Below are 109,078 nucleotides of genomic sequence, written 5' to 3' on the forward strand. Positions count from 1 at the left end.
AAACATTCAGTGAACAATTGAACCAGTCAGACTAATTTATTTGGCTGATTACTCGCCAAGAATAGGAAACTTGTATTTTATTTCATTAGCAGAGTCAGAGTAGAATGAAGAGTGTATATCTATTTCATGTAGAGGAACACCTGCTCTGACCCTGAGGAAGCATTGGAATTGTGAAACGGCTGTAGGTTCTATGTTCTGGCTTTGCTGATGGAATAAAATACAAGTTTCCTTCTATGCGTGGGAGTGTCGTTGCTCTTCTATTCTTTTATTAAAATGCATTATGGATCATTAGAGTGCCGCTTGGCACCATGTATGATTAGGCGGTGAGTCTATAAATGTGTGCGTCACCTAGGACCTGCAGTTCTACAGAGCAATACCAGCCTGATTTTTTTTTCTATTACTGTATATGTGGTCCTATGCCCCTACATCAGCAGGCATGTTCAGGAAAAGAGCACTATTGAATAAGTGAACTACACTGTAGGGAACAAGGAGACTGACCCTGCTGTGATAGTAAAGCTATCAGGCGATCAAAAACCTGTGTATGGCAGGTTTATAACTTCTGATTACATTCAGATCCCCATTCATTATTGCATTTGAGCCTGTTTTTTGCACAAAATGTATAAACTGTGTTGCCATTTTAAAGTTTGGCCCAAAAAAACTGCAACTAATACTACAAGGCAAAAAAAAAAAACTGAAAATTTTGCAAGTGGGCCTAACACTGCAGAATAAATATAGTGGTGTGTAGACTTCTTTTGAATAGTTTCCCAGATACCAAGCTGATATTTCAGGTGACTGATTTCACAGGCTGATATTTGGTATTGTTACAGCTAGTTAAGTACATGGCAGAATCTCGTTGGACTGGCTTGTCCGTGTATGACTAATGATGTCACGCGGGGTTTATGGAGTTGCAGCACACAGGAATAGATATACGTGTGATTGTCTCGTGTAGTTGTTTTCTCTACCCTCCAATGATCGGTTGGTACTGCTGAGGTTGCAGAAGCACACTGTGTGTATGGTGTGCAGTGTGAGCATGTTATTATACTCGCCTACCACCACTCCCTGGGACTCAGTACCGCTCTGCTCCTCTTCTCGGTGACCTCACCACTCTGCGTGACCTGGATGCGGCTGTTAGTGTAAGCTTATGCAGCGCCAGAGGCATTCTAGGCTTGCATTGTAAGAGACTTTCAGCTCACGCATAGTGACATCACTGAGACGAGGAACAGAATGGAGGATTCCAGAGAATGTGAAGGTAGGCGAGTATATTACTCACACATCAGCGGTCCCCAAGCTTCCTAACCTTTTTAGAGCTACATTCATTCTGAGAGATGATAGCAAGTCACATCCAGTGCCTCCCCACCCCACCGCAGTGACACACAAAGCCCCCTTCCAAACAGAAAGCACTTTGTGCTACCCTCCCTAGTGGATAGTATACTTACTTCCAGGTTTCCACTTTACCCCCTCTGTATCATCACATCAAGCATATTATCCAAACTACTGCATCCAGCTGAAACACCCCTTTAATTGGAAGTATCCTCCGGTCTCAGCTTACCATATTTTCCCCTCCCCTTCTTCTCAACCAGTATTTGGCCCGTCCAGATCTGCTATTCCTTGCAGTGCAACTGAGATCTGCTCTCTATAGCTGTTTGCTAGACCTGGTGGTACTGCACCCAGCTGGCGGACAGCCGCAAGCCACACATCATGGCCCTTTAAACCAGTTTTGGGGACCCCTGACATACACCATACACATAATCATAATTTTATTTATATAGTGTCAACATATTCCACAGCGCTTTACAATTACATTTTAATGAAGAAACTTTTCCTGGGAGTTTAATTGCCTCTGGACCCTACGCGGAAATATGGTAGATGTGAGATCTGTGCAGGTGCCCTATGTAGCTCGGAGCATTGCCTGGGCCAGGTATTACTGTATCCAGCACTTGGGTGAGAACAGGATTCACTCACAGCAAATGAAGGGTAAACTGCTTTGTTTCATAATCATGCAGCCAATAGCTGCTGTCTTTCACCCTAATGCATAAAAATCGGACGTTAAAACTGAGAAATAATAAAGAAAAAATGCATCCATGCAATGGGTACCGATTCTTCTTTAGCAGAATATGTCTTTATTTAAAATGTATGTGCACACCATTGAGTATTTCCAGCAAACGTTTCTGCACCAAAACCGTGTCACCTGGCAGGAAATACGTGTGTTTTTGATGCATTGGGTTTTTTTTTCTCCACTCATTCGGGTGAAAAATTTGAAACTGCTTCAAATTTGCAAGGAAATACGTGGCATGCACATGAGGTTTCACAGGTCTTATTCACTTTGCTGGTACAGTATGTGCTGGGGATTTTTCATGGAGTACAACTGCCATCCATACTCCCCAAAAACAACAACTTCTTCTCCATAAAATTCTGAGCGCTATTTCTTAGAACTCTGCTCCTAGAAATATGTTGTTAAATTCACTAGTGTTGTCCGTACCCAAGTGGCGTGTTCGTACTGACTGGCAGTAGTGATCGGCCATTATCACAGTGTATCGGGACACCTACAAGTGGTAACACAATAAATTCATACATTCTAGGAATAACAAGCTGCACTGTAGTGTTCTGAGAATAGTTTTCTATATCTGACCTATTAGAAGTATAGGAGAAATGTTGGAATTTCTTTTGACCATCCCAGAAAAACCCTGACACCAGTATTTTTTTTTTTTTTCCAGTTCTGTGAAGGGGACCTTATGGTGTAAACCTAAGGCCCCTTTCACACATCAGTTTTTTGCCATCAGTCACAATCCGTTGGCTCGATCGTCACAGATTGTGAAAAACTGATGCGACAGATCCATTTTTTTCACCGGATACAACTAGCTGATCTGGCTAATTGGATCCTAAAAAAAAAAATAGGACCATGCTTAGTTTTAAAAAAACGGAATCAGTCACCGGATTCCGTCATTTGACAGATCCGGCGCCATAGGCTTCCATTCTAGCAAACGACGGACGGCGACGGATCCGTTGCTGTCTTTTTTTTTTTTGTCGTAGACAAAAAATGTTTCTACGTCCGTTTTCTCCTGCTGTCGGATAAACAATTTTCGGCGGATCTGGCAAACGATGAATGAAACGTGAGGCCATCCTTCGCAAATACAAGTCTATGAGGAAAAAAAACGCATCCAACGGCATCAGTTGCCGTTTCTTTTTTTTTTTTCAAAATTCGATGGATTGCAACGGACGGCAAAAAACTGATGTGTGAAAGGGGCCTTATATTTATTCCGGGCCACTGAAGTCCTCATATACGGCATAATTGCCAGACTTAAGAGACATTTTCAGAGTGAACAATAAACTGTGCCAATGCATCTGGTAACTTCTGGTTGTTTTTTGTCGAGGGGCTTCCTAGTGTCGGAATGGGGTCCCTTGGGGTGGGAGACTTTTTCAGTCTTCCACCAGGTACAGGTCTCCCTTTACTGGAGATCACGTGTAATCTATTTTTCAAACATTACAGTAATAAATTATATGTTTTGTTTTTAATATACTTTTTGAAAAAAACATCTTTAGAGACTTGCGAATGAATTTTTATTTGGAAACACAAACTGGAGGGGAAAAATAAAAAACAAAAACACTCCAACCGCAAACCGGTCCGTAACAGAAATTGTATTGTCCAGGTGATTTTCTGTAGTCAGATTCCTTCATTCTTTTCATGGGTTTCTGCTACAAGAAACTAATCATCCAAAGTTTATCTTAGAAACCAAATCCAGTGTATCAAGATGAGGTTCATTTTCCAGCTATAGTCTTCATTTACATGTTTTGAGTCTCTTCCTATAATGTGCATAAATAGGTTTTGGCATAGATGGAAGATAACTTCTCCCAAAGAAGGCATGGACATTAGGTGTTACAATCACGGGGCAGATGTCAACTCCTCATACCCTTTCAAGAAAAAAATAATATACAGCACGGACTGTCAGAGAGATGATATTGTCGAGGCCACAGGCTCCTTCATTTCTAGTGATTGCAGCAGGCATAGGAAGCCAAGTCTCTCCTAGAGTTCAAGTCCACTCCCTTTGGCTCTGCAAATATAAACAAGAGGGTCAGCCACGTTGGCTAATAATGAAATAGTACATGCAGGGGCCATTTAGGGATGGAGTCACTAATTTAGGATTAATTTTGCTTTCCAGTAACCTTTCATAATCACATGCCGACTCCCCTAATATTAAAATTCTCGAGGATCAGAAAGATTCTGTTTAAGCAAACTCTACTCTTAAGGCCCCTTTTCCATGGGCCGATCAGCCGAAGAATGTTGGTTCCTGATCACTGGCCAGTGTAAATGTGAGGGATCGGCTCATGACGACAAAGCAAACTATTGTTCTTCGACTGATCGCAATGTTTATACATCCTAAAGATGGTAATCATCATGTGTAAACGAGCATGTGCTGCTGAAAGGATGCAACTTTATAAGGAAGGGATGCTCATAATAACGATTACTCAACCCCATACAGTTTGCATCAGCTTCTTATGGCACAAAATCTGCCTATATAAAGGCATATTCACATGTGACGTTTTTGCAGCATTCTTTTTCTAGGAGAATATGGACTGGCCTTTGCTCCTAGATGTTGAGGTTCATTCTTCACCTGGGTCTATCTGGTGAGGCCTCAACAAGGTTTGAGAAGCCCTGGTTTAAAGGGCACAAATCTATTCTTCTGGTCAGCGATAAATCCTCTGTAATGTGCAGCTAGTAGAACACTTTGACATTAAATAAACTATTGAATAGTAGATTATACCCACCTGATTGGACATGAAAATCACTGTAGTTCACGTAGTCTTCTGCCACCTTCTGAAATAGTTCATCTGCATACACACAAAAGCATAAATGTACTGTACAAGAATAAATGCGAGGAACACACTAATGAATTTAGAAAAACAGTCACGCTATATACAAAAACTATGCTGATAGTCTATGTATCTTGTCTCCTACACAGATTTTCTTGGCAAAATCTACATGTATTGCTTGCAGTGTGCAAAAAAAACACCTTCAGACTACTTTGGTGAGTATCACTGTGGATCGTCTGTCATCTGATTTAATGAATATTGAGAATGAGTTTTGAGGGCAAAAATAAGGATTCCTAAACACTTTAAAAAAAAATCCCTGTTTTCTCCCAGGTTCGGCCATTTTAGTTATTGGAAAAGTGTGCCCATATTATGTAGAGATGACCTCCCAAATGAAGGGAGAGGACGCCGCTATGCGTGACCAGCAGGACGCCGCTATGCGTGACCAGCATAGCACAGGTAGAGCAGCTGAACCTTTGCCTTCTACATCCACATATCGGCACACAAGGGGAGAGTTTTACTATCAGACAGCACATAACAAGCAAGACCCTGTCCCTTCTACCAATTCACCGCTCAACCAAAGCTGTAGCAGAACTTACCTACACTTTGTCCAGTTTTACTGGATGTTTCGCAGAGGTGAGCTTTAATCTCTACCGAAAAGGAGACACAATGAGATGGACAAATTTACAGTCAGTCAAAAAATATCAATAATGTATTGTATGAAGGTGAACTCAAACCCTTGCAATAGCTGGACTTATAGAATAAATGACCATGCCAAATACCGTACAGTGCCCTGGTATAGGATGCTGCTTTTAGGAAATTGGCACTGAGCAGCTTGCCCACCAGACTTACAATGCTTCACCATTGTGATCTTACTAGGCTGCAATCATTACCTACTCCTTCTCACTTCTGGGTGGTGTGTGACTTACAGCCTCACCAGAACATTAAAGGGATTGTCTTACTGAAGACACTCATAATATATCCATGAGGGGTCCCCTGGTCACCTGATATGGTCATTGTCTGACCACCAGTGAGTGGAGAGGTGGTGGGCGGCCCATGCACCGGTTCTTTCTAATTCAATGCTATGAAAGCTCCGAATACAGATGAGTATTTGCTCCATTGCAATCTACCAGGACTTCTTAGTGGCATGACCTTTTTTTATTTTTTGTTTTACCTGTTGTTGGTACATACAGTTGTGGCCAAAAGTATTGACACCCCTGCAATTCTGTCAGATAATACTCAGTTTCTTCCTGAAAATGATTGCAAACACAAATTCTTTGTTATTATTATCTTCATTTAATTTGTCTTAAATGAAAAAAACACTAAGAATGTCCTAAAGCCAAATTGGATATAATTCCACACCAAACATAAAAAGGGGGTGGACAAAAGTATTGGCTGTTCGAAAAATCATGTGATGCTTCTCTAATTTGTGTAATTAACAGCACCTGTAACTTACCTGTGACACCTAACAGGTGTTGGCAATAACTAAATCACACTGGCAGCCAGTTGACATGGATTAAAGTTGACTCAACCTCTGTCCTGTGTCCTTGTGTGTACCACATTGAGCATGGAGAAAAGAAAGAAGACCAAAGAACTGTCTGAGGACTTGAGAAACCAAATTGTGAGGAAGCATGAGCATTCTCAAGGCTACAAGTCCATCTCCAAAGACCTAAATGTTCCTGTGTCTACCGTGCGCAGTGTCATCAAGAAGTTTAAAGCCCATGGCACTGTGGCTAACCTCCCTAGATGTGGACAGAAAAGAAAAATTGACAAGATGTCAACGTAAGATTGTGCAGATGTTGGATAAAGAACCTCGACTAACATCCAAACAAGTTCAAGCAGCCCTGCAGTCCGAGGGTACAACAGTGTCAACCCGTACTATCCATCGGCGTCTGAATAAAAAGGGACTGTATGGTAGGAAACCCAGGAAGACCCCACTTCTTACCCCGAGACATAAAAAAGCCAGGCTGGAGTTTGCCAAAACTTACCTGAAAAAGCCTAAAACGTTTTTGAAGAATGTTCTCTGGTCAGATGAGACAAAAGTAGAGCTTTTGGGGCAAAGGCATCAACATAGAGTTTACAGGAGAAAAAAAGAGGCATTCAAAGAAAAGAACACGGTCCCTACAGTCAAACATGGCGGAGGTTCCCTGATGTTTTGGGGTTGCTTTGCTGCCTCTGACACTGGACTGCTTGACCGTGTGCATGGCATTATGAAGTCTGAAAACTACCAACAAATTTTGCAGCATAATGTAGGGCCCACTGTGAGAAAGCTGGGTCTCCCTCAGAGGTCATGGGTCTTCCAGCAGGACAATGACCCAAAACACACTTCAAAAAGCACTAGAAAATGGTTTGAGAGAAAGCACTGGAGACTTCTAAGATGGCCAGCAATGAGTCCAGACCTGAATCCCATAGAACACCTGTGGAGAGATCTAAAAATGGCAGTTTGGAGAAGGCACCCTTCAAATATCGGGGACCTGTAGCAGTTTGCCAAAGAAGAATGGTCTAAAATTCCAGCAGAGCATTGTAAGAAACTCATTGATGGTTACCGGAAGCGATTGGTCGCAGTTATTTTGACTAAAGGTTGTGCAACCAAGTATTAGGCTGAGGGTGCCAATACTTTTGTCTGGCCCATTTTTGGAGTTTTGTGTGAAATGATCTGTGTTTTGCTTTTTGCTTCATTCGCTTTTGTGTTTTTTCATTTAAGACAAATTAAATGAAGATAATAATACCAAAGAATTTGTGATTGCAATCATTTTCAGGAAGAAACTGAGTATTATATGACAGAATTGCAGGGGTGTCAATACTTTTGTCCACAACTGTAAGTAGGGTACAAGGGGGCACCCTTACCCCAATGTTGTTCTAGGAAGTAATACTTTCCGCATTTGTCTTCTAGCTGTAATGTAATGTCAACATGCCCAACTCTGCAGATCCTCCATAGATTTCCCCTTTGCATTGCAGGGGTATGTGGCTACAAAGCTATAGTGAGCATTGGTCAACCATATTGCCTTCAATATGTGGAGTGATTGTGTTTGGGAATATGACCATTGTGGCCAGATGGTGTAACTGACATTGCAGTTATTACAAGCATCAGGCTATTACCATATTGTACCTTTGCAAAGGTGGAGTAATGGTGTAATGCATAATACCCCCTGCAGGACCGTGTAAGCCACATTGCTATGTAGTTACTGCAGGCACCTGCCAGCTTCATTTTCCAGACGTCACTGTGCTTTGAAGATTACCTTATGTTGCTAGATGCCATAATCGACTGCTAAATAAATGCTAAACCTTAGAGGACAAACATTCACTACTTACTTTCATTAGACGAATGTCTGGCACATTAAGATCGTCTCACTCTAACATATGTGGGGCCGCCAGCTAACTACTTGTTGGGGGAGAAGTCAATGGGATCACTTTGCTCTTCTAGGGATGTCCTTCGCAATTTTCTCAAAGACAACACAGGAGCGAACACAGGAGCGCTGGGCCAAATTCTTGCTACAGTGCATGGGAAATATAGCTGGGGGGCAAACTATCGGCTGAAGCATTGGTCATCTGACAGCCATCTAATGTCTATGGGGGCTCTTAGTATTAAGACAGTTATTTGCTGACCAGACAATGTGTCCTATGTGATATTTTCTCCATAACCTGCAGCCACATCCTCTGCTTCGCCGGCTGTTGCAGGAGCTAGGAGAATTGGTTACAAGCTTTGTGTACACAACACTCGGAGTCCAGTCAAAACTAAATACCAATTTATTTATTTTTTTACAAAAAAAAAAAATTCAACTTACCCATTAAGAAAATCCTGCAAATGCCACTTTTCCCAGGACTATAATGTAACACTTTGCTATATAGCATTGTGGGAGTATTCCCTTGTCAATGCGGGGTGGGGCGGAATTCCTCTCCGGGAACATAATGTATTATCTGAAGTGGAGACCTGCTCCTGGAGTATCATTCTCTGGAGGATTCGGCACATTGGTGCATTGCATCTCACTGCTCCACACTTACTGACATTGTGTTCTGTCCTGCCGGAGACGTACCTGCTCACTACACTACTACACCTTTTGTCCTTATGTGCACTCCTGGAGCTGAGGTGGAAGAAGCATGGTTTATAGGAAGCCATTGATTGCAGTTATTTATTCCAAAAGGTGTGCAACCAAATATTACAGTGAGGGTGCCAAAAATTTTGGGGGTTCTGTGTGAAATTATGTCCAATTTGCCTTTTTTCTCTGTTTTTTCTTTTTGTGGTGTTCCAATACACACAAAGGAAATAAATTTGTGTATAACAAAACGTGTAATTGCAATACTTTTCTGGGAGAAATACTTCATTATCTGGAACAATTTCAAGAGTGCCAACACTTTCAGCCATAACTGTGTTTATTAGTGATGAGCGAGTATACTCGTTGCTCGGGTTTTCCTGAGCACTCTCAGGTGGTCTCCGAGTATTTGTAAGTGCTCGGAGATTTAGTTTTTGTTGACACAGCTGCATGATTTACGGCTGCTAGCCAGCCTGAGTACATGTGGGGGTTGCCTGGTTTCTATGGAATCCCCACATGTATTCAAGTTGTCTGTCAGCTGTAAATCATGCAGCTGCGGCGAGGAAAACTAAATCTCCCGAGTACTTACAAATACTCGGAGACCACCCGAGCGTGCTCAGGAAAACCCGAGCAACGAGTATACTCGCTCATCACTAGTGTTTATATATTGGGTGTGTATAGACACTACTCAAAAAAATGAAGGGAACAGTGAAACACAGTTTTACTCCAAGTCAATCACATTTCTGTGAAATCAACCTGTCCAGTTATGAAGCAACACTGATTGTGAATCAATTTCTCCTGCTGTTGTGCAAATGGAACAGACAACAGGTAAAAATTATAGGCACTTATCAAGACAACCCCTATAAAGGAGTAGTTCTACAGTGGGTATCCATAGACCATTTCTCTGTTCTCATCCTTTTTGGCTGTTGTTTTGGTCACTTTTGCATTTTGTTCACCACCTGGAGGTACAGTAGCATAAGGCTGTGTCTACAATCCACAGACGTTGCTCAGATAGTGCAGCTCATCAAGGATGGCATATCAGTGCGAGCTGTGGCAAGAAGGGTAGCTGTGTCTGTCAGCACAGTGTCCAGAGCATGGAGCAGATGCCAGGAAATGTGGAGGGGGTAATAAGAGAGCAACAACCCAGCAGCAGAACCGCTACATCATCCTTAGTGCAAGGAGGAACAGGACCAGTGCCAGAACCCTGCAACTGACCTTCAGCAGGCCACTAACATGTCTGCTCAAACTGTCTGAAACAGACTCCATGAGAGCCCGATGTCCACAAGTGGGTGTTGGGCCTAAAACCAACACCGTACAGGGCGACTGGTATTTGCCAGAGAACACCAAGGCCTGCCTGTTCCCCAGACTTGAATCCATTTGAGCACATTTGGGACATCATGTCTCGTTCCATCTACCAAAGCCACATTGCACAGACTGTCCAGGAGTTGACTGATGCTTTAATCCAAGTCTGGGAGGAGATCCCTCAGGAGAACATCCGCCGCCTCATCAGGACCATGTCCAAGCGTTGCAGGGAGGTCATACAGGCATGTGGAGGCCCCACACACACTACTGAACATCATTTCCTTGTCTTGAAGCATTTCCACTGAAACTGGATCAGCCTGCAATTTGATTCTTGATTTTGATTGTCATTCCAAATCCAAACGTCCATGGGATATTAATTTTGATTTACATTAATCATTTTTAAGAATGAAAGAAAAAAACTGTTGGAAGAACAGACCAAACGCGGCACCCTATGTGTGTAAACCCAATATATGTCTTTGATGGGTGCACAACTTCATGCACTTACCTATTGGAAGACTGATATGGCTTTAGATTGTGTATCCTCAAAAAATTCCTCTGGGATACTTTTCAATGGACAGGGCTTGTATCGGGTGGATCCAAGTGAAAGAGCCAAACACAGGCTCACACAGGACAAATAAATCAGAACGAAAACACATCCAGCCCATGAGTGGCAGGGCTTCCCAGGACTAGCAACCAAAGATGATATTTTGAATGTTTTCTTTATTAGGTAGGTATCTTTTATTAATAAAAAAATAAATAAAAATATCATCTTTGGATGTGAGTCCTAGGAAGCGCTGCCGTTCATGGGCTGGATGTGTTTGTTTTGATTGATCATTTTTATGTTTTTTATTATTCTCAACACATTCCACTATGTAATGAATAAAGATTTGCAAGTGAAATATTTCATTCGGTGATATCTAGGATGTGGGATTTTGGTGTTCCCTTGATTTTTTTTTAAGCAGTGTATCTTCTACACACACACACACACACACACACACACACACACACACACACACACACACACACACACACTATACTTTTTCTTTCAATTTCTGTAACTTGGAGCAGTTTTGCAAATATTCGTACATGGTAGGAAGTAACACGTGTCTACACATAACGCCATCTGTGACTGAAAAAAATAGCAGAAAGTCTGTGATTTAAAGGGAACCTCTTGCCCTGAGAAACACTATTTACCTGCAGATATAGCATTAATATGCAGATAAATGGTGTTTAACTGTATAGCCGCCTTACTGGAAGCGCAGCTGCAAAGAAAATGAAGTTTTATTCTCCCTGTAAACGCTCTTAGTCATCTGTGTGGAACAGGGAGCAGTCAGTCATCACTTGCTATACAGAGACCGCTTTATAATCACTTCTCTGCACTTTGACAGCCTGCTCTGCAGGTCGTGTGTATGTATATATAGCGTGCTGTCAAAGTACTGGGACGTGATTATTGCCGCACTCACCTGGTTGTGACTAATGGTTCCTTGCACCGCCAAATAACTGGAAGGCAATAAACTATTACATTAATATAGCAATATAGGATCCTGTCTACTAGAAGTAAACCCATTACACCCTACTACTAAAAGCTCGGGTAGTAATATAAAAGACCTTACCATCTGCGTAATCTTGCACATCATGAAAGTCCACTTGTCTCATGCCCTTGTCATATTCAACTAAGTCGCTCTTTGTGCCACAAACATATATCCGACAGTTCTGGGAATAGAAAAACATCATCATTGGGATCACGGGGTAAGGCTCATTTCCAGATGGTGACGAGAGTATACCAACCTCTTCAAAGTTCTGCAGTTCATTAACCCAGAATTTTACCCTTTCAAAACTGCTGCGGTCTGTGAGATCTAGAGGAGAGGAAAAATTGGGTAATAACTTCATGAACTAGGAAAAAACAACTTAACTGACTGTGGAATGAAAATGATCTGACCCCATTCTTGCTCCGGCTGTCACTCAGGATCAGTGCAGTGCATCTAAGTTTTTTTTTAATATAAATATATAATTACACAATTGCAATGAAATTTATTCCAAATCCATTGCAAATTAGAGTTGTTAACAAATGTACAAAGGTTCTGTTTTTTTTCATAGCTCAGCACAGCGAATATAAAGTTTTTTTTCTAAATTCCTCAGAAATGCCACTTCTGCTGAAGATTAAGGTTTCAGAAATATTCCACCCCTTAATGATAAACGTCTTAACTGCTTAGTAGAGCACCTTTTTGCCTGTTTGGCTCTTGGCCATTACAACCTCTTGCAAACCCAGACACATAGCCAGACCACAGCTTTTAGTATCGTTCCTGAAGAACCTTAGCTTATCCCTCCGTGATCTCCAGTTCACTAATATTCTTGAGTTTGCGTGCCGCATTTGGCTTCTTCAAATCCCACCAAGTCAGGTGACTGACGTCCTGGAAGATTCTGGGGTAGCTGTCTTCTGAAACCTTCATGGATTCTGAGGTATGACTGAGATCCTTGGCCTGTTATAAGGTCCAATGACACACACGGTTCAGCTTCTTTAAAGAAGGTATGACCTTTCCTCCTAGCATTTAATGATACTTGATTAAATCAATCTTGCCCTCCAAATGCTGCAGGTTACCAGTACCAGTGGAATCCAAGCAGCCAGGGAGCATCACCGGACCGCCGCCATGCTTCACTGTAGAAGGGGGGTTTCTTTTCAGTTTCTGCTTCATTCTTCTACCTCCAGATAAATCACTGATTTATGGGCCTGAAGAGTTTTGGTTTTGTTTAATCGCTCCACATAACAGAATCCTGAAACTTCTGTGGCTTCACTATATGGTTTTCAGCATATTCTTGTACGTTTGGCTCAGTAGAGGGCTACATCTTGGAATTCCGGTATGAACACCCTCAGCATTTAATTTGAAACTTAGGGCTCATTCAGACGTCCGAGCAAATCTGTCCAATCTGGGACCACAATGTACAAACTGACTGTGGCTCTAGTGATCTGAGCGTCACAACCTCATAGACGTATATGATGCTGTCATGTTCTAGTCCATGCATTGCGGTCTGAGATCTGACTGATTTACAAGGATGTCTGCATGAGCCCTACCTGTACCATCTTAAACCTCAGTGCCTGCTGCCACCAAACCTTGCTGCAGATCTTTTGCAGTCACTCAAGGGTTTTTGCCCACCTGCCTCAGAAATCTGGTGGCAGTGTTCCTTTAACTTTCAGCTTGTGAATTATGTTTCCAACCAGGAACATTCAACTCCGTAATATCTATTTATATGCTTTTCCTAACTTGTGGAAGGAAACTATCTCTCTTTTCGGAGGATTCATATCAACCCAAGGTTACTAGTGAACTGGATGCCATTTCCCATGAGGAATGGGCTAATGTTTCTTAGTGAAATTGCTATCAAGTTTTTAGCAGGCCATTTCGGCTTGTCATGAAGGGGTTGAATATTTCTAAGACTGCAATGAATAGAACTGATGGTCCTCATTAGGGGCTATTTTTTGCCTCCCTTCTTTTCAGCTGCCATAACTTTTTTACACTGATATGGATGTATGTTTTTTAATTATACGGAATGTATTGTAGTGCTTATTAACGTTGTAATTTACATACTTCGGCTGTATTCACACATCTGTCAGTCTATGGTGCTCAGATCAACACTGGGTCCCTAAACCCAAATTCGACATGCTCATTTGCATTTATGAAATTATCAAGTTAGGGTCAGGAGACCATGGATGGTCCGTACTCGGACTGGGACAAATGAATGTGTGAATTTTGCCTTGGCATATTCCGTAATTTATATCATTTTCTTTTTTAACCAAGCATCCAAAATGTAATTTTAGTTTTTGTTTATATTTTTTATTGCTCACATTTCATACCATATAATGTTTGAATGAATTGTCCAGGTTATTACAGTAGTGTGGATATCTAATACATGTTGTTTTTTTCATTATCTTTCTCTTGACTTATTTTGGCAGTGGGGACACTGAACACATTATACTACCCCCAAAGGCAATTCAAGTACACACACGCACAGTTTGATTACTCTAAATTACCCCTTAATCCCGCAGTGTATGATGGCCCTAACACAGCCCTCCATACAGTAAAATGGCCCCCACATAGTCCGGTAAAACTGTATAATGGCTCCCACATAGCCCTCCAAGTAGTATAATGGCCCCCATATACCCTCCAAGTAGTATAATGGCAGCCACATAGTCCTGCAAACTGTATAATGGCCCCTATATAGCCCTCCAAATAGTATAATGGCCCCCACATAGCCCTCCAAATAGTATAATGGCTCCCACACAGCCCTGAAAACTGTATAAAGGCCACCACATAGCCATTGACATAATATAATGGCCCCCACATATCCCTGCAAACTGAACAATGGCCGTCACATAGTATAATAGCCCCCGAATAACCCTCCACATAGTATAATGGCCCCCACATTGCCCTGCAAATTGTTTTAAGGCCCTCATACAGCTCTCCAAACAGTATAATGATCCCCATTGATTTAAAATACCTCTCTTCATTCCCCTACTGTTCTAGGCACCACATTGTGTGTTCTGAACGCTCTGCACATTTCTACAGAGCGGGTGCGACTTGGTGACATCATCATGGCCGCTGTCGTGAGATGCCAGAGCTCAGAGGCACAGGAAGAGTGATGGAGGAGGGAACTGATTGCTTCCTGTTCCATCATTGCTTTCAACTGTGTCTGGAATGACTGCAGTTGACAGTGAGATGCCAGGCGGGGGATGAGCTCTGCTCCAGCCTTGGTACCGGGGCAAAATCCCCCCCCCCCGACTCGCTGGCCCTATAGTGGCCGCGTGGTCTGCTGATATGAGCGGTACACCACTGAGTCTATGGAAAGTGTATTGCCTGTGACTTGCGTCCAGCTACAGAAAATACAACCTATTTAGAAACATTTGTGACTGTCGCTGTATGTTACAGGTTACAGAGCCACACCATCAGACATGACTAAATCCAATGCTGCCATGTGCCTCTACAATTTCAGTGTTGCACGATACATGTTGCCGTGTAGCCCCAGTCTTATTGCAGGTATATATCACCAGCGCCCTAAAGTCACAAATGTTCAGGTGCCAGCTATCTTATTCATATTGTCAATTTTAACACTCTTGTGACCAAGGATGCTTTGGGCGCCGATATCTAGAATAAAATGTCACCTCTTGGAATGCTCAATTCAAAAGATCACTTTTTTTTTTTTATCAGATTCACCCAAATATTGTTTTAGGTTTTTTTATGCGACACCTCTAGGTGGGGCGACCAGTTAGTATTTTACTACACACAGGGATCTTACATTACTGAGACCTATCCGGTGGTGAAATAAACAAAAAACTGGGGTGATACTTTAAAACTTGAACAGACATGCTGTTTGTAATATTAATAATACTAATAATAATAATCAAAACCTAGAGCTGCACAGAGCACTGACACTCAGATCACACTCGTAGCAGAGCTCTGTGCCCCGATCCTCTCGCATCAGAAAATTGCAGCACAGGTGTGGAGGAGACGGAGAAAGTAATTTCTCCATCTCCTCCATGGCCTGACTCTGCGTATATTGGACTGCACTGGGGTGGCATCCGAGTGCTGTCCAATGTTTCACACGCACCCATACACTTATAGGGGTGCATGTGATCCAAATCAGCATGAGAAAATAATCTGCACTGCCCTACAGTGTAATATTGGGCTGAGTGCTATCAGATACAACATCACACAGCACTTGGCCATGTTATAAGCTTGTTTGAGCCCCAAGAGAGGCACTGACTTCTTGCCAGTCACAACTGTGCTCTTAAGATGACTGACAGGGACTGAAGCAGCGCTGGAAATGTTAAGACGGCCACTGGTAAGTATTTTATTACCAACAGGGAACATATATTACTGATACCTACCCAGTGGTGAAATGAAAAAAAAACAAAACAGTATATTTAAGTTTTTAGGTCATACTTAATGAAATATGGTCAGAACATACAATAAATCAACTAAGTGCACTGAGAACAAAGAATGCATTTTAGATTTAAAAACTAACAAAACCATGATGTTTGGAATATATGGCAGCTCCTTAAAAATACCATGAACCAGTAGAGGTCTGGGCTCTGAGACCCCACTGATCACTTAATCCATAGAACAGAAGAGCTCAGTTAATGCAAGAGAGGACAGAGAAGTGACCCATAAACCTTCTATTGCGCCTGTACACTCCTCTGTGCACGCAATGGCTTATGATCCAGACCCCACCGATCAATAATGCTTCTCAGGGGCCTCAACGGTCTTAAAAGTTTACTTATACTGTAAATGTATATTTCTCCTTGAGCTTTCGACTCCTAGGTTACACAGAAAGTAATCATCCATGTAACGTGTTTTTTTTATAACAATGCAAAAGTAAAACTGGATTTAGGTTGGATTTGTACATGGAATGCTCTTCTGCTAAGCTCCACTGACTGGTTCCACAAAACCCACATTCTTCTCCACCACACATGAATGCACCTACAATGTAGACAACGCACGTTCCTTTCCTCAATAGCACTTTAACCTCTCCCTGATGGGACCGGCTGCCAATGTGATAACCAACATCCCATTGCAAGTATAAGGTTTGGAGCAATGGTTGCCAGAACGGACGCCCCAAGAGGACTGTGACACTTAAAGATGTCCTATCATCGGGTGAAAATTAACCAGGTTTTGCTCATATTTTATTACCTCTACTCCCCTGAATAATCATGTCATGTAAGACTACTCTGCGTTATTACCCTAAAAGCCACTCTCCCTTATAAAAATCATAAATATTAGTATTGCAGTAAAAAAAAAAACAATGGCTTACTCAGGGGAGTAAAACAAAAGCACTGGCCACACTTGATCTGGTGACAGGTCCACTTTAAATGCTACTGTCAAAAGTTGAAATCAGCATTTAAGTGATTAATCAGCAGCAACCAGAGTAGGCTCCGGTCACTACTATTAAGGACACTCCATACACAAACTCAATATCCAGCATACATGTAGTGGACGTAAAATGTCCATTGGATAAAATAGACTCTCAGATGTAAAGTGTGGGCGGTCATTGCACTTTGTCTGGACAGTACAGAACATGTCAGTGGTAATAAGGGTAATGGACCATCATGTATATTACCATAGCAGACAATGGCAGCTTTAGCTCCCCGATAGTAAATACGGCTCATGGCTTCATAACGTTCTGAACCTGCAGTATCCTGGAAAGAAGAAAAGTTTCAACACTGTCAACATGCAAAACTAATGTCAAGGCCTTAAGACAAACCTCACAATATGGCTTTAGTGGTATGCTGGCATTTTCTGCACCAGTGTTTCAAGCCAAAATCAGAAGTGGATTGGAAACCTATTAGAAAGATCTATGCTTCCCTTTTATGTGACCCTTCTATATGACCCTTTTATGTGACCCTTCTATATGACCCCTTTTATGTGACCCTTCTATATGACCCTTCTATATGACCCTTTTATGTGACCCTTCTATATGACCCCTTTTATGCGACCCTTCTATATGACCCTTTTTATACGACCCTTCTATATGACCCTTTTATGCGACCCTTCTATATGACGCTTTTCCACTCCTGTTTTTGACTTAAAAATATGGAAGCATAATCGTGACTATAATTCCTCAGAGTAAATCGGGTAACACTGAACAATTCTCACGCTTGGCCGCTGCCTTCATTGTGCTGTCAGCAGAATGTATGAATTCTATAAATGGAGAGAATAGAAAAAGAATCGTTTTTGAAATGTGAGGTTCATTCAAAATTTGCACTGTTGGCGCTCTATAGGCAATGTGCTGCGCCGTATACTGCTGGCTGACCAATGAGTCATCTCAGAATCAAGCAGGTAGTTTGTTCTGATTGGGAATATGTAACTTTTGTGTCTTCTCCTGAGCTCCTGCCTGCTGATTTATAACCACAGACCACAACAAAGTTGTGCTGAACTCTGATGTGGTCATAAATCCACAGACAGGAGTGCAGAAAAATGCCGATAATTCCAAACTCTCAGAATGAGTGACTGATTCTCGGCTCACTCATTCTACATCCAGGTACCCAATGAGCCTGTAAAGGCCAGACAGTGACATTTTTTTACAAACTAATTGCACAAAATATTTTTATCCCATAATACACGCATTTATAGAGAATCTATTGTTATAGAGCAGGAAAAGCTGAACAGATAGATTTTTATAGTTTTGTGTAACATTTAGTATAACCTGTATAGGAATTCAATAAAATCCCTACTTATCAGTCAAGGAGGCGGTACTAATTGATCTGTGTATAAGTGTACACACCCAGATGGCTGTTGATCACTGATTTGAACCGCCCTCTTGACTTCTAATCACACAAGGCAGGGATTTCAATAAATACAAATTGTATTAAATATTTTCTCACTATCTTCTATATCCAGTTCTCAGCTACCCCTCCCCCAAAGATTTGTATGCTATAAGGGTTTCTGAGCTCCATTTTACACTCTTTTATTATAATGAAATTCTCCCATAACCAGAACTACTTACCCAGATTCCCAGCATCACATTCCGGCCTCCAACATTTATAGCTTTGGCAACAAATGCTGCCCCAATAGTCTAAAAAAAAAAAAAAAAAAAAATCACATAAAGATATATGTATGTGAAATCGGGGTTCCCCAAGAATAGTCAGTGCTCATGCAGTGGGTAGGACAATGGAGCAGTTTGACCTTAAAGTGGTGTAACCGCAGTTTTATTTTCACATGTTCTATTGATATATGGAATAGAAATTAAAATGACCGTTATGCTTTATAGGGAATCTGTCAGCAGGTGTCTGCTGTGTAATCTGAGGACACCGTGATGTAGGAGCAGAGTTGCTGATTATCGGGATCTCTTTCTGTGCGGTTATGCTGTTTCAATACAATCAGTGTTTTATCAGCAGCAGGTGAACACTATCATAACTGCTGCACCCAGTGTACTGAGTGACAAATCCCTGGAATCTAGGTATTGTTCCCCTACCTTATGCTGCTGTCTGATTACATAACAAAGACCTGCTGACGAATTTCCATTTAAATGTATGTTTGCACAGAGTTTGCCAACACGGATCTTCAAAATTCGCATCAAAGAATATCCAAACACTATTTGAAGCCTTTTTTTATAAGAATTTTCAAATGTATGAGTTAAAATACACATAAAAACTTTAGCGTGATCATACTCCTCACACACTATAGCAAAAGGGAACTAAACTGCTTTTATTATTTTATTCCATGCACACAGTCTCAGTATAGTCTTTGTTTTGGAGCTGTGTAGCTAGTGATAAATGGATTTTCTAGAATTGGAAGGTGTCTGGTATTGTAGACCAGGCCCATTCACTTTGCACGGTGATGAGCTAAAATACAAGACAGGTGATGGACAGGCATTGCACGATTTCAGGGGGACAGGGGAATTAGGATGTGTTCCTAATTCTGGGCAAGATCTAGGAAGATAATCCTAGCCAATGAGAAATTAGGCAAGTTTGGAATTTATTTTCTATTAGCTGAAGAGCACGGCGTTGCCCGGGCATGGTAACTAACTGCAGTTAGTTATAACAAATTATAATGATTATATTGCACATAAAAACATTTCATATCATATATTCAACACTACAGATTTGCAACACAAATTAACTAAATGATTACCTAAGTATTGATAGTATTTTATTTTCAGTCTGCGCATTTAATATTGTGGCCTTCAAAAAAGAAAAATGTTGCTTCAACAAAATGGTACTGGTGCATGCGCAATAGCCTCTATCGGCAAGCAGTGCTCTCAATCTGCACATGCGCAGCCCACTGTGTTCCGAGGACCAGTGTGGGAACGCGCATGAGAAAAATACATCCTCTGTTGAACATAGAAACACTCCCGCACTGGTACACGGAACACAACCACTGCCATTTTGTTGAAGCAAAAGTATTTTTTGAACACAATATTAACCCCTTAACGATTGCCGATACGACTTTAAACTGCAGCAGATAGGCTACGTTCACATTAGCGTTCCGCTAATGTGCGTCGCTGTTGCGTCGGCGACGCGCCCCTATGTTTAACATGGGGGACGCGTGCGTTTTTTTTGTTGCGTTTTCCGACACGTGCGTCGTTTCCGACGCTAGCGTCGGACGCAAGAAAATGCAACAAGTTGCATTTTTCGTGCGTCCGATTTTCGTCAAAAAACGACGCACGCGTCGCAAAACGCAGCGTTTTTGCGTGCGTTTGCGCGCGTTTTTTTGTGCGTCGTGCGTTGCGTCGCCAACGCAGCGGCGCGCAACGCTAATGTGAACGTAGCCTTAAGGGGCCTTGTTTTTCCTGCACCTCACGCTCCTCCTTTATACACAGCCTCCTCCTGCACCTCACGCTCCTCCTTTATACACAGCCTCCTCCTGCACCTCACGCTCCTCCTTTATACACAGCCTCCTCCTGCACCTCACGCTCCTCCTTTATACACCGCCTCCTCCTGCACCTCACACTCCTCCTTTATACACAGAATTTTTCTGCAGCACAGTTTTTCTCCTTTATAGTCGCCTCCTCCGGCAGCACCTCACACTCTTCTTCCATATACAATTGGAAACACTTGATCCCGAGAGAAATTGCAATAAAGCGTATCGTGTACACAGCCTACTTCTTCTGCAGCACCACACTTTTCTCCTTTAGACCTCGTTCACACGTTATTTGGTCAGTATTTTTAACTCCGTATTTGTAAGCTAAAACTTCGAGTAAAACAATCAGGGAAAAGATTATTAGAAACACGTCACCACTTCTGTATTTCTCTCCCACTCGTGGTTTTGGCTTATAAATACTGAGGAAAAATACTGACCAAATACTGAACGAGTGAATGTGGCCTTATACACAGCCTCCACCAGCAGCACCTCATTCTTCTCTATACAGCGCCTCATACTGCAGCAGCACCTCACTTCTCTCATTTTCCCCTTCACACCTCTCATTTTCCCTTCACACCTCTCATTTTCTCCTTCACTCCTCTCACACCTCTCCTTTTGACCTCACACCTGTCATTTTCTTAGTGTTTTTCCCCTCACTCCTCTCATTTTCCACTCACACCTCCATTTTGACCTCTCACCTCCATTTTGACCTCCCAACTCAATTTCCCCTCACTCCTTTCATTTTCATCTCACTCCTGTCTTCCCCTCACACGTGCACAGCAACTTCCTGTTATGAGCACAGCGGTGATATCCATGAGACTTCTCCCATTCCTTTGATGTCATATCTCACAGGAGCAACTCCATTCTAGACACGACAGAGATAAACATGGCATGTGCCTGCCTCGCACTGAAATTTTGAAGGTGATGGCCCTGATTGTAGCTCGCAGCCGTTGGGACGTTGCAGCCGGTGAGTTTTGCAGGGTGGCTTTCGAGGTGAATGGGTCTCCGCCCGTGTGCGCTAATAACATGGAGTGAGTGTGGCTATGCGGAGAGGGCGGGGCTTGACACACACACACACACTTAGCTTTATATCTAGTAACATAGTAACACAGTTAAGGCTGGGTTCACACTGCGTTGTGTGAACCCGTTTAACGGACTACGTTACACCGCGGCATAACGCGGTGTACTGTAGTCCATTAATGCCGCCATTACTTGTAATGGCGAACGCATCGCTAGCGCACGCCCACAATGGGCGTGCGCTAGCGATGTGCCGTCATTGAGTGACGGACCCGAGACGCGGCCTGTAGCATTTCCGGGTCCGTCACTCCTAGCGCACTACTCCATCTGCGCTAGCGCAGTGCCAAAGTCGGCACTTGCGTTAGTGCAGTCCGTTTAACGGATTTGTTGAACGGACTGCACAACGCAAGTGTGAACGTAGCCTAAGGATGAAGGAAAACAGTCCATCTAGTTCAACCCATAGCCTAACTTAACATGCCCTACCATGTTGATCCAGAGGAAGGCAAAAAAAAACCCATGTGGCAAATAGTAAGCTCCACTTTGGGAAAAAAAATTATTTCCTGCCTCCACATACGGCAATCAGACTAGTTCCCTGGATCATTGCCCTATCAAGGAATCTAGTATATATACCCTGCAACATTATACTTTTCAAGAAAGGTATCCAATCCCCTCTTAAATTTAAGTAATTAATCACTCATTACAACATCATACGGCAGAGAGTTCCATAGTCTCACTGCTCTTACAGTAAAGAACCCGCGTCTGTTATTATGCTTAAACCTTCTTTCCTCCGGACGTAGAGGATGCCAGCTTGTCCCTGTCTCAGGTCTATGATTAGAAAGATCATCAGAAAGGTCTTTGTACTGTCCCCTCATATATTTATACATTAACCCCTTTACCCCCCAAGGGTGGTTTGCACGTTAACCCCTTCATGACCCAGCCTATTTTGACCTTAATGACCTGGCCGTTTTTTGCAATTCTGACCAGTGTCCCTTTATGAGGTAATAACTCAGGAACGCTTCAACGGATCCTAGCGGTTCTGAGATTGTTTTTTCGTGACATATTGGGCTTCATGTTAGTGGTAAATTTAGGTCAATAAATTCTGCGTTTATTTGTGATAAAAACGGAAATTTGGCGAAAATTTTGAAAATTTCGCAATTTTCACATTTTGAATTTTTATTCTGTTAAACCAGAGAGTTATGTGACACAAAATAGTTAATAAATAACATTTCCCACATGTCTACTTTACACCAGCACAATTTTGGAAACAAAATTTTTTTTTGCTAGGAAGTTATAAGAGTTAAAATTTGACCAGCGATTTCTCATTTTTACAACGAAATTTACAAAACCATTTTTTTTAGGGACCACCTCACATTTGAAGTCAGTTTGAGGGGTCTATATGGCTGAAAATACCCAAAAGTGACACCATTCTAAAAAATGCACCCCTCAAGGTGCTCAAAACCACATTCAAGAAGTTTTTTAACCCTTCAGGTGCTTCACAGCAGCAGAAGCAACATGGAAGGAAAAAATGAACATTTAACTTTTTAGTCACAAAAATTATCTTTTAGCAACATTTTTTTTATTTTCCCAATGGTACAAGGAGAAACTGAACCACGAAAGTTGTTGTCCAATTTGTCCTGAGTACGCTGATACCTCATATGTGGGGGTAAACCACTGTTTGGGCGCACGGCAGGGCTTGGAAGGGAAGGAGCGCCATTTGACTTTTTGAATGAAAAATTGGCTCCACTCTTTAGCGGACACCATGTCACGTTTGGAGAGCCCCCGTGTGCCTAAAAATTGGAGCTCCCCCACACGTGACCCCATTTTGGAAACTAGACGCCCCAAGGAACTTATCTAGATGCATAGTGAGAACTTTGAACCCCCGGGGGCTTCACAAATTGATCCGTAAAAATGAAAAAGTACTTTTTTTTCACAAAAAAATTCTTTTAGCCTCAATTTTTTTCATTTTCACATGGGTAACAGGATAAAATGGATCCTAAAATGTGTTTGGCAATTTCTCCTGAGTACACCGATACCTCACATGTGGGGGTAAACCACTGTTTGGGCACATGGTAAGGTTCGGAAGGGAAGGAGCGCCATTTGACTTTTTGAATGGAAAATTATCTCCATCGTTAGCGGACACCATGTCGTGTTTGGAGAGCCCCCGTGTGCCTAAACATTGGAGCTCCCCCACAAATGACCCCATTTTGGAAACTAGACCCCCCAAGGAACTTATCTAGATGCATATTGAGCACTTTAAACCCTCAGGTGCTTCACAAATTGATCTGTAAAAATGAAAAAGTACTTTTTTTTTCACAAAAAAATTCTTTTCGCCTCAGTTTTTCATTTTCACATGGGCAATAGGATAAAATGAATCCTAAAATTTGTTGGGCAATTTCTCCCGAGTACGCCGATACCTCATATGTGGGGGTAAACCACTGTTTGGGCACACGGCAGGGCTCGGAAGGGAAGGCGCGCCATTTGACTTTTTGAATGGAAAATTAGCTCCAATTGTTAGCGGACACCATGTCGCGTTTAGAGAGCTCCTGTGTGCCTATGCATTGGAGCTCCCCCACAAGTGACCCCATTTTGGAAACTAGACCCCCCAAGGAACTTATCTAGATGCATATTGAGCACTTTAAACCCCCAGGTGCTTCACAGAAGTTTATAATGCAGAGCCATGAAAATAAAAAATAATTTTTCTTTCCTCAAAAATGATTTTTAGCCTGGAATTTCCTATTTTGCCAAGGGTAATAGGAGAAATTGGACCGCAAATGTTGTTGTCCAGTTTGTCCTGAGTACGCTGATACCCCATATGTGGGGGTAAACCACTGTTTGGGCGCACGGCAGGGCTCGGAAGGGAAGGCACGCCAATTGGCTTTTTAAATGGAAAATTAGCTCCAATCATTAGCGGACACCATGTCACGTTTGGAGAGCCCCTGTGTGCCTAAACATTGGAGATCCCCCACATATGACCCCATTTTGGAAACTAGACCCCCAAAGGAACTAATCTAGATGTGTGGTGAGGACTTTGAACTTCCAAGTGCTTCACAGAAGTTTATAACGCAGAGCCATGAAAATAAAATAAAAATTTTATTTTCTCTAAAATGATTTTTTAGCCTGCAATTTATTATTTTCCCAAGGGTAAAAGGAGAAATTTGACCCCAAAAGTTGTTGTACAGTTTCTCCTGAGTACGCTGATACCCCATATGTGGGGGTAAACCACAGTTTGGGCACATGTCGGGGCTCGGAAGTCAAGTAGTGACATTTTGAAATGCAGACTTTGATGGAATGCTCTGCGGGCGTTACGTTGCGTTTGCAGAGCCCCTGATGTGGCTAAACAGTAGAAACCCCCCACAAGTGACCCCATTTTAGAAACTAGACCCCGAAAGGAACTTATCTAGATATGTGGTGAGCACTTTGAACCCCCAAGTGCTTCACAGACGTTTACAACGCAGAGCCGTGAAAATAAAAAATCATTTTTCTTTCCTCAAAAATGATGTTTTAGCAAGCAATTTTTTATTTTCTCAAGGGTAACAGGAGAAATTGGACCCCAGTAATTGTTGCCCAGTTTGTCCTGAGTACGCTGATACCCCATATGTGGGGGTAAACCACTGTTTGGGCACATGTCGGGGCTCGGAAGTCAAGTAGTGACGTTTTGAAATGCAGACTTTGATGGAATGGTCTGCGGGCGTCACGTTGCGTTTGCAGAGCCCCTGGTGTGCCTAAACAGTAGAAACCCCCCACAAGTGACCCCATTTTGGAAACTAGACCCCCCAAGGAACTTATCTAGATATGTGGTGAGCACTTTGAACCCCCAAGTGCTTCACAGACGTTTACAACGCAGAGCCGTGAAAATAAAAAATCATTTTTCTTTCCTCAAAAATGATGTTTTAGCAAGCAATTTTTTATTTTCTCAAGGGTAACAGGAGAAATTGGACCCCAGTAATTGTTGCCCAGTTTGTCCTGAGTACGCTGATACCCCATATGTGGGGGTAAACCACTGTTTGGGCACATGTCGGGGCTCGGAAGTCAAGTAGTGACGTTTTGAAATGCAGACTTTGATGGAATGGTCTGCGGGCGTCACGTTGCGTTTGCAGAGCCCCTGGTGTGCCTAAACAGTAGAAACCCCCCACAAGTGACCCCATTTTGGAAACTAGACCCCCCAAGGAACTTATCTAGATATGTGGTGAGCACTTTGAACCCCCAAGTGCTTCACAGACGTTTACAACGCAGAGCCGTGAAAATAAAAAATCATTTTTCTTTCCTCAAAAATGATGTTTTAGCAAGCAATTTTTTATTTTCTCAAGGGTAACAGGAGAAATTGGACCCCAGTAATTGTTGCCCAGTTTGTCCTGAGTACGCTGATACCCCATATGTGGGGGTAAACCACTGTTTGGGCACATGTCGGGGCTCGGAAGTCAAGTAGTGACGTTTTGAAATGCAGACTTTGATGGAATGGTCTGCGGGCGTCACGTTGCGTTTGCAGAGCCCCTGGTGTGCCTAAACAGTAGAAACCCCCCACAAGTGCCCCCATTTTGGAAACTAGACCCCCCAAGGAACTTATCTAGATATGTGGTGAGCACTTTGAACCCCCAAGTGCTTCACAGACGTTTACAACGCAGAGCCGTGAAAATAAAAAATCATTTTACTTTCCTCAAAAATGATGTTTTAGCAAGCAATTTTTTATTTTCTCAAGGGTAACAGGAGAAATTGGACCCCAGTAATTGTTGCCCAGTTTGTCCTGAGTACACTGATACCCCATATGTGGGGGTAAACCACTGTTTGGGCACACGTCGGGGCTCGGAAGGGAAGGAGCACCATTTGACTTTTTGAATAAAAGATTGGCTGGAATCAATGGTGGCGCCATGTTGCGTTTGGAGACCCCCTGATGTGCCTAAACAGTGGAAACCCCTCAATTCTAACGCCAACACACCCCTAACCCTTATCCCAACTGTAGCCGTAACCCTAACCACAACCCTAACCGCAACACACCCCTAACCACAACCCTAACCCCAACACACCCCTAACCCTAACCACAACCCTAATTCCAACCCAACCCTAACCCTAACCCTAAGGCTATGTACCCACGTTGCGGATTCGTGTGAGATTTTTCCGCACCATTTTTGAAAAATCCGCGGGTAAAAGGCACTGCGTTTTACCTGCGGATTTACTGCGGATTTCACCTGCGGATTCCTATTGAGGAATAGGTGTAAAACGCTGCGGAATCCGCACAAAGAATTGACATGCTGCGGAAAATACAACGCAGCGTTTCCGTGCGGTATTTTCCGCACCATGGGCACAGCGGATTTGGTTTTCCATAGGTTTACATGGTACTGTAAACCTGATGGAACACTGCTGCGAATCCGCAGCGGCCAATCCGCTGCAGATCCGCAGCCAAATCCGCACCGTGTGCACATAGCCTAATTCTAAAGGCATGTGCACACGCTTCGGAAAACGCTGCGGATCCGCAGCAGTTTCCCATGAGTTTACAGTTCAATGTAAACCTATGGGAAACAAAAATCGCTGTACACATGCTGCGGAAAAACTGCACGGAAACGCAGCGGTTTACATTCCGCAGCATGTCACTTCTTTCTGCGGATTCCACAGCGGTTTTACAACTGCTCCAATAGAAAATCGCAGTTGTAAAACCGCAGTGAAATGCGCAGAAAAACCGCGGTAAATCTGCCATAAATCCGCAGCGGTTTAGCACTGCGGATTTATCAAATCCGCTGCGGAAAAATCCGCAGAGGACCAGAATACGTGTGCACATACCGAAACCCTAACCCTACCCCTAACCCTAACCCTAACCCTACCCCTAACCCTACCCCTACCCCTACCCCTACCCCTAACCCTACCCCTACCCCTACCCCTACCCCTAACCCTACCCCTAACCCTACCCCTAACCCTAACCCTAACCCTAGTTCTAACTCCAACCTTAGTGAAAAAAAAAAAAATTCTTTATTTTATTATTGTCCCTATCTATGGGGGACAAATGGGGGGGGGTCATTTACTGTTTTTTTATTTTGACCACTGTGATAGATTATATCACAGTGATCAAAATTCACATTGGAACGAATCTGCCGGCCGGCAGATTCGGCGGGCGCACTGCGCATGCGCCCGCCATTTTGGAACATGGCGGCGCTCGGGGAAGAAGACGGACGGGACCCCGCCAGGATCGGTAAGTATAAGGGGGGGAGATCAGGGCACAGGGGGGGAGATCAGGGCACGGGGGGGCGTCGGAGCACGGGGGGGGAGGGATCGGAGCATGGGGGAGAGTGATCGGTGTGCGGGCGGGTGGATCGGTGTGCAGGGGGGGTGGATCGGTGTGCAGGGGGGGTGGTTCGGAGCACGGGGGGGGGATCGGAGTGCGGGGGGGTTTGATTGGAGCGCGGGGGGTGTGACTGGAGCACGGGGGGAGCGGACAGGAGGACGGGGGAGCGGAGCACAGGACGGAGGGGAGCGGGCCACAGATCGGAGGGCTGGGGGGGCGATCGGAGGGGTGGGGTGGGTGCACATTAGTATTTCCAGCCATGGCCGATGATATTGCAGCATCGGCCATGGCTGGATTGTAATATTTCACCATTTTTTTAGGTGAAATATTACAAATCGCTCTGATTGGCAGTTTCACTTTCAACAGCCAATCAGAGCGATCGTAGCCACGAGGGGGTGAAGCCACCCCCCCTGGGCTAAACTACCACTCCCCCTGTCCCTGCAGATCGGGTGAAATGGGAGTTAACCCTTTCACCCGATCTGCAGGGACGCGATCTTTCTGTGACACAGCATATGCGTCACAGGTCGGATTGGCACCGACTTTCATGACGCATACGCTGTGTCACAGGTCGGGAAGGGGTTAATGACCTGGCCAATTTTTACAATTCTGACCACTGTCCCTTTATGAGGTTATAACTCTGGAACGCTTCAACGGATCCCGGTGATTCTGACATTGTTTTCTCGTGACATATTGTACTTCATGAGTGGTTAAATTTCTTTGATATTACCTGCGTTTAAATGGAAATTTGGTGAAAATTTCGCAATTTTCCAACTTTGAATTTCTATGCAATTAAATCACAGAGATATGTCACACAAAATACTTAATAAGTAACATTTCCCACATGTCTACTTTACATCAGCACAATTTTGGAACCAATTTTTTTTTTTGTTAGGGAGTTATAAGGGTTAAAATTTGACCAGCAATTTCTAATTTTTACACCAATTTTTTAGGGACCACATCTCATTTGAAGTCATTTTGAGGGGTCTATATGATAGAAAATAACCAAGTGTGACACCATTCTAAACACTGCAGTGTTTAGAATGGTGCTCAAAACCATATTCAAGAAGTTTATTAACCCTTCAGGTGTTTCACAGGAATTTTTGGAATGTTTAAATAAAAATGAACATTTAACTTTTTTTCACAAAATTTACTTCAGCTCCAATTTGTTTTATTTTACCAAGGGTAACAGGAGAAAATGGACCCCAAAAGTTGTTGTACAATTTGTCCTGAGTACGCCGATACGCCATATGTGGGGGTAAACCACTGTTTGGGCGCATGGCAGATCTCGGAAGCGAAGGAGCGCCATTTGACTTTTCAATGCAAAATTGACAAGAATCGAGATGAGACGCCATGTTGCGTTTGGAGAGCCCCTGATGTGCCTAAACATTGAAACCCCCCACAAATGACACCATTTTGGAAAGTAGACCCCATAAGGACCTTATCTAGATGTGTGGTGAGCACTTTGACCCATTAAGTGATTCACAGAAGTTTATAATGCAGAGACGTAAAAATAAAAAAATTTTCACAAAAATGATTTTTCGCCCCCAATTTTTTATTTTCCCAAGGGTAAGAGGAGAAATTGGACCCCAAATGTTGTTGTACAATTTGTCCTGAGTACGCTGATACCCCATATGTGGGGGTAAACCACTGTTTGGGCGCATCACTGTATATTATCAGAGCGCTGATCTGACACTTTGCAGTGCACTATCAGATCAGTGATCTGACAGGCACTGCAGGGAGGCTTCCCGGCGCCTGCTCTGAGCAGGTGCTTGAAAGCCACCTCCCTGCAGGACCCGGAAGGCCCCCTGTGGCCATTTTGGATCCGGACCTGCAGGGAGGAGGAGGTAGGAGACCCTCGGAGCAACGCGATCACATCGCGTTGCTCCGAGGGTCTCAGGGAAGCACGCAGGGAGCCCCCTCCCTGCGCGATGCTTCCTTGTGCCGCCGGAACGCTGCGATCATGTTTGATCGCAGTGTTCAGGGGGTTAGTGTGCCTGGAGCGGTCCATGACCGCGATGTCAGCTGTAATAATCAGCTGACACCCGGCGGCGCGGCCGATCGCCTATGACATACTATCCCGTCACTGGGAATTAAGTCCCAGATCACCTCGACGGGATAGTACGTCATATGGGATTAAGGGGTTAATGCACCTGTGTAAATCCCCGTACCTTTTATCAGAGGACATAGATATAGCCAATCTCTCTTTTAAAACAGCCTTTCTGGTGGCCATCACTTCGGCTAAGAGAGTAGGGGAAATGCAGGCTTTATCCATACAGGACGCATACCTTCAGATTTTTGACGACACAATAGTCTTAAGACTTGACCCGGCCTTTCTCCCCAAAGCAGTTTTGTCTACAAACATGAACCAAGACGTAATCCTTCCCTCATTTTGCCAACATCCTAGAAACTCAAAAGAAGGGGTCTATCATAACCTAAGACATAAGAGAAACAGTTTTCAAATATCTAAAGGCGACTGAGGGTTGGAGACGAGACCCGAACCTGTTCACACAGTACAGGGGACCAAATAGGGGTCGTAAATCAGCAAAGGCAACCATTGCTAGGTGGATAAAAACTACTGTAGACCTAGCATATAGAGCCCAAGGGAAGGATCCCCCAGACATCCTTAGAGCCCATTCAACCCGAGCTATAGCTACGTCATGGGCAGAAAGGGGGGGGGCTTCAACAGAATAAATCTGTAGGGCTGAAGTAGCAATCCTAACAGTCAATGTCGACCCTTTAACGAGCCTTGTCACATGACTTAGGATAATAGCCAAACCAGAATCTCAATTTGCAGACACTGTGTTTCGGGGTACTGCCCCTCGTCAGTGCAAAGTGGAGATCTGGTTTGGCTGATTGAGAGGCGTCTGACCGGGATCCAAGAAGTATCGTTTCTCCTTGCGGAGAATGACATGATAAGCATGTCGAGGTGAGGAGATTTAAAGCCGCAATGCTCCTCTGGGAAATATGCAAACTGTCTCTTCAGAGAGGAAGAGAACTAGAACTCTAGTGCCACCTATTGGAAGTAGCAATCTTGGATCCCGGTCAGACACCTTTCCATCAGCCAAACCAGATCTCCACTTTGCACTGACGAGGGGCAGTACCCCGAAACAGTGTCTGCAAATTGAGATTCTGGTTTGGCTATTATCCTAAGTCATGTGACAATGCTCGTTAAAGGGTCAACATTGACTGTTCGGATTGCTACTTCCAATAGGTGGCACTAGAGTTCTAGTTCTCTTCCTCTCTGAAGAGACAATTTGCATATTTCCCAGAGGAGCATTGCGGCTTTAAGTCTCCTCACCTCGACATGCTTATAATGTCACTCTCCGCAAGGAGAAACGATACTTCTTGGAACCTTTTCACAAAAAATTTACTTTAGACCCAAACTTTTATTTTCGCAAGGGTATCAGGAGAAAAAGGACCACAAAATTTGTTGTGCAATTTCTCCTGCGTATGCAGATTCCCCTGTATGTGGGGGAAAGCCGCTGTTTGGGTACATGGGAGGGAGCACCATTTGACTTTAACTCAAAATTGGCTGGAAACGATGGCAAACACCATGTCGTGTTTGGAGACCCCCTCCCCTGATGTGCTTAAACAGTGGAAATCCCCCAGTTGTAACTCCAACCCTAACACACCCCCAACCGTAAACCCAACCCTAGCACCAAAGAATGGAAAAAGATACAATTTTTTTATTTTATTATTTTTATCTAACTAAGGGGGTGATAAAGGGGTAGGTTGATTTTACTATTTTTTCTTTTTCATTTTGATCACTGTGATAGATCCTATCACCCCATTTCTCTCTCCTCCGATATGCTAGATCATATCAGAGGAGAGAGAAATTCATGGAAAATCTAACTTTTTTGTGTGTGTGAGATAGCCCTTATTTGGTGAATAATGGTGATCACATGACTGGGGACGGTAAAAACCAACCTGAACCATGTTGTCTAGGGTCTCCGCGACCCCTGGTAGCTGAGACCCTAGAAATTTTCCAAGGTAGGGGGGAGCTGTACACTTATTTCTCAGCGCTGTTAAAAAAGTGGCGCTGAGAAATTAGTACCCTAAACTGCTGCCGTTAAAAGGCGTATCGGCGGTTGTTAAGGGGTTAAAGAGAATATATATCTATACTGTTATTCTTATGTGTAATTGAGCCCTGGTATATTCAAGGATGCTTCCTTGTACAGATTTTAATTGAATGAATAAAATGGTAAGTCCAGCATCTCTGTGTTGCATCTTTGGTTAGTTGGGGTATGTTTGTCAGAGGGGTCTCTGTTTAGGACTTATGACCACCATATGGATAGCAATATCATGGTCATCCTACTTTGGCTGTTTGTTAATTTATTAACAGGAATGGGACTTTAGCGCATTATTTTCTAGCCCATATCTTTATGACCCCAATTGTGGTTCAATATCAGCTGCTACCTTTGTGCTTCTTCTTTTCGATTTCTGGGAAATACAGATTTGCTATTGTAAAGTTGATTCATGAAGACCAGCCTGGTTCGGTAACCCCCATCCCATCAGTCAGAATGAAGAACTGCTCTCATAATTTGGTTTATCAATATGTCACATGGTCAGCCATTGATTGTAATGCTGCCTCTGCAGTGACCACGTCTGGCAGGAAGATGCCTCTCCAGGTTGATCACTGAAGAATAGAAAACTTGGCTTCCATTTTATAGGGGTCTTCTGTGACAATAATAGGAGTTGAGCTGCAATTTTTGCCAATGGCCACCATGTTATGCAGTCCTTCTCTGTACTCTGCTTACATCTGCCCTACGTTGGTGCTGGTAACAGGTGAGCGTGCTGGGTGTCTGGCATAGGTCTATCGGATATCGGTGACCTATCCTAAAGACAGAATCAGAGTAGTGAAGACACCCTTTAAAGGGACACTGTCACCTGAATTTGGAGGGAACAATCTTCAGCCATGGAGGCGGGGTTTTTGTGTGTTTGATTCACCCTTTCCTTACCCACTGGCTGCATGCTGGCTGCAATATTGGATTGAAGTTCATTCTCTGTCCTCCGTAGTACATGCCTGCGCAAGGCAAGATTACACCTTGTGCAGGCATGTACTACAGAGGACAGAGAATGAACTTCAATCCAATATTGCAGCCAGCGGGTAAGGAAAGGGTGAATCAAACACACAAAAACCCCGCCTCCATGGCTGAAGATTGTTCCCTCCAAATTCAGGTGACAGTGTCCCTTTAACTCTTTCTAATCTATCCTGACATTTTCGACATCTTTGTTTTTCTCCTGTAATATGTAACAGATATGCTCGCAAATCTAGATGAAAAATGTACAATAGCACTCATATCTTAGACCATGGACCTCGACTGTACTTTTTTATGCCTCCGAGACACACTGGTATATTTCCTACCAGGAGATATTGCTATTGTGTGGCAGGTGACGAAAAAATGGCTAAAAGTGTTAAGATATGGCATGATCTGGGAAAAGGAGGTGCAGTGAGAAAGTGTCGGGATGGAAAGACCTCCTATATGAGCAGAGTGAGGTACAGTGAGAGAGCGTCAAGATCCTAGTGGGAGTAGGGTGAAGTGAGAGACTGAAGGTACCGTCACATTAAGTGACGCTGCAGCGATATAGACAACGATGCCGATCGCTGCAGCGTCGCTGGAGAGCTGTCAGACAGACAGCTCTCCAGCGACCAACTATGCAAAGTCCCCGGGTAACCAGGGTAAACATCGGGTTACTAAGCGCAGGGCCGCGCTTAGTAACCCGATGTTTACCCTGGTTACCTAAAAAAAAAACACTACATACTTACTTACATTCCGGTGTCTGTCGCGCCCCTCGCAGTCAGCTTCCCGCACTGACTGTGAGCGCCGGCCGTAAAGCACAGCGGTGACGTCACCGCTGTGCTCTGTTTTACGGCCGGCCGGCGCTCACAGTCAGTGCGGGAAGTTGACTGCGAGGGACGCGACAGACACCGGAATGTAAGTATGTAGTGTGGTTTTTTTAGGTAACCAGGGTAAACATCGGGTTACTAAGCGCGGCCCTGCGCTTAGTAACCTGATTTTTACCCTGGTTACCAGTGAAGACATCGCTGGATTGGCGTCACACACGCCGATTCAGCGATGTCAGCGGGTGATCCAGCGACTAAATAAAGTTCTGGCCTTCTAGCTCCGACCAGTGATCTCACAGCAGGATCCTGATCGCTGCTGCGTGTCAAACACAACGGTATTGCTATCCAGGACGTTGCATCGTCACGGATCGCTATCGTTCTCGTTCTAAAGTTGCTCAGTGTGAAGGTACCGTAAGGGTATGTGCACATGCTGCGGATTTTTCCGAACTGATTTTGTTAATTTCACAGGAAATCCACACTGCAGATTTACTGCAGAATTACCGAGGTCTTTGTGCAGATTCCTATTATGGAGCAGGTGTAAACTGCTGTGGAATCCGCACAAAGAATTGACATGCTGCGGAATAAACAATGCAGCGTTTCCGTGCGTTTTTTTCCGCAGCATGTGCACTGCGGATTTTGTTTTCCATAGGATTACATGGTTCTGTAAACTCATGGAAAACAGCTGCAGATCCGCAGCAAAATCCGCAGTGTGTGCACATACCCTTAGGCTGGAAGATCATCCCATAGGTGAGGAGCAAGATGCAGTGAGGAAGGGTAAGGATGGAAAGAAAGACATATCCTATGGGGGTGCAATGAGACTGTCAGGATTGAAGGACATTATTTCAAGATGAGGGAAGAGCTGATGCACCAGGGAAGTGTCAAGTGCGTGAAGGATGAGTGTGCCATGAGGAAGTGTCAAGATAAAGGAACATCTTCTATAAGAGGAGGGGGACGGTGTGGGAAATAGCAGGACAGAACACCTCCTACATGAGTGGACAGTACCAGGTAGAAGAACATTCTAGAAGAGGGTAGAGGGGTGCAGCGGGAAGGTATCGGTAAAAGGACATCCTAAATTAGAGAAGGAACGCAGTGGTAAAGTATCAGCATAGAAGGACATCTATGCACAATTATTAGACAGGTGAGTATACTGACCATCTCATCATTTTCATCTACAAGCTGTGTATACGTGAATAATTATTGGATGAAGCAGATCAGTGGATGAGTTGTGTAATGAGGGAGGGTGAGGCCTAAAGATATCAACATCCTTTATCAAGGGGTGCAGAATTATTAGCCACCTTGTTTGATGCAGGCAAAATGGGCCACAAAAAAAAATTAGCTGACTCTGAAAAGTAAAAAAAAATTGTTCCAAGTCTTGCCGAGGGATGCAGTACTCCTGAGACTAAGATATTGGGGCATGATCACAGAACCATCCAAAGTCGCAAAAAAAACCCCAAGATATTTGAGAAGAATGAAGCGTGAAGCCACCAGAAAGCCATTATATTCCAGTGCTGCCATATTCCAGAGCTGCAGCTTCCCTGAAGTGTCCAGAGGTACAAGGTGTTCAGAGACACGGCCAAGGTGAGGGAGGCTGAGCCCGACCACCACTGAGCAAGACGCAGAAGTTGGAACGTAGTGATGAGCGAGCATGCTCGAGTGATAATAGTGTCTTGGGCGTGTTCTGATCCCCCAGCATGCTCGAGTGCTAATAGTAACACTTATCCGAGGATGCTCACACATCACTACATGTAACATCACATCCTCTCTGACCAAGAAATATCTGCTAACAGATTTATCATAGGTTTTATGGGCTCATGAGATGAGTGACTCATGAAGGACCATATGGATGGATCAGTAATGGGCACAGAGCTCCACTTCACCTCAGATACCAGCAAGGTGGAGGTGAGGTACTTTTCAGATTGAGGATCAACTCAAAATCAACTCCCAAACCTACTGACAGTTAGAAGACACTTTCTTCAAGCAGTGGTATAAGATAACATCTGCATCTTTCAAGAAAACCGATTTTTTTTTTTTTGCAGGACATGCTCCATCATGTGCATCGAAGTGTTCACTGCCTGGCTAGCCAATAAAGGCCTTAATGATGACGGAATAATGACATGGCCACTTCCTCACCTGCACTAAAGCCTATTGGAAAATGAGGGCCCTTCTGAAATAAGAGATTGCCAGTGAAGGAGAACAGTCACCTCTCCACACAGTGTTTGGTCAATGAGGTCGCCTCTCCGCACAGTGTTTGGTCGGTTGTGGTCGGTGCAGTTTTCTCTCTGCACAGTGTTTGGTCCGTTGTGGTCAGTGCAGTCGCCTCTCCGCACAGTGTTTGGTTGGTTGTGGTCGGTGCAGTCACCTCTCCGCACAGTGTTTGGTCGGTTGTAGTCGGTGCAGTCGCCTCTCCGCACAGTGTTTGGTTGGTTGTGGTCAGTGCAGTCGCCTCTCCGCACAGTGTTTGGTTGGTTGTGGTCGGTGCGGTCGCCTCTCTGCACAGTGCTTGGTCGGTTGTGGTCGGTGCAGTTTTCTCTCCGCACAGTGTTTGGTCGGTTGTGGTCGGTGCAGTGTTCTCTCCGCACAGTGTTTGGTCGGCTATGGTCGGTGCAGTTTTCTCTCTGCAAAGTGTTTGGTCCGTTGTGGTCAGTGCAGTCGCCTCTCCACACAGTGTTTGGTCGGTTGTGGTCGGTGCAGTCACCTCTCCGCACAGTGTTTGGTCGGTTGTGGTCGGTGCAGTCACCTCTCCGCACAGTGTTTGGTTGCTTGTGGTCGGTGAGGTCGTCTCTCCGCACAGTGTTTGGTCGATTGTGGTCGTTGCTCACCAAATAGTGGATTGTCAAGAAACTGACAGACTCCATAGATGTTAGGATAATGATGGTCATTGCAAAGAATAGATTGGTTCAAAAATGAAGTCCCAAAAACACAATTAAGATGCTACACTCCAAAAATAGTTAGAACCCACATTACCCAAAGTAACAGTATAATACCATCTAGGGCTATATCACAAATATATACCCAGGCATTCAGTTATAGTCTCATTAATAAAAATGGTTCATAAAAAAGTTCTGAAATTTTATATTGTCGCTGGAATCTCTTTATATCCCTAAATGGTATTATACTGTTACTTTAGGTAATGTGGGTTCTAAAGAATAGAATGGAAACGAAAACTTTTTGGGAAATGTCATAAATATATTTTGTACATTTCGAGTATTTTGGGTATTATTTTCCCTTTACCCAATGAAAATAAACAACTGAGATGGGAAAATGTCATTTAGTTCCACAATAATTCTGCGCACTATTCATTGCCCAATAATTCTGCACACAGAGATCTTCTCCTAAGAAACACAAAATCTCACTTTTACTTTCTGTTCAGGTTTCTTAACCGTTTGGACAGACAGCACTGTAGAAGTTTAATAGTAAAATTAACACTCAAAAATACACATTGCCTGATAATTCTGCAAGTGAAGGGTCAGGACATTGAGGGAAGGGTTCGTGCAGTGGGTAAGTGACAGCTCCGGGCAGGATCAGTCTCCTGTGGGGAAGTAGTGACCATTCCGGGCAGGATCAGTCTCCTGTGGGGCAGTGGGTAAGTGGTGACGGCTCCGGGCAGGATCAGTCTCCTGTGGGGCAGTGGGTAAGTGGTGACGGCTCCGGGCAGGATCAGTCTCCTGTGGGGCAGTGGGTAAGTGGTGACGGCTCCGGGCAGGATCAGTCTCCTGTGGGGCAGTGGGTAAGTGGTGACTGCTCCGGGCAGGATCAGTCTCCTGTGGGGCAGTGGGTAAGTGGTGACGGCTCCGGGCAGGATCAGTCTCCTGTGGGGCAGTGGGTAAGTAGTGACCATTCCGGGCAGGATCAGTCTCCTGTGGGGCAGTGGGTAAGCGGTGACAGCTCTGGGCAGGATCAGTCTCCTGTGGGGCAGTGGGTAAGCGGTGACGGCTCCGGGCAGGATCAGTCTCCTGTGGGGCAGTGGATAAGTAGTGACAGCTCCGGGCAGGATCAGTCTCCTGTGGGGCAGTGGGTGACAGCTCCGGGCAGGATCAGTCTCCTGTGGGGCAGTGGGTAAGTGGTGATGGCTCTGGGCAGGATCGGGCTCCTGTGGGGCAGTGGGTAAGTGGTGACGGCTCCGGGCAGGATCAGTCTCCTGTGGGGCAGTGGGTAAGTGACAGCTCCGGGCAGGATCAGTCTCCTGTGGGGCAGTGGGTGACAGCTCCGGGCAGGATCAGTCTCCTGTGGGGCAGTGGGTAAGTGGTGATGGCTCCGGGCAGGATCAGTCTCCTGTGGGGCAGTGGGTGACAGCTCCGGGCAGGATCAGTCTCCTGTGGGGCAGTGGGTAAGTGACAGTTCCGGGCAGGATCAGTCTCCTGTGGGGCAGTGGGTAAGTGACAGTTCCGGGCAGGATCAGTCTCCTGTGGGGCAGTGGGTGACAGCTCCGGGCAGGATCAGTCTCCTGTGGGGCAGTGGGTGACAGCTCCGGGCAGGATCAGTCTCCTGTGGGGCAGTGGGTAAGTGGTGATGGCTCCGGGCAGGATCGGGCTCCTGTGGGGCAGTGGGTAAGTGGTGACAGCTCCGGGCAGGATCAGTCTCCTGTGGGGCAGTGGGTAAGTAGTGACAGTTCCGGGCAGGATCAGTCTCCTGTGGGGCAGTGGGTAAGTAGTGACAGTTCCGGGCAGGATCAGTCTCCTGTGGGGCAGTGGGTAAGTAGTGACAGTTCCGGGCAGGATCAGTCTCCTGTGGGGCAGTGGGTAAGTGACAGTTCCGGGCAGGATCAGTCTCCTGTGGGGCAGTGGGTAAGTGACAGTTCCGGGCAGGATCAGTCTCCTGTGGGGCAGTGGGTAAGTGACGGCTCCGGGCAGGATCAGTCTCCTGTGGGGCAGTGAGTGACGGCTCCGGGCAGGATCAGTCTCCTGTGGGGCAGTGGGTAAGTGACAGCTCCGGGCAGGATCAGTCTCCTGTGGGGCAGTGGGTGACAGCTCCGGGCAGGATCAGTCTCCTGTGGGGCAGTGAGTGACGGCTCCGGGCAGGATCAGTCTCCTGTGGGGCAGTGGGTGACGGCTCCGGGCAGGATCAGTCTCCTGTGGGGCAGTGGGTGACGGCTCCGGGCAGGATCAGTCTCCTGTGGGGCAGTGGGTAAGCGGTGACGGCACCGGGCAGGATCAGTCTCCTGTGGGGCAGTGGGTAAGCGGTGACGGCACCGGGCAGGATCAGTCTCCTGTGGGGCAGTGGGTAAGCGGTGACGGCACCGGGCAGGATCAGTCTCCTGTGGGGCAGTGAGTGACGGCTCCGGGCAGGATCAGTCTCCTGTGGGGCAGTGGGTGACGGCTCCGGGCAGGATCAGTCTCCTGTGGGGCAGTGGGTGACGGCTCCGGGCAGGATCAGTCTCCTGTGGGGCAGTGGGTAAGCGGTGACGGCACCGGGCAGGATCAGTCTCCTGTGGGGCAGTGGGTAAGCGGTGACGGCACCGGGCAGGATCAGTCTCCTGTGGGGCAGTGCCAGGCGCTGAGCCCAGGTCCTGACCCTGTGATGGCACTTACGTTCTGGTAGGGTCCGTGCAGGAAGCGGTGATGGACGTATCTCTCCACCAGGCTGGTCTTCCCCACCGACTCCTTCCCCAGCATCACCACCTTGGCATCAATCCTCTGGCCGCTCATGTTGTGATACGGGAGCCCGCGGCGCTCATCTGCCACACAGCAGTCACTAGCGAGGGCCGGGCATCCAGGAGCGCTCCGGTATGGGGACGACAGGCAGAGACGTAGTCAGAGCGCTGCAGCGTCCCCCAGGGTGCAGGCCGGGCACTACAGCCGCTCTCTGCGCAGCACCGGATCCTAGGACATGTTGTCTGTTGTTGTCCAAGGGCCCTGCTTGTCACTGAGCCACAATGCCCCGCCTCCTGCCCACAGCCACGCCCACCGCCTCACTGCTCTACGCCCTGTAGCCAACCGCAGCACCGCCCACTCCCGGCTAGGCTCCGCCCAGTATCCTTGTTTCCGGAATTTGCAGCGTCCGGCACGTGACGTGTGAACTTTCCCTTACTTTACTGCCGGAAGTTCGCGGCGTCCTGCTGCTCCCTCATGGCGACCGATAGGAGCTGAGACCTCGCATGGGGCGGGTAAGGAGAGGGCGCGGGGTGGTCGGGAGACGGGCTGGTGAGGGGTCCGGAACGGGCGCGGCTCTGTGCAGTCAGTGCCCTCTACGGCGTGACCGGGTGTCTGAGCCCCGAGCCTCTGAGTAGCCATGTAATGGCTGATAACAGGGAGTAACAGCACCTGTACACGGAGGGCGTATACAAGGGAGTTTTAGGTTACGTGCCCACTATCCAGCATGGCCCACTATGTGTGCCCGGACGCCTGCGGCTTCCCTGCGGAGCCGGACATGTGGCGCGTCTTTCCAGACCGCAGTATGTCTATTTATTTAAAACCTACAAGAGAAAAAAGTAAACGAAAACCCTGATGTAACCAAGCAAAAAAGCAAAAGTGCATCCAAATAACACAGTCTTTAGTAATACTGTTATTCCAATCAGTCACCTTGACGAGGTGGGATGGCTTTTGTGCTATTTTTTTTTATCACAAACCAGTATTACTAAAGACTGTGTGTTACTTGGATGCACTTTTGCTTTTTTGTTTGATTACATCAGGGTTTTCGTTTACTTTTTTCTCTGGTAGGTTTTAATGTTTTGTGGCCAATGTGAACATGCGTTTAACCTCTGCATGTATACCTACTCAAGTTTTTGTCTATTTATCTGACACGCAATCCTCCACGAGATAAATGTCCCCGTACAATGTATAGGATGAACACATGCGGAATCACCACGCGTACAATATCCGGCAGCGCTTTGCACGGAGGGGACATGTCTTGTGCCAAAGTCCTGCTAGTTCTGGATAATGGGCACCCGGCCTTAAAGAGGATCCCCTGTAACCTATACAGCTAGCCATGAAATCAGAGCTGCGGCATAGGCCTGTGTTCACACGGAGGATTTTCAGGAGGTTTGTGGAGAGGGCCCTTTCCAAAATCCACCTCCAAAGCTCCTGAAAACTGTTTCCAATATATTTGTTTACTGATGCAATTTCTGCTTGAAATTTGTGATTTGTGGGGTCCTCTGCAGGCGATCTCCTGTGACATCTGCCCCATCCCTGCTGCCCTCTCTCAGTACGACCCATGGATGACACAGCGTTACCACTGCTGGAGCCTAAGGCTATGTGCACACGTTGCAGATTTTGCTGCGGATTCGCAGCTGTTTGCCATGAGTTTACAGAACCACGTAAACCTATGGGAAACAAAATCCGCAGTGCACATGCTGTGGAAAAAAAACGCACGAAACGCTGCATTGTTTATTCCACAGCATGTTTGTCCTTTGTGTGGATTCCACAGCGGTTTACACCTGCTCCATAATAGGAATCCGCAGGTGGAATCCACGCCACGGTAAATCCGCAGGTGGAATCCAACAGTGCTTTTTACCTGCAGATTTCTCAAAACAGGTGTGGAAAAGTCTGCAGAGGTTCCATCTACGTGTGCACATACCCTAAGGGTATGTGTCCACGTTCAGGATTGCATCAGGATTTGGTCAGGATTTTATGCCGGTAAAATCCTGACCAAATCTGCACCTGAGGTCACTGGCAGGTCACCTGCGTTGTCCTTGCGTTTTTTCAGCAATGTAAGGACACGCTGTGTTCTTAAAGGACGCACCACATGTCCGTTTCCACGGGTCTGCCGCATGCATCTTTTAAAGCATAGTGGAGACAGGATTTCATTAAATCCCCTCCACTATGCTGTAACATCTGGACGCTGCGTGTTTGACGCTGCGGCTCAACGCAGCGTTTCCTGAACGTGGAAACATACCCTAATACGTCTCCTGTCTTTTTGTGCGCAGTCCCATTATTAGGACGCACGCCAGTGTCACACTGGACTCGGACGGTTTCTCCAGGTGACCTCCTCTTCACTGCCACTCTCTGATGGTTTCCTGAGCCCGTCGTGCTTGGTGCAGTGATTCTCCTGGGAACAATGGTGAAGTATTTTCTAGGCTTGAATGAGCTGCGTAGCTCATGGGACCAAGTGTTCACCGCTTTTTGGCAGCGTTATCCAAACCCCTACAGGTAAGACTGGACTAATGGGTTAACGGAATGTTTGTGTATCAACACCTGCAAAACAAGTCACCGCCGCTGACTAACGGACGCCGTGGGGAGACTCCTGGGTGTCTGTGCTTTGTCGTCGCTATGACGTGATAGCTGTGAGCCATATTTAATCCAAATTCTTAGTCAATTGGTATAAAAAAAAACCCCACGTTATATAAAAGTTGTGTGTGCTAAAAACTAATTCCAGGGTCAATTGCCGCTACTGACTTCCTATGTGATTGAAATACATAAAATATCTGAATGTCGATTTTCTTCTGGAAACCCAGCAAACATGTCCTGACCGAAGACATTCTGTACCGTGAGGTAACCACTGACCACAAGCTACTGACCAGAAGACTGTTAACCAAGACCAACCGCCTGCCAAGGTGGGCAGAGCGCTTCTTCCCTGCCAACGTGGCACATGCTGTGTACGTCTTAGAAGACTCCATAATTGATGTCCACAAGAAGACCCTGACCACGTACACGTGGAACATAAACCACAGCACTGTCATGGTAGGAGACCCAATGTGGAAGAATAGTTTGTAAAGTTTATTATGTATATTGTTAGTTCTTTACCTCTCTTTCCTTGCAGTCTGTGGAGGAACGCTGTGTATACTGTGAAAATTCAGGAAACAAAAATTGGACCGAGATTAGAAGAGAGGCTTGGGTGTCCTCCAGGGTGTTTGGGTTTAGCAGACCAATACAGGTGAGATGAGCATGACTACCATGACTAGAACTGGTCAGTTTCTGGAGGCGCATAGGCCTGTTGTGCTTACCATATTTTTCAGACTATAAGACTCACCGGACCATAAGACGCACCCCAAATTTTCAGAAGGAAAATAAAGAGAAAAAATTGTATCAAATGGGAGTCTATCTTACAGTCAGAATTCAGCTTACTGGGGGGGATCAGCAGTGCTGGTGGAGCGTAGTCACGGGGGGGGAGGGGGGGGGGGAGGGTGTTTGGTGGTCCAGCGATATGACTCCAATCCCAGGCAGGTGCGGCTGGTGTGGGTTTGTGCTGCAGGTTTGGCAGTGATGCTCTGTGGTTCGGGGAGGGAAGGGCTCCACCGGCATTTTGTGAAAGTCCGGAGGCCCCGCACATCCAGTGCTGCGATGCGGTGGCCTCCAGGAAAATGGATGCCATGGGTGGCACATGCTCAGGTTGAGATCTCGGTGGTGAGTGATGGCATTTTTCTAGGATAAGCTTGTGGGAGGAGGGGGGAAGCTTGTTCTGGCTTTCCATCTCAACCACCTGTCTGAATTATGCCCTCTCTGAAGCTGCAAGTAAGGGATCAGGAGCAAACAGTGGGCTCCAGTGATCAGGCCAGCCTAAGAGCAGCACTTACTAGCCCTATTGGAAAGTGCTTGTAAGCTGGTTCTTCCAACATAGGCAGCTGCTAACATTAGTTTAATTATGGAGTGGGCAAGGAATATTCCTGAGAAACCACAAGAAACTATGACCAATATGTTGAAATTTATTCTCTTCAAAATTAACATGACTATATTTTTTAGATTCTTATTAATTTTAATGCTTGTCATTGAGCGGATCAAAACAATAAAATCTACTGATTGTTTTAAAGTTGTTATAAAATGCAGAAAATCATACTGCTTGTTAACCATCCCTTGTATTTTGATCAGTATGACCTCCAACTCGGTATAATAGCCCCCCAACACAGAATGACCCCCACATTATGATCCCTCACTGCCCTGAACACGTGATGACCCCCTCCCAGCCCTCAAATGCAATATAATGGTCTCGCATATTCCCACCATAAGTGAATGACTAAAAGCAAACTAACACTACTCACCTTTCCCCCATTTCCCCAGCCCAGGCGTGATTTAGTGACATCATAGTACCTGCTGCACCGAGACACTCCGTCACACAGGCTGAATGGTGGAAGTCCAAGCTGACGGCTCCCTCCTCCACCATTGCAGATCCCTGTGAAATAAAGATTTAGGAGAGAGCATCCTTTCATTTTGCAGTAACAGTCCCGGGTTGGATGGGAACGGCCAGATTGGGCATGTGGGCCGTAGTTTGCTCAGGTCTGGTCTAATCGTGGTCACCTTAACACCAAGATGTTGCAGCTGGTGATGTTAATTTTATCTATGGCTTACACAAGGATATATTAGAGTCAAGATGTTTGAGTGTAGGCCAAAGTCTTGTTACAGGAATTGTCTGTCTCCTGCCTATACCCAGTATAATGGCCGTTTATCGGCTGGTGCTGGCAGATGTAGCCAGCCCCATTACACAGAGGACGTGGTTCTTCACGCTGCGGTGGAGGGGAGGTCAACGTGCAGTAGTTATATATTTACCACCCTGTAAACCGTCACTTTTTATAAATGGCATTCTCAAGTGTGTGTTCTGTTTTCCAGGAGTTTGGGCTGGCAAGGTTTAAGAGTAACGTGACCAAGGCAATAAAAGGATATGAATATATCCTGGCAAGAATGCACGGTAAGTGGTAAAGGACAAGTTCGGCTCTCATAACGCTGCTTCTATAATGCTGACCAGGGCCATTAGCAATGTCTGAGTCACAAGACAGGAAGTGTGACTAGGAGGTCACATGGAAGGTAATGGTAGCAGAGCAGTGAGCCACGGGCTCCATGCTAATTACATGTCATCATTCCAGGGATAATGAGCAAATTGCTTTACCCGTCCAGCTGCTGCCAAGAATGTCTCCATGCAGGTTCTAGAATGATATACTAGCTATAGATAAAGTCTACATATGTTTTAGGCAGGTCTAAACACTGGAGTAAAGAAAAAGAGGCGACACCCATGTAAGGTGCTCATTTATTTGGTAACTGTGTATTTGCCCACCGTTGTAAGGATCACCTGTGTAGCATCCTGTGGGTTCACTTGTAGCTTGTCGTAGTGATATTCCCACTTTTGATCCCAGGTAAAATTTAACCCTAAAAAGCTAAACAAACCGCTAATTACCTTTTTTTTTTTTTTTTTTTTTTTTCTTCTCTCTCTCCCTCAGGCGATTTGCCTACCAGGACATTGGTAGAAACCGCAAAGGAGGCAACAGAAAAAGCAAAAGAAACTGCCCTTGCCGCAAAGGAGAGAGCCAAAGACTTGGCCAATAAGGCAGCTACTAGTAAGAAGCAGCAGTTTGTGTGACGGCCTAAATCTGGGATCACTGGAGGCTGGCAGTGCTGCTGGGGTCATAGGTCTTCTGAACCAAATGTAACTTTGTAGACTTCAGTAAACTCACATTAAAAGTGAAGAAGAAAACTTGAATGTTAATGAGCAATGAAATGTCCGACAATTACTCTTTTCTAAGCTTTAACTTATGATTAAACAATGCTGTCAATAAGCATCCAAGTCTCTTCCTTCTGCCTGACTTAGAAAAAGCGCCTGTTTAGAATAACGTTTTTTACAGTGAATGTAGAATTTAACCCCTTTACCCCCAAGGGTGGTTTGCATGTTAGTGACCAAGCCAATTTTTACAATTCTGACCACTGTCCCTTTGAGGTAATAACTCTGGAACGCTTCAACGGATCTTGGCGTTTCTGAGATTTTCTCGTGACATATTGTTCTTCATGTTAGTGGTAAAATTTCTTCGATATAACGTGTTTATATGTGTAAAAAAACGGAAATTTGGAGAAAATTTGAAAAATTTTGCTATTTTGAAATTTTATGCCCTTAAAACAGAAATATGTCACACAAAATAGTTAATAAATAACATTTCCCACATGTCTACTTTACATCAGCACAATTTTGGAACCCAATTTTTTTTTTTTGTTAGGAAGTTATAAGGGATAAAACTTCAACAGCAATTTCTCATTTTTACAACACCCATTTTTTTTTTTTTTTTTTTTAGGGACCACCTCACATTTGACGTCACTTTGAGGGGCCCACATAATAGAAAATACCCAAGTGTGACACCATTCTAAAAACTGCACCCCTCAAGGTGCTCAAAACCACATTCAAAAAGTTTATTAACCCTTCAGGTGCTTCACAGAAATTTTTGGAATGTTTAAAAAAAAAAAAAAAACATTTTAACTTTTTTTTCACAAAAATTTTAATTCAGACCACTTTTTTTTTTTTTTATTTTACCAAGGGTAAAAGGAGAAATTGGACCACAAAAGTTGTTGTGCAATTTGTCCTGCGTACGCTGATACCCTATATGTGCAGGTAAAATGTGCATGGCAGAGCTCGCAATGGAAGGAGCACTGTTTTACTTTGTCAACACAAATTTGGCTGGAATCAAGCTTGGACGCCATGTCGCGTTTGGAGAGCCCATGATGTGCCTAAACAGTGGAAACCCCCCCACAAGTGACATCATTTTGGAAACTAGACCCCCTTAGGAACTTATCTAGATGTGTGGTGAGCACTTTGAACCCCCAAGGGTTACGGAAGATATTGGACCCCAAAAGTTATTGTGCAATTTGTCCTGAGTACGCTGATACCCCATATGTGAGGATAAACCACTGTTTGAGTGCATGGCAGAGGTCAGAAGGGAAGGAGCACCAGATTTTACTGTTATGGTTTGCAGGTGCCATGACCCACTGGGAGAGCCCATGAGGTGCCAAAACAGCAGAACCCCCCCCCCCCCCCCCCATAAGTGAATTCATTTAGGGGTGTGGTGATCATATTGACCCATGGGTGTGTCACAGAATTTTCTACCATTGGGCAGTGAGAACAAAATAACTACATTTTTACCACCAAAATTTTGTTTTAGCTAAAGATTTTACATTTTTACACAAGTGGGTAAAAATGGCAACAAAATTTGTTCCACAATTTTTACTGAACGTGGCAATACCCCATATGTGGCTGCCCAGTGCTGTTTAGTACAGGAGATCGAGGGCGTCGCTTGGATTAGGCGTTGCAGTTAAGTATGGTTTGATTAAGAATAATAAAAGGTCTGTCATTTTTTTCAAATATTACAACTATAGGCTTCGTAATGGATAGGCATTTTATAGACACTTCTCCCTTACTAAACCATGGGCTTGATGTCACCGGTGACATCAACCTCACAACTATTACCCCACTTGCCACCACTACAGAGCAAGTGGGAAGAGCTGGGCAAAGCGCCAGAATTGGCACATCTAATAGATGTGCCTTTTCTGGGCAGTTGCGAGCTGCAATTTTTAGGCTGGGGGGTCAATATCCATGGGGGGGGGCTAAAGGAAACAATCTAAAGGGGCTAAAAAAAAAAAATCCGGTTTTGTAAACGAATGCAAAAGTTTTCTGAAGCGTCAATTTTAAAAACTGGCGTTTTTGGTTGATGGAAAAAGGTAGTGTGAACAACATACCCCTGAGGATACTGTATTCAAGAATTCTGACCCTAAAATAGAATATAGCATAGGAGGCAATACTTGAATTGAAAAAGGTAAAAAAAAAATAATAATAAATTATGGATTTCTGCAAATCCCGTGCCCCCTTATAGCGGGTTTTTATGTTTGGCTGCTGTCACACACTAAAAGACGGTTTTTATTGCAAAAAATAGTTTTCTGCTTTGACTCATTGGGGGACACAGGACCATGGGTGTTAAGCTGCTATCACTAGGAGTTAAAGGGACACTGTCACCTGAATTTGGAGGGAACAATCTTCAGCCATGGAGGTGGGGTTTTTGATTCACCCTTTCCTTACCCGCTGGCTGCAAAATTGGATTGAAGTTCATTCTCTGTCCTCCGTAGTACAGGTCCTTCTCAAAAAATTAGCATATAGTGTTAAATTTCATTATTTACCATAATGTAATGATTACAATTAAACTTTCATATATTATAGATTCATTATCCACCAACTGAAATTTGTCAGGTCTTTTATTGTTTTAATACTGATGATTTTGGCATACAACTCCTGATAACCCAAAAAACCTGTCTCAATAAATTAGCATATTTCACCCATCCAATCAAATAAAAGTGTTTTTTAATAACAAACAAAAAAACCATCAAATAATAATGTTCAGTTATGCACTCAATACTTGGTCGGGAATCCTTTGGCAGAAATGACTGCTTCAATGCGGCGTGGCATGGAGGCAATCAGCCTGTGACACTGCTGAGATGTTATGGAGGCCCAGGATGCTTCAATAGCGGCCTTAAGCTCATCCAGAGTGTTGGGTCTTGCGTCTCAACTTTCTCTTCACAATATCCCACAGATTCTCTATGGGGTTCAGGTCAGGAGAGTTGGCAGGCCAATTGAGCACAGTAATACCATGGTCAGTAAACCATTTACCAGTGGTTTTGGCACTGTGAGCAGGTGCCAGGTCGTGCTGAAAAATGAAATCTTCATCTCCATAAAGCATTTCAGCCGATGGAAGCATGAAGTGCTCCAAAATCTCCTGATAGCTAGCTGCGTTGACCCTGCCCTTGATGAAACACAGTGGACCAACACCAGCAGCTGACATGGCACCCCACACCATCACTGACTGTGGGTACTTGACACTGGACTTCAGGCATTTTGGCATTTCCTTCTCCCCAGTCTTCCTCCAGACTCTGGCACCTTGATTTCCGAATGACATGCAAAATTTGCTTTCATCAGAAAAAAGTACTTGGGACCACTTAGCAACAGTCCAGTGCTGCTTCTCTGTAGCTCAAAAGTGGCTTTACCTGGGGAATGCGGCACCTGTAGCCCATTTCCTGCACACGCCTGTGCACGGTGGCTCTGGATGTTTCCACACCAGACTCAGTCCACTGCTTCCTCAGGTTCCCCAAGGTCTGGAATCGGTCCTTCTCCACAATCTTCCTCAGGGTCCGGTCTCCTCTTCTCGTTGTACAGCGTTTTCTGCCACATTGTTTCCTTCCAACAGACTTACCATTGAGGTGCCTTGATACAGCACTCTGAGAACAGCCTATTTGTTGAGAAATTTCTTTCTGGGTCTTACCCTCTTGCTTGAGGGTGTCAATGATGGCCTTCTTGACATCTGTCAGGTCACTAGTCTTACCCATGATGGGGGTTTTGAGTAATGAACCAGGCAGGGAGTTTATAAAAGCCTCAGGTATCTTTTGCATGTGTTTAGAGTTAATTAGTTGATTCAGAAGATTAGGGTAATAGGTCGTTTAGAGAACCTTTTCTTGATATGCTAATTTATTGAGACAGGTTTTTTGGGTTATCAGGAGTTGTATGCCAAAATCATCAGTATTAAAACTATAAAAGACCTGACAAATTTCAGTTGGTGGATAATGAATCTATAATATATGAAAGTTTAATTGTAATCATTACATTATGGTAAATAATGAAATTTAACACTATATGCTAATTTTTTGAGAAGGACCTGTATATGCCTGCATAAGGCAATCTTGCCTTGCGCAGGCGTGTACTATGGAGGACAGAGAATGAACTTCAATCCAATTTTGCAGCCAGCGGGTAAGGAAAGGGTGAATCAAAAACCCCAAAACCCCGCCTCCATGGCTGAAGATTGTTCCCTCCAAATTCAGGTGACAGTGTCCCTGTAATACAAAGAAGTTAGCTCCTCCCCTGCCGTATACACCCTCATTCTAGCTCCCAGAGAACCAGTTCATGCTTAGTGTCTGTAGGAGGCATGGGTCCGGTGTTTGGACCAAAAAAATCTTTATTTTAATTCTTAAGATTTTTTTTTCATGGATGAAGGGGTGACGGATCCTTTCAAGGCTCCGATCTCCCCAAACCATCAACAGGCGAGCATGTGGGGTGTCGCCTCCATGTACCCTCTCCTGCAACGTGGGATGTCATGCCTGGGCTGATTTTTAGGGGTTATGGGTCCCTAAAGGGCACCGATCTCCCCGCACCATCAACAGATGAGCACATGGAGTGTAGCCTCCATGTACCCTCTTCTGTAGGCAGGCCTAACGCAAGGCAATCAGCCCTGTCCACCCAGGGGGCTTGAACCCCTTGGATTCAGAGGCACCCTCCTGTTTTGGCGTCCGTGCAGACCCCACTGCTCCACCACTGTTTAGCGGATGAAGCAAGGAGGTGGATGGTCCCTCTCCATCTCCCTGTGAAAGGGAGAGTGGATTGAGGGTTTTTACCCCGTTATCCCTGCACCGTTGAAAAATCATAAAGCAGAGGTACCTGCATAAAGCAGAGGTACCTGCAGCATCGTCCGTAGGAAATCTCCAGACTCTCCGGTAAGCGCTGATATGGGGGGGGGGGGGGAGCTCTGAGCAGTCCAGGCACAGGCAGCAGACTTTTCCTGGTGGGGGGGAGGTGTTTTTCGGGTCCTAGGTAAAAATTTTGTCCCCGGCTTTGGCCTTGTACAGGCTGCAGCCGAAGCCCCGCTATGATGCAATCTGGCGGCTCCGCCTACTTTTCTGGTGCTTCTCGTTCTGAACGAGAGGCGCCCATGTATTCTCGGCGGCCATCTTCCTACACCCTGTTGCACGCTGACAGGGCATCCGGATGCTCAGGAAGCCTCCTGCTTGCCTGGATAGCGACGTGGAGCATGATACTCGTGGCTGGGACACAGGATCTGGATATGGAGCGCTGCTAATAGCTCTCTCTCTCTTTCAATATTCTATCCTCTGTGGGAGCCCTTATTAACCCCTTCATGACCCAGCCTATTTTGACCTTAAAGACCTTGCCGTTTTTTGCAATTCTGACCAGTGTCCCTTTATGAGGTAATAACTCAGGAACGCTTCAACGGATCCTAGCGGTTCTGAGATTGTTTTTTCGTGACATATTGGGCTTCATGTTAGTGGTAAATTTAGGTCAATAAATTCTGCGTTTATTTGTGATAAAAATGGAAATTTGGCGAAAATTTTGAAAATTTCGCAATTTTCACATTTTGAATTTTTATTCTGTTAAACCAGAGAGATATGTGACACAAAATAGTTAATAAATAACATTTCCCACATGTTTACTTTACATCAGCACAATTTTGGAAACAAAATTTTTTTTTTGTTAGGAAGTTATAAGGGTTAAAATTTGACCAGCGATTTGTCATTTTTACAACGAAATTTACAAAACCATTTTTTTTAGGGACCACCTCACATTTGAAGTCAGTTTGAGGGGTCTATATGGCTGAAAATACCCAAAAGTGACACCATTCTAAAAACTGCACCCCTCAAGGTACTCAAAACCACATTCAAGAAGTTTATTAACCCTTCAGGTGCTTCACAGCAGCAGAAGCAACATGGAAGGAAAAAATGAACATTTAACTTTTTAGTCACAAAAATTATCTTTTAGCAACAATTTTTTTATTTTCCCAATGGTAAAAGGAGAAACTGAACCACGAAAGTTGTTGTCCAATTTGTCCTGAGTACGCTGATACCTCATATGTGGGGGTAAACCACTGTTTGGGCGCACGGCAGGGCTTGGAAGGGAAGGAGCGCCATTTGACTTTTTGAATCAAAAATTGGCTCCACTCTTTAGCGGACACCATGTCACGTTTGGAGAGCCCCCGTGTGCCTAAAAATTGGAGCTCCCCCACAAGTGACCCCATTTTGGAAACTAGACGCCCCAAGGAACTTATCTAGATGCATAGTGAGCACTTTGAACCCCCAGGTGCTTCACAAATTGATCCGTAAAAATGAAAAAGTACTTTTTTTTCACAAAAAAATTCTTTTAGCCTCAATTTTTTCATTTTCACATGGGCAGTAGGATAAAATGGATCCTAAAATGTATTGGGCAATTTCTCCTGAGTACACCAATACCTCACATGTGGGGGTAAACTACTGTTTGGGCACATGGTAAGGCTCTGAAGGGAAGGAGCGCCATTTGACTTTTTGAATGAAAAATTATTTCCATCGTTAGCGGACACCATGTCGCGTTTGGATAGCTCCTGTGTGCCTAAACATTGGCGCTCCCCCACAAGTGACCCCATTTTGGAAACTAGACCTCCCAAGGAACTTATTTAGATGCCCAGTGAGCACTTTAAACCCTCAGGTGCTTCACAAATTGATCTGTAAAAATGAAAAAGTACTTTTTTTTCACAAAAAAATTATTTTCGCCTCAATTTTTTTCATTTTCACATGGGCAGTAGGATAAAATGGATCATAAAATTTGTTGGGCAATTTCTCCCGAGTACGTCGATACCTCATATGTGGGGGTAAACCACTGTTTGGGCACTCGGCAGGGCTCGGAAGGGAAAGCGCGCCATTTGACTTTTTGAATGGAAAATTAGCTCCAATTGTTAGCGGACACCATGTCGCGTTTGGAGAGCCCCTGTGTGCCTAAACATTGGAGCTCCCCCACAAGTGACCCCATTTTGGAAACTAGACCCCCCCAAGGAACTTAGCTAGATGCATATTGAGCACTTTAAACCCCCAGGTGCTTCACATAAGTTTATAACGCAGAGCCATGAAAATAAAAAATAATTTTTCTTTCCTCAAAAATGATTTTTTAGCCTGGAATTTCCTATTTTGCCAAGGATAATAGGAGAAATTGGACCCCAAATATTGTTGTCCAGTTTGTCCTGAGTACGCTGATACCCCATATGTGGGGGTAAACCACTGTTTGGGCGCACGGCAGGGCTCGGAAGGGATGGCACGCCATTTGGCTTTTTAAATGGAAAATTAGCTCCAATCATTAGCGGACACCATGTCACGTTTGGAGAGCCCCTGTGTGCCTAAACATTGGAGATCCCCCAGAAATGACACCATTTTGGAAACTAGACCCCCAAAGGAACTAATCTAGATGTGTGGTGAGGACTTTGAACCCCCAAGTGCTTCACAGAAGTTTATAACGCAGAGCCATGAAAATAAAAAAATATATATATTTTCTCAAAAATGATCTTTTAGCCTGCAATTTTTTATTTTCCCAAGGGTAACAGGAGAAATTTAACCCCAAAAGTTGTTGTCCAGTTTCTCCTGAGTACGCTGATACCCCATATGTGGGGGTAAATCACTGTTTGGGCACATGCCGGGGCTCGGAAGTGAACTAGTGACGTTTTGAAATGCAGACTTTGATGGAATGCTCTGTGGGCGTCACGTTGCGTTTGCAGAGCCCCTGATGTGACTTAACAGTAGAAACCCCCCACAAGTGACCCCATTTTGGAAACTAGACCCCCAAAGGAACTTATCTAGATGTGTGGTGAGCACTTTGAACCCCCAAGTGCTTCATAGAAGTTTATAATGCAGAGCCGTGAAAATAATAAATACGTTTTCTTTCCTCAAAAATAATTATTTAGCCCAGAATTTTTTATTTTCCCAAGGGTTACAGAAGAAATTGGACCCCAAAAGTTGTTGTCCAGTTTCTCCTGAGTACGCTGATACCCCATATGTGGGGGTAAACCACTGTTTGGGCACATGCCGAGGCTCGGAAGTGAAGTAGTGACGTTTTGAAATGCAGACTTTGATGGAATGCTCTGTGGGCGTCACGTTGCGTTTGCAGAGCCCCTGATGTGGCTTAACAGTAGAAACCCCCCACAAGTGACCCCATTTTGGAAACTAGACCCCGAAAGGACCTTATCTAGATGTGTGGTGAGCACTTTGAACCCCCAAGTGCTTCATAGAAGTTTATAATGCAGAGCCGTGAAAATAATAAATACGTTTTCTTTCCTCAAAAATAATTATTTAGCCCAGAATTTTTTAATTTTCCCAAGGGTAACAGGAGAAATTTGACCCCAATATTTGTTGTCCAGTTTCTCCTGAGTACGGTGATACCCCATATGTGGGGGTAAACTACTGTTTGGGCACATGCCGGGGCTTGGAATTGAAGTAGTGACGTTTTGAAATGCAGACTTTGATGGAATGCTCTGCGGGCGTCATGTTGCGTTTGCAGAGCCCCTGATGTGCCTAAACAGTAGAAACCCCCCACAAGTGACCCCATTTTGGAAACTAGACCCCGAAAGGAACTTATCTAGATGTGTGGTGAGCACTTTGAACCCCCAAGTGCTTCATAGAAGTTTATAATGCAGAGCCGTGAAAATAATAAATACGTTTTCTTTCCTCAAAAATAATTATTTAGCCCAGAATTTTTTATTTTCCCAAGGGTTACAGGAGAAATTGGACCCCAAAAGTTGTTGTCCAGTTTCTCCTGAGTACGCTGATACCCCATGAGTGGGGGTAAACCACTGTTTGGGCACACGTCGGGGCTCAGAAGGGAAGTAGTGACTTTTGAAATGCAGACTTTCATGGAATGGTCTGCGGGTGTCACGTTGCGTTTGCAGAGCCCCTGGTGTGCCTAAACAGTAGAAACCCCCACAAGTGACCCCATTTTAGAAACTAGACCCCCAAAGGAACTTATCTAGATATGTGGTGAGCAATTTGAACCCCCAAGTGCTTCACAGACGTTTACAACGCAGAGCCGTGAAAATAAAAAATCATTTTTCTTTCCTCAAAAATTATGTTTTAGCAAGCATTTTTTTAGATTCACAAGGGTAACAGGAGAAATTGGACCCCAGTAATTGTTGCGCAGTTTGTCCTGAGTATGCTGGTACCCCATATGTGGGGGTAAACCACTGTTTGGGCACACGTCAGGGCTCGGAAGTGAGGGAGCACCATTTGACTTTTTGAATACGAGATTGGCTGGAATCAGTGGTGGCGCCATGTTGCGTTTGGAGACCCCTGATGTGCCTAAACAGTGGTAACCCCTCAATTCTAACTCCAACACTAACCCCAACACACCCCTAACCCTAATCCCAACTGTAGCCATAACCCTAATCACACCCCTAACCACAACCCTAATTCCAACCCTAACCCTAAGGCTATGTGCCCACGTTGCGGATTCGTGTGAGATATTTCCGCACCATTTTTGAAAAATCCGCGGGTAAAAGGCACTGCGTTTTACCTGCAGATTTTCCGCGGATTTCCAGTGTTTTTTGTGCGGATTTCACCTGCGGATTCCTATTGAGGAACAGGTGTAAAACGCTGCGGAATCCGCACAAAGAATTGACATGCTGCGGAAAATACAACGCAGCGTTTCCGCGCGGCATTTTCCGCACCATGGGCACAGCGGATTTGGTTTTTCATATGTTTACATGGTACTGTAAACCTGATGGAACACTGCTGCGAATCCGCAGCGGCCAATCCGCAGCCAAATCCGCACAGTGTGCACATAGCCTAATTCTAAAGGTATGTGCACACGCTGCGGAAAACGCTGCGCATCCGCAGCAGTTTCCCATGAGTTTACAGTTCAATGTAAACCTACGGGAAACAAAAATCGCTGTACACATGCTGCGGAAAAACTGCACGGAAACGCAGCGGTTTACATTCCGCAGCATGTCACTTCTTTGTGCGGATTCCGCAGCGGTTTTACAACTGCTCCAATAGAAAATCGCAGTTGTAAAACCGCAGTGAAATGCGCAGAAAAAAACGCGGTAAATCCGCCATAAATCCGCAGAGGTTTAGCTCTGCGGATTTATCAAATCCGCAGCGGAAAAATCCGCGGAGGACCAGAATACGTGTGCACATACCGAAACCCTAACCCTACCCCTAACCCTAACCCTATTCTAACATTAGTGGAAAAAAAAAAATTCTTTATTTTTTTATTGTCCCTACCTATGGGGGTGACAAAGGGGGAGGGGGGGTCATTTATTATTTTTTTTATTTTGATCACTGAGATAGATTATATCTCAGTGATCAAAATGCACTTTGGAACGAATCTGCCGGCCGGCAGATTCGGCGGGCGCACTGCGCATGCGCCCGCCATTTTGGAAGATGGCGGCGCCCGGGGAGAAGACGGACGGGACCCCGGCTGGATCGGTAAGTATGATGGGGTGGGGGGGGACCACGGGGGGGGGATCGGAGCACGGGGGGGAATCGGAGCACGGGAGGGGTGGAACGGAGCACGGGGGGGCTGGAATGGAGCACGGGGGGGTGGAACGGAGCACCGGGGGGGTTGGATCGGAGTGCAGGGGGGGTGATTGGAGCACGGGGGGGTGATTGGAGCACGGGGGGAGCGGACAAGAGCACGGGGGGGAGCGGAGCACTGGACGGAGGGGAGCCGGAGCAGTGTACCGGCCAGATCGGGGGGCTGGGGGGGCGATCGGTGGGGTGGGGTGGGGGCACATTAGTATTTCCAGCCATGGCCGATGATATTTCAGCATCGGCCATGGCTGGATTGTAATATTTCACCCGTTATAATAGGTGAAATATTACAAATCGCTCTGATTGGCAGTTTCACTTTCAACAGCCAATCAGAGCGATCGTAGCCACGGGGGGGTGAAGCCACCCCCCCTGGGCTAAACTACCACTCCCCCTGTCCCTGCAGATCGGGTGAAATGGGAGTTAACCCTTTCACCCGGCCTGCAGGGACGCGATCTTTCCATGACGCCACATAGGCGTCATGGGTCGGATTGGCACCAACTTTCATGACGCCTACGTGGCGTCATGGGTCGGGAAGGGGTTAAGGGGGCACATAGGAGTACGTCATGTCCCAGCCTCAGTCGCCTAAAAAGTCCCATAAAACTCTTAAGTCTTTTTCACTTCATGTAACTCATATAGTAACATAGTTAGTAAGGCCGAAAAAAGACATTTGTCCATCCAGTTCAGCCTATATTCCATCATAATAAATCCCCAGATCTACGTCCTTCTACAGAACCTAATAATTGTATGATACAATATTGTTCTGCTCCAGGAAGACATCCAGGCCTCTCTTGAACCCCTCGACTGAGTTCGCCATCACCACCTCCTCAGGCAAGCAATTCCAGATTCTCACCGCCCTAACAGTAAAGAATCCTCTTCTATGTTAGTGGAAAAACCTCTCCTCCAGACGCAGAGAATGCCCCCTTGTGCCCGTCACCTTCCTTGGTATAAACAGATCCTCAGCGAGATATTTGTATTGTCCCATTATATACTTATACATAGTTATTAGATCGCCCCTCAGTCGTCTTTTTTCTAGACTAAATAATCCTAATTTCGCTAATCTATCTGGGTATTGTAGTTCTCCCATCCCGATTGTTAATTTTGTTGCCCTCCTTTGTACTCTCTAGTTCCATTATATCCTTCCTGAGCACCGGTGCCAACTCCTGCCAGTCTGCGTTTCCAAAAGCTCAGAGTTCACCGCTCTGCAAAGCCTGTGACCCCAAATGCGCTCAGGAGCCCCCCGCTGACACTGAGCCCAGTGTCCTTAGACCCCCTGAGTGGGTCTCATCTCTATCGCAATCTATGACTTCTCAGGCCAAAGCGCTTGAATCCTTCAGTGTTCCTTCTGGGGATCGTGGCGTCCGCACATCTGACACAGAGGGACCATCCCCTACACTGGAACAGACACAAACAAATAGAAAGGGGTGCACTACTCGTTGGTGTAGAAACAATAACAATGAGAAGGGGTGCACTACCTAGTCTATATATAGCAATATTTGACAAGAAGTTTAGACTAATTACGGTATGCACAGCCACACATCATATGTAAAAATAAAAAACCTTTATTGTCACCTCACAAAATACATAAAAACATTTAAAAATGCAATACAAAAGTCACACCCCCACTTATGAGCTTAAATCAAAACATGAGCCCCCTGTAATTACAGAGTAAATATCCCAAACAATATTGTATGTACAATTACATGCTAGACCCTGTGTGCACCAAAATGCCAACCCTAAATATTATCCATGTTTAGCGCAAGCGGACAACCTGTATATCATAGGCCAATGGATATATAATATCCCTGATTACTGGAACAAAGAGAACACACTAGATAAATATCCTTTAGGGTGGATGACAAAACCCCCAATAATATAATTCTAATAGATACAACCTGATCTGTTGCTAATAGCAAAGTCCAGAGTCCCGTGTTCCTAAGGTCACTGAGTAAATAGGGTAGCCCATGAATGCACACCAGTGTCCTGTAATGCAGGGCTCAAGAAAGCAAATTCCCTAACAAAGGGGAGAGCAGGGTATAGTAACCCTAAAGTGAGGGGGGGGTGGGAAAAGCAGGCCCCACGCGTATCGCCGCCGCAGCAGCAGCTTCGTCAGGGGAAGTGGACTAGAGATGAATATAACCGGGTTAAATATCAGAATAAATCATGTAGATCACATACCGCTGTGTCCGGAATTCAATGCAAAACCGCATTGCGCATGCGTGGGTATGGACGGAGGAGAGAGGGCCGGACATGGGAGTGAAGGTTGGAGGAAGGATCGCAAGCGCTGGTACCAGCCAGGGGAAGAAGGGAAAAAGGGGACAAAAAAGGAAGAGAGGACGAGCTTGGAATAAAGAAGGCTCATAGGGGACCACCAAGATGCAAAGACGATTATATATAAACATGTCTCCCCAACAAATAGGTGGGAAGTAGGAGCCATATAAAAATGAAAAATGTATGTTATGTATCCTAAAAAATAAATAATAAATAAATAGATATCTTGTAATATAAAACATATGTATATACATATATATGAAAGAGAAAATATACAAACATATATATACAGAACGCCAAAAAGACCAAAAACAAACGGAACTGTCTGTGAAATCGAGGTTGTCCCAAATTTGGACCCAAGTGTCAATCAATAGTCATCCTGATACCAGCCACACATCATGATCACGGGTGCTCTTCTGAAAAAACACAAAATTCCACTGCCATATGCGAGAAGAAAGAGAAGGCACTCACCGATCTAAAATTCCCAACTTTATTTCATCTGCATATAAAACTCCATGGCCGGGGGAGTGAGGATCGGAGCTCTTGTGAGCAGGCGTAAATGACAGCTGTTTCGCGCTGTACTTGCGCTTCCACGGGTCAGCATCCTGCCAGATTTCTCAGGCAGGAGATTACCTGGTACACGCTTCTTTGGATGCAGCTAACTGTGCTGCTCTATCAGCTGCAAATGCCATCACGATCAGAAGATCTTTATGGCTCAGAGAATGGAAAGCGGATTCTGCATCTAAAAAGTCTCTGACATCTCTTCCTTACCAGTGTGAGTGTTTATTTGGAGAGAAGCTGGATCAGCTTATCTCAGATTCTACGGGAGGAAACAGCAAATTTCTTCCCCAGCAGAGGCTTAGGCGTCCTTTTCGGCATCAACAACAAATCCGTTTTCGATCCTTTCGTGCCAATCCGGGTTGGTCCACTACCTCTACCTCTTCAGGATCAGGACGCTCTCCTTACACAAACAGTGGACCCAGGCATCTTATAGGCCCAATTAGCAATGGAAGAACCAGCCCAAACTGTCTGCATCTAAGGGATCTAGTTCCCACACATTTTCCATCCAATGACTCATGGGGTTATCCAGTCGACGCCAGCAGGGTAGGCTGTTTCTCCAGGTCTGGCTCTCAGTCGTTCATGACAAATGGGTCAGAGGCCTGGTGTCTTCCGGATACAAAATCGATTTTTTTTCCGCGTCCCCCGGCTTGTTTCTTTCCTTCCCAACTTCCGGCATCAATGGCAAAAGCTTTTTCCCAAGCCATAAACTCTTTGCGCCGCGATGGGGTCATTGTCCCGGTTCAGGAAAACGAAAGGTTCGAGGTTTTCTACTCCAACCTATTTGTTGTCCCAAAAAAGGACGGAAAAGTGACACCCATACTAGACCTCAAACTTCTAAATAGGTTTGTCAAGGTCCGTCATTTCCCCATGGAGCCTCTACATTTGGCCATTACCTCAATGGAAAAAAGGGAGTTTCTAGCATCCATCGATATTCGAGATGCTTACCTGCACATCCCAATTTTTACCCCCTACAAAAACGTCCTGCGTTTTGCCATTCACGAACTGCATTTTCAATTCACGGCCTTGCTACCGCTCCCAGGGTGTTCACAAAGGTCATGGCGTCCGTCATGTACATCTTACACTCTCGCGGCGTGGTCGTCCTGTCCTATCTGGACGACCTCCTAGTCAAGGGGCCGTCTTTCCATGACTGCGCGGAGACCGTTCGTATCACTTGTGATACTCTTTCTAATCAGGCTTGGCTGATAAACTTAGCCAAGTCTTGCCCCGTTCCAGCCCAGCAGATATCTTTTCTAGGCATGACCCTGGGCTCCTCCCGAGGGTTGGTGATTCTGCCTCAAGACAAGGTTCTAGCCCTTCAGCAAGAAGCCCGTGCACATTCTCAGTCATCCCCTCATTCGATCCACTTTGCGATAAGGGTACTGGGCAAAATGGTGGTAGCAATGGAAGTGGTTCCTTCGCACAGATGCACCTCCGCCCCCTACAGCATACTCTTCTATCGGCTTGAGACTGGAACCCGTTCTCTCTCGACTGCCAATGCCGCCTATCCCTGTGGGTCAGGCAGACTCTCAGATGGTGAACATTGAGTTCTTCCTTCAAACAAGGAAAGTACTTTCTCTCGGTTCAATGGCTTGTGGTGACTAACGATGCGAGTCTTCTAGGCTGGGGAGCAGTTTTTCATCACCACACCGCTCAGGAACGCTGCTCATCTCAGGAATTGAAACTTCCAATCAATGTCTTGGAAATCCGAGCGATATGGCTAGCGCTACTGCAGTTTCATTATCTCTTAGCGGGTCACGTTATCCGAATTCAATCGGACAACACCACAGCTGTGGCATACATGAACCATCAAGGGGGTACCAGCAGCAGGGCAGCCATGTGCAAGGTAGTTCGGTTGCAAGATCCAAGAGCCATAGGAGTGGATGCTCTGGTTCTTTTGTGGTGACAGTTCCGTCTTCCGTACATTTTTCCTCTGCTGCCGCTTCTTCCAAGAGGCATCAGAGAGATCAAGACGGAAGGGGTTCCAGTGATCCTGGTTGCTCCAGATTGGCCACACCGGGCGTGGTTCGCAGAGTTGGTGTGCCTCGTCGCCGATGTACCCTGGCGACTGCTGGATCCTCCAGACTATAAAAAGGAAATAAAAGGACTATAAACACGTGATGGTGTCTCCGCGGCTTTTCTACATGCATTTTCATATTTCCCGTAAGGGATGGGGGCAGTGTTCTGGATCACTGCGTTGAGAAACACGTGATGGTGTCTCTGCGGTGTTGGATGTTTTGATCTCCCCGAGGTCATTCATCCTCATGTTTAGTCCTTTTACTAGGCACTGCTCCTAATAGCCAGTTTCCTACTCCACACTGATGAGGGGCAAATACCCCGAAACAGCTGTCTGTGGATGGATACCATGTTTTGGCATAGGTGGTTTTCTTTTATGGATGCTGCCTTTCCCGTGGTTGTTCCTTCCCGGTGAAAGACCTGGCTATTTATTGCTTGCGTTGAGAAACACGTGTTGGTGTCTCTGCAGCTTTTCTACATGCATTTGCATATTTCCCATAAGGGATGGGGGCAGTGTTCTGGATCACTGCGTTGAGAAACACGTGATGGTGTCTCCGCGGTGTTGGATGTTTTGATCTCCCCGAGGTCATTCATCCTCATGTTTATAGCCTCCTAGTGGTAGGAGCATAACACCCATGGTCCTGTGTCCCCCAATGAGTGGCTCAGAGAAAAGGATTTTATGGTGAGTGCGCAAAAATCTGTTTTTGCATCACCATATTTTTAGAGCTATAATTTTTTCATATTTCGGCCAACATAGTCATGTGAGATCTCATTTTTTGCGGGACAAGTTGACATTTTTATTGGCACCACTTTCGGGCCCATGACATTTTTTGATCGCTTTCTATTCCGATTTTTGGGAGGCAGAATGAACAAAAATCAGCAATTCATTAATTTCGATCGCATTATTTCGGGGGTTAAAGTGCCAAGAGCGGTCTATGACCGCTCCTCGCACCTAGTGCCGGGTGTCAGCTGTGAGAATCAGCTAACACCCGGCCGCGCACCGATGACGTACTATTCCATTTATGGGAAGTAAGTCCCAGGTCACATGGACAGAATAGTATGTCGGATAACAGAGAGGGGTTAAACTGTAATTTACAGAAAATCCAAAATTTAGAGGGATCCAGTAAATCAGGATTCATCAACGGTATATTTATAGGTGAAAGCTTGTGTGATCCATATGGTTGTCTGCTCACAGGACTGAACATCCACAAGAAACTGGGTCATGTGGAACTGGCTCTCCACTTAGCTCATCATGGGGTGCTGAACTGGGGAGCGGTTTATATCGGGCATATGGATAGGGGTTGTCGTCATATTATACCCTCCATTATTCAGTATGCTCCATTTGCACATTGTTTTTGATCAGTTTCATAAAGGCAAAACCAGCAGTGGAAGCAAATATGTATTTTGTCTTCGAACACTGATGATCGATTTTCAAGCCTCATTCATAGTCATTTTAGGTTCACATGGATGGAAAATACTGAAGGGCATCAACAGCCTTTGTGATCAATAAAAAATGTTCCCATTTATAAACACGTAATACTTGAGATGAGCATATTAATTTGCAGGACCCCGATCCAGCAGTCATGGGGGATCCTTGTGAATCACCTTCCAGCATCCCCGATGCTTTTTACAATTTATAGGTTCCATGCAATTGGGCATGAGGTAGTGAGTGGCTATGGACTGCTGCCGTGGCAGATAGCCCGGGGTACTGTAAATTTATTTACTTTTCTCTACTAAATACACATTTCTCTTTAAAAGACTATTTCTAACCTGTTGACAACCAAAAGCGGTAATTGTATGGCAATAGTTCCAATGGCTATTAATAAGGGTTTTTTTTAAATAAATTTGTGAATATTTGTTTTTTTCATCACTATACAAGATTGGTAGAGTTGTAAATGTGCGGACCTGAAGAATTACGTTGCCACGTTATTTTTACCACACATTGAGCACTGTCCAAACAAAGACCAATGGCAGGATTCTTTACCACCCACAACCATCCCTTTATTTACCTATCTTCCAGTGAATTGTTTCAACCCTACAGCTTGTCCCGAAAAAAAAAAAAGTTGTCTTATGACTATGATAATTGAACGCTAAAAAAACTGAGTGTTAGAATTAAAAGAAAAAATAATCTGTAAGCACAGACCAGCAGGAGCTGTCATATTAAATCGCCTAAATAAGGGGTTTAACCTATTTTAGTACTTGTTACTTTGTACAATTTTTTTATGTATTTTTAAGTTTGTAATATATCAATCTCAAAACTAAAGATGGCCATTTGTTTCATAACATTTCTAGCGGAGAAATTTTTGTTATATAAACAATAAAAAACTTAGTTGAGCACGCCAAAAACTAAAGGCCATGATACACATCAGCTGACAGAACCGCCATGCATCACAGTGGGCTACTATGCCAAGCGGGCCGAGTGGTGCTAGACGCTTACTGATGATCCCATTAGCATCATATAGCTGCTCTTTATTAATAATGATGCTTACATATTGAGAATTACTGTTGCTCCGTATTGATGAGCTGGAATAATCCCCCTATACATATTAGACAGTAGAATAATGGCTCACCCACCAGCTGTATTCCCAAATCCTCCATTCACAGGAAAACTCGGCTCGGTGCTCCTGTGAGAGCTTCCTCAGTCCTCTGGCAGCAGCCATTGGAGATCTAATAAGCCAAATCCTGCTCACCCCCAAAATCATCTATTAAGGGAGAATTGGGACACCACCCCCTACACATTGCACTTTTGGCTGATATTTATCAACTTTAGTATAAATACTTAAAAATAAGAGATTTCCACTTCTTTAATTTGTTAATAGAAAACCCATTCAAATCAGAACGATCATCAGAAAATTACTTATCTAAATTAGGTTTTTGTGTTAAATCAACTTTTAATTTTTAGTAATTTTTTGGTTGAATTTTATAATCTGTATTAACCCCTTAACCCCCAAGGGTGGTTTGTACGTTAATGACCGGGCCAATTTTTACAATTCTGACCACTGTCCCTTTATGAGGTTATAACTCTGGAACGCTTCAATGGATCCTGATGATTCTGACATTGTTTTCTCGTGACATATTGTACTTCACGATAGTGGTAACATTTCTTTGATATTACCAGTGTTTATTTGTGAAAAAAACGGAAATTTGGCGAAATTTTTGAAAATTTTGCAATTTTCCAACTTTGAATTTTTATGCCCTTAAATCACAGAGATATGTCACACAAAATGCTTAATAAGTAACATTTCCCACATGTCTACTTTACATCAACACAATTTTTGAACCAAAATTTTTTTTGTTAGGGAGTTGTAAGGGTTAAAATTTGACCAGCAATTTCTCATTTTCACAACAATTTTTCTTAGGGACTACATCACATTTGAAGTCACTTTGAGGGGTCTATATGATAGAAAATACCCAAGTGTGACACCATTCAAAAGACTGCACATTTCATTGTGCTCAAAACCACATTCAAGAAGTTTATTAACCATTCAGGTGTTTCACAGGAATTTTTTGAATGTTTAAAAAAAAAAAGTGAACATTTAACTTTTTTTCACAAAAAATTTAATTCAGCTCCAATTTGTTTTATTTTACCAAGGGTAACAGGAGAAATTGGAGCCCAAAAGTTGTTGTAAAATTTGTCCTGAGTACGCTGATACCCCATGTGTGGGGGGAAACCACTGATTGGGCGCATGGCAGAGCTCGGAAGAGAAGGAGCGCCGTTTGACTTTTCAATGCAAAATTGACTGGAATTGAGATGGGACGCCATGTCACGTTTGGAGAGCCCCTGATGTGCCTAAACATTTAAACCCCCCACAAGTGACAACATTTTGGAAAGTAGACCCCCTAAGAAACTTATCTAGATATGTGGTGAGCACTTTGACTCACCAAGTGCTTCACAGAAGTTTATAATGCAGAGCCGTAAAAATAAAAAATATATTTTTTCACAAAAATGATCTTTTCGCCCCCAATTTTTTATTCTCCCAAGGGTAACAGAAGGAATTGAACCCGAAAAGTTGTTGTAAAATTTGTACTGAGTACGTTGATACACCATATGTGGGGGTAAACCACTGTTTGGGAGCATGGCAGAGTTCGGAAGGGACGGAGCGCCGTTTGACTTTTCAATGCAAAATTGACTGGAATTGAGATAGGACACCATGTCGCGTTTGGAGAGCCCCTGATGTGCCTAAACATTGAAACCCGCCACAAGTGACACCATTTTGGAAAGAAGACCCCCTAAGGAACTTATCTAGATGTGTTGTGAGAACTTTAAACCTCCAAATGTTTCACTACAGTTTATAACGCATAGCCGTGAAAATAAATATTTTTTTTCCACAAAAATTCTTTTTTAGCCCCCAGTTTTGTATTTTCCCAAGGGTAAAGGGAGAAATTAGACCCCAAAAGTTGTTGTCCAATTAGTCCTGAGTACGCTGATACCCCATATGTTGGGGTAAACCCCTGTTTGGGCGCACGGGAGAGCTCGGAAGGGAAGGAGCACTATTTTACTTTTTCAACTCAGAATTGGCTGGAATTGAGATCGAACGCCATGTCGCGTTTGGAGAGCCCCTGATGTGCCTAAACAGTGGAAACCCCCCAATTCTAACTGAAACCCTAACCCAAACACACCCCTAACCCCAATCCCAAACGTAAATGTAATCCAAACCCTAACTTTAGCCCCAACCCTAACTTTAGCCCCAACTCTAATCCTAACTTTAGCCCCAACCCTAACTTTAGCGCCAACCCTAACCCTAACTATAGCCCCAACCCTAATGGGAAAATGGAAATAAATACATTTTTTTTAATTGTATTATTTTTCCCTAACTAAGGGGATGATGAAGGGGGGTTTGATTTACTTTTATAGCGGGTTTTTTAGCTGATTTTTATGATTGCCAGCCATCACACACTAAAAGACGCTTTTTAATGTAAAAAATCGTTTTTGCGCCTCCACATTTTGAGAGCTATAATTTTTCCATATTTTGGTACACAGAGTCATGTGAGGTCTTGTTTTTTGCAGGACGCGTTGACGTTTTTATTGGTACCATTTTCGGGCACGTGACTTTTTTGATCGCTTTTTATTCTGATTGTTGTGAGGTAGAATGAACAAAAACCAGCTATTCCTGAATTTCTTTTGGGGGGACGCTTATACCGTTCCACGTTTGATAAAATTGGTAAAGCATTTTTATTCTTCGGGTCAATATGATTACAGCGATACCTCATTTATATCATTTTTTATGTTTTGGCACTTTAAACGATAAAAACTATATAAAAAATAATTATTTTTGCATCGCTTTATTCTGAGGACTATAACTTTTTTTTTTTCGTTGATGACGCTGTTTGGCGGCTCGTTTTTTGCGGGACAAGATTACATTTTTCAGCGGTACCATGGTTATTTATATGTCTTTTTGATCGCATGTTATTCAACTTTTTGTTTAGTGGTATGATAATAAAGCGTCGTTTTTTGCCTATTTTTTTTACGTTGTTCACTGAAGGGGTTAACTAGTGGGAGTTTTATAGCCTGGGTCGTTACAAACCCAGCGATACTAAATATGTGTAATTTTATTGTTTTTTGTTTAATTTAAAGAAATGTATTGATTGGAACAATATATTTTTTTTTTCTTTAGGAATTTGTATTTTTTTAACACATGTAAATATTTTTTTTTTTACACTGCCCCAGGGGGGGGACATCACTGTATATTATCAGATCGCTCATCTGACACTTTGCAATGCACTGCCTGTCAGATCAGCGATCTGACAGGCAGTGCAGGGGGGCTTCCCGGCGCCTGCTCTGAGCAGGCGCTTGAAAGCCACCTCCCTGCAGGACCTGGAAGGCCCCCCGCGGCCATTTGGATCTGGGCTGCAGGGAGGAGGGTCTCAGGGAAGCACGCAGAGCCCCCTCCCTGCGAAATGCTTCCGTATACCGCCGGAACACTGCGATCACCTTTGATCACAGTGTTCCGGGGGTTAATGTGCCAGATGTCAGCTGAGATAGTTGGCACCCGGCCGCACTCTCCCCGTGAGCGTGGCCGATTGCATATGACGTACTATCCTGTCACTGGGAATTAAGTCCCAGGTCACCTTGACGGGATAGTACGTCATATGGGATAAAGGGGTTAAAGATTAAAAAAAATAGAAGTCTTCACTGAATATTAGCCACAATGAAAAGGCTCCAACCCTCTTTCATTGAAGCACCTAATGTGTGAGAAAAGGTCATTGTGGAGGTGAGAGGGTGCAGGTTCAGTTGTGACACCGCTTCTGTGATTAGTGGCTCTGTGGCATCAGCTGTGTATAGAGACGTTACCGGTTATTGTAATCCTGCCTCTGGTGACAAGACAGGAAGTCTAATAGAGTTCATGAAAAAGTTTGGACACCCCTGGTCAAAATTACTGTTATTGTGAACAGTTAAGCAAGTTAAAGATGACATGATTTCTAAAAGGGTTAAAAGGTAAAGATGACACATTTCCTTTGTATTTTAGGCAAAAAAATATATATTATATTATACAGGTACTTCTCACAAAATTAGAATGTAAAAACGTTAATTTATTTCAGTTTTTCAATACAAAAAGTGAAACTCATATATAGTCATTACAGAGTGATCTATTTCAAGTGTTTATTTCTGTTAATGTTGATTTTGTGTTTTTATTGGCTGTAAGGCTTTCACATTTGCGTTGAATGTTAAAGATAGGTACGCAGGACACATGACGACATAGGCGGAGCTGAATGGAAGTGCAGCAGTGGGCGGGGCTTAACGGAGGAACTACGCAGCCCTCCGCAGCTCTGCCCAACACAAATGTGAAACCAGCCTAAGCCAAAAGTCATTATCTCAGTAAATTAGAATACTTTATAACACCAGCTTGACAAATGATTTAAAATCCAAAATGTTGGCCTACTGAAATGAATGTTCAGTAAATGCACTCAATACTTGGTCGGGGCTCTTTTTGCATCAATTACTGCATCAATGCAGTGTGGCATGGAGGCAATCAGCCTGTGGCACTGCTGAGGTGTTATGGAAGCCCAGGTTGCTTTGATAGCTGCCTTCATCTGCATTGTTGGGTCTAGTGTCTCATCTTCCTCCTGACTAGAGATAAGCCATTTAGTTTGGTTCCCTGCTTATTCAGCAAGCTATAGCGCTTACCAAATAAGCTGCAGGGAGAACCCGAATCCATGGAGTGCTCCGGCTGATCAGCTGTTTGGCTCCGCAGCTGAATAGGTCATGGGTGTGACAGTCACAACACATGCATGGAGAGCCTGCTTGTGGAGCTCTCCATGCATTTGTCACACAGCCGTGACACATGCAGCTGCGGTGCAGAACAGCTGATCAGCCAGAGCACTCCATGTATCCAGGTTCCCTCTGCAGCTTATTCGGTAAGCGCTATAGCTTGCGAAATACGGTAAGCAGGGAACCGAACAAATTAGCTCATCTCTTGATTCTCTGTAAGGGGATGTAAAGTTTACCTCTTTAACTTATATTAATATTACTGTGAATGGTTTAATGCCCATTTTTGGCAACTAGATGGGGGATATCCTAGTATGTTTAATATGGATAAGGTTTCCACACTGTAGATAGTTAACTGTATGAGGAAGGGAGCTTCCTGTTTAGAGCTCGGGTGGGCTATAGGCCCGGGCACCTGTAAGACCCCGTAACATTAATCTCAAGGAAGTGCCTAGTCATCCAGTGTATAGGGAACAGCACAGAAGCAGCTACAGAAGTTACAGAAGATTGAGCTTCAAGTATGGAAGCTATAAAAGTGGACACGGCCAGATAGGCAGGTCGCTCACCATGTGGCAGGTTCTAGTCTGGGTAAATGCCCTCAGATCCGAGGCAAAACAGCTGAAGGAACATCCAGTGGAAGGGAGTCTGAACAGGGAGGACGCCGAGAAAACATACAATGCGGTACGACCTGATCTCGAGCTGTGTGACAGGGAGAAAAACGAGGGGAAAGCTGTAATGACGTGTAATGTGAAATCTGCTGAAAATGCTATGTTGAACTTGGATGTACTGCAAAGCTATGAAAGTAAAGTTCTGCGTTATGAGTTACTACTGGACTGTGTCTCTGTTATTACACATATGGCCAAAGGTGACCCTGGAGAACTAAGGAAGAACCCTGACGGCGCAATGTATGGAGAAACAAGTAAGCTGAAAGTGAAACTTGATTTATATGTGGAGGGCGGTCAGGGCACTCAAAACATAAGTTCAGCCACGACTACGGCCCTGGCTGATCTCTATGGCCAGCAAACGTGCCTGACCTTAACCCTTATCAAGCACAGTGTGGTACTTTTGGCAGTGTGGCCAGGTGCCAAGTCCTGCTGGAGAATGACATTTCCATCTCCAAAAAATCTCATCAGCAGATGGAACCATGAAGTGCTCTAAAATTTCCTGGTGGACGGCTGCACTGACTTTGGTCTTGATAACACAGCGGACCTACACCAGCAGATGACATGGCTCCCCAAACCATCACCAATTGTGGAAACTTCACACTAGATCTCAAGCAGCTTGGATTGTGTGCCTCTCCACTTTTCCTCCAGAATCTGGGACCAGGATTTGATGTATTTTGAAAATAAATCCTGTGGACCAATGACGTTACAATAGAACTCTGTGGCACAATGATCAAAGGTATGCGTGGAGAAAAAAGGGCACAACCATTAAGCATTGTTTACTCAATCATGCATTGAGGCCGTGTTGCAACCAATGGCACGGGCAACATTTCACAGGTAGAGGGAAGAATGGATTTGATGACATTTCAAATTCTTGATACAAGCAATGCTTGCTGTATATATTAAAAAAAACTGAAGTTGAAAAGATGGCTTCCACAAATAGATAATGATCCTAAACACACATCAAAATCAACAATAAACTACCCCAAAAAGCATAAGCTGAAGGTTTTACAATGGCCCTCACAGTCCCCTGATCTAACCATCATTGAAAGTCTGTGGCTAGACCTCAAAACAGCAGTGCATGCAAGATGACCCAGGAATCTCACAGAAGTGGAAGAATGGATGAAAATCTCTCAAACAAGAATTGAAAAAGACTCTTGGCTGGCTACAAAAAAGCGTTTACAAGCTGTAATAGTAAAGGTGCTGCTGCTAGGTACTATCAAACTTTTGCATAGACATTTTTCTTTGTTATTTTTAAAATGTAAAAGCTGAAAATATATATGTGTTGCCTAAAATACAAAGGAAGTGTGTCATCTTTAAAGGGACACTGTCACCTGAATTTGGAGGGAACAATCTTCAGCCATGGAGGCGGGGTTTTTGATTCACCCTTTCCTTACCCGCTGGCTGCAATATTGGATTGAAGTTCATTCTTTGTCCTCCGTAGTACATGCCTGCACAAGGCAATCTTGCTTTGCACAGGCGTGTACTATGGAGGACAGAGAATGAATTTCAATCCAATATTGCAGCCATCATGCAGCCAGCGGGTAAGGAAAGGGTGAATCAAAAACCCCACCTCCATGGCTGAAGATTGTTCCCTCCAAATTCAGGTGACAGTGTCCCTTTAACTTCAGGTCTTTTAGAGATCATTTCATCTTCAACTTGGTTAGCTGTTCACAATAACAGTAATTTTGACCAGGGGTGCCCAAACTTTTACATGCCACTGAAGCTAGTGCGGAATTGCAAGATTACTAATTCTTTTTAATACAAATTGTGAAAGGAGGGGAAAAAAATGATTGAAATGGAATGTTTCAGCAGGTTTTGCTATGTAATCTAAGAGCAGAATGGTGCAAGGACAGGGACCCGGATTCCAGTGATGACACTTACTAGCCTATGTTATGCGGTTTCAATAAAATCATTGTTTTATCAGCAGAAGATTATCACTAGAGAACTAGGTGTCTCCTGTAATCTGGTCCAACCATGCCCCACCACTGATGTGTATGTGCATATTGAGTTACCGTATATACTCGTGTATTAGCCGAGATTTTCAGCACAATTTTTTGTGCTGAAAACACCCCCCTTACCTTATACACGAGTCAATTGTCCAGAACGCTGGTGGGGGAGCAGCACAGCAGAGGCAGGAGCCGGCGGATCCAGCTGTCACTGTTCCACAGCCGAAGACATCATAATCACCCTCTGTCGCTGAATCTCCATTCCAGCACCTCTCTTCTACTGTGCTGAGCGCATATTCATTACCTTAATGAGCGGTACCAGATGACCGCTGAGCAGAGAAGAGCCGCCGGGACAACGGAGATGCCGGCGCGAGGAGGGCGAATATGATGGTCGGCTTATACTTGAGTATATACGGTAGCTTCTAATCGGTGGTGTGGACAGGGGTTATTATACAGCTCAGCATTCCAAGCTCTGCTTGGTATCCAACAGTGAACACCGATTCTATTGCTGCACAAAGGGTCTCAGCCCCACCGTCATGTTTTTACCAAATTACATAGCAAAAGTCTGCTGCCTGATTGTTTAAAGGGAATCACTGTCCTTTTCTGCCGATTGCTTTTCATCTAAATTTTGGTTATCCTAGTAGTAGGAGTTGGCCCCTATCCATGTTTGCTTAGTTTCTGTACAGATACTCAAAACCAATATTAACTGTTTTTCCATCTTTAGCTTGTATGGCATGGGGTAGATGTGTAATTACACTGACTCAATATGGGCTAAATCCACATTACGTGTTTGTAACCGTTGTTCACTTTGGCCTCTAAGGCTATGTGCACACGTTCAGGATTTCTTGCAGAAAATTCCTGAGAATTCCGGACATTTTCTGCAAGAAAGCCGCATGCGTTTTTGCCACGGTTTTCTCCAGACACTTCCCAATGCATTTTGGAGTGGGAAATCCGCAAAAAAAAACGGAAAATTAATGAACATGCTGCATTTTTTGCCGCGATGCGTTTTTTTCGCGGAAAAAAACGCATCATGTGCACAAAACATGCGGAATTCATTCTAAATGATGGGATGCTTATTGTATGCGGTTTTATAGCGTTTTTATCGGGAAAAACCGCAAAAAAACCGCAACGTGTGCACACAGCCTAAGTGTTTCACGCTACTATGTGAATTTAGATCGGAAAGAAAGTACAAGCATTTCTACAGAACAAAAAAAACAAACCACATTTACTAAAATAGAAGTTACAATATTGAAGGAAAAAAAAAAAAAAAAAGCTTATTCTGAGGATATCCCCTTCTGTGCCCAAGTTTAAACACTCACAATACAAGTAGTGCTAGGGCTAGGAATGTAAGTAAGCTGCTCATCTGAAATCGGGGGGCAACGTCCAGTCCCTACTGCTGGCGGGAGCGGAGGCGTCCTTCCAACTAAAAGCTTGTGCTGTGCTAAGAGAAGATTAGCTAAGGCAGCTTGATCAAGATGCTTCTCTTCTTCAGCAAGTGCATGTAAGAGTTTGGACTTTTTACAATGGGATATAAGTCATGTAAACATTAAACCTCCCAGAGATATTTTCCACATTTGATATTACTGTAAGCATCCATTTTGCGATTTTACTGGAAAAATATGTGAGACTAATAACCCTGGCGAATCCACTGATTGAAATCTCACATGCTTTCTTCCTGTAAGTGTTGCAGCATAGTTCTTAGACCTTTGTAGAGGATACAAAATATATTTATAGTTGTTTACATGGGGTTCCTTTAAGTGCACACATAACAAAGTGCTTCTCATATGTCCAGGAGCGCCGTACAACCAGTGCACAGCAATGTGGCGACAGGAGCTCCAGCATTTATGTATGTACAATAAATATATGATCATGATGGCACTGAACATGGGATGAGAACTTCTGATGATGCCAGAAGAGAGTCACATCCGATATTAAAGTCCTCCTCTCTCCTAGAGCATGTAGCTGTGTGGATAAAGGATGTAGAGTTCATGGTAGACGTCGTAGGTAACCATCATAAAAGCTTTAGAGAGGGGGAAAAGAGGAAAAAAAAATACAAACTGCATCCACCTTTCCACAAAAAGAAATGCGCGATGCAAATCATTTGGACTCTGCCTTCATGGGAAGTTCCTTGAAGGTTTTCGGAGCTATGGCATTTTAGGAGTTGAATGTTTGCTAGTTGAGAATCATCATAAAGCTGTGTTATTGCTGGTCACGTTTCCGGCACTGTGGTCATAGCCAGGCATGAGCTGGAGTAGAGTAACTGTGCTCCATGCCAGCGCTAAATGACACAAACAGGTCCCCTTCATTAGCTCCCAGGATGACGCCTTCCACATCTATTTCCAAGTCCTCTGCAAAGAAAAAAACATACACATATATAATTCAATGTAGTAGATTTTTACAGGGAACCAACCGTGGTCATGTTGCAGGTCCTCACCTTGGTCAGAGTCCGAGCGCTCAGATGATAAGGTGGAAGAGTCCAGGCTGTCTGCTCGGATGCGTTCAGTGCTACTCGAGGGCAGAAGCTGCTTTAGTCTCTGTCGTAGCCTCTGTTGCTCGGACCGCAGTTTCTCTTTGATATTCTTTGCTCTTAGTTCCTGATCCTCCAGTTTCTACAGTAGATTAGAAATGGTTATACTTCACACTTACTGTAACTACGGGTGCTTTCACACTGCATTTTGGCACCCGTTCATTGCTCCCGTCTGGACCCCACGCAAAACAAGATTTGGGTGCATGCGCCAGAGTGAACGTGTGCTCCGTCCTGCATCATCTTCAGGCAGGTACGCCTCCTGGAGACGGACACTCAACGCAGAATACTACATCCAGGCGGTGTACACATGCAAAAATGATGCCCACTAGTGATGAGCGAATATACTCGTTACCCGAGAACGCTTGGGTGGTCCTCCGAGTATTTTTTAGTGCTCGGAGATTTAGTTTTTCTTGCCACAGCTGAATGATTTACATATGTTAGCCAGCATAAGAACATGTGGCGATTCCCTAGCAACCAGGCAACTCCCACATGTAGTGATGAGCGAATATACTTGTTATTCAAGATCTCTCGAGCATGCTCGGGGGTCCTCAGAGTATTTTTTAGTGCTCCGAGATTTAGTTTTTCTTGCCGCAACTGAATGATTTACATCTGTTTGCCAGCTTGATTACATGTGGGGAATCCCTAGCAACCAGGCAACCCCCACATGTACTTATGCTGGCTAACAGATGTAAATCATTCAGCTGCGGCAAGAAAACTAAATCTCCGAGCACTAAAAAATACTCGCAGGACCCCCGAGCATGCTCGAGAGATCTCGAGTAACAAGTATATTCGCTCATTACTAATGCCCACACGTTCGCTGTCAGCACCCGGAGGGCGCAGAATGTGACTTCTAGACAAGTGTTCCCAGGTGCACGGACTCACTTTAATGTGCTGTCTGGCTCGATGCAGGAGGCTGAGGGTGGTGTGACGGGACGTATCCACACTTAGAGGAACTTGCTGCTTCAGTTGTTCTAGACACCGCCGCAGCTGGGCTCTCCTACAAATAGAATTACTGAATGAATGGTTTGTACTTTATACCGCACACAAAACAGCAACATACTAAAAAGGGGATTTAAAGGATTGTGCAATTTACTACAGAAATTAAAGGGATTACCGGTCTTTTGCTTCTGAATCCTCACATTGCCGGCACCGCAAATTGTCTGCAGTCACGTGACCACAACTATAATTTGTATTCTTCTGGAGATATATATATATATATATATATATATATATATATATATAGAGATAGATATATATATATATAGAGAGATAGAGATAGAGATAGATATATATATATATATATAGAGAGATAGAGATAGATATATAGAGAGATAGAGATAGAGATAGATATATATATATATATAGAGAGATAGAGATAGATATATAGAGAGATAGAGATAGAGATAGAGATATATATATATATATATAGAGATAGATATATATATATATAGAGAGATAGAGATAGAGATAGATATATATATATATATATATATATATATAGAGATAGATATATATATATATATAGAGAGATAGAGATAGATATATATCTCTCTATCTCTATCTCTATCTCTATCTCTATCTCTATCTCTATCTCTATCTCTATCTCTATCTCTATCTCTATCTCTATCTCTATCTCTATCTCTATCTCTCTATATATCTATCTCTATCTCTATATAGAGAGAGATAGAGATAGATATATAGAGAGATAGAGATAGAGATAGAGATAGATATATATATATATAGAGAGATAGATATATAGAGAGATAGAGATAGAGATAGAGATAGATATAAAAAATCAGAGCACTCAGACCAGTATTCTTCTATGGAGCAGCTCACATAACCGTTTTTTCCTCGGCCGTTTTCAGTGTGCAAGTGAAATCGCAGCATGCTGCGATTGTCACCGACACTCGGCCGAGTCTCCGCTCATTCGCACCCATATAAGCCTATGGGTGCGAGTGAGACAACGCACAGCACGTCATCCGAGTGCTGTGCGTTATACGCTGACCCCGGCAATGGAGGAGATGGAGAAATTCATTTCTACGCCTCCTCCACAGCTGTGCCTAGATCCGCTCTCTGCGAAAGGCTCGGAGCACAGACACATGACACTGGGCTCCCGCTGACAGCAGAGCAGGCGCCGAGGGTCATTAGCATATCGCATCCCATGCGCTCGCATCCGATGCCATACGCTAGTGTGACCCCAGCCTTACAAGTGAAGAGAGGATAATTACATCTAAGTATGCAAATCACATACTTGATGTCACGTGACTGCCTGGTCTTGCTGCAGACACTGGAGAATCCTGACAGCGTACGGTGTGCACACTGTAAGGATTCAGAAGTCTACAGTCACTATGTGTAGCCAAAGCCCAGGCAATCTCTCTAAATATCTCAGAGATAAATAAATAAATTGTGACTGCTAGAACTGCACCAATCCAAAGACTTTTCTCCTTCTTCAGAGTTAATACACACACAGCAGATATGTTGCAGAAATCAGTTGGGAGTTCAAAAGATCTCTGTTTTGGTGGAGCTGATGAAACTGATGTGAAGACACCAAAAATTACAAAATTATTGGGCAACTCTGTTATTCAAAAATTGTGACTTTTCTGGCTTAATCTCTTTAATGAATCAGGGCCATAGTTTTCCGCAAGCCTCTTTCATTGGAGGCCGTGTTCCCACGATGAGTATTTCATGTTGCAGTTGGGTTACTTGTGTTTTTTTTCATTGTGGTTTTTGGGGTATCGTGTTTTACATAAAGCTGCTTTGTGTTTGATACTTGCTGGTATTTGGCTTTGACAAAACTTTAAAATAGTCATGTGTAGACTACATGCTTTTTAGTGTAATGGCACTAAAACACTGGTTTTTTAGCTACAGATTTTCCAAATCTAATGCAAGTCTATGGGGAAAATCAGCACATAAGATCAGAATTTTATAAATCCCATCAAAAACTCAGGGCGGAAACTTCACCCAATAGTCCTGGAAAATTCTGCAACAAATCTACTGCATGTAAACGTACCCCTAAAGTTCGTAGTTTTTTTTGTAGCTTTAGACCAGTTTCACATACAGCGTTTCATGTTGTTGAAGCTTAACACACACAAACACACACATATTCTCGCCCTGCCAACATTTACATTGAAATGGGACTGCCAACCTTTGGGGACAAATAGTTTAGTTACTTAAAGGGAATCTGTCACCCCAAAAATCATATATGAGATGAGGCCACCGGCATCAGGGGCTTATCTACAGCATTCTGTACAGTGCGGTGCCTCCTATCTTCATACGATGACGTCCTCTTCTTGTTTTCCTGCCGCAGCTCCAGCGCAGGCGTACTTTTCCCTGTTGAGGGCAGAGCAAAGTACTGCAGTGCGCAGGTGCCGGGAAAGGTCAGAGAGGCCCAGCGCCAGCACACTGCAGTACTTTGCTCGGCCCTCAACAGGGCAAATCAGTACGTCTGCACCGGAGCGTGAAGATAAGAAGAGGACGGACCGGACCATGACGCCCATCAGACCAGATCGGGAACACCCCTGGATGAGTATAATCTAACCTCCTTTTCTCATCTTTCAGGATACATCGGGGGCTTATCTACAGCATTACAGAATGCTGTAGATAAGCCCCTGATGCCGGTGGGCTTAGCTCACCTTCGATTTTGGGGGTGACAGGTTCCCTTTAAAGGGATGGTCCGGAACTAAAAATTATTTTAATCCTAAATGCCTCGCTCTCTCTTTTCTAACGTACTTTAATTTTGAAGTTCCTACCGTTCGCTCACTACTCTTCTTTATTTTTTTTACTACTTCGTTTTCGATGTTTAACTGGCCAAGCATGTACTGGGAATCTCAAACAAAGCATCATCAGGGGGCAGAGGCTGCGATCACCGTCACAGCCCCTCCCTAACACTAAGCGTCATCAGGGGACAGAGGCTGCGATCACTGTCACAGCCCCTCCCCAACACTAAGCGTCATCAGGGGACAGAGGCTGCGATCACTGTCACAGCCCCTCCCCAACACTAAGCGTCATCAGGGGACAGAGGCTGCGATCACTGTCACAGCCCCTCCCCAACACTAAGCGTCATCAGGGGACAGAGGCTGCGATCACCGTCACAGCCCCTCCCCAACACTAAGCGTCATCAGGGGACAGAGGCTGCGATCACTGTCACAGCCCCTCCCTAACAGTAAGAGTCATCAGTACTGTCTGTTTCAGGGTCTGGGCTAGAAATTAGGTTTGACCTTATGCTCTGCCACTGTATATTTCTAATTTTTTTTGCTGCTCTCTGTCACCCATGTTTTTATCTGAATAAAGCATTTTTTTATGGAAGATAAGAGTGCTGGCTTTAACACTGATCCTGAGCCCGCACCTTTCCAGGCACACGACAGCTGAATTATACAGATGACATGTGCCCGCAACTGCCGCGGGTGGAATAACGATCCACCAGCGGCTGTTAACTAGTTAAATACCGCTGTCAATCTAGGACGCCATCAATTAACTCGCGCTTACAGGAAGCGTGTCACTAATCCCCCCCATCGGTGACCCCGTCACATGATTGTGGGTCACCGATTGGATGGCATGATAACCAGAGATCTGCAGCAGACCTCTGGTCGTCATTGCCAGATTGCTATGAGCGCAGCCCAGTGATCGGCACTCAGAGCAAGTGAGCATTTCTGCTACACACAGGCAAATCGGATCACCACCTGTGTGTAGCAGAGGCGATCGCAGTACTGCAGCTTCTAGTCTCTAGTCTAACCCCAAGTGTTGTTTTTAAAAATATAAAAATGTTCAAATCACCCCTCTTTTGCCCCATTCAAAATAAAACAAATAAAAATCAAATATACATACCGTATTTGGTATCGCCGCATTCAGAATTGCCCAATCAATATAAAAATAATAATTTACCCGTTCGCTAAACGGCGTAACAAGAAAAAAATTAAAACCCCCGATATATAGCGACCTCTATGGTTGTCACTGCTGGATTGCTATGAGTGCCGCCCAGTGGTTGCTGCTCATACCAAGTGAGCATTTCTGCTATATACAGGCGATCTGATCATCGCCTATATGTAGCAGAGCTGATCAGATTATGGCAGCTTGTAGTTTCCCATGGAGACTATTGAAGCATGCCAAAAGTAAATAGAAAAAAAATAAAAATAAAAAACAAATGCACATATTTGGTATCGCCGTGTTCAGAATCCCCCAATCAATATAGAAAAAGGATTAACCTGATCGCTAAACGGCGTAACGAGAAAAAAAAAAAGTCAAAACACCAGAATTACGTTTCTTTGGTTGCCGCAACATTGCATTAAAATGCAATAACGGGCAATCAAAAGAACGCATCTGCACCAAAATGGTATAATTAAAAACGTCAGCTCTGTGTGAAAAAAAAAAAAAAAAAAAGGAAAAAAAAAAAAGCCCCCATCCAACCCGAGATCATGAAAAACGGAGACGCTATGAGGATCAGAAAAATGCGCAATTTTTTTTTTTTTTTAATCACAAACTTTGGATTTTTTTGACCATTTAAAAAAAAAAAAAAAAAAAAAGGAACCTAGACATGTTTAGGGTCTATGAACTTGTAATGACCTGGAGAATCATAATGGCAGGTCAGTTTTAGCATTTAGTGAACATGGTAAAAACAAATAAAAAAAAAATCCAACTGTGGGATTGCACTTTTTTTTGCAATTTCACTGTACTTGAATTTTTTTCCCGTTTTCTAGTACACTATATGTTAGAACCAATGGTGTCGTTCACAAGTACAACTCGTCCCACAAAAAAAAAGCCCTCATATGGCCATCGTGACCAAAAAAATAAAAAAAAAGTTATGGCTCTGTGAAGAAGGGGGAGCAAAAACTGAAAAAGCAAAACCAGCAGCCAGTACTTAACGTAGGGAGCAGTCCATTTTGAATTCAGAGGTAGAGGGCTGCTCCCTTAGCCTCACTATTCAGGGTGGGCTCTCTTATAGCCCCTGGCCAGTCTGTGCATTGCAGTCTGCTCAAACCATGTTACAGTAAACCCTGCATGAGCCCTTACAATTAGGGTATGTTTCCACGGTCAGGAAACGCTGCAGATTGGACGCTGCGTACAGCCGCAGCGTCCAAATGTTACAGCATAGTGGATGGGATTTTATGAAATCCTGTCTCCACTATGCATTCAAAGATGCAGGCAGCAGACCTGCGTATTCGCATGTGTGGCACGTCTTTATAGACCACAGCATGTCTATTTACGAGCGTCTCCACAAGATAAATTACACAGTCTATGTATAGGATGCGGTGACTCCGCACGGTACAATCAACACATGCAGAATCACCGCGCGTTCAAAAGCCGGTGCGTCCAAAGCGCTGCCAATCCGGCCCGTTACAAGTGGCCCTTTGAAGTCATCCATAATGCTGATGTGGCCTTCAGTGAATATGAGTTTGACACCCCTGTTATAAGAGGACAGATCATCCCAGGTACAAATCCCTAACCAAAAATTAAGTTTAAAAAAAAAAAATAAAAAAAAATAAATAAAAAAAAAAAAAAAAAAAAATCGGTGAAAATATACAATAAATGCTGCAAAGAGGAAAAAAAAAATCAAACTGGCAAAATTGTGTTTTTTTCTGTCAGCACATGTCCTTAAAAAAGCAATAAAAACCTATCAATACATTGCATGCCCCCAAATTAGCATCAATAAGGCAGTCCGCTCCTCACGCAAAATCTCAACAAAATCATGGAGAATCATGAATTATTTCCACCATTTTCTCCCACCTTGAATTTTCCCGTTTTCCGGTATGGTAAAATGAAGGATGTCAATCAAAACTACAAATCATCCTGCAAAAAATAAAAAACCCTCATATGGCTGTGTCAACAGAAAGATAAAAAAGTTGCCGTTAATGGACGAAGGAGAAGGCAAAAGGCAATGAAAAAACAAAAATTGGCGATGGATTAAGAGAGCCCAACGGCACACTCCTAGGTGGAGCAGCTTTAAGAGGGTAGATGTGCACGAGCAGTCAGGATAGATCCGAGTGATGATGGCGTCATCCTGCAGTTCAGAAGAAGTCCTCCATACGGGGGGTCTTGACCTGTCTACAGTAGGTATCATGTGATGGACTGGACCAGATGACACATGGCACAGCTGCCAAGTATTATTGGATGCAATAGAGTTAGGATGCCCAGCCTGTGGCAGAGCTTCATTGGGTTGAGAATGCCACAAAACCTGTCCAGGTATGTGCACACGATCCGTAATCGCTGCGGGTAGGATTCTGTGTACTTATGCAGCATCAAACCCGCAGCAGCCAGATGTTATAGCATAGTGGATGGGATTTCAAGAAATCTCATGCCCACTATGCGTCCACAGACACACGCAGATCACCTGCGAAGGTGGACATGCACTGCAGCTTGTCAATATCTCCGCAACAGAAATTTCACCAATAGAATGTGTTGAATGCGGTGAAACCGCACAGTTCAGTGAACACATGCAGACTCACCTGCGTTCTAAAGAAGGCAGCGCTTTGGACCCAGTGAACGTGCGCTGCGCCCAAAGTGCTGCGACTTCCAAATCGTGTGCTCCCGGCCTCAGTGATGGTAACGACTGGTTGGGAAACAGTCGAGATCAAAGCTCTTTCTAATCCCAGCTAGTGCGCCACCCTTCTCTGCTGTAACTATACTGTACATGTGCGGAAGGAGGAAATACAATAAACAGAATTTAATACAAAATTACTCACCGGTGTTTCTCTAGCTCATTGTGAACTGACCTGAAAATACATGAGGAAACAGTCTGACTAGTGAGCAGGAACATTATCGACAAAAATGTGTTACTGGAGAGGAACATAACATGAGAAAAGCTGGCCATTAGTGATGAGCCAATGTGCTTGGGTTATGTTCGAGTCCCCGCGACTGCATGATTTATGGCTGTTAGACAGCCTGAACACATGTGGGGATAGCCTGTTTGATAACACATTATCTAAGCACTTTGGCTCATCACTAATGGCCATCATGGGCTCACATCTTGCTGCTTACAGAAATAGATGAATTGGATTACTACAATGTTACTATGTAGCCAGCTAAAAGCCCTGAAAGGCTCTTCTCTTCTGCTCACCCATCCTGAACATAACTTCCTTGATAATGGGAACAATGAAATAGTTTCTACCCGTATTTTCCGTTGGCTGTAGATAATGTTGAATAGCTGCTGCCTGCCATCAGACTCTTACCTAACATTGTCCGGGTTGCTGGTGGTCCTCTGCCGTTTTCTCCTGCCGGGTGCAGCAGTATCACAGGGTAATATGGAAGCGTAGCCGTGTTCTGCTTCTGTAATGAGAGGATCAGTAAGTCACCAATAGCCCATCCACTATCATATGCTCTGCATCTCATGAATACCATGTATTAGGTAGAATTTAGTGATGAGCAAGTATGCTCGTTGCTCAGGTTTTCCCGAGCACGCTCAGGTGGTCTCCAAGTATTTGTAACTGCTCAGAGATTTCGTTTTTGCTGATGCAGCTGCATGATTTACAGCTGCTAGCCAGCCTGAGTACATGTGGGGGTTGCCTGGTTGCTAGGGAATCCCCACATGTATTCAAGCTATCAGCTGTAAATCATGCAGCTGAGGCAAGGAAAACTAAATCTCTGAGCATTTACAAATACTCGGAGACCACCCGAGCATGCTCTGAAAAACCCAAGCAACGAGTATACTCGCTCATCACTAGTAGAATTACTAGGTGAACAGAGTAGAACACATTTACTACTTGTAAAACTGCACCAGGGTCAATCCATTTCAAGTGATCCAAATCAATTTTTTTTTTTACTGGATATCTTAGGATATTAAATTTCCTTGGTGTTTACTTTAGTGAATTAAAAATAATAAGCTTTGAATTTTTACCTCCATTAGTCAATTTTTTTTCAAAACTACAAAAACATGAACTTTGGGCTTGTATGACATTTCATTTATTATATCTCAAGCTAGAATTAAGAGAAAGATGGGGGATGCCACATTTTGTTCAGAATTGTACAGGCATTAATATGATAGGTCACAAGACTATGTTGATAGATTATATATATATATATATATATATATATATATATATATATATATATATATATATATATATATATTTATATATATTTATATTTTTAGGAGTCAAATTCAAAATTTTGATGGGTGACTGAGGAAAAACTATATGTTATAAATTATTCATAAACTGCAGGTGTTACTTGTGTTCTTGGTTACACTTGTTCCGGGACTCAAGTTGTGATCTCCATAGGATCATATTTTGAAGCATGATTTTATAATGCAGTCTTATTCTAATCATGTGTTTCATGCTGCATTTTTAAAAAAATATATATATTTAACAACTTTTTAAATATACATGTAACAATTCTTTATTTTATTATTACTCCGCTAGTCATGTCCCTTTTCACCTTTTAGAAAAGTACAGCAGTTACGGTAAATCATAAAGCTATAAAATAAAACAATTAATAGTAACGCTATACAATGAGCTTTTAGCACCAATCTGTCCATCCTACTGCGTGACACAATCTTGTCCACAATCTCTTACTAACAATGGCGGTTTCCTTGTGTCAGAGGATGTCTGGCTGTCATGGGGTTTGGTTTCACCGGAGTTAAGATCTAATTTTTGGTTACTTTTATAATGTCTGGTTGTATTGGATGCACAAGGGATGGACCAGAAGGTCCAGGAATGTCACTTCTATTTCTTCATCGTAATCTTTGGACAGTCCATTAGCCAGTTAGCAGTGCAGATCACATTCACAGGTCACATAACCAGATGTGCCATCCATTGCCAAACTTGTGCCACCTTCAATCACTTCATGGACTTCACTCTTATTTTCTGAATGTATTTATTTCTGTTTCACTACTATGTGGTTTTGTGGAGTCCATGTGATGGGTTCTGCCTTCAGAATCCAATGTTTTACCAAACTCTCCTCTTCGCAGTCCTGGTTTGTACAGTACATGAACTGGATGTAAGGAATAGTTTTCTCCCTCCAGTTGAATAGTTGCACGATTTGGTATGACTACAGCCTCTGGACGATAGCTCAAGCTGCAAGGTGTTTCACAGTGCCTACTACACCATTGCCATGAGCGGTGGCAAAAAAAAAAAAAAAAAAAAAAAAAAGGGCCTTTCAGCTTCCACTCCAAAATCTTTCTTGTGACGCATACATTTATAAGATTTTTCCTATCTTTACACTGTGCAGAAGAGACATCTGAGAAGTAGTAGACCTTGCTCAAACTTTGGAGAATCTCATTTTTTATCACTGAAATCAATTATTTTTGGAACTGAACAGCTATTGAATCATAAAGTAAGCACTCTGATCATAGCTACACTTTCGTATCATATTTCTGACTGTAAGCAGAGCCGGCTTATTACTATTCAGCTAAGCAGACAACTGGCCCAACAGGGCGTTGGGGGAGGCACTGCACAAGAGAGACCACGCAGGGTCCAGCCCATGAAGAGCGGCACTGATGAGGCTTTATTCAGGGCAGCAAACAAAATAAGGGGTGTATCGGGACGTCTCAGCCCCCTCCCCTACGATGACTCTTCGTTTCAGGGCGGAAAGAGGAGTGACAGCAAATGACGATTTGTTTTAGTTTCCCATCATGCACTGGGATTCTCATTCGAATTGTCATAGGAAGTGACGACCCTATGTTGCAGTACAGAGTGAATGGTAGGGAACATTTCCATGACTTGAATTACAAAACTTATTAGTTTTTAAAGATTTATTAATTGCTATTTACATTTGGGTTTCAAATTAACCCTTTAAGGACCATCAGCTGGTAACAAAAATGTTTTACAAAGTCCTCTGCACTTTTAGAAATAGTGTCAAAAAGTCCATCTGTCTCCAGATATCCATTGTTTATAAGTTATACCATCCTACCATAGCCTCTTTGAAATTATTTAGTATTTTTTCTTGGAGAGCCATTCCTGGAGGAAAATTTTAGCAGAAATCTTTTCTGGGCACATTGTGTGAGACACATCCTTTGTAATTCCCAAGGATGGAATCGTCAATGTAGGTTCTGGTGTGCGGTACATACGCATGCCGACTGTGCAACACAACCACCAGCCAGGACACAATTCTAAGGTCGCAGGGCAACACATTTTGAAAATACTATTTTGGCAAAAGTTGAATTAAAGAAAAAAAAAAATCATGTATTTTTCAAATTGGCAAGAAGCGGCCTCTTTTGGACATGAGTTTTCTTACCATTCACTTTCATATACACAATCTTTCTTGCCGGGTATAGTTCAGCTCACATCATCACTATTTTAAAAACCTCTCTCTGTATCCTCTATAGATTTACCTAGTGATGTGTGTGGTTTAAGATCCTGCAGGACAAGTCATTAAACTTTTTTTTTCTTTAATTTGGAAACTATAGACAGTACACTTTCAGACCACAAGCTGATTAATGGCACCACTAATGTCCCACAAAAGACTAAGCCGTTGTATGCTTAAGGAAAGTAAAAACTTATGGTTCTTGTAAGGCAAGCAAAATCCAAAAAACTGGCTGCATCCTCAAGGGGTAAGGCTAAGTTCCCACTTCCGTTTGGCTGGTCTGCATACGTCCTCTCTTAAGCTCTGCCTACTTCCGCATGCGTCCTGCGTACCTATCTTTAACATTGGGTGCGCAGGGACATGCATTGTATGCGGATGCATCCGCATGCGGCATTCTGATGTGCCTGGCAACCGCACAGGAACGCAACATGTGTTCCCGTGCGGTCGGCGGGAATGTCAAAACCCACATGCGTCCGCATACAACGCATGTCCCTGTGTACTCAATGTTAGGCTAGGTTCCCATTGCGTTAATGGGACCGCGCTAACGGACAGCATTGCACGGCGAAATTAACGCCGTGCAACGCGTCCGTTAGCGCGCCCATTAACAGCAATGGGGACGCGCATCACTAGCGCGTGCCATTTTCGGCATGCGCTAGCGATGTGCCGGTGTTTTGTGGCGCGCCGCGGACGCTGCTTGCAGTGTCCGAGGCGCGCCCGCGGTCCGTTCCCCGCTCTCACAGATCGGAGATCTGCGAGAGCGGGGACGTTTAACGCGACCCCTTTACAACACATTGCGTTAGCGCAATCCGCTAGCGCTAGGTGCTAAACGGATTGCACTAACGCAATCTGAACCTAGCCTTAAAGATAGGTACGCAGGACGCATGTGGAAGTAGGCGGAGCTTAAGGGAGGACGTACGCAGCCATACGCTGACCAGAATAACGCAAGTGTGAACCACCCGGCCTTAATGGGGTTTTTCTAGTGGATGACTGAAGAACTAGTCTTCTCACTGTAGAACATCTAGGACATAGAGAGATGTGCAAAGCACCCACATTGCCTTGGTTAAAGAGGATCTGACAAAAATGCCGCCACTGCTCCCCTCAGTATTGAGGCTTTGCCTAGCACGGTAGCTCAGTGGTTAGCACTGCAGCCTTGCAGCGCTGGAGTCCTGGGTTCAAACCCCACCAAGGACAACATCTGCAAGGAGTTTGTATGTTCTCTCCGTGTTTGCGTGGGTTTCCTCCGGGTACTCCGGTTTGCTTCCACATTCAAAAAGACATACTGATAGGGAATTTAGATTGTGAGCCCCATCGGGGACAGTGATGATAATGTGTGCAAACTGTAAAGCGCTGCGAAATATGTTAGCGCTATATAAAAATAAAGATTATTATTTTTAAACCCGCCGTATGGGTCCAGAGATATAGGCCTGATTATTGAGTGATCTTAATGGTCTCTAAAAGGGGGCAGGGCTCTCTGGTGACGCATCTTTTGGCTGCTCTGCATTATGACCCTGCGAGACACGCACCTTTGGTATAGATTTGTAAAATTATTATTATAGCACCATTTATTCCATTGCACTTTATATGTGAGCACTAAATAAAAATAAAAAAAAAATCTTTCTGCAACCTCAGGATGGGGGCATGTGCCATCTGATGGTCCCTGGCAGCATTGATCAGGCCACACAGGAGGGGGGGGGGCATGTGCCATCTGATGGTCCCTGGCAGCAGTGATCAGGCCACACAGGAGGGGGGGGGCATGTGCCATCTGATGGTCCCTGGCAGCAGTGATCAGGCCACACAGGAGGGGGGGGGGCCATGTACCATCTGATGGTCCCTGGCAGCAGTGATCAGGCCACACAGGGGGGGGGGGCATGTACCATCTGATGGTCCCTGGCAGCAGTGATCAGCCACACAGGAGGGGGGGGGGCATGTACCATCTGATGGTCCCTGGCAGCAGTGATCAGGCCACACAGGAGGGGGGGGCATGTACCATCTGATGGTCCCTGGCAGCAGTGATCAGGCCACACAGGAGGGGGGGGGGCATGTACCATCTGATGGTCCCTGGCAGCAGTGATCAGGCCACACAGGAGGGGGGGGGGCATGTACCATCTGATGGTCCCTGGCAGCAGTGATCAGGCCACACAGAAGGGGGGGGGCATGTACCATCTGATGGTCCCTGGCAGCAGTGATCAGGCCACACAGAAGGGGGGGGGGGCATGAACCATCTGATGGTCCCTGGCAGCAGTGATCAGGCCACAGGAGGAGGGGGGGCATGTACCATCTGATGGTCCCTGGCAGCAGTGATCAGGACACAGGATCGGGGGGGCATGTACCACCTGATGGTCCCTGGCAGCAGTGATCAGGCCACACAGGAGGAGGGGGGAGCATTTACCACCTGATGGTCCCTGGCAGCAGTGATCAGGCCACACAGGAGGAGGGGGGAGCATTTACCATCTGATGGTCCCTGGCAGCAGTGATCAGGCCACACAGGAGGGGGGGGGCATGTGCCATCTGATGGTCCCTGGCAGCAGTGATCAGGCCACACAGGAGGGGGGGGGGCCATGTACCATCTGATGGTCCCTGGCAGCAGTGATCAGGCCACACAGGGGGGGGGGGCATGTACCATCTGATGGTCCCTGGCAGCAGTGATCAGCCACACAGGAGGGGGGGGGGCATGTACCATCTGATGGTCCCTGGCAGCAGTGATCAGGCCACACAGGAGGGGGGGGCATGTACCATCTGATGGTCCCTGGCAGCAGTGATCAGGCCACACAGGAGGGGGGGGGGCATGTACCATCTGATGGTCCCTGGCAGCAGTGATCAGGCCACACAGAAGGGGGGGGGCATGTACCATCTGATGGTCCCTGGCAGCAGTGATCAGGCCACACAGAAGGGGGGGGGGGCATGAACCATCTGATGGTCCCTGGCAGCAGTGATCAGGCCACAGGAGGAGGGGGGGCATGTACCATCTGATGGTCCCTGGCAGCAGTGATCAGGACACAGGATCGGGGGGGCATGTACCACCTGATGGTCCCTGGCAGCAGTGATCAGGCCACACAGGAGGAGGGGGGAGCATTTACCACCTGATGGTCCCTGGCAGCAGTGATCAGGCCACACAGGAGGAGGGGGGAGCATTTACCATCTGATGGTCCCTGGCAGCAGTGATCAGGACACACAGGATGGGGGGAGGGGCATGTACCATCTGATGGTCCCTGGCAGCAGTGATCAGGCCACACAGGAAGGGGGGGGGGGGGCATGAACCATCTGATGGTCCCTGGCAGCAGTGATCAGGCCACAGGAGGAGGGGGGGCATGTACCATCTGATGGTCCCTGGCAGCAGTGATCAGGACACACAGGATGGGGGGAGGGGCATGTACCATCTGATGGTCCCTGGCAGCAGTGATCAGGACACACAGGATGGTGGGGCATGTGCCATCTGATGGTCCCTGGCAGCAGTGATCAGAGGGGGCAGCCTGTTACCCCTGGGATGTGGGGCCCTTCTCATCTGGTGATACATAATCTCCATGGAGACTATGGATGTCTGGTGAAGATGGAGCCATTCTGGCCCATGCCAGGTCAGGGTGGACAGGCGAGGCTTGATGGTGGCACAGGCCTCACTAATGACAGGTGTATGCGGTGGGCAGGAGGATGGGCACACAAAGGGCTGCCATAGCCCCGACCATCAGCTGTGTCATGTTATCCGCCCTCCATAGTGAAGTAAACAGGGAGGAGGGGAGGCCGTGAGCTCTGCCCCAGCCTTGCTCCTTACCTCTCTCCCTGCGCTCCACATACTCGGCCGCCTGGAGCAGGACCTGCAGGTTGGTGGGCAGCTGCTCCATCGCCGGGCTGGACGGAGATCTGGCGCGGTCACTGCCCGGGCCTACCCCGCTTCTCCTGCACTGCAGCCGCGCCGTGTGGACAGGAAGCTGCGGAGCTCGGAGGCCACAGACACGGAGAGTCCCGGAGATCTGGGCCCGTCCGCTTACAGCCAGGGGTCTGCTCACTATTTTCCTACACAATGTACCGAAGACCAAGCAGTCAGCTGGCTCCGCCCCGACACGCCCACACGTCGCACACCCACTCATGCTATGCCCGCCGCTCCTGACAAGCCCCGGTGGCCGTGGTGCCCGTTCCCTACATGCCCGGGAGCCCGCACAGCCGAGGCTCCTGTCTCCAAGCTTGGTTGGGTATTGAAGACCCCAATATTCCGTTATTACAAAGCTTCCTGAAATGGGCGGAGACTACGGGATGATGACGATGATTGGCCGAGAGAGTGGTGGGTGAGGCCAAGACGAGTGACGTCATCGGGGATAACAACAGAATCAGGCGGGAACGAGGGATTCTTTCAAATTTCAAATTCCTCCATTTCAGTGCAGGAACAATGGTGGCCGGCCTGTGCGAGGGAGGTGGGCACCTATATAGCCCGTGTGAGGGAGATGGGCACCAGCCTGGCTTGTGTGAGGGAGGTGGGCACCAGCCTGGCCCGTGTGAGGGAGGTGGGCACCTATATAGCCCGTGTGAGGGAGATGGGCACCAGCCTGGCTTGTGCGAGGGAGTTGGGCACCAGCCTGGCTTGTGTGAGGGAGGTGGGCACCAGCCTGGCCCGTGTGAGGGAGGTGGGCACCGGCCTGTTCTCACTTTCATCTCTTTAGTCAGAAGCTGCGCATCTCCAGCCCAAGTTTTACCTCACAATTCATAGTCCTGGTATTCCCCAGCACTTCACAATACCAGTGGGGCAGAAGAATGGTGAGGGGGGAAGAAGTGCACACAAAGCCGCACATGAGCCACTAATCAAGTTGAATGTGGGCAGACAGTGATAAAGGGCAATCAGTGAGGCCAAAATTGTGGAATTACCAGCACTTGTGGCCAAAACTCAGAGTGCTGCGTAACGTGATTGAACAGGCGACACTGCGAGCTACCAGATGGCACGTCGCGAAAAGCCGGACCTGGTTGAATTTTTCGTGACTTGCTTGTCGCTGGATATTACAGGACACAATGTGTTCCCAATCACCTACATTATGCCGCAATGTAGCCGCGTGCGTGGTGATCTTTCACCACGTGTTCATGTCGCCTTTGCCCAAAGGGATGAATTCTGTTCTGTCCCCACGAGGCGAATGGAGGTGGGGTAGGCTAATAGGTGTTGTGAGAGATTCGTACCTTCAGTTTTCCTTGATGTAGGGCAGACAGGACCAATGCTGTTCAGCGTCCGGAGAGATGATGCATACCAGGGATTGTGCAATCCAGACTTATTTGGAAATCTGGACATACAGCGTAGAATGGTATACAGTAACTTCTCCAGAGTTGATTCAAGTACAGCAAGTGTATTAGTGACAGTAAGTGAGCAGCAAGAGGTCGAAAGACTGATGCCTTCCTAAGCCCGGTTCAAGCGTGTCCTCTCATAACAGCATGTAAACTAAAAATGAAATGGCTGCCAGAGGAAGAGAAGACTTGACCACTGAACTGGAAGTGGAAGACATGCCCACAAGAATTAATAACAAGCTGCCATATGGAAAAAGGCCATTGAGTGGCAGCAGAGCAAAAATGTAAGAACATACATAGCATGAAAACACACAAAAACCGAAGAGCATAACTTACACGGAACAGCACAAATTCTAAAGAATAACAGGACAGAAGCCAATTACTAGACTGTGATGGGCCAGCCTAAAGATGGTGTTTGGCCTCTCTAGATGTGTGGAATTACTTGGATTACAAACATTTCAGAGACGTAGTGGGCATAACTTACACGGAACAGCACACTCCCCGTCTGAAATTCCGTAAGGGATTTCACTATAATAATGTCCTTGAAATAAAGTCCAACAGCCTAAAAAATGAAAGCAAACATGCATGCAATGCAATAGCAACAACTTCAAACAAGATAAATGAAAGTCTTTAAGTCAGTTCCTGAGATAATCCAAAGGAAACCCATCTTCGGATCAGAGAAGCTGCACTAGGCCAAACTATCTCCGACCCAACTGCAATCCAATGGGCAAGTACTAGTGCAGTGTTCTGTTCATAGTTTATCCTACCGGAATGTCCTTAGTAGAGTGGTTTTTGGCAGACGTGCCAACCATGACAGCCTTTGTCTCCATATGAGTTGTGATAAGATCTCGCAATGTGGACTAACCTTGTGATAGTCTTGACGAGTTTCTTCCACTTGGAGAAACGTTTGAAGCACTGGCAACCGAGGGTGGAGGTTGGTTTAGCGTTCGTGGCCAGAGCACTGCCCTGGGAGCGGACTTCTGGATCATCATCCGGATCCTGGATGCTGAAGACGTCCTGGAAACATTCACTTCCCTTCTGTTACAGCAGAAACTTTGGACCTGAAAGCCAAGAAGAGTTAGCAAAAGACATAGACATAGGTCTAGTGGCATGGTCGGCTGGATTAAGTTCAGAAGGGATATAGTGCCACTGTTCAGGTTTGGAAGACCTTTTTATTCTCTCGATGCGGTTACTGACGTACTCGTAGAAGTGCCTTGTTTGGTTGTAGATGTAACCTATGACAACGGTACTGTCATTGTAGTATTGTACGTCATCTATGCCGGTGTCCAGCTCATGCTGAATAAAGTCTGCGAGTTCTACTGCAAGCACGGTCCCATAGAGTTCAAGCCTGGGAATAGTGTGGTCAGGCTTGGGAGTCAACTTAGCCATGCCGAAAAAGAACCCAACATGATCTCGATTGTCGGATCCCGTCACCTTCAGGTAGGCAACAACTGCAATGGCCTCCGTGGATGCATCCAAGAACAGATGGAGTTCCGTCCTAGTGCTAGCAGCAAGTGAGATTCCGGCATAGCATCTCGGTATGTGGATTTCATCCAAAGCACACAAAGACTGCTTCCAGGTTTCCCATTTCGGTTCCTTATCAGGAGGGAGCGGGGCATCTCAGTCCTTGACGGTTTCGGAAAGCTGTCTCAGAAGGGATTTACCTTGTATGGTAATTGGTGTTACGAATCTCAGTGACTCATATAAGCTATTTATCACTGACAGGACACCATGGTTTGTCTGCACAGTTGATTTAGAAACCGAAGGCGTCGGCTGACCGGTTCCACCTCAGGCCTAAGCTTCTCTGCACAGGCAGACGGTGTGGTCCCAGGTCTATGTCCTTGAATCCAGGTGCGTGGTCACGTGACTCAAAGGCTCTCATGACAGCCGGGCTGTTTGAAGCAATTTTGTGCAGTCTAAGCTTGGCTTGGTACAGCATACATTGGGTCCTTTTAAGTAAGTCGATTGCCGCTTCTTCTGTGGGTGGAGAATTTAGTCCATCATCTACGTAAAAGTCTTTCTCTACAAAGTTTCTGGCGTCTGTTCCATATTCGGACTCTCCTTGTGTGGTTCTCCGCAGGCCATAGGTTGCCAGTGCGGGTGAAGGGCTGTTCCCGAATACGTGCACCCGCATGCGATACTCCACCATCTCTTTGCTGGGGTCATTGTCCTTGTACCAAAGGAACCTGAGGAAATTCCTGTGGTCCTCTGAGTATGAAACAGTGGAACATCTGTTCAATGTTGGCGGTGATGGCAATGGGCTCTTTGCTGAACCTCATCAATACTACTACTTGGTTGTTTGTCAGATTAGGACCTGTGAGGAGGACATGATTGAGAGATACGCCTTGATGTTTGGCGCTTGAATCAAAGACAACTCTAATTTGCTTAGGTTTTCGAGGGTGACATACTCCGAATGAGGGTAGGTACCAGCACTCCTCGTTTTCCTTTAAGGGAGGCACTGGCTCCGCATGGTTGTTATGGAATATTTTGCCCATAAAGGTAAAGATGTGTTCTTTCATCTCCGGCTTGTTGCTTAGTGTGCGCTGGAGAGAGTTGAATCTGAACAAGGCTTGTTCACGATTGTTCGGGAGCCTTACCCTGGTAGCTCTGAAGGGTAAGGGAAAAACCCAGTGACTAGTGTCATCCTTAAGGAACTCATTGTCCATTATCCTGACGAATTCCTTGTCTTCCATAGACGGGGCTACTGTGTTGTCATCCTTAGTGGTACGAAACACCGATCTTCCCAAGTCGTCTGCATAGGGAGAAGGGATAACATCAGGCAGCTGTACGGGATCTGGAGGCTTTTCCTTCACCTCATAGTGATGGAGACATGGTTTGCAGAAAGTAGTGCGTCCGTCCTGGCGTACGTAGGTCTTAAAGGAAAAGACACCTGCTCGGTCCAAGCATACCTTTCCTATGACTACCCACCCCAAGTCGAGTCTCTGGGCGTAGGGGGCGTAGTCAGGACCATTACATTGTATCAGGATCCTGTCAGCACCGGCGCACTGCCACAGCTGAACAGGGTGACATCCACACTGCGGGAGAGCCCGAGGTCAGATGCCACAGAGCAAAGCTCAGGCAGATGGGACCTGAGCAGCGTGCTCAGTATGACAGAGAACAGAAGGACATACGATCATGTGACCACAGGGGGCGGAGCTTAGCGTCCTGCTGCTGGAGATAAGTGCAGGATTCTACAGGGAACCGGAAGTAGAGGAGAGGGGAACTCAGGTCGGACAGACGGTTGTCATACACGGAAAGGGCGGCGCGATACAGAAGGGGCGAGCAGAGAATAGTCAGAACGTAAGCAAGGAGTCATACACCGAGATAGCAGCGCAGTACAAGAGGGACAGGCAGAAATCTAAACCGGGTCAGAACCAGACAAGCATAAAGTAGCACAGGCAAAACAGGGTCACACACACTCGGCCAAGGGTCAGAGTATATGCGACGAGGAATGAGCAAACAATGAGGCTATAAGAAGCCTCCCAGAATCACATAGTGAGGCCGTCCAGATTAACCTCTGAACTGTCTAATCCCACAAACTATGCAGATCATGATAGTAACCCCCTCTCAACAGGGGACCTCCGGACCCCCAGGATTCCGGGCATGGAATGTACAAACCAGACGATCAGCGTGTACCGATCTGGCTGGTACCCATGATCGATCTTCCGGACCATACCCTCTCCAATGTACCAAATACTGCAAAGACCCTCGACCATGGAACCCACAATATGTTGTACCTCAAACTCCATATGTCCCTCAACCAAGACTGGAGGAGGAGCTGCTTCAGTATCTTCATTCACCGCCTACAAGGGTTTAAGTAAAGACCTATGAAAGATATTCTGAAGTTTTAAGGAGGGAGGAAGACGGAGGCGATAGGTTACCGGGTTCACTACTTCGATGACCTCATAGGGACAAATAAATTTAGGTCCCAGTTTGGCGGAGGGCAATCGAAGATTTATATTTCGTGTGGACAGCCACACTTTATCCCCACAAAGCAGCGTTTGAGCAGAATCCCTTTTCCTATCTTCAAAATATTTATAGTTCTCCTGAGCTTTAGAAATATTTAAACGAACCTTAGTCCAAAGATCCTTGAGAAGACTGACCCCGTCCTCTGCCCCGGGACAACCAGAATCTATTCGAGAAAATTCGCCAAAATGAGGGTTAATCCCATAATTAATAAAAAAATGGTGACCTACCGGTAGATTGGTTTACCTGTTTGTTGAAGGCGAATTCTGCTAACGGTAAGGCATCAGACCAGTCGCTTTGCAGGGTAGAAGTCAGGCAACGTAGAATTTGTTCAAGCGACTGGTTGGTGCGTTCAGTTTGTCCATTGGTTTCTGGGTGATACGCTGAGGAAAAAGACAGAGATATCCCCAATTTTTTGCAGAAGGCCCGCCAAAATTTAGACAAACTGAGTCCCTCTGTCTGACACAATATTCATGGGGACCCCGTGTAAGCGTACCACCTGGGACAGGAAATATCTAGAGAGCGTCTCTGCTGTAGGTAAACTTGTCATGGGTACAAAATGTGCCAACTTAGAGAACCTATCCACCACTACCCAATTAACCGTATTACCACGGAAGATTGGTGATGAAGTCCATGGACAAGTGAGTCCATGGCCTTCCTGGGACTGGCAAAGGCACCAATTCCCCGGCCGGCAACTCAAGCTCTTAGAACGGGCACATATCCCACATGCTGCAACATGTTTCTTGATATCTGAAGCCATTAAAGGCCACCAAAAGACCCTTGCCACTGCTTCCCGTGGGGCAGCCATACCTGGGTGTGCACTCAAATTTCGAATCATGGAACTCCCACAGGAGTTTGTTGCGCAAATGCTGCGGGACAAACAATTTGTCTACAGGTTTGGAACTTGGAGCCAAAGATTGAGCCCCCACAATCTCTTGTTCCAATTCCGACGACACCTCGGCAACCACAAGACTGGGTTGAAGAATGGGGACGGCGGATCGGGGGCGGATAATGGTTCAAAACTACGCGATAAGGCATGAGCCTTTGTGTTCTTAGACCCTGGCCGAAAGGTAATGGAAAACTGAAATCTGGAAAAGAATAGTGACCAGCGAGCTTGCCTGGGAGACAGTCTTTTAGCAGATTTGATGTACTCTAAATTTTTATGGTCAGTGATAACCGTAATGGGATGAGCCGCCCCCTCAAAAAGTGCCTCCATTCTTCGAACACCAATTTAATGGCCAGAAGCTCTCTGTTGCCTACATCATAATTTTTCTCTGCCGGAGAAAATTTCTTAGAAAAATAGGCACAGGGCCTGAGATTAGTCAGAGAAGCTGGTCCTTGCGACAAAACTGCCCCCACCCGCACCTCGGAAGCATCCACATCAACCACGAATGGTTTGGAAGGGTCTGGTTGGACCAGGATAGGAGCAGAAACTGTGAAACTGTGTTTAGCTAACGAGGACCAGTTTTTGACATCTGCCCCTTTACAAGTAGGGTCCGTGAGAGGCTTAGTCACCTGTGAAAAGCCTTTAATAAACTTGTGATAATAATTCGCGAATTCTAAAAAGCGCTGGAGTCCCCTAAGGTCCCAGGGCTGGACCCACTCCACAATAGCTTGCACTTTCTTAGGATCCATGCGAAGCCCCTGAGGTGAAATTATAAGACCTAGAAATGACAATTCCTGAACAAAACATGAACATTTCTTGAGTTTTGATAATTCCATACTTGGACAACTTTCTGATTGTAAGCAATTCAGCCCAACACTGACGTCAACAATGCGACAGAGTGATAGAAACTCTAAGAGAGTTAGGGTGGCTTATAAATCTTCAGAAATCAAAACTAGAACCGACCAGAGTTCAAGAGTTTTTGGACCTAACCCTGGACTCAATAACACAGGAATGTCGCCTTCCAGACCAGAAAAAAAAAAATTAAATCTTGTCTCAAAAGCTCGCTCAAACCCTCGTATGACCCTAAGAAGGGCAATGTCATTAGTGGGGTCCCTTTCTGCCTGCCTCCCAGCAGTCCAGTGGGCACAACTCCACATGAGAAACCTCCAGTGAGACATTCTGAGAAATCAGAATACACTAAGGGGACATCTAGAAGACCATATCACTCTAAATTCAAACACTATTCATTCCCTAGTTTGGTGGTTGGATCCCAACAACATGTCAAAAGGGGTCATAGAGGTATCTCGAATAGTTACCACAGATGCGAGTCCCATGGGGTGGGGAGCTCACCTGGGCAACAGTGTCAGGGAATCTGGAGGGGTCAGGAATACAAAGCTTCCTCAAACCAAAAAGAACTCTGGGTGGTGGGCCGCGTTCTACTATCCTTCCTTCACAACCTACAGGGGCATCATGTCCTGGTGTTTTCGGACTATCAGGTAGTGGTAGCCTACCTGAATCACCAGGGGGAGGACCAGATCTCACGCCCTTATGAAGGCCACTTCCGAAATCTTCAGTTTAGCGGAGAACAGCTTCCTATCCCTTTCTGTACTACATATAAGAGTAGAAAATCAGAAAGCAGACTTCTTAAGCCATCCCCATTTAAAACAGGGGGAATGGACTCTAAATCAAAGCATCTTCGATCAGATCACAAAGCTTTGGGGGGTCCCTGTAATAGACCTTCTGGCGATGTAAAAAACAGAAAAGTAAAAGAATTTAGTTCTCTAGACCCCAGGGGGGGCTGTTATGTTTAGGCAATTCAGTACCACAGAGAACATAGAGGTCAGAGCACATACAGTGATCTGACAATAATCCAAAAACATAGAACGAGCTCTGAGACGTGGGAACTCTGTTGACCGCAATCCCTAATCCTATCCAACAACACTAGAGGCAGCCGTGGATTGCGCCTAACGCTACCTATGCAACTCGGCACAGCCTGAGAAACTAGCTAGCCTGAAGATAGAAAATAAGCCTACCTTGCCTCAGAGAAATACCCCAAAGGAAAAGGCAGCCCCCCACATATAATGACTGTGAGTAAGATGAAAAGACAAACGTAGAGATGAAATAGATTTAGCAAAGTGAGGCCCGACTTTCTGAACAGAGCGAGGACAGGAAAGGTAACTTTGCGGTCAACACAAAACCCTAAAAACCACGCAAAGGGGGCAAAAAGACCCTCCGTACCGAACTAACGGCACGGAGGTACACCCTCTGCGTCCCAGAGCTTCCAGCAAACAAATAGATAAGCTGGACAGAAGAAAAGCAAACAAAATAGCAAAGGAAAACTTAGCTATGCAGAGCAGCAGGCCACAGGAACGATCCAGGAGGAAAACAAGTCCAATACTGGAACATTGACAGGAAGCCAGGATCAAAGCACTAGGTGGAGTTAAGTAGAGCAGCACCTAACGACCTCACCACATCACCTGAGGGAGGAAACTCAGAAGCCGCAGTACCACTTCCCTCCACCAACGGAAGCTTACAGAGAGAACCAGCCGAAGTACCACTCGTGACCACAGGAGGGAGCTCTGCCACAGGATTCACAACAGTACCCCCCCTTGAGGAGGGGTCACCGAACCCTCACCAGAGCCCCCAGGCCGACCAGGATGAGCCACATGAAAGGCACGAACAAGATCGGGATCATGGACATCAGAGGCAAAGACCCAGGAATTATCTTCCTGAGCATAACCCTTCCACTTAACCAGATACTGGAGTTTCCGTCTTGAAACACGAGAATCCAAAATCTTCTCCACAATATACTCCAACTCCCCCTCCACCAAAACCGGGGCAGGAGGGTCAACAGAAGGAACCATAGGTGCCACGTATCTCCGCAACAATGACCTATGGAATACGTTATGTATGGAAAAAGAATCTGGAAGGGTCAGACGAAAAGAGACAGGATTAAGAACCTCAGAAATCCTATACGGACCAATGAAACGAGGTTTAAACTTAGGAGAGGAAACCTTCATAGGAATATGACGAGAAGATAACCAAACCAGATCCCCAACACGAAGTCGGGGACCCACACAGCGTCTGCGATTAGCAAAACGTTGAGCCTTCTCCTGGGACAAGGTCAAATTGTCCACTACCTGAGTCCAAATCTGCTGCAACCTGTCCACCACAGTATCCACACCAGGACAGTCCGAAGACTCAACCTGTCCTGACGAGAAACGAGGATGGAACCCAGAGTTGCAGAAAAATGGCGAAACCAAGGTAGCCGAGCTAGCCCGATTATTAAGGGCGAACTCAGCCAAAGGCAAAAAGGACACCCAGTCATCCTGATCAGCAGAAACAAAACATCTCAGATATGTTTCCAAGGTCTGATTGGTTCGTTCGGTCTGGCCATTAGTCTGAGGATGGAAAGCCGAGGAAAAAGACAAGTCAATGCCCATCCTACCACAAAAAGCTCGCCAAAACCTCGAAACAAACTGGGAACCTCTGTCAGAAACGATATTCTCTGGAATGCCATGTAAACGAACCACATGCTGGAAGAACAATGGCACCAAATCAGAGGAGGAAGGCAATTTAGACAAGGGTACCAAATGGACCATCTTAGAAAAGCGATCACAGACCACCCAAATGACTGACATCTTTTGAGAAACGGGAAAATCTGAAATAAAATCCATAGAGATATGTGTCCAAGGCCTCTTCGGGACTGGCAAGGGCAAAAGCAACCCACTGGCACGAGAACAGCAGGGCTTAGCCCGAGCACAAATCCCACAGGACTGCACAAAAGTACGCACATCCCGCGACAGAGATGGCCACCAAAAGGATCTAGCCACTAACTCTCTGGTACCAAAGATTCCAGGATGACCAGCCAAGACCGAACAATGAACCTCAGAGATAACTTTATTCGTCCACCTATCAGGGACAAACAGTTTCTCCGCTGGACAACGATCAGGTTTATTAGCCTGAAATTTTTGCAGCACTCGCCGCAAATCAGGGGAGATGGCAGACACAATTACTCCCTCTTTGAGGATACCCGCCGGCTCAGATACACCCGGAGAGTCGGGCACAAAACTCCTAGACAGAGCATCCGCCTTCACATTTTTAGAGCCCGGAAGGTATGAAATCACAAAGTCAAAACGGGCAAAAAACAACGACCAACAAGCTTGTCTAGGATTCAACCGCTTGGCGGACTCGAGATAAGTCAAGTTCTTATGATCAGTCAAGACCACCACGCGATGCTTAGCTCCTTCAAGCCAATGACGCCACTCCTCGAATGCCCACTTCATGGCCAGCAACTCTCGGTTGCCCACATCATAATTTCGCTCAGCAGGCGAAAACTTCCTGGAAAAGAAGGCGCACGGTTTCATCACTGAGCAATCAGAACCTCTCTGCGACAAAACAGCCCCTGCTCCAATCTCAGAAGCATCAACCTCGACCTGGAACGGAAGCGAAACATCTGGTTGACACAACACAGGGGCAGAAGAAAAACGACGCTTCAACTCTTGAAAAGCTTCCACAGCAGCAGAAGACCAATTGACCACATCAGCACCCTTCTTGGTCAAATCGGTCAATGGTTTAGCAATACTAGAAAAATTGCAGATGAAGCGACAATAAAAATTAGCAAAGCCCAGGAACTTTTTCAGACTTTTCAGAGATGTCGGCTGAGTCCAATCATGGATGGCTTGGACCTTAACAGGATCCATCTCGATAGTAAAAGGGGAAAAAATGAACCCCAAAAATGAAACCTTCTGCACACCAAAGAGACACTTTGATCCCTTCACAAACAAAGAATTAGCACGCAGGACCTGAAAAACCGTTCTGACCTGCTTCACATGAGACTCCCAATCATCCGAGAAGATCAAAATGTCATCCAAGTACACAATCAGGAATTTATCCAGGTACTCTCGGAAGATGTCATGCATAAAGGACTGAAACACTGATGGAGCATTGGCAAGTCCGAATGGCATTACTAGATACTCAAAATGACCCTCGGGCGTATTAAATGCAGTTTTCCATTCATCGCCTCGCTTAATTCGCACAAGATTATACGCACCACGAAGATCTATCTTGGTGAACCAACTAGCCCCCTTAATCCGAGCAAACAAATCAGATAACAACGGCAAGGGGTACTGAAATTTAACTGTGATCTTATTTAGAAGGCGGTAATCTATACAAGGTCTCAGCGAACCATCCTTCTTGGCTACAAAAAAGAACCCTGCTCCTAATGGCGACGATGACGGGCGAATATGCCCCTTCTCCAGGGACTCCTTCACATAACTGTGCATAGCGGCGTGCTCAGGCACAGATAAATTAAACAATCGGCCTTTTGGGAACTTACTACCAGGAATCAAATTGATAGCACAATCACAATCCCTATGCGGAGGTAGGGCATCGGACTTGGGCTCATCAAATACATCTCGGTAATCAGACAAGAACTCTGGAACCTCAGAAGGGGTGGATGACGAAGTTGACAGAAATGGAACATCACCATGTACCCCCTGACAACCCCAGCTGGACACCGACATGGATTTCCAATCTAATACTGGATTATGGACTTGTAGCCATGGCAACCCCAACACGACCACATCATGCAGATTATGCAACACCAGAAAGCGAATAACCTCTTGATGTGCAGGAGCCATGCACATGGTCAGCTGGGTCCAGTACTGAGGCTTATTCTTGGCCAAAGGCGTAGCATCAATTCCTCTCAATGGAATAGGACACTGCAAGGGCTCCAAGAAAAACCCACAATGCTTAGCATACTCCAAGTCCATCAAATTCAGGGCAGCGCCTGAATCCACAAATGCCATGACAGAATACGATGACAAAGAGCAGATCAAGGTAACGGACAGAAGAAATTTTGACTGTACTGTACCAATGGTGGCAAACCTAGCGAACCGCTTAGTGCGCTTAGGACAATCAGAGATAGCATGAGTGGAATCACCACAGTAGAAACACAGCCCATTCAGACGTCTGTGTTCTTGCCGTTCAACTCTGGTCAAAGTCCTATCGCACTGCATAGGCTCAGGTTTAAGCTCAGGTAATACCGCCAAATGGTGCACAGATTTACGCTCACGCAAGCGTCGACCAATCTGAATGGCCAAAGACATAGACTCATTCAAACCAGCAGGCATAGGAAATCCCACCATGACATCCTTAAGGGCTTCAGAGAGACCCTTTCTGAACATAGCTGCCAGCGCAGATTCATTCCATTGAGTGAGCACGGACCACTTTCTAAATTTCTGACAATATAACTATTTCATCCTGACCCTGACAAAGAGCCAGCAAATTTTTTTCTGCCTGATCCACTGAATTAGGTTCATCGTACAGCAATCCGAGCGCCAGGAAAAACGCATCGATATTACTTAATGCAGGATCTCCTGGCGCAAGAGAAAATGCCCAGTCCTGAGGGTCGCCACGCAAAAAAAGAAATAATGATCAAAACCTGTTGAACTGGATCACCAGAGGAGCGAGGTTTCAAGGCCAGAAATAGTTTACAATTATTTTTGAAACTCAGAAACTTAGTTCTATCACCAAAAAACAAATCAGGAATAGGAATTCTTGGTTCTAACATAGATTTCTGATCAATAGTGTCTTGAATCTTTTGTACTCTTGCCGAGAGCTGATCCACACATGAAGACAGACTTCTAATGTCCATTGCTACACCTGTGTCCTGAACCACCCAAATGTCTAGGGAAAAAAAAGGCAAAACACAGTGCAGAGAAAAAAAAATGGTCTCAGAACTTCTTTTTTCCCTCTATTGAGAATCATTAGTACTTTGGCTTCCTGTACTGTTATGTTTAGGCAATTCAGTACCACAGAGAACATAGAGGTCAGAGCACATACAGTGATCTGACAATAATCCAAAAACATAGAACGAGCTCTGAGACGTGGGAACTCTGTTGACCGCAATCCCTAATCCTATCCAACAACACTAGAGGCAGCCGTGGATTGCGCCTAACGCTACCTATGCAACTCGGCACAGCCTGAGAAACTAGGTAGCCTGAAGATAGAAAATAAGCCTACCTTGCCTCAGAGAAATACCCCAAAGGAAAAGGCAGCCCCCCACATATAATGACTGTGAGTAAGATGAAAAGACAAACGTAGAGATGAAATAGATTTAGCAAAGTGAGGCCCGACTTTCTGAACAGAGCGAGGACAGGAAAGGTAACTTTGGGGTCAACACAAAACCCTAAAAACCACACAAAGGGGGCAAAAAGACCCTCCGTACCGAACTAACGGCACGGAGGTACACCCTCTGCGTCCCAGAGCTTCCAGCAAACAAATAGATAAGCTGGACAGAAGAAAAGCAAACAAAATAGCAAAGGAAAACTTAGCTATGCAGAGCAGCAGGCCACAGGAACGATCCAGGAGGAAAACAAGTCCAATACTGGAACATTGACAGGAAGCCAGGATCAAAGCACTAGGTGGAGTTAAGTAGAGCAGCACCTAACGACCTCACCACATCACCTGAGGGAGGAAACTCAGAAGCCGCAGTACCACTTCCCTCCACCAACGGAAGCTTACAGAGAGAACCAGCCGAAGTACCACTCGTGACCACAGGAGGGAGCTCTGCCACAGAATTCACAACAGGGGGCCCTCAGGCGCTGGATGCATTCACGATTCTCTGGACTCAGGGTCTCGCACATGCTTTTCCCCCTCCTATGCTTATTCCGGCAGTTCTTCGGAAAATCAGACAGGACAGGGCGAGACTCATCCTATAATTGCCCCCTTCTGGCCCAAAATGACCTGGTTTTCCTAGCTAAGGATGCTATCGGTCACCGATTCCTGGGTTCTTCCGGATCTTCCGGACCTCCTATCACAGGGACCGGTGCTCCACCCTCAGTCAGAGAGTCTCCACTTGACAGCGTGGAACTTGAGAGGTCACTACTAAAAGGACGGGGCTTTTCGGATAAATTAGTTTCCACATTGTTAAAAAGTAGGAAAACGGTAACCACTAAAATATACGGCAAAACTTGGAAAAAGTTTCTGTCCACCTCTGGGGTGAAATTACAAGATGGGGTCCAAATTCCTAAGGTGTTAGAATTTCTACAAAAAGGTTTAGACCTGGGCCTCTCAGTAAGCACCCTGAAAGTGCAAATAGCGGCCTTGGGGACATTGTACAGTGAAAACATAGCTGCTAATCCATGGGTAACATGGTTTATCAAAGCTGCTATATGATCGAAACCCATAAATATAAAAAGACTACCAACTTGGGACTTAAACCTAGTCTTGTCAGCTTTAACAGAACCCTCGTTTGAGCCTATAGATTCAATACCCCTTAAAACTTTATCACTTAAAATGGCCCTTCTACTGTAACAGCCTTAACATCTTCCCGTAGAATAAGTGATCTCCAGGCCCTATCTGCAAGGCCTCCCTTTACACAAATCCTGGATGATAGGGTTATCCTGAGAACAGACCCTGCCTATCTACCCTAGGTTGCGTCCAAATTTCACAGGTCCCAGGAGATAATCCTTCCTTCCTTCTGCCCAGACCCTAAAAATAAAAAAGAGGAAAAATTCCACACATTAGATGTGAGAAGGTGTCTAGCTCAATACTTAGAATCCACCCAGCGGCTTAGGAAGGAAGAGTCTCTCTTTGTTTCCAGGGACCCAGGAAAGGACTCAAAGCCTCCAAGGGCTCTATAGGACACTGCATAACAGATGCGATAGCCTTGGCGTACTCATCCACAGGAAACAGTGAAAGCGCACTCTACAAGCGCTATGGTGACCTCCTGGGCCAAAAGGTCGGGGGTATCAATAAACCAAATCTGTAAGGCGGCCACCTAGTCATCACCTTCAACCTTTTTTAGACACTACCATTTAGACCTAGCCTCTTCATCTGACTTAACCTTCGGAAGAAGGGTTTTGCAGGCTGTGGTCCCTCCCCAAGCAATAATCTCTGCAATTCTCTCTGGTAGTGCTATCATGGCCGACTGAGAAAAGCATAGTTAGTTACTGATAACGGTATTTCTCAGAGCCCATTACAGCACCTGCTTATCCCCCCCCCCCGCCATCACGTGTGCAGTGAGCACTTTTATTTAAACGAAGTGTGTTTTTCTAATATAGACATGGTGTATACCTGATAAGCAATATGTTAAAAGTGTATATTTTTCTTGTCACTAACCTGGAGGACCACCGATGCTCTGTAAACCAAACTGATGCAGGAGAGAGGTACCGCCCTTTTATCCTATAGGTTTCCTGTCCCTGAAGGCGGATCCCCTTTCTCTGGTAGTGCTGTCATGGGCTCTGAGAAATACCGTTATCGGTAAGTAACTATGCTTTTCATCACACAGAAGCACTTCTCTTCATGCAGTGCTTCATCAACATATATGGAAATCTCTTCACAGATAATTTCTCTTCACACAATGTCTTTTAACCAAAGCAGAACTGTACCTTGCTCATGCAGTGAGGTTGGAGAAGGGGATGAGTCAGGTGCTGTAGCTCTCACTATTATTTTGAGGTAATAAAGATGCTACTGTCTCTCCTGACTGCTTCTATGATTACAGCATTGCTTCCCAGGAAGAACTGGTTTATACAGCTTGTCTGATTTCAGTCTGATAGGAGATTCTCTAACACACACCTTACTCTTGGATGTCCAGGACACAAAAACAACTTTTCCAGTATCCCCTAGTGGTTGCAATATCACTGCTCCAACTCAGGTCAGTCCTTAATGGAATAATCTTGCACACAAAATGAAGTTTGTTGCAGCCCAACTGAGGGAACAAGTCACCGAACATCAGAATTTTGGTGCTACATACCAAGAAAAAATGTCTAAGTTGCAAACACAGGTGTTAGGTCAGCAAAAGGAAATTATTGAGTTGCAGAGGCAACTTCTGTATTTGCGCAACTCAGGCTCGAAATCAAATGCACTCATGCCCCTGTGCGCAAAATTCAGTGGGGATCATTATCATTATAGTGGATCCTTAGGGTATGTGTCCACGTTCAGGATTTGGTCAGGATTTTATGCAGGTAAAATCCTGACCAAATCTGCACCTGAGGTCACTGGCAGGTCACCTGCGTTGTCCTTGCGTTGTTTCTGCACTGTAAGGACATGCTGCATTCTTAAAAGACGCGCCGCATGTCCGTTTCCGCAGGTATGCCGCTTTAGTTTTTTACTGCATAGTGGAGACGGGATTTCATTAAATCCCCTCCACTATGCTGTAACATCTGGACGCTGCGTTTTTGATGCTGCGGCTCAACGCAGCGTCAAAAACCGGTTTTTACGTACCGGTAATAGGATTTTACAGAGTCCACGACAGCACCCACAACGAGAGAGGGGATCCGCCCACCTTCCGGACAGGAACCTACAGGTTAAAAAGTGGCGGTCCCCCTCGCCCTCCAGTTTGTGTTCCAGAGTACAAGGGATACCGCCAAAGCATCAGTACATGACAATATTATCTTAAACACTACTAAATGCCACCACCTCTATAGAGTGATCTCTAAGGCACACCTTCCAACAGAGTGCAGGAATAAGTAACTAAATACGGGGGGGAATGTATGGGTGCTGTCGTGGACTCTGTAAAATCCTATTACCGGTACGTAAAAACCGGTTTTCCTATCGCCACGACAGCACCCACAACGAGAGACTTTCAAAGACTATTTAACTGGGAGGGACCACAGCACTAAGTACTGAACGGCCAAACTGTAAGCTGGAATTAGCAGATAGATCAAGGCGATAGTGCTTATAAAAGGTGGAAGGTGATGACCAAGTTGCCGCCTTACATATCATTTCAATGGGGACATCTGCCTTCTCCGCCCAGGATGATGCCATGGCCCGAGTGGAGTGCGCCCTGATGCCTTCTGGTGGTGTTACTCCCCTGGCAGAGTAGGCAAGACATATCGCTTCTCTAATCCATCTAGCGATAGAGTTCTTCGTGACACCAGAACCCTTTTTCTGATTCTGGAAAGAAATAAACAGAGCCCTACTCTGTCTCCAGCTTTGTGTCCTATCCAGGTATTCTAATATCGCCCTCTTTACATCTAGGGTATGATATTTTTTCTCCTCTTCTGAACCTGGATTTTCATAGAAAGATGGTAAATAAATCTCCTGACTTCTATGAAATTTAGTTGCTACTTTTGGTAAATATGCAGGATCAGGCTTTAAGACAATCTTATCCTGGAGAATTATTAGATAGGGAGGATCTACTGATAACGCATGTATATCACTGACCCTCCTGGCAGACGTTAATGCTAAAAGTAGAGCTGTCTTTAAAGTTAAATTCTTTATCGAAATAGAGTCTAATGGCTCAAAAGGAGGTTTCGTTCAACGCGTCAAGCACCAAATTTAGATCCCAAGGGGGTATTCTTACAATATGGATTGGGTTAGAACGCTGACATGCCTTAATAAACCTAGCAACCCATCTATTACCAGCTATATCACTGTTATATAGAGCTCCCAAGGCTGAAACATGAACTCTTAGAGTGTTGACTGCTAAACCCAATTCCCAGCCTTTCTGAAGGAATTCTAAAATAGCTGAAATCGGAGCCCTATCTCCTAATGGTTGCTGATAAAACATAAGGAATTTTTTCCAAATTTTTGTATAGATCTTTGTAGTAACCTCCTTCCTGCTTTTCAATAAGGTAGTAATTAAAGCATTAGAGAACCCTCTCTCCTTCAGAAGCTCCCTCTCAAGTTCCAAGCCGTTAAGTGAAGAGTCTCCAAATTTGGATGACGAAATGGACCTTGAGAAAGGAGTTCCGGAACTACTGGCAGCACCCAGGGATCGGTCACAGACATTGTCCTGAGGAGAGAAAACCAAGGCCTCCTGGGCCAGAAGGGGGCAATTAGGATCACTCTGGCTCCTTCCTCCCGGATCTTCCTGAGAACTATCGGAATCAGACACATAGGGGGAAAGGCATATGCCAGCTGGAAGTCCCAACGGACACGAAGGGAATCCACTATGAATGGTTGGTCTGCTCTGTGTAAGGATGCGAACCTCCTGACCTTCCTGTTCTTCCTCGTGTCAAATAGATCTATTATCGGCAATCCCCACAGATTGACTATTTGATCGAATATGTGTTGGTTTAGGGACCACTCTCCCTGACGAAGGGAATGGCGACTGAGATAGTCCGCCTCTATATTGAGTTCCCCTTTTATATGAACTGCCGACAGGGATTGTAAGTGATTCTCGGCCAGAGACAATATCTGTGCTGTAGTGGTCATTAGGGATCGTGATCTTGTCCCCCCCTGATGATTGATGTAGGCCACCACAGTCATATTGTCTGTATCTGTACATGTGAATTCCTCAGGGATGGTAGTAAGCAAAGAAGAGCCTGTTTGACTGCAGCAAGCTCTCTTAGATTTGAGGAATTCTGGGACTCTTGAATCGACCATCGCCCTTGGGTTAGAATGTCTCCCATATGGGCTCCCCAACCGAACGGACTGGCATCTGTTGTAATTACGTTGTCCGGAGTGATGGTCCAGAGAACTCCTTTTGACAAATGTGCCAGATTGAGCCACCATCTCAGATCGTGAAGAGTGGCGGGTGATAGACTGAACTTTCTGCTCAGAGCACCGTGAAGATCTTTCTCTGCTTGAAGAACCTCGTATTGAAGCATTCGGGTATGAGCCTGAGCCCATCTCACCGCCGATATACACGCAGTCAAAGATCCTAGTAGAGACATTGCGTCTCTTAAACTTAAGTTTGGAACTTTCCTTACAGCTGTGATCCTTTGAATGATCTTCTGCTTCTTTTCTTCTGGTAGGAAGGATGACTGATCTTCTGAGTCTAGAAGAACTCCTAGGAACATTTGACGTCTTGTGGGTTCCAGTTTTGACTTTTCCCAATTGATTATCCATCCGAGTTCCTGTAGGGATGATATTATGGCATTTACCCTAGACGTACACTGAGCAATTGAATTTCCGACTATTAAAAAATCGTCTAAATAGGGCACTACAAGGGTTTCCTTTTCCCTGATATGTGCCATTACTTCCGACACAACCTTTGTAAAAACTCTAGGTGCCATGGACAGGCCAAAGGGCATTGCCAAAAATTGGAAATGTTTAATCTGATGGTTTACCCATACTGCCATCCTGAGGAATTGCTGGTGATTTCTGTGAACTAGAAGATGGTAGTACGCATCTTTTAGATCCAAGACCGACATGTAGCACCTAGGAAACAAAAGCTTAGTTGTTGATTTAATGGATTCCATCTTAAAAGCGTGGTAATGAAGATATTTATTCAATTTACGTAAATTTATGATAGTCCTAAAGGACCCATCAGGTTTAGAGATTAAGAATAGCGGAGAATAAAAGCCCGTCTTCTCCTCATGTTTTGGTACTTCTTCAATAACTCGCTTTGTAAGCAATTGTTGAATCTCTAATTCTAAGGCCTGTTGTTGGGCCGGAATGTCCAGTGATGTTATAACAAAATGTTTTGGGGGAGTTCTCAAAAATTCTAATTTTAATCCTGACTCGACTACTCCCATTATCCAGGCGCTAGAAGTTATCCTTTTCCATTCTGCTGAGAAGAACCGTAGTCTTCCCCCTACTGGTAGATCTGTTCTATCTGTAATTACGTCTACGTCTTGAGAAAGACGAAGGATTTTTATAGTATCCACCTTTCTTCTTTTGGTCCGACGTCTCCCAGTCACGATTATATCCCTGCTGGTCTGACTGGAATTTTCTGAAGGGCATGCGTCTCCGGAAGGCATTCCTAAAAGTGGGATTAAATGTTTTAGGGAAACCCTTCTTTCTGTCTTCTGCCTTTGTAAGGATGTCATCCAGCACCGGGCCGAATAGATACTCACCCCTACACGGAATGGAGCACAATTTGGCTTTTGCCTGAGCATCCCCCTTCCAGGTCTTTAGCCAAAGTGCCCGTCGGGCTGCATTTGAGAGACCCGCCGATCTTGCAGCCAATATCAGGGAATCAATCGAGGCATCCGCTAGATAAGCCGCTCCTTCTCTGACCTGAGACAGGGAGTTTAACAATTTATCCCTGGGTACTTTAGCTTTAAGCTGTTCTTCCAGCTGAGTTACCCAGATCATAACTGATCTTGCCGTACAGGTGCCTGCGATTGCGGGCTTAAAGGCTCCAGATGATGCTTCCCACACCTTCTTAAGGAGCATGTCAGCCTTCCTGTCTGAAGGATCTTTAAGGAGTCCTACATCCTCTAATGGTAGTGAGGCTGTTTTCGAGGTAGAGGCTACTGCCGCATCTACTTTTGGGATCTTCATCCACTGGGATAAGGTGTCATCCTCAAAGGGGTACCTTCTTTTTGCGGCCGAAGGTAAGAACCCTTTATCCAGCTTGTCCCACTCCCGTTTGACCAGATCTTTAATGGTATCTACCACCGGGAAAGCTTTGCGACTTCTCTGGCTCAGCCCTGCGAACATGATCTCCTGGGTTGTTTTCGGTTCTTTACTCTCAGCCACACCCATAGTCGCACGGACTGCCTTAATTAAAGTCTCCATATTATCGGTGGCAAAGCAAGGCCTTCCCTCCTCATCTGAGGAGGATGGTGATGAACTCTCCGAGCACTCGCCCTCTTGCAACGAAGGGCTGGAATCGGATACCATTTCCATACTACTCTTCTCATGCCGCTTAGATTTAAGGGAAGATTTTATTTCTTCCCTAATTACTTCCCTCAAATCCGATACACGGAGGGGGGCCTCTTCCTCTAACGTACGGCATATACACGTCTGACATAATTTCTTTACATAGGTGTCAGGTAGTGGCTCCGTGCATAACGTACACTGCTTATGTTTAGACTTTGAGACCTTCTTCCCCTATAACAAAGCATAGTATAGAAGACAGTTGTATCAGCCAGTGGCTCAGATATAACACTCACCACTGCTGATGAAATTAGAGTACCGGTTTCTGAGGGGGTGAGGTGCGACGTGACGTCGGGTTGCCAGGGTCCTGCTGCCCGCGTGCCACATCTCCACTATGAGATCTGCTGCTGCTCCTCTGCTCTGCTAGCTGTCGGTGTTCGGCGTCTCCTGTGGAAGACATGTTGCCGCACACCACTCACCAAGCGCTGCCTTCTTTTCAAAGGTCCCGCGCTCCTCCCGGCCTCCTCCGGAAGTCGTTAGATCACTTCCGGGTCATAAGTGCCGACCTGCTCCCGCAGCGTCGTGCGCGTGTGGACGACCCAGGGCGGCGTGCCTTCCCCCGGGAACGCCACTTCGAACGCTCGGCCATGCCGCTCCTTGCCAG

General features: G+C 45.1%; 3 protein-coding genes across 3 annotated transcripts; 1 reads left to right on the top strand and 2 right to left on the bottom strand.

The window, feature by feature from the left end:
- Nucleotides 1–3,541: 3,541 nt before the first annotated feature.
- On the bottom strand, nucleotides 3,542–39,283 carry RAB24 (RAB24, member RAS oncogene family). The gene is made up of 8 exons (XM_069763954.1): nucleotides 39,150–39,283; nucleotides 18,633–18,701; nucleotides 17,247–17,325; nucleotides 11,928–11,995; nucleotides 11,753–11,852; nucleotides 5,406–5,456; nucleotides 4,765–4,827; nucleotides 3,542–4,049 (listed from the first exon to the last, which is right to left on the bottom strand). Exons 1-8 carry the CDS (start codon nucleotides 39,264–39,266, stop codon nucleotides 3,985–3,987), a joined length of 612 nt encoding a protein of 203 aa, XP_069620055.1. The 5' UTR covers nucleotides 39,267–39,283; the 3' UTR covers nucleotides 3,542–3,984.
- Nucleotides 39,284–39,495: 212 nt separating this feature from the next.
- On the top strand, nucleotides 39,496–45,040 carry PRELID1 (PRELI domain containing 1). The gene is made up of 6 exons (XM_069763953.1): nucleotides 39,496–39,724; nucleotides 41,483–41,705; nucleotides 42,011–42,236; nucleotides 42,316–42,429; nucleotides 44,097–44,175; nucleotides 44,702–45,040. The coding sequence occupies exons 2-6, from the start codon at nucleotides 41,614–41,616 to the stop codon at nucleotides 44,839–44,841; spliced, it is 651 nt and encodes a 216-aa protein (XP_069620054.1). The 5' UTR covers nucleotides 39,496–39,724; nucleotides 41,483–41,613; the 3' UTR covers nucleotides 44,842–45,040.
- A 23,829-nt stretch (nucleotides 45,041–68,869) lies between these two features.
- Nucleotides 68,870–88,007, bottom strand: MXD3 (MAX dimerization protein 3). Its single transcript, XM_069763955.1, has 6 exons — nucleotides 87,574–88,007; nucleotides 80,738–80,834; nucleotides 80,252–80,281; nucleotides 73,458–73,572; nucleotides 72,483–72,657; nucleotides 68,870–72,396 (listed from the first exon to the last, which is right to left on the bottom strand). Exons 1-6 carry the CDS (start codon nucleotides 87,887–87,889, stop codon nucleotides 72,278–72,280), a joined length of 852 nt encoding a protein of 283 aa, XP_069620056.1. The 5' UTR covers nucleotides 87,890–88,007; the 3' UTR covers nucleotides 68,870–72,277.
- Nucleotides 88,008–109,078: the final 21,071 nt, after the last annotated feature.

The sequence above is a fragment of the Ranitomeya imitator genome, chromosome 4 (genome assembly GCF_032444005.1).
Source record: "Ranitomeya imitator isolate aRanImi1 chromosome 4, aRanImi1.pri, whole genome shotgun sequence".
Lineage (NCBI taxonomy): Eukaryota > Metazoa > Chordata > Amphibia > Anura > Dendrobatidae > Ranitomeya > Ranitomeya imitator.

Bases quoted from the DNA above. Each gene is read 5' to 3' on its own strand.
- PRELID1 (XM_069763953.1), top strand. From the start codon at position 41,614: ATGGTGAAGTATTTTCTAGGCTTGAATGAGCTGCGTAGCTCATGGGAC. The intron at 41,706-42,010 runs GTAAGACTGGAC...CTGGAAACCCAG, and splicing joins CGTTATCCAAACCCCTACAG to CAAACATGTCCTGACCGAAG. The intron at 42,237-42,315 runs GTAGGAGACCCA...CTTTCCTTGCAG, and splicing joins TAAACCACAGCACTGTCATG to TCTGTGGAGGAACGCTGTGT.
- MXD3 (XM_069763955.1), bottom strand. From the start codon at position 87,889: ATGAGTGGGTGTGCGACGTGTGGGCGTGTCGGGGCGGAGCCAGCTGAC. The intron at 73,573-80,251 runs GTGAGTAATTTT...TTCTATTTGTAG, and splicing joins AATGAGCTAGAGAAACACCG to GAGAGCCCAGCTGCGGCGGT. The intron at 72,397-72,482 runs GTGAGGACCTGC...TTTTCTTTGCAG, and splicing joins GCGCTCGGACTCTGACCAAG to AGGACTTGGAAATAGATGTG.
- RAB24 (XM_069763954.1), bottom strand. From the start codon at position 39,266: ATGAGCGGCCAGAGGATTGATGCCAAGGTGGTGATGCTGGGGAAGGAG. The intron at 18,702-39,149 runs GTAAGTGCCATC...TTTTTTTTTTAG, and splicing joins TGCACGGACCCTACCAGAAC to ACTATTGGGGCAGCATTTGT. The intron at 11,853-11,927 runs GTTGGTATACTC...TTCTATTCCCAG, and splicing joins AACTGCAGAACTTTGAAGAG to AACTGTCGGATATATGTTTG.